Source organism: Sander vitreus, chromosome 12, assembly GCF_031162955.1.
Source record: "Sander vitreus isolate 19-12246 chromosome 12, sanVit1, whole genome shotgun sequence".
Lineage (NCBI taxonomy): Eukaryota > Metazoa > Chordata > Actinopteri > Perciformes > Percidae > Sander > Sander vitreus.
In genome coordinates, this window is record NC_135866.1 from 21,461,506 (window position 1) to 21,604,362 (window position 142,857).

Sequence of the window (142,857 nt, forward strand, 5' to 3'; positions counted from 1 at the left end):
CCCTCCACCCACACAACTCACCCCCTCTTGGCTCAGCCCATCTGTGGACTGGCCTTGAGGGGAATGAACGTGGCCCACCTGGGCCTGGGAGTCAGAGGTCCATCAGAGCCTAAAACACATTTAGCAAAGGAGTAACCACAAACGCTCATCCAGGGAGCTGCCCCTCTAAAGGTAAGTGAAGGGATTTTTTTCTTCTTCTTCTTCTTCTCCGCCAAACGACAGTTGTCATGGCTACGGTAAAGTAGGCGACCACCTGTGGGCTCCCTTCTGATGTAAAAGAAGAGAAAGGCAAAAAGAGACAAATCAACAGACAGATTGACCCTGGAATAAATCCAACATTTCCGACCCTCTGATGTTTCAGGACATTCACGCAGGCAGATACAAACATCTTGATTCAGCAGACAGGAAAGCCTTTTGTGGGCATGGGCAGCAGATTTTAGCCCGGGTCATAGCAACCTGAACCCCCCCCCCCCCAAAGCAACTGGCTCCACAGATTCCTCTCCTGCTGGACATCAATCTTCAGAGCTGCTGTCTAGGCAAAGAGCAGATTTGATTTATCCACTGAACAGAACTCAACCCTTGACCTTGAGTTGCTATGGTTACTGTAAAGTGGGTGGTAGCAGTAGCTGCAGCCCTGCAGGATGCAGAGCCGCTGTGAACATTATAGGAATAGATATAAATTTCTACGAGCCCCTCGCAAAGTGTAAAAGAATGGAGTCGGGAATCCCGCCCCTGTCAATAAATTACCTATTTATTTCTGGCCTTGAACAAGGTGACTGTGTGTAATACATGCCAGCACACTGTGCAGCGTGATGCTCGGAGTCTCAGCAGAGGTGGATCCTGTTTAAAAACACTGTGTGTGTGTGTGTGTGTGTGTGTGTGTGTGTGTGTACGTGTACGTGTGCGTGTGTACTGTGTGTGTACGTACATGTGTCCAAGCGTGTGAGTATGCGTTGACTCGCTGCCAGTGAGTTCCTCGTGCCAGGACCGCAGTCTGGTGAGGCAGAGCGGCATGTCGGCTGCACAGCTGCGCGCGGGCAGCTCCCATTGGTCGAGGTTAACGAGGTAGAGAGCACATCTGCATCGGAGCAGGCCACGGCTGAGTGAGGCCACAGAAGAAGCTGCCGTGCTCTCTCTCTCTCTCTCTCTCTCTCTCTCTCTCTCTCTCTCTCTCTCTCTCTCTGTGACTCGCCTGCATGTGTTCTTATGTGTGCGAGAAGTGCACAACTGGGTTTATTTTAATGTCAGGAAGGGTGTCAGTATGTCAGTGGAAGGAAAATGTCATTATTTAATTTATTCTAGTACAGGATTATTTGCATTTACTGCATGCATGTGTATACTGTCTATACACTATCCAAGTAAGCCTCATTTAAATGCAAGTAACAGTTAAATTAAACTGAGATCTTACAAAACAACAATTTTCTTAAACCTAATTTTGCTTGATTTTAACCTGCACTCCTGTTTAAACCACAATTATTATTACTGGGAAAGAAAAGAGCCATTGTCAATGTTATTAGTCACACATTTGCTTCTCCTATTACTACTATCTATCTAATCCTATCTCCTACTATTGCTGCATTTACGCAATGACTGCAGAATGGGAAGAGTTGGGAGTGATCCAGCATTATTTCAAGATGGGGACCCCACTGCTAACCTTGTAGTACTAGTCACACCAGTTAATTTGCCTGAATGAGCTACTTTTGCTGTGCTACAAATTTTGAGCAGTTCTATAACAAGTGAACCCAGATACAAACTTCTATAGCTTCTTGACTGTATTACTGGTAATAAAGAATTTTATTCAGATGTAACTACCAGTGGACGTGGCTTTGCAACCGTTTCGCAACAGGTGTGTTGACGCTTCTGAAGTTCTTTTCATCTAGTAGTTGCTGTCAGAAATTCCTGATAGTTCTACTCTGCTGCTCATAATTGCTGTCTTAAAGATAGGATGTGGCATATGACACGTCCAAATGTCTGCTGTGAAAAGGTCTACATGCTCCTGTGATCTCCTGCACACATTCCATGTCATGTTTGCAGTGCGTCCTTAAATTATGTAAGTTAGCCCGTAAAACAAAAGATGAGATCAGAAATGATGCAATGATGCTCTACATGCTGAAATAAAAGTGGCGCTGGTAATGTGGAGGACAGACTGTATCATCGCCCTTACTAGTGATCAGATAAAGAAGAAGCTAATTCCAGCAGAACAGTAAAGGCAGCAAAGTCCATCTAGGTTAATCCTCAGTTGGTACAGAAATGACAGAGAGGAACGCAACTGAACTGATACAGAGGATCACAAACCCGCATAATGCTGGAATCATGTATTAACAACCAGGCTGCTCTATGTTCCATGTAAATATGATCAGAAACCGGATAAGATTCAAGATTCAAACGTGAACATGCATGTGAATGTATGTGTCATGTTCAAAAAAAGCTCTGAAAAAGAGAAAATCCCCACTTTTATGAATGGATTTTCAATGCAACGTGAGCCAGCAAACCGAGTAGCTCCTTGAAATACAGATGCATCGGTTTGAAAATTATAAGTCAGCAAACTTATCACAGCGAGGGGGGCAGTCATGCAAAGGCAATACATCCTGGGAATAAACATGCGCAAAATGCCTTGGCAAAGAAGAAGAAATGATGATATGCATCCATTCACTTTATTCTCACACACCTTCAATGAACATTTACATCCCCTCAAGAAGTGGAGGCTTTTATTGTGGAAATATTGTCCTATATCCTACCACAAACGGACACTTAATGACATACAGGGAACTTTCCACATTATGAACTTCATCTAAATGAGAGTTTGTGCTTGTTTATTCATGTGCTGTCCTCGGCCTCACTACGGTCTGCTGCAAAGTATGAATGTGAGTGTACTCAGTCATGCATAAATATGTCTTTTTGCTTAATGGTGTTGCAATGCACAGTGGTGTCTATCTAGGACAGTAGCATGTAGTGATTGTTGTTTACACTGCCTATTTACATTAGAAAGCCCCGTAACAATAGACAGTCTCACCATGTAGATCCGATAGCTGGGGGTTTTAACATTGAAGCCCATCGTCCTTATTGTCTGTCTCACCCAGGGAATGTAGAATTAACAGATTAGCCAACTGGAGGGGGTAGAAGAAGAAAACGCCTGCATCTACTGTTTGAATTATAAAAGAAAAAACAGTGGTGATTGTTTGAGCAAGCATGTATGAATCCTTATGTCTATTTGAGGACAATGACTGAGAACATATACACACATGAATGTGAGCAGGCCTTGATAATATGCTAAAGAAAGAGTGTGTGTGTGTGTGTGTGTGTGTGTGTGTGTGTGTGTGTGTGTGTGTGTGTGTGTGTGTGTGTGTGAGAGAGTCTATGAACTGAAGCGTGTGTGGAGAGCGAGACGGAGAGACCGACAGAGAGAGATAGCACAGAGATGAGAGGAGAAAGAGAGAGGGCAAACATATTCATCTTTACCTTGGATTCACTGGCTGAGTCACTGCAGATGGAGGGCATTTTTCATGCTGCATTGCTACACAGTTCTCTTTACTGCGTTATTTTTTACGACACTCCTCCCCAAGGATGTCGGGGTCTTAAGGAGGCCCCTGACTGGGATTAATATAACAGGCTGCCCATTACTGACTGACATTTGGGTTTTTCTCCTACATCATAACGCATCTGTCTCATTCTTCATCAGGCAGGTTATGGCGACAGCCACACTTCACGCTACAGTACATGTGGACGGTTGGCAGTTAGCAGAATATTCTCTCAATCTGGCTGATTCCTCATATACTGTACCTGCAATGGTTTCCTTCTCCAGGCAGGTTGCAAATATCATGCTTGGCTGGCCGGTTTAAATGAAATTCAGCAATCCACCATCAACATCACTTGTTTGCGCTGGGAAAGTTTCTGGTGTAATTATAGAGCAGATTCACTGTTTATTCGGATTTAGAGTTGTGTTCTGAAGCGATGTATCGCAGTAACACCCCCCATGGAACAAATCAAAACTGGGTCAGAGCCTCAAAATATCAGAAGAGGAGCCTTATTATCATTTCTGTGTATTGTCGAGCTTCATTTTCTGCCAGATAAAAATTCTCTAAACAAAAGGTTGGCACATTTAGGATGGAGATAAGGATACGGTGGGAGGAGAGGGAAACCCAGACTCTAGATTCCAGAGAAGCAGGCTCTGTAGTGGCATGTTTGTCCAAAGCAGCCTCCAGCTTTTAAATAACCCATAGTCAACATTTTGGTGAGCTGACTCCTGCATGATGATCAAAGCATCCAATCTGGGCCTTTAACACCCAAATCTCTGCTGAATATCTTGGGGCAGACGTAGAGCAGCGAGTGGAAAGCCTGCCTGTGTGTCAGTGTGCCTCAATTTGCATCTTGCGTGCATGTGTGCCATGTAAAGTACATGTGGGTGGTTAAATATATATGTCAGTTAGACACAGAGAGGTGTGCAGCAGCTGCACCCATCTGTCTGCATGTGCACAGGGGTGTGATGATGCGAAGATGTGTATGTTGGTGCGCCTGTCAGGGCTGTGAACAGGAGGTCTGAAGGCATTTGAATGCACGTGATGGAAAATCAAATGCTCCCAGGCTCCCACTTTCCTCGCCTCGACTCCCCGTACGGAGCTTCACTTTTCTGACGCGTTCTGGGTGTTGCAAAATACACCCATCTCAGCTTGTCATTTATCTAGGATTGAGTCCTAACATCTTGTTTTTCTAAAAAAAAATAAACAAAATAAACGCACGTGGCAAAAAATGAGAATTTTGACTTGTTTACAAAGCTTGTATACCTATTTCAAAAATGTTGCATTAATGTCAAAGGAGTATGAGTGCATGCATTTACTTTACTGTTTAGCTCTTTCCTTTTTTTTGGTCTTTGTGCACATTTAATTATTTAACTCCTATTTTCCCTGTGCAACATTTTCAGTTTTCCTCATGCTTATATATGATAATGAGATGGGTGTGACCATGAATGTTCAGGTCAGTGATTGGTCCTGGATTTGTGTGTTTATGTGTGTGTAACATCAACGGAGCAATCGAGAGGGCAAGCTGTGGGTTACCATCTTGGAATAATGCGTGAACATTCCCAAGTGAAAATGATGTTCTTACTATTCCACCATTATGGTGTGAATGCAGTATCCCTGTATACACTCTTGTAACAGTAACTAAAGCATTTTAGCCTGCACGCTTATGCCAAAAACTTTAGGTAGCTACCACTACCGAGACACCATGCTTCTATTATTAAAACATTATCTTCATCTTTAATTGAATGTCTGATAGCCTTTTTTGTCAGTTTCGGGACTCCATACACTGAAGGTCTTGTCAAGATGGACATTTTGCTGTGCAGCAGTGACAAACATGAGGCTCATTTCCTGAAAGTGGAGAGGCATGGCTGAAGCTGTTGGTCCCCTACTGTCCTGCATTTGAGCTTTAAAGAGCATCAGGGAAACACATTTCTCTCTTTTCCTCTGGATTCATTTGACACTTTTGTAGTACACTGTGCAGCGTGATGCTCGGAGTCTCAGCAGAGGTGGATCCTGTTTAAAAACACACTCATGTCTGAGCACTGTGTGTGTGTGAGTGTGTGTGTGTGTGTGTGTGTGTGTGTGTGTGTGTGTGTGTGTGTGTGTGTGTGTGTGTGTGTGTGTGTGTGTGTGTGTGTCCGGGGAATTTATGCATTGAGATGTGCAACACACACCCAGACTGAAAAACACACGCGGAGGCGCACAATGTGAATCACATCTGTATATATGTCCACAAACGCGCCCCCTCTATGCAGTGCAGTAAATACAATACTTGTATTTTGTTGGCTCCATTTTCTCCGGGGTGGTGACAAGTCTTTTTTTCCACTCGCATGGTTGAAATGAAATCCAATTATATCTGTAATGGCTCTCCAACTCTTCTTCTGCTTTGAAGGAGTCAGCTTGTTTGAGTCACCTCTGTTGGACCCAAATGTGCTCAGTAAATCAGCGATGCGCAATGGTGCAAATGTGCGATGGAGACAAGTGTGTGTGTGTGTGTGTGTGTGTGTGTGGGTGGGTGTGTGTCGGTGGGTGGGTAGTTGGGGTCTGTGCCTCTTTTTTAGGCAGCTAATGTTCGGAAGTGACTAAACTCCCATCAAACTATGTAACTCTGCTGAGTGTGTCGCATGTTACAACGATGGCTGTCTATTTGCATATTTTAATTAAATAGCTGAAATTTAGAATTAATCACTTCCTAAATTTATGGGGTAATTATATGGTATTTGTCCTTGACTTGGCAGCGTCACCCACCCATGAATAAATTCATCAGTCTTGTGATGGCAGACAAAGTTACGCTGACACCTTGCAAACTTTGTTTCCTCCACTTACCCCTCAATTACCCTCTTTTACTTTCTTTTCTGACACAATAAATCACATACTGTCACATCGTCTTTGTCATCGGGGCCCTGTGACAATTTGATCACAGTGATATGTGGGTGGAAAGAGCGCAGTACAATACGTACTTGTGTGTGATGGGGTTTCTAAATACTCGCTAGTGCACTCGCTAGAATAAAGGGCCTCTTTGACAAACCGGACATGAGCGAGGTGTCGTTTGTTTCCATGGTACCCCAAAGAAGCGGCTGTGTGCTCAGAGTTGCTGATTGGGCAAAGACAGTGCCACTTCACTGTTTCTTCACTTGTGAAGTAGAATATTCAGACTTATATCACCGTGAGATGGGTGACAAACCTGTTGGTCAGTTTACCAGATAAGTGCATGACATAGTTTATATGTTAACACGACATCTACAATGTCTATGGCCCATTGACACCAGAAAAATATAAAAACAAAAGTTATGTCTGCTCTAGTGTCATTAAACAATAAGAATGTGGCATGAATGCAGGAGCAAGAAAAGATACAAATGGCACATGAAGTTTGCCAAATTTACAGACAATATATCATATATAAATAATCAAGATGTTCAGATCCCAGATAACTGGCGGAAGATATCTGTACACAATTCCGTATCCAAATAGTGTACAGATGCAATGTAACCACATTGTGTTAGCGCTTCTAATTAAAAAATGCAAGCTCAGCAGATGGCTATAAACCCATTGTCTTTTACTGGACTTTTCCTCCCAAAATGAAAACTGGCACCTGTCATTGTCCATCTGCTTTATTTCCCTTGATGCTGTGGTTAGACTTAGTGCTTCCATGCTGCACAATCTTTTTAACCTGTTAGGTGGGATTGCAAAGTTGACATTTAATGGAAATGGTGCATTTACACTCAACAAACATCACAGTTTACTGCTGATGCTTTTGAAATTCATCTATAATATGTAGACACATTCAAGAAATCAAGGTTAGTAAAAAGACACAGAAGCTTTTTAATTGTTCTCTTACCAAAAAGAAAAACAAAGCAGAGGTCCCATTTTAACCACAGAGTGTTTTAAAAGAAAGTATTGGCAGCATCGGAGTTTCCATGGTCTGATTATCTCATATATAATGAGCAAGATTTTCTCCTTACCTTCCTGTCATTTACAAGACAGCTGGTCTGGCTACATGAGATTAATGAGCTAGTGTTGTGGCTTTTCGACTCAGACAAGACACAACAATGGCAGAGAGCATTACACACAAAGCTAAACTTGTGGCACAATACACAGACACATTTTAAAACCCGGGTGAGAATCAGCACTGCATATGTTTTACAGCAGTTTGGCTACATTAATCCACTGCTTATTCAATACCTTGCTGTTTCAAAGTAGACATGTGAAGTGAATTACTGAGTGGGAAATACAAGGGGCAAGCGACATGTCTTTCAAGGTGGAAAGTTGCTTAAAGCAGTATTAAGGAATTTTTCGGCCACATGGGAGCAGTGGGACAGCTGTAAACACATTCGACATTGACATAAAAAAGTGATATGGCAAACGTGTTCGCTAACAGTAGCAGTTTTACACTTCCAGCAGCCACGGAGCAACATTGGCATTCATTCGGAGTCATGTCGACGAATGTAAGTCCAATATTTACTCTCCTATAACCTCTTTTTTGTTCTGCACCAACTGTAGAGAGAATTATATGGCCCGTTAGCTGCTAAATGCTCCACTATGTTTGTCAGCTCGTGTCAAACTTTGTCTGTCTGCTTTTTGATGCTGGGGAGGCAGCGTACAGTAGGTTTACCAAAACAGCTGGAAATGAGGTTGATGAGAGCTGCAAGACTCAACCAAAAAATTTAGGTTTTGGCCAGAACAATGAGCTGAAAGGCTTAAGAGAACTATGCGCAACAGCTTTCTTATTACACATGGTCATTTGACACACTGTCTATAAAAAAATATTGATTAGTTTAGCTTTAGGAGGTTTTAGGAGTCACGCTGCTACAAGTTTCTCACATAAAAGAATGTATGCTAAATTTTAGCATGGCACACATGTGAACGATCTACACATGACATGATAGTTGGCTTGAACATTTGCTTATCTCCCTCAATAAAAAGTGGGTGTATTTCTTTACCACAGGTGCTCCGTGCTCTGTCCCCTGAGGAGGATGGCCTCCAGACCTGCGGCTGTCAGAGTACATTATGATTAGTCATGCTACAGGAAATTAAGAGGCCTGGGTGAGACTGATAAAAGGAGAGGAACTTTTCAGTAGCCGAAGCAGTCAGGGTCAAGGGTCACTTATCGATGTCAGGCTTCTCCCCACCGTTCCTCTCTGAATACTAATCGTTCACGAGCTGATACGACAATACGATTAGACTTGATTAAAACAGTCCATTAGCATAGACCTGAGCACAATACTGAGAAAACAGCCCTCTCTCCTTGGTAACACGTTCATTCTGTGGCTGTTTTCTTGTGTCAAGAATACAGCTGAATGGCCTTGTCAGTGGTGAAGTCTTTAGCAAACTATAGGCCCAGGAAACGTCGTGAATCAGCATCTTGTGTCCGTGGAATAAGCATGTTTTCTGCCATTGATGTACATGTGTCTTGATCCCAAAGCTGCTACTCTCTTATTGTAACCAGGAACTAGTTATTGATCAGCCTTCACTCCAAGGTTTTATAAGGGGGTGATTGGAGGGGGGGGCACCAGCACCAGTTAACCACCTCTCCTCTGGGAGATGGCTAATCATTTGCTGGGGTGCAGTGATGAGAATTCTGACTGCGGTAATCTCTGGATTGAATGGAGATTAACCGCCATGTGGGGTGATGACTCTCCTCTTTGTCTTTTTTGTCTGGATGGGGATCTGCTCCCCTTATCTTATCGCTCTGCCTCATTTCTCCAGGGCAGTTCCTCGGCGTTATCACCACGGCTCCATCTACATGGAAATCAAAGCCTTTTTAGAAGTGGAATACGATTAGGGAGTGGGCGAAAAGTCTAACCTTCCCCCTCCTCGATTTGTGCTAATAATGCACTGCAGCAACCTACTGTATGAAGAGCCTGAAAGACAACAAACACTCTCCGTTATTGTGTAGGTGGATGGATGGATGGATGGATGGATGAATAAGGTGGCACAAGAGTGGTGCGTTCATGTGTAACTCATGAAACATTTCATCTGTGAGGCTTCTTTTTGTCTGTGGGCCTTGAAAATGAGGATTAACTATCGCTTCACAGGACACAGCTGCCTGACACTGACCTCCTTTGTTTTTTAATGACCAAAGAGTAGATGTGTGTGTGTGTGTGTGTGTGTGTGTGTGTGTGTGTGTGTCAGGGGTGGCCGCTAAAGGGAGAGCGGGTTAAAGCGGGGATTAGAACCCTCACAGCAACCTCCCTCCAGAGTAAACAAAAGTACATGGTACTGTACAGTGTGTGTAACTGTATAACATGCCACTGCTGGTGACACCAGACAAAAAGAGGAAGACTGAGTCCATCTGTGAAAGCAGCGGGATTAAGCTGTGCTCAAGCCAAGAGCTACACGTCAATCAACCGCTAAGTGTATGTACGAATGCGTGTACTTCTGCCAGTGTGTGTGTGTGTGTGTGTGTGTGTGTGTGTGTGTGTGTGTGTGTGTGTGTGTGTGTGTGTGTTGTATACACAACTGTACACACACACAGCTCTCGTCCGGCAGTGGGGGATGGAGGACCCCAACACTGTTGTTTTCATTTGTAATCTGAGGGATGGAGTGAGGCCAGCAATGCATCAATCGCACTCGCAGCTGCAACACAACAACAAAAATTAGAAAGAAAAACTTTTTTTGTTAACGTGTGAACTCCTTTTACACCAAAGCATGAATCAAATATGACTGACATATTTTTGTAATGTAGAGACTGCTTTTAAAAACAACAATGTTGACATTTAAGATGCAACAAAAAATGTATCATGCTTACTTTTATCTGCCGGAATGTCCCAGACAATCTCGTGCACGCCCCGACACATGAGTCACCCCCCTCCTACTGGGTGCTGTCTCTTTGAGAAGCTTGTTGTTGCGCTGTCAGGACCCCCGACTGTTCCCCCATAATGCACCAGCACTTCTGCATGGCCCCCTGTGGGGGCCAGTCTGAAGCCACTGGTTGAGGCTTCAGCCATTCACAAAGGTCAAGGCTGTAATACAGTATATGTGTGTGACGGGGGCTTGACCTGGATGTAGTAGCCCCCTCTAGGTGGGGGGTCATTATTCCCCCACGTGCCTTGTAACAGGGATTGAAGCTGGCTCTCTCCCCTACACCTTTAACCCTGGCTTGAGGGGGGGAAATTGAAATCAATATGGCCTATGATGAGGTGACTGGAGTGGGACAAGAAAAGAGAGAACGGGGGAGTGAGCGTTGGCTTGACGGATGGCTGGTTAAAGGGGGGTGGGGGGGATCAATTACCCTGATGGATTGCTTTTTGGGGATTTCAAAAACAAGACGGTTCTCTGCTCCTTTAAGACCTATTGTCCACTGAAGGAGAAGGAATGGACGGGAGACTGGTCCACATGCAGTTTGCATAACATCCTGCAAGGCTGGAAAATCACTTACATCTTTGTTGTAGTGAGAAGTGGCAACTGGTCCCTCCTCCTCTTCCCAAGCCTTTATTTTTCAAAAATGTTTAATCCCCCCCCCCCCCCCCAACCATCCCCCTCCACACATTTTCCCTCTAACGGATCCCCTCTCTCTACATTATTCTCTGTGCATTTTAATTTTTTTTTTCTGTCACCGGGGGCCCAGTTTCCCCGCCCACTCTCCTCATTTTCGCCTCTAGAATAGTGGAGCCAAGAAATAGTTAATCTCTCCGGTGGCTGCTATGATTGGCCGCTGTATGCAGCCCTCAGCCTCCTTGAATGAGAAACAGGGGTAACCAGGCAACTTCAGAGCTGGAGAGAAGGGAGAGAGAGGAAAGAACAGAGCTTTACGGGATCTTAGAATTGTGGAAGAATTTTGAACATGTAAAAAAGCGAGGCAATGTGATTTCACGTTGTGTGTCCGGGAAATGGAATTAACAAATGGATTTTCTTAAACACGCTCTCTCCCTCTCCCTCTCTTTCTCGCTCTCTCATTGGGGGGAAAAATAGAGCGCTCAAATGAAGGGGACACAGATCTGGATTAAAACGCATAAATGGGACACTCCTGAGAAGCATTCGCTAAGAAATGGTGAGTAGGCATCTCAGTTCTGAGCTTCTCTATTAACGGGAGTGTTTAAAACTGTGAAACTATAGAGCTGTTTAAGGATGCGAGGCAGCTCCGCGTCATGTCAAGATTTATGGATAGGATGCGTTGACCGCTGAATGGAAATGGGTTGCGGAACAGTCCGCTGTGGAGGACTGAGAAACAGTCGCATAGGTGATGAAAATGAAACAAATTAGATCAGAAATGAGCTCGTGAGGAAGATCATCGATGGTGCTTGGTAGATTTGAATGTGGAGTCCTTTAAAGCGCAAACACCGGTCGCCTGTCAAATAACCTGCTGTCCCACATGGAATTGCGCACAAATTAGAACTGGACATCTTGTTTTGAAATGATTTCGATTCATGACTTCCATACTTAGGCCTAGGTTATGTTGCTTCATAAGATGTCAATTATCAGGAGAAGCAGTGCCCCCTCCCTCCACTAATATTCAAATGAAGAGATGTCCTGCTGCAACAGCAGTAAGTCATCTTCCAACGACTGCGTGTTAACCGGCTCTGATGCTGAGTGAGTGAATGATGACGCATATGTTGATAAATGTATTGATCGCTGCACAGAAACATAGAAAATGCTCAGCGGGCTGCATTCGGGAATGAGTACCTGTGGAGGGATGGTTGGATGGGAGCGCGCAGCGGCACCGGTCTGACCGGCTGCGCTGAGCCGGAGTCTGCCTGAAATCAGTGCATATTGTAAGGCCTGTAGAAGAGTGAGTCCTGCGGTCTTCATTCACGTTCATTGATCATTGTGGGGATAAAACATCCTGCCAATTGTGAAAGCATCTATCGTGGTGGTGGTGTGTGCGTGTGTGTGTATGTGGGGGCGGGGGGGGACGTCTAAAATGCGTCAGGGCGTGCAGTTGCGCCCACATTTGGATTCTCCCGATGAGAGATGGATGGATATGATTAGCCAGTGATTTTATTTTTTGCATAGAATACAGTTGGATTCATCTTTTTACAGTCTGTTATGCTTTTTGGTTCTATATGTAACCATATTGACGTTATGAAACTACCAGGAGCCAATCAGAACTGCAGCCATATATAAGTGTTCATAATTATGACAAATTTGATCCTATTTCAGTCTTGTTTTCTTAGTAAAGATGAGAAATAAGAGTCATGCTTTGCGAAATACTTGTAAGATTAATCTTGGACCATTAAGTAATCTTCATGAGGGGCTACTAGTGGAGTGTTTAACCCATAGAAATAGAAGGAGTGTAATACATTTTATTTTTATGGTTTAACCCCTTTCTTCTATGATTTTCAATGATTTGAACCTCTCAAACCTCCTTGGGTAAAGCTGAAAATATGCCAACATGACCAGTTCAAATGAACCATATGTCTATCATAATGTTCTGTGTTTTCTGCTTGAGTGCTCATGTAAGAGCAGGCCTAGATGGAAAATGGCCTTGACTATTGCTGTGGAAAAGCAGTAAAACATAAAGCTGCTGGTGAAATAATGTGGTTCGCCTATCTTGTTGGCTCAAATGACCAAAAGTCGTGTTTATGTTGGGGCTTGGCAGGATGTAAGCAAAGGTCGGCGTTAGCGTTTTGACTTTGGTGCCAAAGTTCATCGGCGACTTCTGCCAATCGACCAAACTGCCTATAGTAATCTCCTTACAGAGGATGTTCTGCAACAGATCCTAAGCTGCACTCACTGGCTCAATTGTAGGACACATGTGTTCACACGAATACGCACATACACACATACAGTGCAGTTTCCAGTTGTCATCTCAAGACAGTTCTTTGCATCCCAGTGTGAGTTGTGGGGCTTAAGATGCAGCTGAACAAAACACTAGAGAGCATTAACTTCTCCAGTAAGAGCTTCTTTGTTGGGTCTCCCAGTGGAATCAAGACACTTAATTTAGCTCCTGACAGCAAACGCAGCGAGTGGATATGTGAGCTATATCTTATCCGATTAAGACCATAATGCCTTTTCCCCTTTTGCAATTATTGTAAAATGGTGAAAGTTTATTTGATTAGGACAATGCACATTAACATTTCTGTAAATGCACCAGTGTTAGCCGGTCCGCTAATTTTCAACTGTAGTCCTAATTACCTAGCATGCATGTCTTTATGGTGGGAAGAAACCAGAGTAGCTGGAGGAAACCCACACACAAACATGGGGAGAACATGCAAACTCCACACAGAAAGGCCCAGAACGACCTGGATTCAAACCCAGAACCTTCTTGCTGTGAGGAAGAAGTGCTAACCACTAAGCCACCGTGCTGCCTGTGGTTGAGCTATTTATTTGTCATGTTATCTCAGCACAATTACAACAAAGCCGAGACACATTTTGTGCTGGTTGTTGTTTTGCACTCCTGAAATCCGTTGGGTTGTCTCGCCCATTTGCGTTAGTGTTACCTCTTGCCTTTTGTCTCGCTGAAAAGCCTGCATGTTATCACATTTGTTTTTTCTCTTCATATTTCAGTTGCATTACCTCAACTTGAACTCCCTTAAGATTTCCCAAGTGCTCCAAGATAATGCATCTAACGAACAGCGGTTACGCTGACATCAATGTAGCGTTTCACCATTAGACACACGATTGCCAGAGTGGCCTACATTTTTCATAAAAGTAGTTTTAATGAGCTTGCATGATTGTGTCTGAGTTCTCATTTTGCTGGTGGCCTTATCACATCAGGTCTACTCATCATTAATGAAGACTTGGCCCCTGGCCGAGGCAGGTCAGAGGTGATCTCGGTTGCCTCAGTTGAACCAAAGGGGAAGATTGCTCAGATAGCAGTGCATGTGGGATGCTTGATGATGAACATGCTCCATTGGGAGTGTAATCTACATGGCAGGTGCATATGAAGTTGAGAGTGCAACGGAAGGGTGCTGACAACCACGTGTCAGAAGCAATGACTCAAACTACAAGCTGTAAAAGTAGAAGACAAAGGAACTCAGATCTCCCCCATGAGAAGTTTAACCCTCAGGTCAAATTTGACCCGTTTTCAAAGTTTTTTATATCAGGAATATCGATAAAGCGCCGAAAATGTAAACTGACAAAACGTTTAAAAAGCAACAAAAAAAAATGATTAAAAAAACCGTCAAAACCGCAAAAAACCCCGTCAAAAACGTCAAAAATAAGCACTGAATAAAATTAAAAAAGTGACAAAAACATTTGAAAAAAAACACTAAAATGTAAAATACAAAACTTTGAAAAAAGTGACTGAAACATTGAGATAGGGACAACAAACGTGTTTTTTTTCATGGTTGATGGGAAGACAACACAAGGGTTAAAGAAATAGTTTGACATTTTGGGAAACACTTTAATTTGCTTTCTACGGAGCCCCAGACGTGACAAAAGGAAAATGCTAATTTGTGGCCACAATATACTAATTTGTGGCCACGAAATAGTATTTTGGGGATAACGACGTAGCCTAACTATAATGCATTAGGTGGTATCTGCTCTTTTTATCTTAACTATTACTCTCTTATTTTTAATACATTCTGTGTGTGTCTATATATACATATATTTATACTTATATTGTTTGGTCTGTTAACCTGCTTGTTTAACTTATTTTAGAGAATGTGTGACGTGCACCTACAACACCAAAACAAATTCCTTGTATGTGTAAAAAACGTACTTGGCAATAAAGCTTTTCTGATTCTGATTCTGATTCTGATCAATGTTCTCATATAACTCTCAGCAACAAAGCGAATATCTCCCAATATATAATTTATCACGCAAACATTCTCCAGGAGAATCATCCTGCGAGGAATAAAGTAGTTAGCGTGGACAGACCTCACACAAAGCAATGTAATCAAAACAATGCTCACTTATTACTCACTCTCTCACTGACTGCAACATGTTTAAATAAGCATTTCCTTTCCAATGTGTTTGGGCTGGACCAGTAATACAATTGGAAAGAGGCCCACACTTTTAAAACTGAATAGAGCCCCCACAGATGAGAAGATATTATCTTATACATTAAACTAACTTTTTTTCCCACATTACAGTATAATGAGGCTGTAAATTGCAACTCTATTTCTGTTCATATCTGGCTATGAATTCATGACATTATTTCCCATATCCATTTAGGCATGCAAGTAAAATGGGACCATTCTATTTACAAAAGCATCAAACCCAATCAGAGTAAACTTCAGTTATTAGTATTAAATGATATGTTGAAATGAGAACAAACGATGACAAAAGTGTAAGTTATATGAGGAATTATAATAATTATTGCTATAGGCAGTCAAAGCTTAATGAATGTTTTCATCAATTCATATGCCCTTTAGTCAATTATAGATATATATGTAAATTCTGCAAAAACAGCAGTCAGGCACCACTGACTACAAGTGTTTTCCCCTATCGCACTGACCCTATTGAGCTGACAATGAGGCTGCGACCCCACCACTATAGAGAGTGTTACTGGAATCAAATGGGCCAGTGAATTGCCAGCCCATCACACAATTATTTCTATTGTGTGGAGCCGGGTAGCTAGTAATCCTTGTGCCTTGACCTGTAACATCTGCCGATGGAGTGAAGTGTTCAGTGTGAAGCCGGCGGTGTCGGCCTGCCTCCCATGTTCAGCCGGAGCAGCCGTCACTGCCCACTTCACTTCCAGAGGACTGGGCATCTTCAATGCATCAATGACACCAGCCATCACAAGGGACATGTAGCATGCCAAACCAGTGATTCATTAGGACTCAATTAGCTGGGAGGCATGGGGCGCCCCGCCATATGCCTCGCGGTTCTGCAGCAATCTGTACCCACTCCCTACTACTGTACTCTCAACTGTCTTTGGCACTGTACAGTCTGTACATGTGTGTTTTGCATCAGTGCTCTACAGTACCAGCACAGGGCGGCGTTCTGCTCCTTTTCACAGAGCTGTCTTCTTTGTACTATTAAAACAAGTCAGTGGTGGAGATTTAGCAGCTCTGTCTCTAGCCACCCAGCTTCCGAAGTGGAAATAAGTCACAATGACCTTCAGCTCAACTCATGTTGCGCCAGTTGGCTCTGTATGAAATGTTCATCCATCTACTGAAGTATGAGGCTGTGGAGCTCCAGATACTGTAAATCTTAGGAGGTAAGAAAGCCCCTGCTCAATATCGACTTTGCCTCGCTTGCCAAGAGGCGGTGTGTGCTGCCAACAAGATCTATCCGCCCTCAAATCTAGTTTGTCTTCTTATCTGTGCCAAGGTAAAGGACCCCCTTTACTTCATCCTCCGGGCCCCCACCACCTAATCAAACTCTTCCACAACCCAAAATGAATGAAATTAGATTAGAGCAGAGTGCAGTCTCAAAGAGAAGAAGGGCAATTAACATGCCAAGCTCCAGATATGTGATGTGATATGATGTGGCATATACACACTCTGCCCATATGTGTAAGCTGGCATATGATATGTATGTGTTAATGGACATTTACACATTTCTTTAAAGGTCAATATTGCTCATTTGCTATCAAGATCTTTAACGAACATGGACCTATACAGAGCTGCAAAGGGCTGTTGGCCTCCATTCACACCTCCTTAACCTGCATTGTTATATTAGAAGGTGGAGAATAAGCAAAAAAGAAATAAATAAAACTTCAACCACACACCTCCAACCTGTAATATCGCTATAGCTATCTACCAAAAGCTAACAGGTCAAGTGCACTTGTATAGTCCATATTAGGATGGCTTCGCAGGTCATCCCAAATCCTATTTGATTGGATAAATGTAATGTCTATCTGCCATCAAGTGCAGGATGAGTCATCAAAAACATTGAACCATTAAACAGGAAGCTAAAAGGATGTGTCATGTACAGCGATAATTATATATTATATAATAATAACGCGGGGACATAGGATAAAAACTTACATGAAACTGAAGCTAAGAATGCTAATTATTGTAGTAAATTTTCAAAGCAATCCACAATTTGTAGATGAAATCAACTACTTTTTATATATTAATATTGAATTTCCAAAAGATATATATGTGACTGCAAAAATGCTGCATACCTCTATAATGTAATTATGGCCAGGGAGAAATCTCATATCAGCTGATGATGCCTGGCAGACAACAATTTAATTGTTAATATCTGCCTGATACATTATGTAAAGGCCTGATATCCATGGCCTATATTTGACTAAATATATGCATTGGACCTAGGATTGGTTCATGTTTATATTGTGTCAATAGCAGCAAAAACTACAGAAGTCATAAAGCGATCAACCAAAAAAAGCTGTTTTTCAATTTGGGTCAGTTTCAATTCAATGTGAGTTGTTTTGAGGGTGTGACTTCAAGAAATGAAAAAAAAAGTAAAGCATGTTTTTGCAAATTAAAAGCGTAACTTTTCAATAATGCCAGGAGCGCGACAGGAGCCAAAGAAAGGAAATTGAGTCAAGTTGGAGCAGCTCTGACCCAGTTGTAGGCACGTGAGCCACCCAACTGCACTCCTCCAGCGTTTTCACCGCATTACCCAGAAATGCTACGTTTGTGTGACCCAATTTATCAGCCTCTCCTCCCCATTCATCTGCTCTCACAGATGCACTACAGGAGGCTCCATAAGCAGCAGAGCATTCATCACCTCTGAGTAGTGAGGGCCTTCCGGTTTCATCCCGTCGGCCTCTTCTACAACCCTATTCCCCACAGGCGGGACAGCAGCTCCATATGTGGCTGATGATTATAATAGTGTGGCGGGCTGGCTGCAGCAGGCACTACAGTAGCTGAGATGCATTTGTGCGTGCACTGTGTGTTTGTGTTCTATAAAATATGTAATCAAATATAAGCTTAGCAGGGTTTTTCTTCCACTGACAGTGCATTTAAATATTGTATCTGCCACATCTCCTTACTGCAGTGCTTTTTCAACCCCCTGGAGGTAATTGAGATGTTTAGTTCAGCCTAGAGGAGCTATCGGACTCAATTCTCACGTGATTTCATATCGCCTGATTCATGTTTTTCTTACTGAGCATAGCGCATTCCCCCTGTTTGGATCATTTACAGTTGTGAGTGATCAAACATTAAATTACATCAAAAGTTTATTTAATGAAACTTTTAAAAGGTGTTGATTTAATTTTATGGTCATTTCGGAGGCTGACGTTTGTGGTGTTTCTGAATATTTAGTCTCCAGTTATTGATCCAAAAGAAAGAAAGTCCTGTTGGAGTAATACAAAACAATTTAACAGTACCACACACTGCAGCCTCCAAAATAACTATACAGTTGAATCAACACCTCATAAACTTTATGGCGGTAGGATTTATTGCAGGATTGCATTGTATTATATTAGACTTACTTAGTTTTAACTTTGTGTACCATATAAACTGGCAACTGAGCGTATAATAAATTGGATTAAGCCAGTAGGTTGTCTGTTGGCATCACTTTCATGTGGCCAACATGGAACATGAAGGTGAAGGAAGCAGAACAGTCCATTATCTTTGACTATTTAATGCATATTTCAGTTAGTTTAGTATTATTTGCTGAAATTCAAAAAACATCCTCTAGATACTCACACCTAAAGTCATCTCACCTGTCTCCTAAACATGACGTTCATATACTTCTAATTGGACACAGCAGATACATTTTGAGAAGTCATGAAGTCAATCACCATAATAAGGAAACATTTACAACACGTTTTAATGACTGCATTTACCAAATCAGATCTGTAATAAGTCTGAAAAATATTCATGAACTGCGTTATGTTTAGGCTCTCAAAACTTGAACTTGATTAAGGTAAGGAAAATATTGTTTGAGTAGTTAAATATTGAAGTAATTTCCAGCACAAGACACCATGGCCTTTCTCTAACCTTGACCAAAGTGCTTTAGTTTGCTAACACAACTTGTGTGCGATACAAAACCATGACACTTCCTTTGGAAAAAACGTTGCCACTGAACATAATCCAGGCAGCCCTCATAACGTATTCAACAAAACAAATTAGTAAATATAATTTCTAGGATTGCTAGAATTGCTCGTCCACTCGCTGATCATTTTTGTTAATTAGGAGAGCAGCAACACCTGTTAAATACAACTTGTCTAGAAAAATAAATCAAACAGAAGAAATAATAATCCCTGAGCAGGACTGGATTAACCTGTTAGGGCAAAAATAAGCTCCTGTTGAGCATTTCACTTTTGTTCAGGAATATTCACCATACAACTACCTAGATTTCTACCTCTTTACAAAACAAAGAGTCTTGAGATTAGGTTATTCTCCCTGTTATTTCAATTTATATTGTTGTACATTGTCACACTGTGAACCTGGATCCTTCAGGTCCCCTGAAGGTCTGGGGCCCCGCTGCAGTTGCTTGCTTTGACTGAAAATCCAGCCTGAGTCATAATCAACTCTAAAGGGAGCTGACCCTATTAGATTGACCTTAATGGAAGAAATTGTACATTTCTAGATTTGGTTTGCTAGTGCGTCATTATTATCCTTCATTTATTCATGTTATTATTAGCCAAAGGGCGGCAGAAGACCATATTTAACTCAGTGCCATTCAACTAATCTGACATGTAGGTAAAATGTAGAATGAATGTTTCAGTCCGCTTGACATTGGATTTTTTTTTTTTCAAAATGTCTGCCCAGGCAGAGTAATTGCAGTTGCTCTAATTTGTAACTTTGTACCTTCTTTTAATTAAATAGAAATCTTTGTTGTAGTGATGCCTGCAGGGAACAAATTCTGTAGTTTGGATGTGAAGCTGCGCTGAGCGACAAGCATCTGGCACAGCAACAGCGGCCAGCATGACATCTTCTGAATGAGACCCTTTAGATCACTTCTCATCAGAGCGTCACAGTTGGAGGCTACCCTTATGTTTTGCTCTAATCAGCCATCAACAGTAATATTCAAAAGGCTTCACTCAGGCTTGTACTGGGCCTATGCTCTGGGTTCATACAAAACAACAGGAGCGACCGAGGAAGCAGCGCCTCAGAGAGACAACAGTGACACTGCTTGTGTATGTACGCGATCTGTGCGAGATCTTGACCTTGCGATGCCATTGCAATGAGAGGCAGTTGAATATTTCACTTATCATTAGCAGCATGATTAGTTGCCAATGGGCTGTGCCTGGCACGGTTTAATCCTCCCAGTCTCAGGAGTGCGATAACATATGAGATGACAACAGTTTCACACCCGGTTTCACACCTCCTGTGGTTCCATACATCGCAGCAGCCTAATCACTCATGAGAGATTAATGAGAGACGTTGAGGTGTGGTGGGAGATTCACTAATTACACCCGCACATACTGTGTTGTAGTCAGGGGAATATAGAGAGTTTGTGTGCGTGTGTGTGTGTGTGTGTGTGTGTGTGTGTGTGTGTGTGTGTGGTAAGCTTCTCTTAAAGTACAGTGTTACGAGATACCTGTTACTTCGCATTGGGAGAAGTTGAGCTTCAACAAAGGCGCCCTCAAGAGAAAAGAAGAATGTCTACAGTACAGCTGCAAAAACTAAATCACATCACAGCAAAATACCTCTAACTGGGATGTTAACAAGAGTTGCAGTTTAATTTATTTGGAGAAAAAAAATGATATCTGTGCTTTGTAGAGCTCCTATAGCTGCCTGTAAGAAATTAGTAGAGTCATGAAAGTACACCAAATAACCCATCTGCGTTATCACAGCAAGAAGTGTTATACGTGCTAACTCTCCTTTGTATTTAACTCTCAGGCATATTTCAGTGAGAAAGGAAATCCAAACCAACTGTGGAGCGTTAATAGGGGAAGAAAAGATAGATGGGGGATTATATTTCCCTTAGGATTTGGTAGAGACCAAAACAGCTAAAAGAAGTTTTTCTCAATATTTACTAAATTGTAAATTAGAAATGATGGCAAACAAGTGTGTTAACCAAAGTCCTGTTTATCAAACACCCAGCCAATTGCTACTTACTATACAGTTTACTGTCGGTGAGTAAATGAGCGGGGCACTGGTAGCAGCTTTATGCAACTCAAGGGAAAGCTGAAATAAAATATAAGTCTGGGGAGAAAAAAACCTCAAAAGACCCTCCCCTGCTCTACTAAAAGCCTACCCTACCTTTATCAAAAGGAAAAAATACATACCCCTTACATTTTTCAAACCCCATCTCTAATCATTTTACAGTCCCTTAGTAGGCTCAGAATGACAACAGCAATTAGGAACTAGAATCTAAAGTTTGACTTTCGTTAGTCCAAAATATGTCACACTACTTATTCATTTACATTAAGTGAAACTACTCCTCAACATTACGTCTGTGAGGCATGTCACATCATGACAACATCAATAAGAGAGTGTGACAGTAAGTAGAAAAACAAAAAGGTTCTTGTTTTGAAGTGGCTGTCCAGTTTTCTTTTCTTCAGCTTCATTAATGTGGTCTCCCAGACAGCAGGTAATGTTTTTGTGCTCAGCGGTTTTGATCACGGCAACTTTTATCTCAGCTACACTGGATCTCTGTTGTGTTTGATAGTCATATTGTCTTTCCACAGTGGTGCTAAATCCCATTTGTGTCTTTTGAGACACGAATACAGTCAGAACAACAAACACAAAAACAGTTATTCACAGTCGAGTTTCATAAAGAGGCTGCTTGTGTATCTTAATTATATCCATGACCCATGTGCAATTAAAGAGGACACCTTTTGGCTATTTATTTAGTTCAAAGGGAACACAGAAGGAGGTAAGAAAACCCTAATTGTCTCATTAATTACTCTCTGCATGAAATAATGACCAAACCAAGGTGTCCACAGTTCTTTTGTAACTCACAAAAGAAGGTGGGGGTGGCAGCAAAATACAACATGCTTCACCCTCTTTTCACAAATAGGCATTATGTTGGAAGAGAGGGAGACAAAGAAAAAGAGGGCAGGGGAGAACGGGTGGGAGGGATAGAAAAAAAGAGGTAAAGATGAAAATGAAAGAGTGAAAAAAAAGGCTGTGGAGCTTAAAAATGATAAATACAGAGCAAATCGCAAAGAGAGGAAAGAGAGACAGAAGGAGAAAAGATTGGCTGTGAGGTAACATGGTGTTTGTCCAGGCCTTCTGGAGCCTGCCCAGCTCTCTCTCCCACCGAACGTGGTAAGTAGCCTGTTTTAACATACTGTTCAGACGCTGAGACACAGCACAACAACAAACCAAATCAACAGTGAATTAAAGACTCCTCGGGGAAGCCACTGAGTAACATCAGAGGAGGTGTTTTGGAGAGACATATCAACCAATTAACTATTCTGAGAGGAGTCCAGGAGTCTCACGCCAGCTACGTTTCCAGACCCCGCTGTATGCAGTGGGTGGAATTAGATGAATAAATAGAGGAAATGTATCTTGTTTTCATGCTATTGTTTACTGTCACCATAGGGAGCTAGTGACACTTTATTAGCCTGAATATGTCTGTTATAGAGACAGAAGCAGCCTAAGAAATGCAAACTTTCAAAATGAACCCCATTAATATTTGCATCTTGAGACCTCTGCTGTGCCAGCGCAAGTGTATTTGTTCATTTATGTCATGTCTCAGACTTAAAGAGGCACTCACACACACGCACACACGCACGCACGCACGCACGCACGCACGCACACACACACACACACATCCTCTCCTCGTTCTTCTTCCATCTAAATTGGGCCCAGTTATCGTGCAGCTGAGCTGGTAAAAAGGATAATGCAGGGGCACTTCAGAGGGCAGTTCCTCACTGTGTAGCTGTGCCCGGCCATGTTGGAGCCACGCCTAACTGGGTGCACAGCTCCAAGGCCTGGACTGACATAAATCTGCAAGGCAAAGCAACTGTGTGGCAACACGTATTTAGTTTACCAGCTGTAGCCGTTGAACCCGAAGCGATGAGACCTCTCTTTTCCTCAGAAAGTAAATGAGAGTGCTTCAAACGCCCAAACTGAATTTTTTTTGTATGTATTCTCCCCCCCTTCTCCGCTCGCACACTTGACTGTTCCATCGTCAGAGGCCCTCCATCTTGTCAGAATGAGGTGAACTAATGGGCCGTGGCTGAACAGCCTGAGCTCAGAGGCTATCAGTTCGCCCTCGAAGGCCAGGAAGGCAGAGGAGAAGGAGAAGAAGAAGAAAGGAGAGGTCTTCTTTGGCTGCAATATACAGTATCAGCTTTCCCACAGATAAATCCTTGCAGAAACCAAAAGGAATGGTCAAGTTTATAATACGATGTTAATACAGAGTAGATGTCCCTGTTTCTTCTGCTTCCACTTTATGGAAATTGTATTCAGATCTTCGCTAGCTATAATAAAGCTTGGTAATTTATACTCAATGCCATGGAATTTGGTACATTTATGTCCTCCTCAGGATGAATTTGAATCACTACGTAGTATGTTGGAGAGGTCCTCTAGCGTTCCTCTAGTTGTTCATCTAGCGCCATCATCAAATTTAAATGTTGTAATACTTTAGTTTAGCAGGATTCGGTCATAAACCAATGACAATACCATTAGCCTCAGCTGCACTTTGTGTTTGATGCTAAATGCCCAGTAATTTATATAGTGAGAAGGGTTGATAAATTGGAGCGTTACCCCCAAAGATCCATGCCAGTTAACCACTCACTAGTCAGGAGTCTAATTAGTCATTAGCAAATTAACATTTTCTTAGATTCAAGGGCTATTGGACACGACCTTATTGTTGACTGTGACGCTACAATAAGAGCTGATGTAGAATAGGACAAAATGTCCAGCCCTGGAAAAATAAACACAACAGTACAGATTAAAGGCTTTATGTATAAAGAGGATATAGCAGTAGTTGCCATAGGTGACACAAGGTAACACAGCAGGGCTATTCAGAGGAGCTTTGCTCGGCCAGGTTGTGACAGTTGTGTCCCACTCCATAAGCCGGGGGGCATTTTGTAACAAAGATGACCAGCGCGAGGTGCCAAAGCCGGTCTGTTGAACAAACGTTCCACAAGCCCCGGGCCATGCCAGTCTTGGCCAGGAAGAGACGGAGATGGTCCGGGGGACAGGGGCCTCCCCGCTCCTCAGCAGTCACATGCAAACTGGAGAGCACCGACTGTGCCTTCCGTCGGGACCATAGTGAATGGAGGTGTAATTGGCCGTAGCCAGTGATAGATGGCTGTTCAACCTTTTGTTACTCATCGGTGGCAGGAAACAGGGAGGCTTGTCTCACAATATGAGGTTGATTGTGCAGTCTATTAAACACCGGTCTCAGGAGGAATAGTGACTTACAAGAATGCTGGAGCTTAAAAAGAATCTCAAGAATGATCTGATTTAAAAAATCAACGCGTGTTCAGTGATTGCCCATTATAGTTCTGAGACGGTAAACATGACTGATCACACTTAATGAACCACTTTCATCCATAGAGGCAACTAGGAAGATAGAACGCAACATAATTGTTGTAAATTACAACCCTTTGTCTCTCTGCAACATAAATCTAGATTATAGTTTTATTTCATTGCAACCAAATTATTACATCAAACAAATTCCCAACTGTATGTATGTGCATTAATTACATAATTATGAAGAACTGAAAGCAAACACTCCACTCTATAGATTATTTTTAATCATGAAGCAAATGTACAATGTGACTGGTAGAGTGTACATCAACTCGCTGTTTATAGGCATCTTTCTGATAAACTGATCAAAACAACGAAGAAAGAATGTTTTTTTTCTTCATGAAAAAGATTCAGATCACATCTCATCCCAATACACTGAAGCTGCATGACAAGATATATGTACCTGCCCAGAGGGTCTGTATCACCTTTTGTTAAGGTATATCCTGAAAACTCAATGGCTTGCATGATTGATATGCTGAATGTTAAGGAAGAGAGAGTTGCCATACATCACAGCATGCCTGTTTTTGTTCAATAATGCGGTTACGGGGTAAAGAGTCTGACACAAGCAGGAAACAAACATCTCAAGAGATGATTTGTGAAATGCAGGCAGACAGCGACAAAGACAGCGCCTTGTTGATGGAAGGAAATAAAGAAATGCAAGCAGAAATGAAATAGCCTTCCCTCAAGGAAGTTTTCCTTTACACTTGAGAGAGGTAGTACTAAAATGAACAAATTAATAAAGGGTGGCTTTTGTCAAGGGCTTTTGACATCCCTAACAATTCAGAGTAGCTAGAGAAACCAGTGATGCTCATTAACTCTGACCCAAATCATAAGAGATACTGGGAGCTGTTAAAACACAGAGCAGATTGGGGAGTCTGGGTGACCTAGATAGCATTGGTTTTGACAAGCAGCCGTACATCACGTTAAATCGCTCTTCCGTCTAATACAATGAGGCATATCTCCGTCGTTGGTAATGAAAATTACATTCTGATAAGGTTCTTTGTGACATGGAAAATACCTCTCCCATCGCTGGCACTCGGGCAGGCTCTGTCTGAGACATACTTATGGGAAGATTGCCCCTTCACCTGGACCTGGGTGACATTATCTGCCTCATAAGCACACATGAGTGGTGACACATGGTCTAGACAGCCGCGCACAAGGAGAACCGGTGGGGATGAGGCTACCGCAGTGACCTGTTGTTAAAGCTTTAGTGCATAACTTTTTAATATTAATGAACATCCGTTACATTCAAGCCACTGCCAAATGAGTTGCTACAAAGCTAATTAAGACTAGATCCGCTCCACACAACTCTCCACACAACTCTCTCTGTATTTCTCAGTATGGCTATGTTCAGAAGATTGTGTCGTCCGGTGACTTTCCCGCGCAGAAACGAGTGAAGATAATTACCTCTTCTGAAGAGTCCATCATGTTTTTTTAATCTTCCGTGTCCTCCTTGCATACTAGCAACTGTTTGGAGGAGGGGTGGGGGCGCGTGTGCGATCATGGAAGGCTGTATCATGTGGACGCACCGACAGAGTTGTTGTCATTACTTAGAATTCCTCATGGGAGAGACAGAAACTATGCACTATTGCTTTAAAAGAAATGAAATGTGTCTTAACATCACAGTTCATTTTGGAATAATGGGAGAGTTGAAGGAGTTGTATGCAGGAAGAGAATGAGAATGTAGAGAGACTATTTCATAGATCAATTTGTGTTAAGCATACATACATACACGAATGCACAAAGCTAACCTGCGTGCATGCTAACCTAATAGCTAATGTTGAAAAAAATGTTTGTCTAACCCAAATTGCAAAAAAAAAAAAATCCACTTCCAACCATGTAGCCCAATTTGTGACCTCATCACTCCATACGTTACTCTACGTGATTTCTGCAATAGTGGATACCTGAAGCGCAATACCACAGTGTACACAAGCCTCACTGTGATATAACCTATGAATAGCTTTCTTAGGGACTATTGTTTGATAGAAAGTAGTTCCAGTGAAAACTGCTCACATTGAGGTCTGTGGATTATCCAGATTTAAGGGGGAGACTGTTTCTGGAGTATTGTTTCAACCTGGGCAAAAAAGAACAAACGTGAGAGGATATGCTTCTTGCAATTTAGGTGACCCTTTAACAAGTCATCTTTTTTGTCAGTTTCAAGAAGAGTATCAAAATAAAATGACTTTATATTCAAAATGACACTCAGATCACCACTCACACAGACTCACAATGTCAAACAGGATAATGTGTGCCCGGTGCTCGATGTGCAGCAGCTCTTTTCAGGCTGGGGTAGGCTGAAGGCCTTCTTTCTCCAACAATGGCCCATCACCATGCCAACAGAAGCGGTGCCAGCCGTGGTGCCAGCTTGGCACGGACCCTGTGTTAGCAGTAGATGATTCAAGGGCATTAAAGCACAATGTGGTTATAGACGGCTGTGCCAGAATTTTGAAACAGCCTGTCATTCAACGCTCTCTGCTACTTCCCCTCCTCTCATGCCGTTGGTCGGAGCTGTGAGCATTAACAATCCATCTTCTGAAAATGTGCATTGCATGCACAGAAGCACCAGTTATGCTTTAAGGTTCTATATTTACTCACAAGCTGTATATAAAACAAGAATGTCAAATATTTTGCCACAGGTCTTCTCCAAGGGTGGGCACTGAACAGCACGTATTTGCTGCACTCTCATTAAAGATTGATGATCCAGAAGAGATAATAACATCTTTGTTGATTTGTTAAATTGGTGCCTGCCATTTCATTTTTTAAATTAATGTTGTAATGAGTGATCAAAGGGCATTTTTCTTTTTAATTTTGAACCACTTCCAGCTTAACATTAACTGTCATCCCTGTCTCCTCACCTTGCAGTGCTCAGAACAAGTGACTGTGATGGGCTGTCGGACTGCATCTGAAGTACTCTACCAAAGAATAATATGCACTCCTGACCTACTCTGAAGAACAATATTTGATTCGATCAATGTTACAGTCTCCCCCGGAGGGAATTACTCCTGTGTAATAGGTGGACCCTCAGACAAGAGCAACAGTGGACCATGTGATACTTGACCTTCAAAGAGAGAACTCGGTTACACTCCAGAAGATGTCAAATCTGAGCTGAGGTTGCTCTCAAGAGGAACACCCAGCTCATAATTCAATCATCTGTTCATGTGTTGTTCAGCAATACTCAAACATCATGGGCCATCAGTGACAGAGCATAGTTATCAATGCTGGAACTTCATTTATTGAGGAGTACCGGACATCTCATCATGGATTTGAATGAGATTTTCTTCACCAAAGAGCAACTGTAAGAAAGACTGGAGTGTGGGGGAACCGGACACTGGGGGTTGGGAGGATTAGCTAGTGTGCTGCTAACCCATGGTGGGTCTGCTGTGAGCAGGATAAGGGACTCAGCAGTGGAGGATGTCAGCGGAGGCCGAGCTCCAGCCGGGTGTCAAAACCAGCCAGCGAAGGGAGTCCAGGAGGATCAAAGGTACGTGAGATGCTAAAAAACAAACCTATCTAATCTCTGCCACGGTAATGCATTAGTACAACAATTCTGTAATTCTGTAATGTAGCTGCATGTAAAAAAAAAAAAGTACATGAAAGCAGCAGAAGCAAGTAGAAAAGGGAGTCACGACAAAATGGAAAAGTGGCAGCTTTCTCATGTTTGACAGGCAGTGAACTTAACTTTAAGTCATGTTTGGATGGAGTTAAATAATGCTGGACTACATGGAGAGAAGCTTCACTTAGTCAAGCCCACCGAGAGTGCCCTGTCTCATTCCAGGTATCCAGATGTAGTAACAGCTATTCCATGTTGCCCCAGGGTTTAGTAGCACCATGATTTAGGTGTCATGGACAGGGTAATTCACACCCTGTCGCTGTGATGAACAGCATAAGTGATGTAATAGGACGAGGCATTCTCCGAAACGTCACTGGGAGATTGAAATGGGATTGAATTGGCTGAATGGAGGAAAGAAGAGGAGCTAGAGAGGTAGAAAGAATGAGATCCATAGGGAGTGGGAAAGAAGTGAGCAAGAAGTAGATACTTTCTCGTTTGCCCTCCATCTCGCCATCCTTTTTTTCTCATTTCTCAATCCATGAATAAAGCTACTTCAGCTAGTCCAGTAAATCTGGCTTCTGCGGGCTGGCTGTAACAAGGCTGAAGGGCCAGGTCCTCTGTGGCTGTTTCACTGGCCCTGTCTTGCTCAGATAAATGGCCAGGCTGGAGGAGGGCCCATTGATTTGAGTTAAGTGGAGGGGGGAGAGCAGAACGCTGGGCTATTATACACGTGGCCATGCGGCTCATCGGAGGAGGCTATCAGCACAGGCTATCAGCCCCTGACTTTACCATGTTAATCACGTGTGCTGCAGGGACCATTGTCACAATCAGCAATGATGCTATTTAGATCCATATAAATGGAAATGGGGCAATATAAAAGCATGCAGACTGTCAGGCAGAAAGCCTGCGATGTTTGTGAGAGGGCTGGGGCCAGGTGAAGGACACTGCTTAGGATCATCTTGTTGGCATGAATTTAGATATGCCAATGTTTATATGCATATGGATGGGAAGCAACAGAAGGAATTTGTATGATTTAAAGGAGAAGGTTGCCATTATTTTATATTTTGAATATTCCCTGTTAAAAAAGACCAACACCAACCATAAATCTGTGAATCTGTTTCTGTCTATTGCACTCAAGCCCATTTACTTAATGGGAAGATGTAAATCTTCTTTTTAGGGTCATAAATATATAGTTTTAAATGCTAAATTTCCTTAAACAGCACGGAACTGTAGTTTTTAGCAAACGTTACTCGAACAAGAAAGATGAAGTTCATTTAACAGTGTTGGGCAAGTAATAAGAAAGAAAAGTGGAGTGGACTGAAGTCTTGTCGACAGGGCCAGGCTAGCTGTTTCTCCAATCTTAATGCTAATCTAAGCTAACACTCTCCAGTCTTTAGCTTTATATTAACACACAAATACAGGAGCAGTCTTCTCGCCAGCCAAGAAAGCTAATTTTACAAAAGTATTTTAAGTGTGTAGAAATAGAAAAATAATGCTTGCATCGCTCTAAAAGTCTCGTACACACAGTGAAGCTGCAGGGTTTGTATGAACCCTGGCAGTATACCACTGTACCACTGGCTAGCTAGCAGCTAAAATGAAGATACAACACGTAAATAAAAAAAACTAAAAAAAAACTGTGAAGTTACTGGAAGGAATTTTCCTCATCTTTTGGCGGAGGCTAGCCACCCACACCTCCAGCCCCTGAGCCAAGCCAACGCCTACTTGACCTGTCTCTTCCCAAATAATGTTGTAAGTAGCCTGCTACTGGGATTAGTAACTGTTATGTTATTGTAAACTTTGATCCCTAATGCTATTTGTTAGTGAAAAATGTAATTACATTATTGTAATATGTTTCCAGTAAGTACATTATTGCCCAATTCTGGTTTTTGATGTCTACACAGATGCTTGCAGGATACATCTATTGTTGGTTTTGGTCTTTCTATGGAATTTGTTAATAATGACAATCTAGAATATTTCCATGATATTTTCCTTATCATTATCACCTTATTCCTTATCAGCTTATTTTGTTTGCTTATTTAGTCATAATTCAGAACATATTGAAGGAGGACAACAGAACATTTAGAGTGGTACTGGAAGCTACATTACTACTACTAGCTACATTGTGTTTTGTTTTAGGGATGTCATTCCTTTTAAAAAACAGTTTGGAAAAATCTAATCTCACAGCAGCAAACTCTGACTGCCATGGTAAAGCCAAAGCTCCCATCTATCCATCAACAGAATGGCTTTACATCCGTGACTTTGCTCTATCTCCATAGCAACTGTTGCTCTCCCACTGTAATCTGTGCGCAGAAATAAGGATTCATTTTTAAAAAGAGAGACAAGGAACAGAGGACAGAAAGACGAGAGAGGAGGAGAAGGACGGAATTGCCAGCAAACACAGAAAGAGACAGAGGAAGGCAAAGAAAATGAAATCAGCAGTCACCTCTCATACTGAATGTATGACATTGGAAAGATTGTAAGAGGCAATACAAATAGTAACCATTTCATTTTCATTTCAAACACTATTTCCTACATTTGACCAAATCATTTGCTGGTACGCTTATCCGACTGTTAATCCCACTGCTTCACCATAAGTGTGATAACAGCATTATTGTGGAGCCCCTATAGCTAAAGAATGATCTCGCCCATCACCGCCCAGCACACATCAATACCTGTGTGTAACTCTACAGCGATTCAGTGGTCTGTCCACATCATTAACGATGTGCACAATGCCCCTCATTAATTCTGTAACTGCTTTAACGATCAGTCAATAAACCAAAACCTTGCTACGTTCTTTAATGCCAAAGTTTGGTGGAGGAATTTTGACATCAGTGTTGGGTTGGATGAGGGAATGTGTGCTGCTGTAAATGTTTGTAAGTGTGTATCTGTGTGTTTGCTGAGGCTTATGGAAGTTATTTTGTACACATGAGGGAGGCAGATGGCAGGGACAGATTTGCCTTCCTCAGACATCCATTCTCTTTACTGCTGCTTAATGGCATCAGCCCCCTGCGCTGATAGGACATACCTAGTGTTTTCATTTTAGGGACGTAAAATTTCCTGTGCAGAGTGCACAAAATAATGGTTAACATTGCATATCGCATGTAGGTGAACACATGACTGAGTAGGCATCGCCATACACTCTCATTATAGCTCAATGCATTGTGTGTGGGGCCTTGTTGCAGACAGGGATATTGACAAGAGGAGACAGGCAGACACATATATACACTCAGAAAGGTTCAAAGGTTAAGCTGCCCCGATGCCCAGATCCCCAACAAAAAGTTTAATGTTGCCAAGTCTTTATATCTGGAGGGGCACTTCTGACTCTCCATCTGTTGCCATCTGTCCCTTCACTGTCCCTATTCTAGTGTGGCAAGGAGGAGGATGCAACACTGTGATCAGAGACAAACCCTGAAACAGTATGCAGCAGGAGGAACAGTAATTGTTCTCTCCATGGTGCTGGTGCTGGGCCGGTGTGTCAGGTGGGTGATAGTAGCGTTTGATTTGAGGCCCTCTGGTGTCCTGGTTGTTAAATCTTTGCTACATTTCTGAAGATTTGTCTATTTTATGGCATTTATTAGATCGTTGGAAAATGAGGGCAACAGGAAATATTGTAGGGAGAAGAATGTGACAAAGGTCCCAGGCTGGATTCTGACCTAGGACGCATGCATCTCTCAGACCACCAGGACTCCCAAATGGCAGGCATGTTGTCCCATGTGTAGGATACACTTAGACGCAGACTATGCTTTAGGCAGCCCTCTGTCAGACAAATTATGAGCATCAGGCTTATGGGCCAGAAATATTGTGAGGACCATTCAACCTTGGGTAATTGTAAATCCAGAAAGCCAGAGGAATATGTGTCACCCTCCCTCACACACACCTTCTCCCTCTCTCTTCTCCTTTCTTACAGTATGTAACAACATGCCTCTCAGCTCTTTAGTTTTCAAAAACAGCGCACTCGCTCGCCTCAATCTGAACCCAGAGCACGTATCGTACGAGTTATGCCACTGTGTCAAGACTCTCATTTGGTATGCAAGGCCTACTTTTTCTGAGGATCTGTGCATAAACCTCTTCATCTCTCCTGAAGTGTTATTAGGGGAAATGGCGCGCTGTATGTAAAGAAACAAAATGGCACAGAACATCTGGTTAAAGCTCATCTGAGAGAGCTGCACTGAATTGGACCGATCGTGTTTAAAATGCAACTGGAGCAGCATGCATTTTACATTACATTACATTAGTGTATGAGTCAGTAAAATCTGGATGGAATACATAATACTGTATGAATAGGCTCCAGTCATTGTATGAGGGATGGTTTGAATAAGGTACAGCGATCATTATTGTAGGAGTCCGCCCTCACTTGTATCTGTCCTGCAGGCTTTAAGCAACAGCATATACAAAGCAATGTATACTTGTCTTTTTAGTGAGTCATCAAAGCGGGAATGCTAATTTCTCTACATGGCTTCCGTGTGCATGCAAGGCTGTGTCTGGTTATTGTTTAAAGAGACACAGGGTGGCTGACTGGCTGTATATAACACTCATTATCCTCTGGCTTAGAAACAAGTCTGAATTAAACCCAGATTTGACATTCACTTACTTAGAGACTTTAATGATACCATTGTCAAGCTCTCCCCCCCTTTAGAGAATTGTGCCCTCATGAATTAGTGAGAGGGTGTGCATAGCCAAGACAAGTGCTTGCATTCAATCTTGCATTTTCTTTTTTTTCTCTGTTTGGGTTTTCTTTGGAAATTGCAGGAATGGAAGAAGAAATTCCATTTGTTCAAGCGTCGATGTAGCATGGATGGCACTACTGTGTGTTTCTGGGTTTGTAATACAGTCTTTGAGTGCAGCCTGACAGTCTCTGTTAGGGATATTAAACCTTGTGCTCTTCTTGCACACAGCTTAGCCAGCCATTTAAATGTGCTGTTAACTGATGTACTGTACAGGCTCGTGACCTAGAATTGAGAGAGCAAGGAGCCTGAAAACTAATTCTCATAGGTGATGGTGACCTTGATTTTGAAATCCTGCTATCTTGTAGTATAAATGCGGCTGTGAGACAGTGTTTTGCGGCTGACAAACCCCGCACAGGTTATGAGGGGATGGTTAATACATTGTAGACGTACGAGACAGCGCTTGAGGCTCGCACCCTCATAATCAAAACAGTACGACGGCAGATAGCGCAGAGACACAATGAGAAAGGTGTCAGTGTCAAGGTGGTGTCAGGGCAGCTACAGAGATTGACAGACAGAATAATCAGCAACAGGGATGGGAGGGAGAAGCGACAGGGTGACATTATAAAGCCCGAGGCCAACCAGACACATATTTGGAAATGCCCCCCCCCTAACCATCACCCAGGGAGGGCCTTGTGGATTATGGGTGAGCGCTGGACCGAGATGATTCCTCTCAATAGCAGCCATTCAAGCTGGTTTGTCACCACCAATAGCACCCATGGGAACTGTGGCCGTGGCCGTGGGTGAGGCGTAGGAGTGAGCGCAATCCCCCCCGTAACCTTCCACCCGAGCTTTCTGTGTGAATGCCCTGCAATAGGTGATGGCACAGTGTTGTCAATGTTTTAGTTGTTTTCTCATTTAGTCCACCGGCTTTAGCTAACTTCATTTTTAATCTCAAATTCAATTTTCTTTCAATCTTTGCCCGCTGCTGCTAATTTGCAATTCGTTTTGCACACACACACACACACACACACACACACACACACACACACACACACACACACACACACACACACACACACACACACACACACACACACACACACACACACACACACACACACACACACTAGCCTCTATACCTCAAGCAGGACATGATACTACATGTTCATTTTCTCCTTCTTATTTCTCGTCCTCTCTCTTTCTCTCCCGCTGCAGGTCAGGACCGCAGTGAGGCGGGGCTTATTAAGCGTTTCCGTGGAGATGGCGTGCGCTACAAGGCCAAGCTGATCGGGATTGATGAGGTGACAGCAGCGCGCGGGGACAAGCTGTGCCAGGACTCCATGATGAAGCTGAAGGTGTGTTTGTCTCTGGGGGACATCATTGAGTCTCTTCACTCATCATAGTCAGATTTAGAAATGGCATGCTCGGCCATGTCTGTATTGTCTGTTAAATGAGTCATGGGAGCTGTCTTGTCCTGTATGTGACTCACTGAAGCTCTTTAAAGAACTGACCAGACGAACAAAGAAAAGTCCAACCATATAATTATGTGGCTGATGTGGCTACTGTAAGGTTGGTTTTATATCTTTTGCAAAATGGGAGCAGCTTTGTACTTGTACTACTCCCTCTAATAGGCTGCTGTATTTTTAGCATTGCTCAAAGCTCTCCACATATATTCACACAGCTTTTTTGACCTTGGAGGCACACTAGCTTTCAATGTTCTATGCTGAGACGCTTAAACAGTATATCACTTAAGTAGGACATTTTCACTGTTTAGTGTGTGACTGCGAGAACACTAACTCCCGCACCCAATTTGTCTGCTTCTTGAATGTCTCTCATGTCAGTCACAACCTTCTATTTTTACTACAAAGTCCTCGATGTTATAGCACATATGCAAACTGCGATAATGTTACTCAGCCAGTGTTCTTTACAGAATGTTGCAAGAAAATTTGTTCAAATTCAGCCCAACAGAAAGTCGGAAAGAAAGTCTGAATACTGGTGATTGTGGATGAAAGGGTTGAGTATTCTTGACTCTTATTTTAGTAAAATGCACTGTAAATTAAAATACTGCCTGTCAAGTTTTCTGTTCCTGCACATGCACAGTTTATCGTGATAACAAGTGCAGATTTACCACTTGAAATTTTTTGTTATTTTCAAAACAATGGGTCCTTGATGTCAGACAGTGGTAGACTAAAGCAGGCTTCTCATTTCTTCTTTCATTTCTTTCTATCGTCAATTTCATTGGCTGGAATGACGACTGAGGCGCGCAGATTTTACCAGCTGTAGTTAGCTACCTAATTTCCCTAACATAAGCAGGTCTTAAATGTGCCCTTGATGGCTACACACATATTGTGCTAAATAACTGAAGCTAAAGCTAGATGCCATATGTAAGAAGTATCCTCACCAGTTAATGATCCATGTGAAGACATGGAAATAAAGAAACAGCATTGTGATACTAAAATCCTAAAATGATACTGTAAGTATGGCAAGGGAACATAATCTGTAAGCCGACAAAATAATGTAGTTTGAAAAGCCCCTGACTTTGGAAGTAATGCTTAGTTTGATTACTACTGTCGGTATTAAGCTAGGTAGGCAGACATGCTAAAGTGTGTAGCTTACGTTAGAGCAGATAAACACACTGTTAAAGCAGTCTTGCTGTTGTAATATTAGGCTACAAAAAACATCATCCAAACTTTTTAAATGCCAGGTATCACAATTAATAGAGCCCATGCACACCACTTCAACATGTGAAGAAATCCAAAGCTCAACAGACCTGCTGTGCCTAGTTACGGTTGCTAAGTTATGATTAAACAATTGCTGTTCAGGTGTGGGGTTTAGCTAACAGTCAATTATCATTATAAATGGCATTTCACTCAGAAATAGTGTGCTTCCTCTTCTCAGAAGTTTATTCTGTATCCTGCTATATCCTATTAAATGCCAGCTGTGTTTACTGGGTCCAAAGTAAAAGGCAGGAAATACTTCAATCACTGTCTTTGTTGGGGGGGAGCAGCACAAGCATCTTTGCAGTAGGTGGCTATGGGATAAACTCTCCTCCAAAAGAGGACGTATACCCATGGTTTTTTAAGTATCTTCTCACACATTTTGCTGGTGCTTAAATGTGTGGGAAGCCCCATGAGAAGAGCAGTATAACTGGAAGGCAAAGCCTCTCATCACCCATATCCATTCCAAAGGATACGTCCATTAAAACATTTTTTTTCCGGCCTCGATCTGACATTTCAGCAGTGCCCTCCATACGACTCCAGTAGTCACCAACCGCTAGCCAGTTACAGTCAATGGAGCAGTCGATACAGACCTGCTATTATCTGGACAGGGGATAGAGGAGGGGACGGGGTCTCTATTGAACTGCCTCTCGTTGCCTTGAGGACTAATCCACCAAATGGAGAAGCCGTTTGCTGATTGACAACATCCATCGACTCGCCCGCCCGCCTCTCTCCCACTTACTTCATCTCTTCCTTATCCCTGTTGCTTGTTCTGGTCTTTATCCCCCGCTCTTTACCCTTTCCCTCTTTATACCCCCTTTATCCCTTCAGCTCCTCTTTTTCTCATATGAATGTACATTTATGTATGTAAAGATGGATGGATATTTTTCCTTTAACATCTCCCTGCAGAAGCAGAGCTTGATAGTGATTAATGCGACCTGTTATGGCTTGGGTTTTAAATATAAGCTGAGCTTTAAAAAAAAAAAAGGTGAAGCGGAGGGTAGCTGATATATAGAAGAGGTCGACCACTCGTCATTGTTACTGGGCTTGCAGTTTTGTCAGACGTATTCAGCACAGCGGGCAGGTCTTTCTTCTTCTCTTATCTCTTCTCCTCTTTTGCTTTTTTCCCTCTCTTCTCCCGCAGGCTTTGTTCTATTAAAGACATGTCAAGCACACACGTTGCGTCAAATGGAACACGGTGGAAATGTTAATTGTTTTCTTTATTAGAGTTGAGAATATTTGAAAAAAAGGGAGCAGCTAAGATCCATGGGAAAAACGTACTTCAAAGGCTCTATTGGTTGTTCAGTCAGCACTATATGAAGTTGTCGGAGTGAGCTGGTCGGTCAGCAGCTCGATCCATTCTGTCAGCAAATCTCACCTTTTTGTTGTTAGCTAGCTCTTTTGTGTGTCACGTTGAAGTGCAGTAAACCTACTTCAAGAAAAGGGAAGAAAAAAAATTATAATAATAAGACTTGCTGCACAAGTCGACGTGTGAATTCCTCTGAGAGTGAAGCTTCAAGAAACGGCACATGAAAGAACATTCTGTCCTATCACACCTTATGTAACTCCTATCACCTTACCCCGCCAATATTCTCCCCCCCCCCCTTCTCCCAGATTCTCCCACTGTCACACTCACCTGAGTCGGAAGAGAAGAAGGCTCACTGTCTCTCATGCTGAGCTCATATCCTTTCATCTCCTCATGTCGTTTCCTTTAATCGTCTGCAGGGAATGGCTTCCTCGGCACGTTCCAAAGGGGAGCACAAGCAGAGAGTGTTCTTGACGGTCTCTTTCGGCGGGATCAAGATTTACTGTGAGAGATCAGGGGTGAGTAGCATGTCAGCGAATGGGCCTCGTGGCAGAGCTGCACCGTGAGGCCTCCGCCAGCTGTTGTAACTGTGAACCTACAGTATAGGACATCCAGAGGGCAGACGCCCGCATGGTTCAGTTCACGATTGCCAGGGCCGCCATCTTGTAAGCCTGGTTGGCATGGTTGACATATTAGTACGAATACCTGTGCAGAAGGAAGTTGATTCACAAGGTTGTGCTGAAATGAAACAAGTCCATCACTGCATTTGCAAAAATCCAAATTCCTCTCCATATATCAATACAAAATGAGCAGTAATGTGCTTTCCCCAGGACAGTTTGCCCTTTAGTTCATACAGATTGAGCTTGACAACATTAAATTACCGGTCTTGCCTTTGATATTTAACCCTGAGAAAACTGGTTTAACACATACCCCAGTAAGATTAGGGGTTAGCTGCAGGACCTACCAAAGATCACTCAGGCCCTGCCTACTAATGATAGCACAGTGAGCAATGTAATGGTGATGCTATAAGATGGGCTTTTTCCGCCTCCATCCTGGCTTCCATCCCCCTGGCGGACTCAGAGGCCTGCTGTTCCATTACAGGATGATCGAGGGGCAGGGCTCTCCCCGTCCTGGGGCGTAGTGTTGGCTAGATAGGCCCACTCTGCTCATCAGTGCTAACCGATAATTAGCACTCCGTTCCACCCCTTAATGATCATTGCCGCTAATGCTAATTACACCACGGCTCCACCTCAGCTGTCGTTAGAGCTAAACTGATAATTATGCAACAGCATTTGTCCCGTGGCTGCCGACCCCCAACCCCACCGCCAACCGTCTACTCCCAAAAAAACACCCATCTTTGATTATATCTCTTTTCAATATGACTGGTGGTGATAGTGGCGTGTCTTTTGCCTCAGAACATTAAGCCAACACCAACCAGCTCAACAGCTTTTGACAAGCTCATTTATTGTTTTGGAAATCATGCCCCCTAATGCTCCTCACTTTATTTACTGATTACTGGCGGTAAATAACACTCCACACTTAATATCCCTCTTGAGTTATTATGGGGAATGGGGATCACTCCAGCACAGGCAGCGTCAGCAAGCATTTATATGGAAATACTTTATGCAAAGCTGACATGATTCTCCACTGAATCGAGTAGACTAGTCATATTAGTTTTGTATTTTACATTAATCTGAGATGATACTAGCGACGCTCCCCTCTGAATATAATATATAATATATAATATTTAAATGAAAGCTCCTCCCAAGTGCCTAAGCTTATCTCTGCTAATAGTGAAGCGGAAAGTAGGTGTGCCTGAGTGACAGCTGAATTACAATCAGTGTGTATGTGTGTGTGTGTGTGTGTGTGTGTGTGTGTTTCGCTTTTTGTGGTGTTGACGAGGGTTTCAGAGCTGCCCATTAGTCAGAAATGTTGTGAATACACCATACAGTAGATTTTAAACTAGGATTGTCTCCTGATTTTTGAGATTTAGAGAATGTGTGACGTGCACCAACAACACCAAAACAAATTCCTTGTATGTTTTAAAAAACGTACTTGGCAATAAAACCCTTTCTGATTCTGATTCTGATTTTGGTGTTTCTCACTCACCAAATTTTCACAGCATCTCAAATCCTGGTAATATCAAAGATGGTGATAAATAAAGAAAAAAAGGGACCAAGTGATGTCACCCAATCTGACGGAACAGCACAAAACAAACATCATGCTACTGGATTACAAGTTTTATAGTAGCTGTAGGGTGCTGTGTAATAGAGATTTAAATACACTTGAATCTCTCCTCCCTCTGTCAAAGGCTCCCTTTGTGTTGGTTGGTTGCATTTGGCTCAACAATATGCAAAGATGTTTAAATGTTGGCCCACTTTTGCTGCCAACACAGTGTACAGTACTTTTTACTAGGCAGAAATGAAACAAGATGCTTTTTTGCATCGTTAAGGGTTGCAAGACATACAGTAGATTGTGTGATTTCCCTATGTCACCTGGCCCACATGGTCTTTTCTGTAACACTTTGCATCTCTGCCATGTAGGTGCTCATGCATCACCACTCAGTCCATGAGATCAGCTACATCGCAAAGGACACCAGGGACCACCGGGCCTTTGGCTACGTCTGCGGGAAGGAGGGCCACCACAAGTTTGTGGCCGTCAAGACCGCGCAGTCGGTAGGTACCACTCTGCTTGAGCTGTTTTCAAGTTATTTTAGGCAAGTCCAAGTCAAGTCTCAAGTCCTTCACGGCCATTCCAAAAAAGTCATAAGACTGTATAAGAAAACTGAATGTCAGGTCTTTTTAAATTTCTAAAAGCTGACCATTAACATGGCAAAAGATTTTAAAATGTTTCCTTTTAAAGATGTGTTAAAATAAGTGTTTTTAAAAAGATGAGACCAAGTCCATGGAAATTATAGACCAAACAAGAAAACACTCATTAAGATTAAAATTTGAGACGTTAGTGTTGCATTCAAGTCTCCAATAGTCTATGGGCAAATCCTTATTTTTGTCAAGTTTGACTCAAGCCCATGTCTCAAGCCTACAGGTGTGCACTCGTTTGTTCAATCACAAATGTTCAACAACAGGTGCACTTCCAAAACACATTTTTGGCCATAATAAAAGAATGTCTTCGCTACAGATGGCAACAGTTCACACATATGTCTAATAGCGTAAAATGATGAAGTGATGACATTTATTTCCTCAAAAGGTCAAAGGTCAACTTCACTGTGACATCTTAATGTTCTGCAAAAATGCTTTTCTTGCCATTATTCAACGCCATAACTCAGGAACAGAAGGGGGGACACTAATCTTAAAATGTGGTGATTGTGTAGATCTTCTGTGCTGCTGGGTTAAAGCATCCACATGTTGCCAAAATATACACTTAATACCTTTTATTAAGTTCCTTCAAAGTCTCCACTACATATATTATATGAGTGGGGACGGGTTTGGATGTAAACTGCAACATGACCGGTTTGGCAAAAGGCATTCAACCGCAAGGCGGTAATTCTATTTTCTACTACATTAGTTTCAGGTCAGGTGTATTTAAAACAATACACTAGTTGATCAAGTAAACAAGCAGATATAAACCATGTTTAACTTCTGTTTGAGTTTTTTTAATTGAATGTGAATGATTCTCTGATGAATGATCTTCACTGTGATGAGGTCAGAGCCAAACATCTTCATATTCTGCATTCATATAATCTATTCTATTTGAGTTGGCTGAGTAAAATACCATTTGAATATTTCAATAAATAAAATACAAAATATTCATGAAGGTCACGCCCCATAATAAAACATATTCATTAAAATGTTGAGGGTAAAACAGTAAAATCAAGTCTTAGTCACCTCATAATTCTGTTAAAGGGTTAACTATTTTTTTTCTAATGTTATTATTATTGTTACTATGTTTTTTTCTTTATTTGTGCATTATTTCTCTCATTTCTTACCTCCCTCTTCTTATTTCTACTCCTTCATTTTCCACATCCTCTTCCTGCTCTTCCTTCTCTCGTCCAGGCAGAGCCTCTCATCATTGACCTGCGCGACCTCTTCACACTCATCTACGACATCAAACAGCGGGAGGAGATGGAGAAGAAGGCCCAGAAGGACAAACAGTGTGAGCAGGCAGTCTACCAGGTAGGACAGCACATTTCTGCTTTTTTTTCTTTTCCCATACGGAGGTGAGATAACACATTACAACTCAGGCAGCATTTCATTCACACAACAGCAATCTTAACTCTGAAGTGCATTGCAGACTGTTTGTCTGCACCATTTATTTCTACTGTATTGAATATCTAAATATAATGTAAATGCAACAGGTTTAGATGCTTTTTTTTATTGGAGTCAGGTATGTGTGACAGGAAATGTGTGTGTGTGTGTGTGTGTGTGTGTGTGTGTGTGTGTGTGTGTGTGTGTGTGTGTGTGTGTGTGTGTGATATACCAAATCACTGTTTCATTAAAACACAACACGCTGTCAGTGTGTAATTATGTTCGCTTGCAGGAAAAGACGGACTGAAATGAATGTATTTGTTTTTCTGTCCTTCCTCCATTTATTTTCTAATTAGACTCTAAATTGAGCTGCACTGTCTAACTGATGAAAAACAAAATGTGTCATCTGTCTTCTGTCCCACCACTGCACAGACCATCCTGGAGGATGAAGTGGACGATCCCGTTTACCAGGTAGGTCCGTAGGCACACAGAGCAGGGACGAAATACTGCTGACCTTGATGCTCTTCTAACTTCACTGGTGCTGTTTTCACTCTTAAAGCTTGGAATAAGAAACAATGATTCCTTAATTTAAATATCTCCTCCAGTCACTGATCTGCTTGAATTATTGATTCATGATATTCCACCACTCCAGTAATACACAGTAGACCATCCTAGTGGACAGTTTTGTTCAACCATTCAACTCCCATTTGCCAGTGCAGTGTTGTAAAACCATATTTTTAAGTTGATCTGTGTCAATGTTCTGATTTCTTCCAAAGACATGCCCCCTCCCCCCCCCCTCCCCCCACCGGTTGTTACCCTCTCCCCTTCTTTTTGCCCTGTGCATTTATTTGGGTGAACATGATTTTTATTTTTTTTCCGCTGTGTTTGCTCACACTGAATACAGACAACACTAACTCTTACTCTGAATGCTATGTTCAGTGGTATGTCCAACCACCTCCCAGATCACCCCTGTTCTTTGCTCTTGGAAGTGTGTTTTTGCATAAAGTCATTCCATTTGCAGCTTTTTCGATTATGTTGATGTTGGTTGACAAAACTCCAGACTGTGGCCAGAATCTTGTAGCAGTACTTTGACATTTTGGGAAATACACTTATGTAAAAAGACTCATGTCTGTGCAGTGAATATATAGCTGGAGCCAGCAGCCAATTAGCATAGCTTAGCATAAAGACTGGAAAACCCATTAGCTTAGTTCTGTCCAAAAGGTAACACAAACCGCCTAACAGCACCTAAAACAAGCTGCAGCGTTAACTTTGGCACTTGATTTAGATTTAGTTTTAGTCGTTTGACGAAAATGTAAAGAGTTTTGAAAATGTAAACAATTTTAGTCATTTGGTTTTAGTTAGTTTCAGTCTTTTCGTCTCATTTTTGTCATGTTTTTTTAAATTTTTATGTCTTGTAATTATTTGAGGCTACAGCTATCGCCGTCTTTGTTGTGTACAGTTAACATGGTTACAGGTGTCGTTCTCATCTATCAAGTTAGTGGTAGTCTATATCAACAACGTTCTTATTTACAGGATTGTTCCAGAAGTTCTGCCGGATGAACCGTTTGGCTGTTTACACACACAGGGTCCATGTTACTCTGCTCTGCAGTAACACAACAGACTGATTCTCCTCAGTTAATCCCGTTATCATTTCTAAACTCTGACTGTTTGAACAGAACAGCTCACTCTCTCTTGTTCCTGCTCACCTACGATTAGCATTAGCATTAGCGGTGCTAGCTGTTCTCTCCACTGCAGAGCAGCTGATCATTCAGAAGCTGGATTAACTCACTTGTTTATTAAAGTACTGTTCGGTGTCTGTGTTTAGCTTAAGAAGAGAAGCTAAAACATCGGCTGACGTAGCGTTATTTCTTTCGCGAAGATCTAGAGGAAGATTTAGATGGCTGACTGCCGACATTAATCCTACTTATTCCTTTCAAAATTAAAGCTAGCCGACTGAAAATAATGTTAGCCTTATTACATCTACATCCACAGCACTTTATAATGTTACATTAACCGGCATATTTTTGTAGTTTGTCCCAACATTTTTTTTTTGCTGCTTTTTGGTAATTCTGAGTGGATTGTAAAATAATAAAGTCCATAAATAGCATTGGATAACATTTCTGACAGAGACATAACGTTACTGATGGTTATTGCAACAGGTCAAACAGCTCAACAAGAGATACTTTTAGGTGGTGGAGGATACTGTTACTTATCGGGAGCTATGTGTGTGTGATTCGGCAGATGAATGCAGGTTGTTTAATGAGTCTTTCACATTATCATTTAGGTTTTATTTGTTGACCAAAAATGTAGTTAATTCTTGTTTTCAGTGATTACTTTTGATTTAGTTTTAGTCTTGTTTACGTCATGAAAAATAGATTGTCGACCAAATTAACATTGCCGAGCTGGTACGAATTTTATTACAATTCAGACAGTAGTTGTAGTCAGAGCCAGGCTAGCTGTTTTCCTGTTTCCAGTCTTAATGCTAAGCTAAGCTAACCCTGCTGGCTCATGCTACATATTTACCATACAGATATGAGAAAGGTATCTGTGTTTTTGTCATACTCTCGGCCAAAAAGTGAATAAACGTATTTCCTAAAATGTCAAACTATTCCTTTTAATTTGATTTCATTTGAATTATTGAAGCCAATCTTAAGAGGAGATACTGACGGATCTGAGACTCATGCGAATATTCTGACCTCGTGGAGCATCATATTGCTGATGTTGAAGGGAAGACCTCTAGCTAAGACCTCCACATTGCCTTGAACTACTGCCTGACCTATTATACTTGTGCTCTTTCCTCTTCCCACGTCACTCTTTTTTTTTTTCTTTCTCTTCACATCACCCCCATTCCTCTTTCCCATGCCCCATTTTTTTACACACTTCATATTCTTTATCTCATTTCACTCCCCACTCAACGTCATCCTCGCTCCCCTGTGCTTTCATTTATTCTCGTCATGTATCACTCCCTCGTTGTACTTCTCTATTTTATATGCCAACCTTTCTCTCTGTCTTCCCATCTCATTATTCTCATCACCTCTATGCCTTGCCCACTACTTCTGTTCTATAGTACATAGTGTTTGAGGCTGGACACGAACCCCTCCGTGGCCCCCAGTCAGAGGAGAGCGTTTATCAGGTACAAAGACAAGCCTTGCCCCCTTTTTCTTCTCCCTCTTCATGCCCTGTGATAGATGATAATAGTAACAGTACTAACCACATTACTTTATAGCACCTTTCTGAAAGAAGTTACAAAGTGCAGATTGTTTTGGAGAAAGGATTTTCTGGGGATTCAAAAATCTCAAAACTCAAACTCAGGTTTCGGTTTGAATGTAGCTACAAATTAAAAGCCATTCAGGAAAGAACCAAATGAAGCTGTGAGATCTGTTATAGAGATTTTAGTCCATAACTCCATGCAACAGTTAAAACAGATCTTTTGTCAAAAAATGAAAATTACCGTGTCTTTTTCTACGTTTGTATATCACACCAAGTGACTAATACATTGTGTTTCCTGTGGCTTCTTCACAATAAAAGCCATGTTTCGCCAGTTGAGCGCTTTTAATATGAAGTAGCAGCATTTGCGTTAGCAGTAACGAAGAACACTAAACAGTGAGGCTATCAATGAGATGAAATGACAGTGGATTACATGCATGCATTGTTTCCTGTGCGTTTAAAGGCAAATTGAATCCAGCATGGGTCTTCGACACAACCAATGAAAACTGCTATATAGAGAGGTAATTAGGATTATAACTTTACGTACTAAAAAATAAAAAGGCGGCCGTTTTACTGTATGTTTAAAACAATGCCTCATGTAGCCTCTAAAACAGCTGCAGAAGAGTCAAGGTCAGTTGTTTAATCTGGATAGTTCACTCAAAGCCTGTATACCAGGCTCCTTTTATATATCCAACACTTTGACCTTTGGTTTTAGACCATTTGAAGGACCAGCTAGGACTCCAGGAACCTGTCATATGGTTTAATCCTACCCCCATCCCTCCCTTTCTCTCCCTCTTTCCCTCCTCCTCCTCTTTTTGCCTCTCTGTATCTTGCTCTGAAGATGAAAGATGCAGAGAGAGAGATTAATCACTTGCCATGCCATTTGATCTCAGAATGAAACAAGATCAATAGACTTTGGATAAATTGTAACGGAAAGTTAACCAGTCGAGGGAGCAATAGGGAGACAGGCGGTGAGGTTAAGAGCAACAGATAGTTTGAATAAATGTGAGAGAAATATTCAAAGTAGGCCAGAGCTGAGACATTTTTGTATTGTTGGATGAACCAGTTGAGACATACTGTTGCACAATAACAGTAGGCTTTCTTAGTACTCACAGAACCAGCATGCACAATCCTAGAGCATTGTTTGCAATCAATATTGATTTAAGTAGAATTGATTCAACTAAACAGCTGTAGAATTTGCATAATCCCATTGTTCTAAAAGATAAAATTACATCTTATAAAAATTACTGAATCGAAATTGATGCAGAAAGCTTTGTCTTTTTAAATAGACATGTTTCAGTTCTTGTAAGCTCCTGTTTTTTAATAACCCAGCCTGTTAAAAAGAAAACCTAAAAAAAGGTGTTGCTCTGTCACTTACGTATGTTTGGATCAACCTCCAATCCAATGCAGGTCCCAACCAGTCAGCAGAAGGAAGGGATCTATGATGTCCCAAAACGCCATTTCATGACTGTAGGTGTTTTTATTTTGTATTATTTGTTTCTTTACTCTTCTACTTGCAAACCTCTCTTTAAGATCCTCTTGAAGGAAGTGCATTAAGCCCCCTTTGACAGTATATAGCATATACTGTTAATCGTAATATTTGGCTCTGCTGTATCTAATAGTTTTAGTTATGTTATATTATAGTCTACAGGCTCTAAAACATATTTCCCAAGCCTAGAACGACTCAGACGGAGGGGTCTATGTCTGCACCCGCTTTCTGTGGTGATGATGATGATGATGATAATGAAACAAAGCTACATTGGTCATGCCTAGCCTGCTTTAAGAGAAAAGACTAATTGATTGGTCAACTAAAGTCAGACATGTCAGCAATTTCACAGGACATTAGAGAGGCAGGCTTTGTATCCAAAATCCAATCCTGTGCAGAATCTGACGCATGTCGTGACCAGATGGTCGAGACAAAATCAGCTTGGAGTCTGTTTACCAGCCCCATCTCACTGGTACGGTGGACTGACTGGATAAATAAAGGGGTGGCTGTTCCGTCTTCCTCAGAGGATGAGCACGAGAGGTTTGTAGGTGGGGCGGGTGTTGGGTTGAGCTGCATGCAGTGCAGTCACGGCTATATACAATCAAGGCCACCAAACACGCATAAAAGCTGTACCTTAATGAATAGCAATATATTTTGTTCGGAAAACAGCACAACAAAAGACCATTTTTGAGTTCCCCCTCTTTCATTAAACTGAAAATATATTTAATCTCATCCTGGTAGGTTTTTATGAGTTCTTCACCACCATGCAATGACCACGCTATTACATCTCTCAAATCGCTTATAAAAAAACATTCATTCAAGCCCATTCGCCACACATTCACCCAGAGACAATTTCCACACAGCTTTTGAAAATAGTGCTAGCAAAGTGCTTCTCTGCCCTTCGCTGTTTGTGCGCTTGTTGCTCAGCATATCAAACAGATAAACTGTCCCGGCCCCCTCGCTATCTCACCCCAACAGCCCATGCCAGTATAAGTAGCAGCGCTTCCATATCTCTTAAGTGTTACTGCTTGTCTGTTCATTCAGTTGGAGTTTTTTAAGAGCTCCCCTGATGTGTGTCAGTGCCTGCAGGGAGAGACCTCTGTGTACAATGTTTACCTTTTTCCAAATTCAGACTTATTCTGTGACCCTCAATGGTTCCAAAGTGCCGTGCAATCCGCCATGTCCCGGCTTATTCAAGGAGGACATAAACACACTGTTAGCAGCAACACTGATTGCTGTGATTCCTCCCTATTCTTTCTTTTGTTTAAATATGTGTGTATCTGTTTATTTATAGCATGAAAATCCATGTGTTCTGTGTGTTTTTGTGCTTTTTACGGTGATTCATTGTCTGCTTGTGCATGGCCCCAGACACATTTCATGCAACTTAGCCATTCCATAGTCTCTTTCATAGCCGCGTCCCCCTTTCCTTTAAGTAATGCGAGTGGAGGACAGAGGGGACTAGAGCAGGGGTCACGTCTGCCTATATGGTGAGGTGGCCTCATTGTCTCGGTTGGGTGGTTTCAGGAGCTTCTTCCTTTCATTTATTTGATGAAATAAACACACTCCTCTGTGTATGTATCTGCTCATGGAGTAGAAACAGCATAATAAAGCGGCTCAGCCTCTCACAGGGGGCCCCTCTTGATTGGCAGACATAAGGATATCTAATCAGAGCCTGTTTTATAGGACTGAATAGCCTTTTACCCACTCAGTTATAGCGAGCCATGAAAGATTCATTTTAGATCCACTTTCTGATAATAAAAACGAGGGGATAGTTGTTTCTTGCCATCCACAGCACCCCCCACACCTACCCACCCATGCAACCACCATACCCTATCTGGAGATGGATTTAAGGTTTCACGACTGTGCAAATCTCATTGTCGTGATGTATCACTGGACTTTGTCTCTCTCTCTCTCTCTCTCTCTCTCTCTCTCTCTCTCTCTCTCTCTCTCTCTGTCTTCCTCACCCGTTGGTTTGACTCACAGAACATCAACCACTTTGATCTTTTTGGTGACATGTCCACTCCTCCCTCGGTGAGTACGACCACACAAAACCAAACCCTGATTAACTTTCTGTAATTGAAACAAGTTTATAGCTTTGCATGGACAAATTACATTATTTTATCCGTAATGTTAGGTCATTTAATTAGGACAGTCGCAGAGATCCAAATTACCTGATTATCCGACAGTTCTGCAGATTGAAGATAAATGTGCAGCGCGGTGACTTTTAGGTGACTTTGATAGAAATTACATCTGTGTGTGTGTGTGTGTGTGTGTGTGTGTGTGTGTGTGTGTGTGTGTGTGTGTGTGTGTGTGTGTGTGTGTGTGTGTGTGTGTGTGTGTGTGTGTGTGTGTGTGTGTGTGTGTGTGTGTGCGCTTTGCCTCCCAGATGCCCCCATCACCTGCCAACACACTGGACCCAAGCAGGAGCAGCCGCCAGCAGCAACACACTCCTGCTGAGTTGTACGCCCCCTTCAGCCCCACTTCTGTGCCGTCAGGTAGCTACCCAGACTGAAACGCTGCATCTTTTCCACAAAAAAAAAAAACATAAAAGAGAATAAAGTGCTGGTGGGGGTGTGTTTCTTTGATGTGTAGTTTGTGAAAAGCTATGCCAAGGTTTTGCAGGATGTGGATTTATCTCACATCGAGCAGCAGTGTGCTAATGCTGTAACCCACGGAGATACTGTGAAGCCATGTTTCTTAAAGAGCCACCATATTGGTGGTATTATACTGTTTATTTTAGTAAAACCATTGACATTGTAGTTTTCCAAGAACATTCAAGAACGTCCCAATATCATTTAAAAACAGCAGCCTACTGAAGAGCAACCTTTTTAATGCAAGAAATAACCTTATTCACATCATACTTTTCACAATGTGCCTGTCCATGATAACACAGCTTATGAAGTCAATGCTTTTCACTAGCTTAGTCTCAAATCTCAGATGTTGTCCTGGAACACTCCAACAAGGAAGCACTTTCAGGAGCTTGCCAATACATTACCATGCAACAGTAACATAAATTGGATAAAAATATGAATATGACATTGATTATTGACCTCAAGCTTCAAGTTTCTGCAGTCTTTCTGAGTAGTCTCAAAGAAACAGTTAACACTGAGTACAAAACACCACGTCTCTCAGTTGAGTCTAAGACTGTAAAAGCTTCAGAATGCTGTCTTTCTAAGTGAATAACTTCTCAATAACTCTTATTATTAGTCAAAGATTAGTCAAAGATTGCAAGACAGCAATATACATTTTAAATTACAATTGATATATTGAACTTATAAACACAGGAGACGAAAGGTATTCTGTTCTCATACAGCAATTTTAATAACAATCTCCACTTCCGTTTCCTGCCTTGATATCCTCTAATCATTTACTTCCTTTTCCCTCCTCTCGTTTCTTCTTCAGGTTATATGACCATGGGTCCGGTGCAGGCGGCCCAGTGGGCGCAACAGCCGTTCCCTGCCCAGGCCCAGACTCTGGCCTTCCCTGTGCAGGGGCCCCTACAGGTGGCTCAGGTCCTCCCTGGTGGTCAGCCAGTCATCTGGAGCCAGGCCAACATTTTCCCGGCCACCCAGCAGCAGTGGGCGGCCATGGCAGCCTACATGCCGGCCCAGACCGTGGGCGTGGGAGGGCACGCCATACCAGCTGCCATGCTCCAAGGCCTGGTACCCATTACCACTATGTGCCCCCAAGCCTGCGACATATCAGCCCCCTCCTCAGCCATCACCAGCCCCCAGCACACGGCCGACCCCGGCCTGCTGCAGAGGCAGCTGAGCCTGGGGAGGGAAGGCCTCGGTGTGGACTCAGATGCAGGCGAGGGCCCCTCTACATCAGGAGCCGGAGCAGCAGGTGTGGGACCTGGCGAGGCGTCCGCAGCGGTGAGCAGGTGTGGGACCCCGGGCCTCATGGGTGTACCGGACACACTGGCCTGCAGTCAGCTGCTGCTGCCTCCGTCAGCTGCTGCGAACCAGGAAGAGGAAGGGAGCTGTAGTGACCTTGATCTCTCTAGGATGACTTTGAGCCCCGGTACATCCACATCACCGTCAACTGAATCTCGTAAGTGCTCTTAAGTATTGTCCTCCTACAGAATTGCAACTTACTAAATAGGGATGCACAAGTGACTAGTGCAATATCCAAATCACAAGGGGGGTGCAATATTTGTTAATGGCAAAATATGTGTCAAACCATTCTGAATGAAGTATTGTGGTGCTACAGAGACATCCCATCCAAGTCGTAGCCTATAGACTAAAGAAAAAATCTTTGTTTGGTACATATCCTTACAAAAATCACACTATAATCTTTTTTCTTTTAATTTTGATATTGCCAATGAAAATGAGAATGATGATACAAAAATGATCATTCCCTCAAATGTTGTGAATCATATCACAATCACAATATCAGTCAAAAATAATCGCAATTAGATATTTTTCCTCATATCGTGCAGCAATATTACTAAACCATCATCTGTAACATTATTAGCCTTTCTCATGGCTCTAGCGATGGCGATGTCACAGGCTGAACTATCTTAACATCTGTGATGAATCCTACTGACTTGTTGTCCCACAAGACCATGATCGTCTCCCCCCCCCTGACTTTTCCTCTAGCGCCACCATGAGGTTCACATTTGTGGTTTTGAGTGAGTTTTCTCCAAAAGTATTGGATGGATTGCTGTGAAATGTGGTACAACAGTGATGTAATAGTAAATGGAAGAAGCCTCAGAAGGGATGCCTCTCCCAGGACGGACAGACATAGATAGATGTCGTGTGTAATTCATTACATTACAATATCCACAATCAGGGTGACAAAAGTCTCCATTGTAAACATGTATGAAGAATATGGATCCGGGAGCAACTTCAGGTGTTGCTTAACAGACCTGAGCAACATGACCACCATGGAGACCTAGAAAGAGGCCAAACTGCACCATCACACAAGAGACAAAGCTCAAGCATATCATTCACACAGATAGGAGAGAGGAAACAGGCACACAGAGGGGGAGGGAGAGACAAGGACAACATGCACACAAGGGAACGAGAAAGACCAGAAGAGAGGCTGAATCTCCTGGAGGACAAAGATCCAGATCCAAACATCTGGCACGAGGCACCGACAGCCACAGCTTGGACGCTCATGGTCTTGTGGGACAACAAACAAACAAAGAGTTAGAGAGATGCAGTAGTTGTTTTCAGAAAATTGACCATATTCAGGACAAACATGGATTATACGTACTAGGCTTAAAGTGCTCATATTATGCTCATTTTCAGGTTCATAATTGTATTTAGAGGTTGTACCAGAATAGGTTTACATGGTTTAATTTTCAAAAAACACCATATTTTTTGTTGTACTGCACATTGCTGCAGCTCCTCTTTTCACCCTGTGTGTTGAGCTCTCTGTTTTAGCTACAGAGTGAGGCATCTCACTTCTGTTCCATCTTTTTTGGGAGTCACACATGCACAGTAGCTAGGAAAGGACTACTAGCCAGTCAGAAGCAGAGTATGAGGGCGTGCCACGCTAGCAGCTAGGCGAGCATTATAATGTGTGTTACAAAGTGACGCCCGTTTGTCACTACAATAGAGCTGTTTGGAGTAGTTTGTGAACACTGTTTTCTCTAAGGTAAGTCCCTTTGGGGTGGACTTTGTGCCAACCTATAACGTGCACAAAAAAGATATATAACACAATAAAGGAAAGGGGGAAAGCCAAAAAGCATAATATGAGCATTGATATGAGATTAATTGAGAGTGGTTATGGTAACAGTTACAAGGCCTGAAGTAATCAAGGATTAAGCCACTAACTGAAAGTTAAGGTGAAAACATGAGTTTTAAGTTTGGATTTAAAGGCCACAGACAAACTGTCTGATGGCAGGAAGGTTGTTCGGAGTAAGAGGCATTGATTGAAAAAGGCCCTGCAGCCAGCTGATGCCTTTTTAATTCTGGGGACAGACAGGAGAGCAGAGAGCATGGGTGGAATATGAGGTTTAAGGAGATCAGACAAGTATAAAGGGACGTGCACGTTTATAAAGTTGTGCTTTATAGTGTGCAAGATACAGAACGGCAAGTGTAATTGAAAAGAAAGTCGACGGGATGACATGCAATAAAGGTCATGCTCTGGATTTGAATCCACTGCTTCCTGTGAATACGTTTATTCACATAACAGATTAGCATTAAACAGGTAACACTTCACATTTTGGGAAGTGGTACATAACAAAGTTGAAATCCTACTATATCAGAAATCCGAATCAGAAAAAGATTATTGCCAGGTAAGTAGCACTTACTAGGAAGATTACATGTCCTCTTACTGTATTTGCTGAACATTTCTTATTTCTTTCTCTCTCCGCAGCATCCACTCCAGCCCCTCAGCAGAGCTCGTCTTCAGACTGCCCTCCTTCCCAGGCCAGTGACCCCCCCACAGATCACCCTGTAGACCCAGTGGGCAACGGCAGCAACGTTAAGGAGGAACAATCGGTGAGCTCCATCCCCCTGGGTCACATCCCAGTCAATAAGATTCATGGATTTGATTTAACAACTGACTGGCATGATGCTAATCTATTATTGTCATATGGATCATCTGTTCTCAAGTACATCGCATGTAATCACACACAGAATGTCACATGATTAATATGGCCAAATGGGATTGATTTTACCGTAGTTTTTTTCTTCGGAAAAATGTCAAGTCAATTAAACATTAAAGGTCAAAGATGATTTAAATGTCTTGATTAGATCCTATATAAGAGGTCAATTCATGTTTAAAGGTAATTATAGTCTTTATCCTAAATGTTTTGCTGATGTTTTTCTGGGAAATGTGGGAGGAAAAAGATGCACATTTTGCAAGGCTTTAAATGCTGGAGGAGAGTTGATTTTGCCAAAGCAGGTCACCTGAAAAATATAAATGTAACAGCTTTCTCCCTCTCTCTCTCTCTCTCTCTCTCTCTCTCTCTCTCTCTCTCTCTCTCTCTCTAAGGGCTCTGTTGTTGCAAGGTCGAGCTCTCCGGTGCCCAGTGGAGCTCCTGATCCTCCGCAGGATCAGACCTGTCCACAGGAAGACAGCTAGAGAACAACATGGGTATTTCACAGTCCCCTCCTCTCTTATTTGCCTGTGTAATCTATTAACTACCTTCACATTGCGACATTTCATGTGTTTTCTCCTATTCTCTTTTCATCCCCAAAAAAAGACTCCCCACCCGTCTTTCATTTTTTCATCGTGTTCCATTATTAGCTTTATATTTCCATTTGTCTCCTTTTTTCGTTGCTGATGAGTGGTTTGCTGCCAGTTGGAAAAGAGCATTGGTTTTAGTTCAATGTTTCTGTCATTATGCCTCTCTGCATCGCCCAAATGAAAGATAAGGAAGGCACAATGTTGCCACCCAGTGGTCAGAGTTGTAACCGTTCATATACAGCTTCATGATTCGGTCAATTGTCGCTTTGTCTTTTAGGGGATGGAAGCTCTCAAGGCCAAGACAGAAGCTCAAGACAAAGAGATGAAGAGGGGATGAGTGATGACTATGAACAGCAGCATCTCTCCAAGATGGATTACACAGACTTGTTCTGTTTTTTTTAAACTTTAAAGGATATTTTGGCAGTTCTGTAATAAGCTGGCTATCCTGGGATCTACTTTCCTCCAGAAGTCAACACACTGTACTGTACTCCTCAGCATGACAACCAGACTTTGGCTTTATTGTCCAATCAAATAACCTTTCAACCAGGAAGTGACCTTTGATCTTTGACCGAAACATACAGTACAGCAGGGGGCGATTGCACCCTCCTCCTGTCACGGATTAATGAGTTTATACCTGTGAGGATATGTTAAACGGCCATGGTGACACTGATGATGCAAATAATTTTTTGGAAACTTTCAAGAGGAGCAGCGTCCTACTGTAAGTGGCTGGCCTTCGGTTTGTCAGCCGCCACCAGCATAGACTGTACACAGCAGATGGATTTGCCAAATGTTCTCATCGTGTTGCTCCACCGATTCGTCCATTTTGCATGAACAGACTTGATGTGGATTCAGCGGACTCAGCTGTGAGCAAAACTGTTCTCTGCAGCTTCCTTCTAGACCTGAAACCAATAAAAAAAAAATAGATATCATTTCTTTTTCTTTTTTTAAAAGCTGTGAATTCTTAGTTGATGACGCCGAGTCATTGCAGGTATCGAGATGACTTTGAGGCATCAATGTCGAAATCAAAATTTGCCAAACATCTATTTTGTAAATAAGAATCTCTCTCCCCAGTCCCCCGTACCTGAGCCTCTGTGCCATAAGATAGCTCTCTGCCACTTGGATGCCAACTACCTGTGTTTCTCTCAAGCAATGCCCTACCAGCACCTCCATTTTTGACGTCTGGATGTTTGTTTCGCTTTTGCAGCCATTTATTTTTAATTTCTGAAAATGTCTTTGTTTCTGTTCGGTTGGTGAGATATGAACTGTGAATCTGTGTTACATGGTCATTCAAAAACAAAGCCTGCTGTACCTGTCACACTGAAAGAAATGAAGGGGTCGCCAAACTTAAAGATAGCGACAAAAATCCCACTACTCCTTAAAGGTTTCAGGTTTGTTTTTGTTTTTTTTAGTAAATAGGAGGCAGATTTTCCTGAATCTCTTTGTTTTTAGATATTCTACATTTCCAGCTGAGGTCGCATTGTTTACAATTTGCCTCTTTGAATCATATCTCTGTTTGTTTTTTTTAAATAAATAAGCAGAATAAACCCATACTGGCTTAACCACAATCTCAGAGACAGTAGAGTGCATTTCTATGCCTTATCAGGTTTATTTTTGTTGTCCAGTCACTGTTCTTCTTGTCACGTCATTTGTATACAGTAAACAGGTCATTGTTGTAACAAAGCAGTTGGGGAAAATTGTAGGTCTGCTCCACCGAATCAAAATGGTCAAAAAGAAAGGCATCTTTATACGAACAATAGAGATATCACTATTAACTGCTAGACTTACAATAAGAAATGGTAACTGTACCCCTGCTCGTGTAAAAAAAAAAGAAGAGAAATAGTCCAAAATATTTTGTAAATTTTATTTATGGAATTAAGAATTGTCATGAAAAGAGAAAAAAAGGACTTTTGTATGACTTCCCCAAACACTGTACCCATGCCACTGTTCAGTCACAAATAAAATATCATGTGATTCCCACTTTTCTGCTCGGCTTTCTATCTTTAACTCAATGCCATCTTTTTCTAAGCCAGCCAACAGAGGCTGCTCTCCTCACACAAACACTGCACTCATCGCCCATGCAGTCAATCATTGTCATTGTCTGATTATATTATTTAATAACACGAGTGCCACAGTGTCAATCAAAATCATACTTCTGTAAAAGTACAGAAGTATTCAAAACAAAATTCATTTAGTATCAAAAGTGTTTATCAAACAGACAGATGGCCCCTGTTACTAACACCTTACTAAATACTACATTATCAGATGATTTGTTTTATATTGATACATCTGTGTGTAAGCATCATTTTATTGTAACTGGTCAAAGTGGAGCTAGATTTACCACTTTTTGTACAGTTAGGTACTTTATTTCTGTGGTTCCAAACATACAGTAGGGGTTGGCCCCCCCTCCAAAGGGTCACAAGATCAATCTGTGGAGTCATGAGATGACACATTTATATAACATCTTGGGTCTTTTTTACCGTCTTTGCTTTTGTTGTGAAATATTGGGACATTTGTTGTTTTAATGAAATCATCTGAGAAGTTCAGAGAGGAAATCTATTTTGATGGAACTGCTATAACTCATAGACATCTGCTTTTTGTAAAAGGTCACAAGACAAAAAAGTTGAGAACCATTGGTTTTATTTTATAATCTTATATGTTTATGTGTAAGCAACTCCAGCTGTCAAAAAAGCTAGTGGAGTAAAAAGTGCAATGTTTTCCTCTCAATTTTATAGTGCAAGTACAAATACGAGTTTTCCACCACTGCTGTCATGTACGGACATGTATCCACTAATCACAGCCCACAGAACGTACTGCAAGGACAACATCCTCATATATTGTTTGCTATAACTATATTATTAGTAAATCAGTAGTAGCAGTATTAGTAACAAGTAGTTAGATATTAGTTTGAGTGTCATGTTGCTTTTCACTGTGTCAGTAAACTGAAGTTGAGTGAATTGATTGTGTCATTCTGTAAAATCCAAAATCAAGTTTAAAGGTCAGAAGTATGCAAACACAAGTTACATGAGTTGACAACAGAAGCATGTAACCGGAATTTACTTCATTACAAAGCCTTCATTTTCCAACACCGTCATATTTAATCTACATTATGTTTTCTTGCCATTTCAGATTCATCACATTCCTAAGTATAATAATAATACACAATAAAGTTTATGATAACTGAAAAGGCATCCAGACCTCCTGGATCGCCTAATAAACATGTCCATAGATTCTAATCTGTTCACTTTAAACCTGAGTCATACCTGTGTTAAATACACACTTACACAAGACCTAATACCTAATACCTTGTTTTGTGGCTCTGAGGCTTGCAGTATTGTGTATTCAGCTTCACGTCTGAGTCTAATGGCTGCACTGAGTATAGATCCAGGCCAGTATTGATCAGGTTGTGTTTACATAGAGAACTGAGCAGTGTCTTCTACTGGTTCAGTCAGTCATAACACACAACCATGCTTCCTGTGGTGATACGAGTGATGAGTGCCCTCAGTTTGCACTGCTGTCTACTTTATGGTACTTTGTGCTTGGTGCTGCTAAGGTATGAGTTTTACTTGTCTGTTTAGTAATATATCAGAATCAGCTTTATAGGCCAGGTTTGCGTAAACAAGGAATTTGACTCTGGTTAATCTTTGCTCTCAAAGTACAACACTCACTTAACATTTAAAGAATAAAAACAGAAAGGACAGTAAGAAATATAAAAAAAAAAACTTTTAAGTATACGGTATAACAATAGTGCAATATCAGTATAGTCTGAGATTTAAGATTTAAATAAATAAATATAGTACAAGGCAGTTCAGTGCAATGGTAAATGTATTGTCTATACAGTATGCTAATGTTCATTTCCATTGGGTTTAATTGTGTGTAACGTTATCGCTGTCAAAGACATTGATTCCTATGCTCCAACATAGTTTTCAAAATGTTTTCAGTGTGAGATTTTAGGTGATTTTTTTTCCCCCCACTTGGAACTAAATCGACTGTCTTTCCTCGGATTAAGATCTATCTGTAGTTCCATCAGTAGGCAATCCTACCGCAAAATGCTTTTGTGGAAAATCCTTTGCATCCAAAGTGGTAAAAATGTTTGTCAAAATAACGGTCAAGTTGTTTTGATTTGATTCTTATCTACATGTCACAGTAAAGTTGCCGTGACAACAGCGAGCGATGAAGAGCCTAGTGTTCGTGAAGCTCGGTCAGTGGGCGATCAGGTGCTAGTTCATCCGGTGGACTGTGTTTTATCAGAGTGGAGCTCGTGGTCACGCTGTGACACCTGTCAGAAAAAAAGAGTAAGTATGATGATACCAGACAGGAGCTAGTGGGCCTCGGGGTGCTGATGTTTAAATTACAAGTGCAGTCAGTGACACACACACACACACACACACACACACACACACACAGATTGAGATGCAGGCGAGCAACATGAGCAACTAAAAAACAGTAGGTGGTAGGTAGATTTTGTCACCTCTGGATGAGCCACACTAGCTTTTTCTATTGATTTTAAGTCTTCAAGTCTTTGTGCTAAGCTACATTAGCCAGCTGCTTGTAGCAGCTTTAGCATACAAAAGTGGTATCAGTCTTGTCATCTAACTAAAATAAATCGAATAAATATATTTCCCAAAATGTCAAATTTTTGTTTAAACTTAACGTAACAATCAAGAAACTAAATAACATGTACAAAACATGTGTTTTATGGATTGCATTGAATGAAATATAAGCCCAAAATCCCACTACACTACTGGCTGTTGATCCAATTGTAATCCACTGGTTATCCTAAATTAGATTAGATTTGGATACAGTCATTAGATTTTGGTGAATAAATTGTTTCTCTAGTGTTAAAATTGAGAGATAATTCTGCAGTCTGAGGCATTCAGCATTTTGACTCTTGTGGGCTGTTTTTCTGTTAAGGTAAGGTGCTCCACTGCTGGCAAAGGTCTCAGCTGATGTACTTCAGTGCTCTATCTCATCCACTTTACTAGGTGGGGGATTAATAAACTTGACATGAGAAAGTGAAAACTGCACTCTAATAGGATTTCAGCTGTTATAGTTCCCCTGGAGCAGTTTGTGAGCTATTCCACTACCTTTATTGGCTAGTGGCGATCTTTCCTCTGTGTTTCTCTGACCGTTTATGTGTTTTTCTCCTTCAACCATCCAGTATCGCTACGCTAAACTGGCCCAGCCATCTCAGTTTGGGGGGCAGCCATGCAATTTTCATGGCAGGGAGGAGGAGGCCTGTAACGTTCCATCCCGTTACACCTGTGACAATGTTCCTTTGTGTGAGGGATTCCTCTGTGCCCAAACAGGTACACCCTACACCATCCTATATACTCTCTATTCTTCCCCACTGTCTTTAGTCTTTATGTTAAGCTAAGATAATCAGCTTCTTGCTGTAGCTTCATATTTGGATCTACTTTCAGCAAGAAAGCAAATAAGCATATTTCCAAAATTTGGAAATGAACCATTAGGCTACTAAATGCCATCCACTGATTTCCTCTCCTTTAGGTCGTTGTATTCACAGAACTCTGCAGTGTAATGGGGAGGATGACTGTGGGGACATGTCAGATGAAGTCGGCTGTAAAAAGGTTCCAAAGCCCTGCAGGCAGGAGGCTGAAGAGTATTGGGGAATCGAAAATCTTGCCAAAGGGTGAGTCACAGTCGTATTGGTCTGCATTGTGAGTCACAGATATTTCCGAGGCCCTAGATACGTGTTACTATGTTACTCTTCTCAAATCAATCTGCTCGCTGTTAATGCTTTTGCTGTTACCCATCTTTCAGAATCAACATCTTGAACAGTGACCTGGAGGGAGTGGTGCTTGATAACAGATACTACGCTGGCAGCTGCTTGCCACACTTCATCCAGGATGTCAGATTCAGGAAGCCTTACAACTTGCAACAGTACACTGTGCAGGTGAATCCGGCTGGCAATCACACTTTTGTATAATAAATATTGAGTTGGTGTTGATATACCAGTACCACTTTCACTTAACTAATTCATTTATTCATTGTTAAGAAATCAATTACAATTAGAGTACTTCAAAAATAACAAAAAAATAGTTATAAGCCAATAATAATAAGAATTTTTAGGTTACCAAATTATGGAAATTCTCTTTGACTGATTGGACTATACTTCCTGAAAAGGGCTGCAGAGGAACGGGATCAAAAAAATTCAAACTTATGAAGCATTTATTAATGGATTACCTTTTTTATAACATTTATAACTGCATTTTGCAAGACACCAGCCAACCTATCAACCAACAATGTGTTCTTTTTCATTTTAGTTTAGAGCTGCTCTATATAGCATTAGTAAATGATTAGCCTACATAACATTAATACCGCTACAACCTAAACCCTTCGTAAAGACCGCCTTATTAGAAAATGGTGCCATTGTTTGTCTTTGGTTGCATAAGCTGGGATAAATTTTTGCCCTGTAATGATCATGGTTTATCTTATTACATATTTCACCTGTTATTCCATTTTCTAAACATAGCTGGCAGTAAATACATTGTTTTGTTAATAGGGTCCTGCTTATTACACACTAAAAAGGACATTTTGTTTCCCATGTATTTACAGACAAAAGGCTCATATGATTTCACCTTGGAGACTTTCAACTCATACTCTGAGTACATGGAACACACCATAAACGAGCGCCAGACCCAAACCTCTGTTTCCATTGGGTTTGCCATTCCAGGAGTAGCTACATTTGGCTTCAGCTTCAAAGATGAAAAATACACCAAGGCAGAACGGAAGATACGCCGTGCTTCTGGCGAGGTGAGATATTGTTTTTGTTTTTTTTCTCCTGACCTTTGTACAACCTGATGATTTTTCAAAAACAAAACATACCAAACCTTACGGATTTACAATTTATACAAATCCACAAGTCATCTTCTAAAAAATCTGCAAATTCAAACTCCAATCTTAAAAAGCAGTGAAATATCCATTCCAATGCTTTTCGCTGATTCTCCCCTCAGACTAGCAGCTTTGTGAGAGCCAAAGCAGAACTGGAGCTGGCCCATTATATGTTGAAATCAGATGGTTTGATGCTTCACCCTGAGTTCCTGCAGCGCCTGCGCTCCTTGCCACAGTCCTATGTTTATGGGGAATACAGACAGATCTACAGGGACTACGGCACCCACTACATCACAGAGGCAGCCCTCGGAGGAGACTATGAGCACACCATTATCCTGAACAAGGAGAAGCTCGAGAAGACAGGTAATACATATTAGCATCTGCCGAACTGGAGTCATGGTGGTCTCGGACAAATCAAGTTTGGTTTAATTGCTAAATTTCTTAATTTACTACAAGTCGCAAGAATGCAGTAAGATAATTATAATGATCAGATACTGGGGTCTGGCAATGGCAGTGACATCATCTATATCATCCTTAACACTGACACTAGTGATAAATAGGTGATAAACCATTGCATTGAAATGTTGACTCTAAATTTCTTGAACCATAATATAATGTTGACAGGCAGTAACCACCCACTGACTACCTTTGTTGTTCTAGATTATTCTTTGAACGACTACAAACACTGTACGGCGGCAGGCCTTAAGGTCGGGGTCAACATTGAAGGTGTTTATGTGTCTGCGGGTTTTGCGGGTGGATCTTGTAATGGCCTGCTGAATGAGATGGGAGGTGAGGTTCCACGTTTTATCAAATGTCCTGCAAAATATGTTGTGTTTTACATAAGACACATGAACTGATGCTAAAACTCTGAAGTCCTTCTGTCTCCCCCCAGAGGACACAGTACATGGCAGCACGGTGGAGGACTTTGTTGCTGTTGTAAGGGGTGGAAGTAGTGAATCCATCACTGCTTTGGTGTCTAAAAAGCTTCCCACCCCGCAGCTGATGGGGCTCTGGGGCGAAGGCGTGCGCTTTAACCCCGACTTCATTCGCAAAACAGTGAGTGTCTCTGTCTCTTTACTAAACAAACTCGTCTATTTCTGTTTTTATTCGTATTACATGTTATAATCCAAGTCATAATTCTCTCTTATCTATGTGTTTCCTGTCTCTTACAATCTCTTGTGAGATCACCACAATTACATTACATTACATTACATGTCATTTAGCTGACGCTTTTATCCAAAGCAACTTACAATTAAGTGCATTTAACCTTGACGGTGCAAACTCCAGACAACAAGTAGTAAGTGCAAGTACATTAGCTCTAAATAGGTAATGTTACAAAGAGCCATATGAAAAAGTGCAGTATCAAGAGAGACATTTTTTTTCTTCATTATCCAAGGTGTAGTTGGAAGTGATGTGTTTTTAGCCTTCGGCGGAAGATGCACAGGTTTTCGGCCATCCTGATGTCAATCCTGATGTCAATTAACACCAATTTTTCTTCTTCCTTTATATTTCTCCATCTCAATTTGAGGCTGTAATAACAGTCTACACGGAATTTGACACGACTAATTGATGCAGAAACATAAAAAAAAAAAAGACTTGGTCCGCGGTGCTACCAGGATTGGCACAATTACAAACAAGTGCATCTGGAATACAAACAGCAAAAGACGCCAATACAAACTGTGCCAAATACAAATGGTCAAGTTTCAGCACTTGTGGGGCATTCCAATTTACTCTATAAAAAAGAGAATCAGATTTTGAACAGTATATATTAGGCTTAATAATGACATTTGCTTCTCATTAGACACTGCCGCTGTATGAGCTGGTGACCTCCAGAGACTTTTCCCAGGATGCCACCCTGAAAAGAAACCTGAAGAAAGCGCTGTCAGAGTACCTGGCAGAGGCTAGTCCATGTCGATGTGCTCCATGCCACAACAACGGAGTGGCCGTTTTGAAAGGTACCTCAGAGGATATTATTATTAGTTTAATACAATTTCTTTCCATCCGTTTGGATTTTGACAGAAAACTCATTGCATTAGCCTAATCCTTTTCTAAGCTACATTTTGTTTTAACTCACATTTTGTGCTAAAGCTTAAGGTTTAGTTGAACATTAAAGGGACAATTCATCCCCAAAATACATATTTTTCCTCTTTACCTGTGGTGCTATTTATAAATTTAGATTGTTCTGGTGTAAGTTGCCCAGTGTTGATGATGTCTGCCTTTTCTTGAATATTATGCAACTAGATGGAACTCGGCTTGTGGTGCTCAAAGCACCAAAAAAATACATCTGAAACACTCAACAGCAATGTCTTTTTCTAGAAATCATGACCCGGTAACTCAAGATGATCCACAGACCTAGTTGGGAACAGTTTCTAACTATTTTCTTCTAATCAAACTACACCCACCAACCGCATCACCGTGCAGAAGGAAGCATACTCCTGGACTAGAGGCTCGTACCTGTGACACCGCAAGTTGTGAACATTAAAGGCGTCCCTGTCGGCTGAGCTGTAGCGTTTATTAGCTCAGCTGATCTAGCAGTATCGGTTAGCTGCAGTTACAGCTCAGCCGAGGAGAAGGAGCCTCTCTTTCATGAGTACGCTGGTGGTGCCCGATTTGTAAGGAACATGCATTTGCGGGATGAGCAGCAGCGCTGAGTATGTGGGTTGCGCCCATGAAAACTTTGCCAAATCTTCTCTGCCAATGCCAAACACCTTATTCTGCCATTGACTCGTTTGGTGTTTGGTGGATTGGATGATTGAAGTTTGAAGAAACAAGACATATTGGCAATTGAACAATTTATTTATTTCACAAACAGGAGCCTCAGTAGCGTGTGGAAGAACCATACACAGCCACAACAACCTAGCACCTCCTCCTCATGCTGGTCACCAGCCTGGTCACACACTGCTGTGGGATAGCATACCATTCTTCAACCAACAGTCCTGACCTCAACCCCATTGAACACTTGTGGGATCAGTTTGGGCGTGCTGTTCGTGACCAACACAACCACGTTGGCTGACTTGCGACAAATGGGGCACCATTTGAAAGGGAACTAAACAGGCCTTCCAACGGTATAAGATTTATTGCAAAAAAGAATTGTTACCACAGAGAAATGATCTACCAAACACAAATTTCCTTACTTTTTGTGCTAAATTAAACAGCACTACAGATAAGATATATTTTTTTTATTTTTGGGTGAACTGTCCCTTTGAGTGAACTTTATAATCCTCAACAGATGACCAAGAAAGCCTGTAACACAAACAGAACTTGTCTCTGGAGTTTTTGTTCATAAACACAAACACATTGTGCACAAATTGGCTCTGATGATGTTTATAGTGGTGGTAATGATATAAGTGATAATGATGATTGTTTATCTCCCTCAACAGGCACCAGGTGTGACTGTGTGTGTCCTGTTGGCTACTCTGGACGGGGCTGTGAGATCACTACTAGGCGAAAAGGTTAGCTCTAAAGATCCAAAATGCTAAAAACTGCATCCAACATTATTTTTCTTTCTTTGCACTAAAACTGACTGAGACATTGACATTATGACCTGCATAATGACATGAGATGTGATGTGGCCCCTTCTGACAGATATAGCCATTGATGGCAGCTGGAGCTGCTGGGGCGCATGGTCATCTTGCAATGGAAGAACAATGACGAGGAGTCGACAGTGTAACAACCCAGCACCCGGCAATGGAGGCATGGCGTGCAGAGGACTGCAGCAAGAGTCTACTGAATGCATTTAAAATCTGCACAACAGCCCTGACGTAAAGATTAATAAAAACCCTCCTTGAAAAATGAACTTTGGTCTGTGTCGTGTTTGTCTTTTTTTTTGACTGCCTGGTGTGACATAATGAATCATGTTTGAATAAAAACGGACTTGACCTGAATGGGATATCTTCAATGAATATTTTATAAAGAATGGTAAACCAAGTCTCTTCTTTGTAGCCTTAAAGCATTTAACTAGATCTGCCTTAAGCACTGACCTGGATTCAGCTCCTGTTACCCAAATATAACCTTCACACATAGAAAGCATCTAAAGTTGACAGTTTCACTCCTGTGCTTAGGAAAAGCTCAGACAGAAACACACGCACACACACACACACACACACACACACACACACACACACACACACACACACACACACACACACACACACAAACACACACACACACACACACACACTGTGTCGTGTCCTGGCATGCATTTTAATTAAATTTTTAGAGCTCACAATTTATGAAGGGATTGTGGAGGAGACGTTTTTTATTCATTAAAAAACACTTTGATTGTGCTTACTTAGCACTCAACAGCATTTTCACCCTGGAAGGTGAGCGACTTTAACAGCGCTGAGTCTGAGAGGAGGAGCCAAGGCAGGTTGCTCCGCCCCCATCAGGTGCAGGATTATCACAGGTTCTTGTCCGAGTCTTCCTCCCCGATCCACAGGAAGACCAGGCCCCCCAGCACGACCACGACCCATCTGTCTTGGTGTCTGTCGAGGAAAAATGTAGGGAGTTTTAAGCTGCAGTTTAAAAAGCATATAGATTTAGAAACAGGATATGTCTGCACACTGTCATTCCATCACATCCTCTGACCCAAGGAGCAAGTGAAACATGCAGCTTGTAAGTCTCTGACAGAAAATATATTCAATACAGTCTATATAACACTATAGTCCCTTTCAATCTGTTCAAGAAAACACTCCTGCCCATGTGAGAGAAATTGTTACGGTTTGCACTTGTTTTGCACTTTTTACTCCTCTACATTTCACTGACAGCTGTAATTACCTGTGACTTCACAAAAAAAGGTCTGGATGCATTAGATCACCTGCAAAATGATCTATAATTATCATATATAGATAATTTAGAGTAAAATAATTTTTAATGGAATATGTATCCTTTATGGAATTGCTGCTTTTATTTAAAGAAATAGTTTGACATTTTGGGAAATATGCTGCCTGGCAACCTCACACACACCAAAGAAGCTTGTTGTTTTTACAATTTTCAGTTTTTGTGCAGTATAAACAAACAAGATATAAAATGTTAATTAGTGAGCTTTAGGGGTGCTGGTAGTCAGATTTCTTTTTACCTTTGGACAGAGCAAGGCCAGCTCTTCCCTACTGCTTTGATTCTTTGGGCCCTATTTTAACGATCTAAGGGCACGGCGTGAAGCGCATGGCACAGGTGCGTTTAGGGCGTGATCAAATCCACTTTTGCTAGTTTGACGGCGGAAAAAAGGGTCCGTGCGCCGGGCGCATGGTTCCAAAGGGTTGTACTTAGTGTCTTCATTAATTCATAGGTGTGTTTTGGGCGTAACATGCAATAAACCAATCAGAGTGTCATCTCCTATTCCCTTTAAAAGTCAGGCGCGTTTGTACCTTGGCGTATTGCTATTATGATGGCGGATTTGCACCGTAATATTTTTATTTGTAATCTTTTGCATGTTTGTGTGCTGCTGCGCTTCCCTGTGTGTGTGTGTAACAAGCATAGTGTGCATGCGCTGTGCATAAGCCTAGGCACATTTTACTAAATTGCTATTAAAATAACAATGAAATGCTGTGCTATTGACTTTAGACCAGGTTTTTGTTGGTCAATGGTGCGATCACTTCCCGCTGCCTCAAGATAGCAATACGCCAAGAATGCACCTGAACACACCTCCCTGTAAGACCAGCACGCCCATGGGCGCAAAGATGGACGCAAGTGCATTTGCTATTTAAACGACGCGGGCGCTGGACGGGAAATTGACAACTGCGTCAGTCTTAAACTAGCAAAGACAGTTGCGCTGCGCCGGGTGCAAGATAGGGCCCCTTATGCTAAGCTAACTGTGTCCTGTCTCCAGATTCATGTGCAACAGACAAATATGAGAGTGGTGTGAGAGTGAGTGTGGTAACTCTCAGCTAGAAAGTGAAACCCAAAATGTCAAAATATTCCTTTAGTTAAGGAAATTATTTTAATCTGTTTACCTCCACTGTTTTTACTTATGACAAAAGTCTCACCTCTTCTGAGAGTGTCCTCACAGGCCTCTCCCCAGAAGCCTGACTTACAGATGCACGTACAGAAGGTACCTGTGAGGACAGGTATGCCGTTGTGTCTGCAGGGTGCGCAGCGACAGGCGTCAAACTGCTGCTGATACTCATCCCAGCCTCTCTCCATGTTGGCCAGTCTCGCACCTACATGGCCAGCGGCTGTGCTGAGGCGCACTAGCTCATAAATTGGCATTGTCTAGGTCATAAGGCAGGAAGGACAGAGAAAAAAGTAAAACAAAGTAACTAAAAATTAGGGATGGGAATCACCAGAGGCCTCACGATACGATATTATCACGATACTTATGTCATGATATGATATTATTGCGATTTTAAACATATTGCGATATTCTGCGATATATTGCAATTCATTACCAGTTTTCCAACTTCAAATTATGTCCCCAAAGCAAACCTTTGTCAACATCTGTTTTGTCTAAAAATAAAAATAAAATGTCTCTGGTTTGTTCATCTCACCTTAATTTTCAAGTGAACTGAAAAGCAATTAACCGTATTATTCTAGTACCCAAAGGTTAAATTCTCATGTGCAATTTAGATAATAAAAGATCGATACTTGGTGTCCATGTATCGATACAGTATTGCCACGGAAAATATCGCAATAGATATGCGGCATCGATTTCCCCCCCCACCCCTACTAAAGAGCAGAAGACCACACCAGCAAAGGCACAAAAGCAGTGTGTGGTTATAGATTGAGATGGTATAACTTTGTTTTGTTTTTCTTCTGTTCAGAGCATGTTATGTCAATCATCTAAGTTAAGTCACCTCATATTCGATGAGTGTTGGGTTGTATTTGAGGGTCGCTCCCCAGTTTTTGTAGGTGTCAGGGTTCCTGATAGCCAACAGGCCAATGCTGCTGTGTGTGACTCCCCCCTTCACTAGAGTAACAATGTCCTCAATCACAGCTGAACTAGAGCTCGCGCCTACATTTAAAAAAGAAAAAAAGAAAGAAATTTCAGTTCTGATAACAGTGTATACTGTAACAATCCTTTAATGACATTTTACAGATAAAGCTTATACACGTAATAGAATTTCAATGTCTCACCTTTTTCATTCGTTTTTATTTTTTCGCAATGCTTCCCACCCACTTTGAGATTTACTGAGTCAGTGTTTGAGAAGGAATTGCTTAAACCAAAAGAGGCACCAATGCAGCTGCCAGCTTTTTCACTGTTAATATCTGTGAGAGTTAGGGAAGAGAATTAAACAAAGGTTACTTACTTTACATTACATTATCTCTTAGATGACATTGATTATTAACAAACTGAAAAGCCCACAGTACTTGATTTCGCCATAGATGTTTTGTTGACAACCACAACATATTCAAGGGTTCCTCCCATAATTCCCTCTGTGACATAGTGGGTGCCAAATGTGCGGAAGAAGTGGGAGTAACTCCCAAAGTCGTACTGCTCAGGGAGCTCCATGAGTGAAACGTAGAAATCTTCATGAAGCATCAGCTTATTACTTCTCATTTTGAAGTGGGCTGTTTCCACTTTGGACCAAAGCCTAATGAAACCGAGGTCCTGAGGACAAAAAGGCAAGATTTGAAAGAGTAAAGTTTTTATAAAACTGTAAATGTACTTATTTAAACCTGAAATAATGTCCTTACTTTTGGCCACAAACATTTACGGTAACACTTTTTAGAGTAGTAAGAAATTTGGGGACATTTTGATCCTGGGTATTTAAGTTTTAAATATAAGCAGGAGAGTGTTAGTTTAGCTTAGCATAACGACTGAAAACAGGGGGAAACAGATGGTCAACTGTAGGCCTATATGTAAAATTGATATAAAAACTTGTCGATTTTACACTTTGGTTTTTGTACTGATTTAACAAACAAAACACTGTATAATGTGTTAATCAGTGAGCTTTGCAGGTGCTGGTAGGCAGATTTTGTTACCTTTTGACAGAGCCAGGCTAGCTGGTTCCCTCTGTTTCCAGTTTTAATGCTAAGCTAAGCTAAGCTAACTGGCTTCTGGAGGTATAGCTTCATATTTAATGGACAGACATGAGAGTGGTCATCTAATTCTCAGCAAAAGAGCAAGCATATTTCCCAAAATATTGAAAAAGATCAACAAACTCTGACCTCAAACAATTAGTAATGATATATTTAAAACAAACAACAAAACTAATTGCACTTGTTAACATATAGAACATGTTGAACGTTGTCGCCAATAGATCATACCTTGCTTTTATGCTGTGTTATATTCTTGAAAAACTCAGATTCATCACTTCCACTCAGTCCCACTTCCACCATATTGATCCCAACTGTGACTCCGGCACTGGAAGAACTCATGGTTTTCCTCGCATTCAGCAGGCTCACCGTATCTTCATAGTATTCGTGAGAGCCCTCGGACATAGCTTGAGCCTGTACAAGGTTAAACTTTATGTCAAAATGTCTTTGTTCAAACAGCCCATTTATTAAGAAATAAATCACATTACCACAAAGCGGTAGGTGTGGTAGTTGTACGGTTTCCTGTAGTTCTTCTCATCTTCATTATAGTGCAGGTTTTCGCAGAATGCATCATAGATAAATTTCCTCCATTCACCATTATAGACATATTCACACGCTCCTCCAAAGTAACTCGGGTCAAGTACATGATCCACAAAGTCTCCAGTCAACACGTTGTAGCTAGGCAAAGTAGAATCATTCAAATGAGTCATTAGGTGAGGATAATAAAGATACATGTAAAATAAGTAATGGTGTGATTTGGATATATTTCCAATGTTTAAAGAAATAGTGCTTTTGATGTGTTTATGCTTATTGAAATTATTTAATTTACAGGTAACTATGCAGTGTACCTGCTAATTCATTTGCATTGCTTTTAAAACCAGCAAAAACTATGTAAAGTGGATAATAGCAATAAGATTAGTAATAACTCTGCAGTATTTACCCCTGAGTGCCACGTTCAGCGCCAGGGATCGGCAGTATGGTGGAACACTTGTCATCTCTCCGGGTGAAGTCTTCACAGCCCTCTTCATCAGAGAAATCATCACAGTCTGACTCTCCATTACAGCGAAGGGACTGGCTGATGCAGCGCCCTGGATAGACAGAGAGACCGATTTACATGTTACACTATCAGACAAAACACCATCAGCTTAAAGAGAATATGTTGTATGAGCGGTCATTGATGGGACTTGCCTGTTTGATTGCAGGTAAAGCTCTCTCCACAGTAATCTGTCACAAGACACGGTGTTGTTACTGTTGGACATGCCATCTTCTCCCACAGTGTCCCAATACACTGTGTGCCACCAAACTGTGAGGGCTTCTCCATGTATCGAAAATGGACCTGAGACAGAGTTAAAAATTAGTTAGCTCTTAAATTCACTCAGTACGTCCATTCCCTTGCACCATTGTCGAGATATAGATTCATACAGAAACACTGTAGCAGTAGGCCATGTGGCATTATGTTTGTAGCAGTGCAGTTAAAATCATATAGCCTTAATTCAATAATTGTTCATTTCTACATTCCATATAAATAGCTAATATTTGATAGTTAGAGTCTACAAGAGGTTACAAAGTATTTAAGTATTGTCAAACCAAGGCCCACTTTTCTTGACCTTATTTAAGCAGAAGTGCTGATTTAGGATAACCATTGTTCCCTTTAGACCTATTGATTATCTCATCCATGTATTGATCTGTGCTACCAGACAGAAAACTAGAGACCAAACTAGTAACTAAACTAGAGACTAAACTAGTCTAAACTCCACTGTTGTTTTGGGGGGAGTTCTAGTTTTACCATTGCCAGGCAGGGCTATAGTCAAGTCCACCTTTGTCGAGTCCAAGACCAGGACTAGTCGAGACCGAGTCAAGACCGATTCCAAAAAAGTCTGAGTCCAAGTCAAGACCGAGTCCAAATGAGAGACAGTCAATACCAAGACAGAAAAAAAAAAGAATCCTCTTCAAGACCACTTACTTACCTGTTTGTAATTTATGTGATGTGAGAGACAGTATATCTTCTATTTTAAGATGCTAATTTTGCTTTAGATTGATTGATTGTAATAATCAAAAAGCAAGTGCTGAGTAACACACTATAGGATCAAATTAGGCCATATTATTTACTTAAAATATAAAATGGAAATGTTCCCATTCTTGAACTTATCACTTGTCCTGAAAAATTCATAGTACAAACTGCTCGCTGCCATTGTGTCTGTGGCCAAAATGAAAATGATTGATACCTGATGATTGAGGTATATGACGCAGCCCGGCGTGAACCAGGATAGTGAATTAAACCAATACCAATGTTTTTGTTTTGAAGGAGGAAGAAACAACAAAAAAAGCATTTAGTGCTGGACTCGGTTGAGACCAACTAGAATATTTGGCGAGTCCCATGGCCGATTCCAAGACAAGTCTGAGTCCGGACTCAAGTACTACAGCCCTGTTGCCAGGTATTGCACAAGCCACCCATAATATAAGTTGTAATCATAATTTTCATTCAACATCTTATAATGACTAATTCATGCAATTTATTGAGAAAAACGCCATTACCTTTTTGTCTGTGCAAGAGTTACAAGGAGTCCAAGATGACCAGCTCCCCAAATTACAGTTGATGGGTATTGGCCTGTTTACAGCTCTGGCCCTCCTCAGCCCAGCCCAACTGGTGCCCAAAAAACATGCATTATCATCTCAGTTTCTCTTCTAATACCCAATGGTGCGCAGGATATATTAAATCACTGCTTTCAAGGTGTTATATGTGAATATAAAATATGTTGAAGCGAGGAATACTGCACCTGGTATCAGCAGTTGTCCATGGCCTCCTGGATGCATTCACAACTGGGCTAAAATTGACAGACAGATGCAGTGTGCATACAGTCAGAAGTAAATGAATAAATGTCTCCATACTGAAAATGAGTAGCTAGTCCTTAAGATTAATATGCCACGACAAAACAGCCGTTGTGTGGTGACTTCTACCACTGCAGTGTTGACCAACCGCAGTGAATGATTGATCAGGAGTAAACACATGCTCTTACAACAGCTGGGGAAGTTTTTTGAATGATCTTTTACCCCCATTTCTCAACTACACCCCTGCACTCCAATCCAGCTAGAACATGTTGTCCCAACAAACACTTTTAATGTAACTACAGCAAAAGTACTTTGAGCAACTCAAACTGAAACAATTTTAGTTTTCTTTTTACATTATCTGCAGTGAGGTAAGCCATTGGCTATATTATTATTATTATTATTATTATTATTATTATTACAACCTATCAATAATATTATAATAACCCTCAATAATAATAACTTGATAATACCTATCCACATACAAAGTGGTTTCCGTCGCTTCTGATTTGTCAATTAAACAGCATGAACGCGCACGTCATCAGGTCACGCGCAGCACGCAGGTGCGTCGCATGTCCCACGGCGGTGCGTTCAAATTGTTTGTTTTAGCATAAACAGTCTGTTGGATTCATCTCGATACATTTATTAACGTAGCCGACAGCGTCCACGTCACCTCAGTTTAGACCGCTTTCCAAATGTACAACCCTGAATGGTGATGAACAAAACGAGCTACGATGGACGAGGTAACTTTTAAAGATAAAGAAAGTAATTTTAGCCTGAGGACCTTAAGAGGATAGCAACATTTAGGTAACGTTAATGTTAGCTTTCCTCCCATGCCCTGTGCTAGCTGTTACTTTACTCCATGTTTAATGCACCGTTTTTGAGACAATTTGTTTCACTTGTTTATCATAAAAGTGTATGGCTTAGCAAGGTTATCACAATTCTACATAACGTTATAGTACATTAAAGTGTCACTTCACACTAAGTAACAAAACATTCTTATTCACTTCTGATTTTCTCTAGATTTGGTTTTATTTACCCAGGTTTTCAGATATCCATCTCTGAGATATTGGCGTCCACCTCAAAACGATGGCTGCAAATTACATTTATTTTGTGGCGCTCACAGCATTGAGAAAATTACATAAAAATATAAAGCAGCATCATTCCTTTGATAAATTGTAGGCTAAAGTTACCTGTTATTCTGGATTAGACCTTAATGTCAACAGTTCACCATGTGTTCTGTGGACTAACAACTGTTTTTGTTATTGATTAATCTGTCAAATATTGTTTTGGTTCATCAGTTAATTGTTTGGTTTATAGAGTTTCTGAAAACTGAAAAATGATCATCACTGTTCCCAAAAGCTCAAATATCTTGTTTTGTCCACCCAACAGTCCAAACATTCAGTTTAATGGCCGAAGACTTAAGAAGCCAGCAAATATTCACATTTTTATTTTCATATTATTTTCATAAGTGACTCAAAAGGATTAATCGTTGATCTAAACTGTAATCGACAAATCAATTAAACAACTAATCATCAAAGCGCTACTCTGTTTATGGAAAATAGATTTTCAAAGATGAATTGTATTGGGGTGAATGCAGATATTAATAATAATTGCGTTTTTCTTGCCAGATATTACGATTTGCGATTTCTTTCTTTTTTTAAGCTACATGTTGCACCTTCCTACGATCCTGTTTAATAAAGTAATACAAAATAAATGAAAGATCTACTGAAAACATTTCTGTAAACAATCTGTGTGATATTATGTGTGACATTATTTCAGCATTTATCTCATGAAAAAACAGTAAATATAATAATCAAAAGAGAGGAATAAAAACATTTTGAATCAAATGTAACACCAAACATTCAACTAAATATTTCACATTCAATTAATCGAGGTCTTCACGATTAGCTAATCGCATTCTTTCAAATCGCGATTTGGATTTGAAAACGATTAAACGTTCAGCCCTACTCCGCATGTAAAACCAGAACTATCTGCATAACTAGCTAGCACTCTGGAGTGAGAAAATGCTTTTTGTAATTTTGGTTAACCAACCCTCGCATATTGTGTTGGGTTTGGATCCCTACACTCTAACCATCAAGTAAATTGTCTGAAAGTAATAGCATTTCTATTAATTTAACGGATAATGATTATTCATTTTTTTCCCTTCTCTTTTTTTAATGGAGGGACTAAGCAACTTCAAAGCTCTGAGGGCCAAGTTTCAGGAAGAGGCCCTCCTGGCTCAATCGAAAATCACTCGACCAGCTGTTGCCGAGAAACCCAAACACTTTTCACGTCCTGGAGGTCACTACAGCTCTGTGGTCAGCAGTATTAATATTGCTGGAGAAAACAAGACCCCAGCGGTTCCCCGGGTCATCTTCAGAGATGGGCTGCGGGCACCTGGAGGCAAGCGACCAGTTTCCTTTCCAACACAACCTCAGCAGACCTGTCCCTCATCTCAGCTAGCTAATGGAGACGGCACAACAAGGCAGTCCCTCAAAGAAAGACACATGCCTCTGGTGCTTCCAATCCTGCCTGTAAAAGAGCGAAAGACAGAACCACTAGCCAAAAATGCGCACAACCTGGAGCCAGGGAAAGAAGTCCTGCCGCAAACTAAAATCAAGAAGAAAGGTTTGCTGCTTCCTTTCAAGTCAGCCAAGGCATCAAAGGTCAAGGCAGAAAATGGAGAGGAGCCTACGTACGCTGATTTGACCACCAGACCTTCCAGTGCTCCCGGCGCATTGCCCTCTGTGGAAAAACAAACCACAGAAGACGGGGCTTCGCTCCAAAGTGACCAATCAACCGCTGAGCTCCCCCTCTCCAGCCCCGATATCCCAACCACCCCTCCTTCTGCAGAGACAAGTGTTGACTCCGACAACAAAATCATTAGCACCTTGGAGAGAGCCAGGAAGAAGTTTTCACGCAGGCAGATGTTGTTCTCTGCCAAACCTAAGAACTTGCAGTCCCCTGACTACGTCTCAAGAGACAAGGCGTTCCCTTTGCCGCCAAAGAACATTGTTGAACCTGAGCTACCCATACCCCCACCAGTCTTTCTTCCACACATGGCTTATCTATCGGCCCGGCCTTTCTTCAAAGCCCACCACTCTGCACGCAGTAAGTTATACAGTATAATTCAGTGACAAACATGTTTTGTCCACATTAGACACCCTTATCTTCTCATACTGGTTATTCGATTAGATTTCTAATGCATTTGCGATATTGTTTCCCAATGGTTAGAGTCTGCGTTGGATAAGCAGTTTGGCAGAGATAATGCTCTTCCCTCTGTCAGGACTGGTAAACCTCTTCCACCATGTGCGCCGCAAAAGAAGCCTTTACATGACTTGAGGTCACTGGGTCCATTGCCACCAAAGCCCCCCAGACCTCCATTGGTAGATCTCAGCTGTTACCACCGACACACAGTTAACGGTATGTTAACTTGTTGTTGTTGTTTTTTCATTCCCGTAGCCTTGCTTGGCGCACCACCCCTTTCTGGCTACACACTGAAGATTATGACGGCAAAAAAGTTGTATTTTTTACTTGGACATCGCTTACTGTGTATTGTACTGCAGTTTACTTTATACCTATTTGTGGTAGGGTTGAACATCTGTTCTGATTCTGTGCTGGTTTTGGTTTCTAATTGTAGAGATGTCAACAGGTCTCAGCACCTGCGGAGAGCCAGAGGCTGAGCACCCATTCACCTTCAACCCTGTACTAGATGCTCCAGAGTTTCCAGACTTTGAGAATTCCGAGATGGAAACGGCCGAGAGTGAAGCTGTTGACATTTGTGCGCTAGAACTGGAGGCCTTAGACTTAGTCAGCACTGGCCTTCCTGTACCAGATGACTGCGGGGCCACCGCTGTTGAGGATCCCCAACCTGACTTGGCAGTGTGCGATCCTGTCGAGCCCCTTATGAACGCCAGCCTCCAAGATCTGAACCTTGGCAATCCAAACATAATACCCCTCGATCCAGCCAGCTTCCATGAACCAATAAACTGTTCAGACTTCCCAGAGCCTGCTGTATGTGAGCAGTGGTCTCAGGGTGAGGAGGTGAGCGTGGATCTTCTTTCTAGCACTCACGCTGATGAGATTGACCTGGGAGAGACTGAGGCTCACTCTGCTGCACAGGAAACCGACAATGGTGACCACGTATCACTGAATGATGGGATTCAACCACATTCCAAGTGAGTTTTGTAGTACCTGCAATCAAACTTTTACTTTTTTTCACATTTCAGTGTGTTAAGACATTTCCTGTTTGTACAGTTGTATTGTTTTGCTCCCCTCTAGTGTATCTCAACAGGACAGTTACTTTGAATCGTGCAATAATGTGTATGAGGATGTCGAGAACATCAACAAATTCATCTTGGGCCAGCACTCGTGGAAACGAAAAGGTTGTCTAAAGAGTAAGAATGTTTACTTAATACAGTTTTTCTTTTCAATATCAGATCTGTTGCAGATATTTGTTGTCCCTGTTTTAACTCCCTTGTTAATAATTTTTACAGATCCGTATGCTGACATCCACCCTATGGTAACTCATTATTTTTATTTAATCTAATTGAGTGTATAAGTGTAATAAGAGAAACGTTAAGTTTACGGTCAGACACATCCTGTGCAATGATGAAACATTCTGTGTCACTCCGTTTAACAGTCATATGTAGTAAATGAAATGTATCATCTGTTTATTTGAAGAAGGAGGAGGCGGTTCTTAACATGTGGCCGCGGAATCCGTGGTATGTCTTCTTTTTTCTTTCTTTTTTTTCAAACGTACAAGTCCTGTCATTGACATTGTTTTTTTGCCAGACGAAAGGCAGCAATTGATTTTTCTCTTACTGTGGTAATCAAACTGCAGGGGCAGGGCATCAGAACACGCTCATTCGGCCCATAATCATGTCCACAGGTATGTTAGACAACTCTCCTCTCATACAGCGGGCCAAACGCTTGTTTCCTGTTTTCACATTGAAAACAGCTTTTGTTATTTCTTGTTCAGTTTTTCTTTTCTTTTTTTTGTACTTGCATATGCTTCCATTTATATTTCAGGTGGTACACATCATCTTTATGGAAAATAAGTTCGTTATTTATTTTATTTTTATTTTTTTTGCCACTGAACAGTCTGAAAGAACGCCAAAGCCCCAACAGTGCTTACGTTAAAGAACAGAGGAAGAGGGAAAAGCATCGACTGGAGAAGCAGAGAAAGGAGCAAAAAGAAAGGGAGAAGAAGGAAAATGAAATGAAAAAGAAATTCAAAGTAAGTTACGCAATCACTTTACTTGGTAGTTAACCTTTTTATTTAGTCTTGTAGAGCTGTTTTTTTCTCGTCTGCTTTTAAAAGGCTTGTACAAATGTAAAATTGCTTGCAAATGTTACATATATTACACAAATATAGCATGTTAATGTATATCTTAGTATCACAACGACAGTCAGTGAAAAGTGGCAAACTATGCACTGCTGAGGTGCTCTGAAATCAATCCAAACCACAGCCTCTCATTACTGAAAATGTGACTCTCAAGGTGATCGGGGAAGAGGAGCCCATGTACCACGCCAAGGTGATGGTGGCTAGCAAGGTTCGCAAGAATGACCTGCCAGTGAAGAGCGGCGACACCGTCAGCATCATTCGCACCACCAGCTGCCCCAAAGGCAAATGGTTGGCCCGAGACGCCAACAAGAAGTGTGAGTTTAGACGCATGTTTTCATGTAAGCCCAAGAACGGAAATCGGGATTTGAGATATAACGATGCATTGGCGCTGATACCAGGGTTGTTTCACAAGATTCGACCCAGACTAAAACAACCTAAGCATGTCTTGACCTCACCTGAATTTTGGACTACAAGCAGGCTAAGAATAACCTCTGATCTCATAGAAGTAATGGGAATTCTTGGGTATTGCAGACGGCTATATTTCAGTGATGAATGTCGAACTAAATATCAAAGAGATGCTGGAACTTGGCAAGAAGGCCCAAGCAGCTGGACGCGGAGGCAACATGGACGGGGATACCATCAGCATTGGGAGCAGGTACTAAGTAGCTCTGTCTGTCTGTCTGTCTGTCTGTCTGTCTGTCTGTCTGTCTGACTCTTTTCTTTGTTTTGCAGATCTTCTAGCCACCCTGTACTAACAAGCAGTTGTAAGTATCATTAGCATCTGCACAAAAACGTAACTTACTATTGATATATGGGTTGTACTGTCACCTCTAACCCTAACTTCTGCTAAGACATACAGTTAACTGGTTGATATAATGAATGGACTTGTTGACTGACAGAGAACAGTTGCACAGAGGTTGTCAACCAGCTGAAATACTCACACGACCAAATGCCTGGCCTGAATAACTTTAGTAGTTGTCATCTGCTTGACAGCCATGTGTTGTTTTATGATTGTGAAGGAATTCCATGTAAGCTGGGGGTTTCAGTTTCTACCCTGCAAAACATCTATCACCACCATGCACAGTGTGCTTGATCAAACTCATTTGTTTTTCCACAGTCACAGATGACAGTGAAGAGTGGGCATGTGAAGATGAGACCCTCTCACCCCCCATTGAAAGCCAGTAAGTACTGTCCTTTACTGTGACTTAAAGTTGGTTTCAAATCAATCCGTTGTTTTTTAAAAGAATGACATAAACCTTGGACCACATGAGAGTACATTTAAGTAATCCCCTCTGAAAGATATGGTTGAATTTATGTGGCACACCCTAATAATTTTTTTCTTCTCTTTATTCTGTATAGTAGCTTTCCCTATCAGACTGCTTCACTCCCCGAGATGTGTGAGTACCTTTTTTACATCTGGTCCTTTTGAAGTGAAAACAGATGTCTCAGCCTTCTGGTTAGAATGGGGAATGCAAGCTCTGTCTGTGGTTGTTTTATGTTATGCACATAGGCGCCGCTCCTGTGGGTGCTCCGGAGCTTGAGCACCCACGTGTGCCAGACTGACAGTAGGCTACATTCATTTAAAATTAAACCTTGCAGTTGGTGCTAAGTGGAGCGTCTGTTATAGTGTGACTGGTTATGTCGGTGGCATTGATTCTTAATTTCCCACGAAGCTGATCACGGTTACATGTCAGTTAAACTTTTCATCTCCAATCCTATCTGTATTTGTGAGAAGTGGCGCTGTGCTAGGGCTGGGCGCTATGGAGTAAATCAAATATCACGATATTTTTGACCAAACGCCTCGATGTCGATATTGCAACGATATTGTAAGGTTGACAATTGGTGCTTTCACAAAATGTCTTAGAGTTTAGATAAATAACTATCATAATGTGGATATAATGACTAAGTGGTTAAATGCAAATAATAGAACAGCTAGAACAGTCTGTTAAATTCAGAAAATGACACCACTTTACTGTAATGCAGCCTTTGAAACCAGGAAAAGACTTGTAACGATATTACAATTCTTCAAAAGACGATATCTAGTCTCATATCACGATATCGATATAATATTGAAACATTGTCCAGCCCTACGCTGTGCTGAGTTGAAAGCCTACTTTACGGCTTTATTATCGAGTTAATAGGCATGTATGTTCGTGTCGGCCGCTGTCCATTTCCTAAGGTTCTGAAATGCAACCAATGTATGACTTTTTAAAGGGCGTGCACCTGTGAGCACCCACGGAGGAAAACATAAATCGGTCTCTTTTAAATCGCTGCCTATGGTTATGCATTAACATGGCAGACTGTAACTTGCCTTTTGATGTGCATTTTTACCATGCCGCTTTCTTACTCCCTCCCTCCCTCCCTCCTCTGTCATACTGTCTTTGCATAACTCACCCCCCATCCGTCCCTCACCTTCCCACCCACCTCTGCCCTTCATGTGTTCACTTTGACAGCATGTGGCTATGTCAGCGCCCAGCACACTCTGAGCGATGCCAACCTGGAGGACCTACACACGCAGTAAGTCTCAAACCTTGGCACGTTTCCCTTGCTTACCCACATGTACATAAATCGTTCTGCATCCACCTCTTCTCAAGACGGGGTGTGTTTGTGTAACATATGATGTATGTGTGTACATATATCTCTTCATGAGTAACTAAATATTAAACATTGGAAAGGAAAGTGATGTAGAGTGCGAAAGATATTAATAATTGGAAACATTATGCATGGGTCCTGACATTTTTGGTAGTGTTCCTGGAGTCCTCTAGTATATGATTTATAGTAGAGATCAAAATCCATAATTTGTGCATTGGATGACACTAACACAGGGGACTAGGCCTTCAACTAGTGATTTGTTCTCATTTTTTATTATTTTCTCAGTTAAAATGTCAAAAAAAGTTGTGAAAAAAGCCCATTACATTAGCCAGAGCCTAAAGTGAGGTATTCAAATAGCTTGTTTTGTCCGACCAGCAGTCTGAATCCCAAAGATATTCTGTGTACTTTCATATATAACAAAGAAAAGCAGAGCCCAACCTGCCCAATTGTCATAAAAGTAGCTCAAAAGTACTGCTGAGAATTTTATCCAACATTTCTATGTAAAAAATAATTTGAGTCTGAAGTGGAATATGATGATATTTTGTTAAAGTAAGCCACATGTGCAGGCTTGTTAAAACTATAACTGCATCTCGACAACACAGCACCTCTTGGACACACGGGCTGATCATCAAAAGCTTAATAAAAGTAGTATTTATTTCAGCGTTAGTTTATTGACTTGTAATACTTTGTATAGCTTTTCCTCGCCCCCTGTAGGCCACTGGTGAGAATGAAAAGTAATCATTATAGTAGTAAAATAAGTCCTAACAGTTTCTTGTCTTCATTCTTTAGGACCAGACACGAGGCCCTGCAGAAACTAGCCATCTTCTTCCAACACAGCAAAGATGAATTTAGTGACATCCCTGATAGTGGAGGAGCAACCCCTACAAAGTACAGTATTATCTTAACCATGACCTCAACCATTACTTTATTGAAAGTTATTTTTTCATGTCCATTGATGTTGTCATATTTAAAATCTGTAATCAATGACCGTGTTAATAATCTAAACATGTCTTCTTCATTTCATTCATTCGATCCTATGCAAAGTGCCGAGCCATCAAGTAAGTTTACAGATTTATTTCCATGGCTCCACTGTTGTCACCACTTGTCACTCTCACTGATAATGGTGAAGCTAAGAGGAGGGTACTTACAAATCTCTTTAAGGACTCTACAGTCCGGTTGGCGCCCTGCCTGTAATGGGAAAAAAACTTGTAGGGTACATTTATCTGATTCATGTAACCAGGAGACATGGTGCAGAGACAGTTCAGAGTTGATGTGGCTTTTGTATCTGCTCGTCTCTATCCAGGCTTCTTGTTTGCTGTTGAGGAGCCTCCATATCCGTACGTGTTGACAGGTTTCCTTCTAATCAGCAAGTGAAACTTGCCTCCATTTGATCTTTATTAATATTAGCAGACTACTCGCAGTACTTGAGGTTGTTTGGCATTTCCCTTCTGAGCTGTGATGTCCCTTGTGTTTTGTATGACAGTGAACAGGAGGTTGAGTTCACAGAGCTGGAGCTCCTTCCTCCCCCACCGCTATATGCTGACACCTTCTGATTACCACACTGGCTGGAGCAAGTTAAGTCGGGATGAAAACTAAAACTGCACAGTTCACTTTTGGGATATGATACCATGAAGAATATCTGCCATGGAGACCAGTTTGCCATGTATCTGAATATTTTTTCTGGATCCTCCACAGTGGAGAAAAGGAAACGATCATGAATGGCGCTGCTGATATGACTGTACTATAATTCTGATCTCACCTTTTTGTTTTAGTTTGTTGTGCATATTTAACATTGTGTTCTACACTTTTCTTTCTTTTGATGTTACTGTTAATAGAGCACAAATAGAATCATTGCACTTTATCCAAAGAGCAAAGACATAAAGTAGCCAACTGTTCACTTGGAGAAGCTTACATTTAAGATTTGTTTGTGAATGTTTTCTTTGCATTTAGATTTTTTTGTTTCTGTGTTACATCTAATAAATATTTGTTATTGATTTATGTTTTTGATGACATTGTTTGTCCCTGATTGAAACAGACTGTTGGAGCAATCATAATGTATATAGTGTAGCTCATGTAGACCTACCTTTAGACCTACGGTAATTCACTCCTGAGATAGTTCATACAATTCGTCCTTTCTTATCCGCACTTCACTCTCTGTTGATACTTTGTCAAGGTGGCATATGCAGTATATGAACCTTTGAAATGTCATTACACTTTTCAGGGTTTTCATTTGTCACGGGGCACGTGTCACACAGAAAGTCCTAGTTTTCCTCGTAGTAGACTTATTTATTCATAACTTCTGTAAAGAAAAAAGAAACGGCACTCAATAAAAAATAACAACATAGATGTACATTGGTGCTTCTATTCATGGGTCTTTTTCATTGTCTGTCTGACTTTGCTTTGTTACTGCTGAGTTGAGCAACACCCAGCCCCATTAGAGGTGTGTGTGTGTGTGTGTGTGTGTGTGTCCTTTCTGTGAGCGTACCAATGTGTCTTAATGTCATGTCTATATATTTCAGTGTTTAAAGCCTACAAGTGTGCCTCTCTTCAGCCAGAGAACAGGCACCTGCTCCAACAAGACACATGTAACTCGAGACAGGAACACTGGGGAGAAAAGGCATCTACGTTAGTACATCTATGTTACTGTTACTAATCGTAGTGATGATTCACATCACTGAGAAATCCTGTGATACACTGTATCCTACACAGGCATACAGTATATACATACTGTATATTCAAAATAAAGACAGGGACGTCTAGAACATTGGTTACTTAAAGAAGCTTTTCAGTATCAAAGCACAATTAAGCAAAACGGTTTAAAAAAAATAAGATTTTTGGCACATTGTAACCGCTTATTATCTCAAAGTCTTGTAATACAATAGGGCTGGCAATGAGGCTCTGCATTATTAAAGACGAAAATCATTACATTGAATTTTAAAAGTAATAATGATGCTAATATGTTTGCTTGACATTGATGTTATTAACTTATTAGCAAATAAAGTAATGACACTTAAAACCACTGACCGAAAGCATCTTCCTCAGCTTTAAGTTACTGAGACAAACTTTGATCTGAAGCTTATAAGAAACTATAGTTTTTTCTTCATTCATTTCTTGAAAATCTATATACAGCATCAGAAGATTCTGCGTGCTACCATACATTGTACAATACTGTATCATTTGTATATATACATTATATCTTTTGAAGAAACGCCCACTATGGAGGAGCTGGAGGAGTGGCTTTCTTGGAAGGCTGTCGCAGGACTCTCTCTACCCCTAAGAACAGGAGTAACATAGTAAGGATGGTTAGAAGTTAGAAGAAAGAGTGAGAGCTGTAATTGTTAGAAGACAACTAGTGGTTCCATTTTGAAAGAGCGTATTTTCTGAATAGCAGACTAACATTAGTTTAGACTTGCATGACGACGACTCCTTAGGATCCAAGTAGAATCGCTAGGCACTTGTAGAGAGTAAAAAATAAAGGCACTGCGACAGCTTGTAACAAGATTTTGATTCCCTTTGTATTTGAACCACATAACACGTTTTAAATGCAACGCTGTTTGATATATGAGAAAACTATGGCAGCCGAGACGAGGAACGGCGGGAGTTCACTGAACAACAATAACTGCAAAGACCACAGCAGGAGAAAGTTACTGGTCGGAGTGGATCTCTTCTGCTTATTTTTAGGTAAGAGTCCCACTGCATGCTAATTACGTCATCTATAACATGTATGATATGGCTATGTATAACGTGTATGTATTACTACGAGGACTTTTGTTACTCGGCAGAGAATTTATGGTTCTTTTTTTTCTTTTTCTTTTTTACTCAATATTGTTTCATTGTAATATCATTTTTAACTTTGCAGGACTTAAAGCGTGTTCAAGATTAAATTTTTTGCTCCAGCTCATACTGTATCTTACATATGATTGTTTCCCTAACTGCTCTTGCTATAACGTTAACGTTAATTAGTATTGTACTTAGAGGACGTTTCTACTTGTATTGTCCTTATAGGTTAAGCTAGCTAAATGTTAGTTACATTTAATAAATTTACCGTTAATTGAAACTATTAAGATACTTAACATTTAAAACGAATTATCATCATTTAGTTGACCTAAATGTTTTAGCTAGCTAGTTACATCAGTTCGACAAGATGTGTTACCTAAGCAACAAGTGATTCCCCATTCCCAACTGTAGCCTACACATTTAGCTATAATAACAGCTATTAAGCTAGATATTTTCCATAAATTAGTTTAGCTAGGGGAAATATGTTTTCCTCAGCCCCCACCTTTCAAAATAATAGTGCTGTCAAAGGGGAACCTTTAATAAATAGCTCCAGAAGGGATATATTTCTTTGGTCTCGAGCCACACCTGTACTGTACCTCTGCTTTGACTCCTCATTATATTTTCCAGAATGGCTCACATTCTACACCAGCAAGAATTCTCTTGATCTCAACATCTGGCATAATATAATATGAGTGTGAGTGTGAGTGTGTGTGTGTGTGTGTGTGTGTGTGTGTGTGTGTGTGGGTGGGTGTGGAGTAATTAAGGGAAGTGGTGTTGAAAAGGTCAGACCTGAGAGAGAGAGAGAGAGAGAGAGAGAGAGAGAGAGAGAGAGAGTGAGTGAGTGAGTGAGTGAGTGTGTGCGTGCGTGCGTGCCTGCGCGCATCAGCACAGGTCCTTTGATGTTCAAAAGCTGCAGACACTGGGTTAAGGTTGTTAAATATTTTTGTTTCACTGAAGTTTAAACCCAAAAGTACTACAAAAGGTTGGCCTGTCCTTAAACCTTTGACCATTTACTAATTTCACTAATTTTCTTCTCTGTTATAACCATATGTTTCCAATGTGTTGTTCTGTGGAATGTTAGTGTGAGAACATTATTGCAAACAGCAAAGCAGTGTTCAACTATAAACAAAACTTTTGTAGCTATTGTTAAAGCAATCCCATGAAGGATCTACAGTATAAACACTCTTTCTTTCTGACAAGCTATATTTAGTTTTAGTCTAGTTTTTATCTCTATGATGGGTAAATCCCCATGATTTGCTCTGTGCATGTACATCCCCATAGTGTTTTTCTGGCTAAAGATGTGGTTTAAAGAGAGCTACCACAAAGAGGAAATGTTGGGCCAGTACTGGCAATCACCACTCCTTCATTGTCACTCACTGATTGCACTTCTAGTATTACTGTATCCAGGGATATCTCTCTCACACACATGAACTATCACCAGTCACTGTGATCCCAGTAGACCACCAGTAAAGATAACATTAGTCAGTACACTAGAGGAGAAATTCACCCTGATTCATTGGTGACTGGAACTAAATCCTGACAAATAATGCTGAGGAAAGCAATTATTTAGTGTTTTGCTTGAACCCTGGTGAGGTGATCAGGTTCAGTTTACATTAAGCTGTAGCAGGTGGCTCTCATGTTTCCCAGTTAATCGTCTTATGTTTCTGTGTACTTTTGCCCTGGTTCAGTACAAGGTAAAAGGTGGTTAATCGGCTACAATTCCACCTATATTTTTTAGGTTTGTGAACACCCTTACTTTTTTATGTTGAAGTTAACCCAAGTTACAAAAAAAACAACTTTAGTAATGTTGATGGTATCTAATACTTGTATTAATGTTGGGATAGTCTCAACACTAAAACTGAAACTGAAAGAATCTCCATTCTTGTAATTTGGTTAAATTGACCCTTTTTTGAACTAACATGAGTGTTCTCAATCAGATAGGCTGAACATCTACATTGCATTACAACATTTGAAATGAAAAAAGACAGAAAGACGAAGTGTCAGTTGATATACAGTTAGTTAAGGAAGTCAAAAAGGCTGAAGTTGAAGCACTAGTTGAAGTTCAAAAACTGAAAGGAGTTAAAGTGTCAATTGTCAGTTTTAGATAAAGTCCTGAAGGAAACAAACTGTGCTGCCCAGTTAGAACAGGCAATACGGGCCTCAAAATAGTTTTTGAGTAAAGTATCTTAAGTTAAGAAGTTTATCAGACAGTTAAACATGGCTCGGGGACATTAGCAAAGCCTTCATTTAAGTAATAGTCAAACATGGTTGTATAGACATTTTAATTGCTCACACTTTACAACTAACCAAACACCAAAAGAAAAACAGACTTGGCCTAGCCTACATTCTATTGCATGTTGGTAAATTAGAAGACAGCAGGCCACAATGATATCTGCTTAAATTGAGTTACCCTTAACATAAATTAATCCTACATTTACAGTATGTGCATTTTCCCCAGGTACTACTGAATGATGTCTGCAATAATGTCTGCTATATGTATGTGCATACAGGTCATGTGTGTATAAATGTGTGCATATACTCTGTGTTTCTATGTGCATACATGTATTGTCAGAATTTCTTTTTTGTTTTTGTGTGTGTGTAATTGGGGGCTGTGGGTAAAGAGGAGGACCAGATATGTAAACTGCCTTGTGTATAATACCTACTCTTCCTTAGAAATGTGAATAATAAATGGAGTGAAAAACACAAGAACAGCAGAAGTTATAGCCACTAGCAATTCAATGCTAATGCGCTTTTATTTAACCCAAGCAGGTATACCCGGTTTCACTTCCGCAGTGGAACTATGAACTAATTTTTTCAGCAGGCCTGACAGACAGACAGACAGACAGACAGGGGGCAGGTTGTGTGGGGGCTGCTGTGAGTAAAAACAACTGCATCTGTGTATACACCCCAAATACCTCAGACATGTATACATTTCTACGCCAGACAGTGAACGATCCCTGCAAGTGGAAAATGTGCGTCTGTTTATTTTAATAGTCACACTTGGTGTTTTGGCGAATGCCTCCAAAATATGGTGGGGATTTAATTCAGCGTGAGGATTATACATTGGTTCTAGTTTCCACAAACTGCAGCTACATGGAGCTGCCTGTGCTGAACTGGGGGAAAAGTCAAACGTGCAAGCGTAGGAAATTCTAACAAGTGTGTCTTAATGATACGTTTTCTCTAAATTTTGATGTGAGACGGCGCTCCGTGATGTGCTGAAAAAGCCATTATTTTTTACAGCGTTTGCTTATTTTCAGTTGGGGGTCCCCAGTTGATTGTAAAGCAAACTGCTTTAGGGTAAAACCGAATAGAAGACACCTGATGTTTAGCATTAGCAACTGAAAACTTGGGGGGGGATGTCTCCCTCCAGCTCTAAATTTCACTTTGTTTGTTTCTGTTGTCTTTGGGCTGATGTTGAGCTAATGCAGAAGACATACCCACGCCTGTGCTGACTGGTGTTGTTGTTGGCAGGACAGGGACACCCTCCCCCTCCTCCTTGCCCCCTGGCTGTTAGAAGCGGGAAAGCAGGAAGAGGGTAGGAGGGGGAAATCCTAACATGCTGTACTCAGTGCTGATGCTGCACTGTTAAGACGGATGGAAGGGGTCAAAGGACTGAGCGGAGAAGAAAGCCCTGCTGAGTGTCTGGAAAACAGGACTTGACTGTCTTGTTGTGGTTGTGTTTTTCTTCTTTTTAATCAGCTGTTTGAAGCACTTGACCAGTGCAGGTTGTGGGCACTTTATTTCATCAATGCATTTGCCACCTCTGTCTCTTTCCATCAATCTCTGCCTCTGGCCTTGTCAGGTCTGTGAGTGTGTTTAAAGGCAGGGGTCAATACTAGTTATCACATCCAGCACTTTCAGCTGTGTATGCCTTTTCTTAAAAGATACATATCAGCAGTTTGGGAAGTCCTGTGTGGTTCTGTTCATGGCCAGGCTAAGCAAGCTGAAGGGATCAGACATTAAAGATTCAGGGTACTATAAAGTACCGTATATTTTTACAGTTACAGAACTCAGAGACATACCACCCTGCTCTTTCTCTTGCCACCAGACTTGCTCTGGAGCCGATTGTAGCTGTATTGTAGGTATTTGTTTGAAGAAGGAGAATGAAAACAAGAAAGTTAATAATGTGAATCCTGCTGAATGTGGAGGGAATGCCAGCATCCTGGAGTTCCCATCAGGCAGCAGCGCTCTGTCTGTAACCTGAGCTCAACCCAGCTGGACCTTCAAAGGCCAAAGTCGTGTGTGTGTGTGTGTGTGTGTGTGTGTGTGTGTGTGTGTGTGTGTGTGTGTGTGTGTGTGTGTGTGTGTGTGTGTGTGTGAGAGAGAGAGAGAGTGTGTGAGAGAGTGTGTGATGGGCTCAGCAAGTGAAGCGTGTGTTGACATTTGGTTTCAGAAATCACGCCCCCCTCACCGCAACTATCCTGCCTTTGCAGCTCTCAGCACTGACCTCTACACCCCGGTGCTTTTGAGACCGAGAGCCAGACGGAGAGAGCGTGTGAGAAAGTGAACGCTGATGTTTGTTATCCTTTGTATCGGCAGATCGCAGAATTATTCAAAAAGTGACTTGTAAGCTCCACCATCAGTTAAATGCTGCTTTTGAAGTGACTTTTGAAAGTGTGTTTTCCAAATTCTGTCAGAGATGTGAAGCCTCTCCTGGGTATTGTGTCCAAACTCAAATTTCAAAGTCCTGCATTGAAGCCTTTGGTAAATGCGAAAATAAGCTGTCTTTTTTGGCTTGCATCTCAGTAACACCCACTCTTGTTTGTTGACAGGAGATAAATAAGATCTTTTTGCCACTTTACGTGGCAAAAAGACACTAAATTGATCGGACGCAGACACCCCCCAAGGCATCTTAAAGTGGGCCTTTTTAAGTGCACTTGAAAACCCCAGCAGGAAAGGAGGGATGGCTCTGATACTGTTTGTGTTTTTTTGTTTTTTTCTTGTCAACAGAAATGGTCTCTCTCTTAAGAGCCTGACACATCCAATCCTTTTAGTGCTAACTCACCTATTTAAGATCAGTTGATGCTATTTTAAGCATAAAAGGTTCACTTAAGTCTAAAACAACAATGTTGCTTTGATTTTGGCATTAATTCCAACACATTTCATTTAGTTTATTTTGGCTCATTTTCTCATGACCGCATCAGTGTCAGTTTTTTGAAAACAGAATGACATAGATAACTTGTATACATGTCTGCTGGGAGTTTTTTTTTTTTTTTTTAAATGTCTGAGATGTATGTGTCTTTGTGTTCTTTTCTATTAGTCTTCCTGTTGATATAATGTCTATTGATGCAGCTGTCCACTATGGTTTAAAGAGCTGTCTGACCTCTGCTCCTGTGTATCCAACCATACAGTGTTGCTTGTTGCCGTGTTTTTGCACAAATCTCCCTTCCCGCCTTACCAGAGGGGATTCTTCTGCAATGACAACAGCATCAGGCTGACCTATAAAGGCAGCACGGTGTCCACCACCGTGCTCTCAGCCGTGGGCGTCACTGTGCCCGTGGTCTCAGTAAGTCCTGCTGTGGTACTGCAAGAGAAAGAGAGAGCATATGTTGGGACACTCTCGGTTCATCCAATGGTTGGCTTGTGACAGCTACAAAAAAAACATGATTGGTTCGACAGGCTTTGACTCCCACTCAGTGGTTTTGTGTTGTACTTTGTTAGCTGCAAATCAAGTATATATGCATTACTGCCAACCATTTTCCAAAGCTACTGTGTATTATCATAAACTTTCAGATTGATTTCCTTGTGGCAGCCATTGCTTCCCATTCATTTCACTACTGTAACAAAATGGTTTCATTGTTGAAGTAATTTATTAAGTAAAAATACCAAAGATTCGATGAGTTTGAAAGTTTACTCTTGACCTTAAAAAGAGTAATTCTCAACTACCGATTATTTTCTCAAATAATCGTTTATTCTGTCAGTCCAAAACCTGGAGGTTTTTAATGTACAACCATAGAAGACTCATAGAATTAGTTAACAGTCACATTCATGTATTGTGTATTTTAGGTTCCTTTAATTCCAAATGTCTGCCACTCATTGTCATTCACCAATGGCAGCCTGAAGAAATAGTCTAAAAAAAAAACGTGTGCTTTGGAAAATGGCCAGCAGTAAAACAATAAGAAACAAACAGATATGGCCCTCTGAGACATCAGGTCTGCTCAAAAGCCCCACTAAAACTGAATGTTGAACAAAGCTGGAATCATTATTTCTTGATTAGTCACAGTTAACAGCCACAGAATGGACTGAGCCTGTCTCAGATGTTCCCTTGTTGCGTCTTGCTGGTACCTGCGACCTCAGTAATTTGCGTGTCAATTAACCCAGCACCTCCATCTCTCTCTCCCTCACCCATCCCCACCCCCTCCTTTCTCTCTGTGCCGCTCACTGCTTCTTCACACTAGCCGGCCTGCCTTTCTTGGTCATTGAGACCAGCGCTGTTCAGCCTTACCGTAGAGGGTTTTACTGCGATGATGAGTCCATCAAGTACCCGGCCAAAAACGGAGACACCATTAGCGACGGTGTGCTTAGTGCGGCTGGCATTCTTATCACCATCCTCTCTGTAAGTCACCTCACTCTGATCACTAATGTCATCATCACTCTTTATGTTTCAGCAGCTTTCACCATTACTAGCAGCACCCACTGACTCCTTATACCAGATACTGACCACAATTTCTCATCCTCAGTGCATTGTAGTATTTCACAATATGCCCAGTAGGAGTTATAATTAGTTAATGATAACATTTCCAACAATATATAATAATATGGTAATCATATAGAGATTTTAAACTGCAATTACAACACGTTTTCTCCAACCAAACCATGCACATTCCGACTGACATCATGTTTAGAGAAATGCACTTGTGCACACTCCATCAGAGTCCTCCTGATCCTACATGACTACTGAAACGACCACTCCCCATACCTGTGCTATCTGTCCCTCTGATTGGCTACACCACATTCCAGATAAAAAGCAGTCAACATTTGTTCAAGGCTTTTCTCCTCCGGGGCTTAAGATGACTCAGTTGATTAAAGCACTTTAGCGAGCGAGCAAGTGTTAATTTGTTGCGATCTCCTGGGAGAAAACAGTGAGGATGTATCCAAGAGCTGCACACTAAACTGTCATCCTAGAATTCTAGAATTCAATTTCATTATTCTCCATTTGCCACTTCTCAGAGGTACGCTTAAAACTGCCGAACTGTCGATTCTTCTGCCATGGTTTTCAGACATGCTTTCCATTTTGAGGAATGCATCTGTCTGCACGCCTTTGTAATGGCGAGCATTTTGGTTAGACTTTACACACATAACTGCGACCCAAAGCATTGTTTGGGCCTTTGTTGTTTCCCCCACTTGTGCATCTAAGTACATGATTGGCCTTTGAGCTCTCTCAAAACACTTCTGAATTCACAGTAGTACTGTGGCTCAAAAATCCAGTGTAAATACTGACATGCACAGTTCACTATGCATTTCTACAAAAGTAGTGTAGCAAAACATAACACAACCCTACATCCTGAAGGCCGTACCCAAACCCACCCATATCCACACCTAAGAAATAAAAAACGAATACATAATACACAACGAAGGAGGAGAAAAAAACATTACTGCAGGAGTCTTAGATGGTAAGTTTAAAACTACAAGTTGGGGCCCATGTGCCCATTGTCATGTCTGTAGTGAAATATCATGCTATTGTCATTGAGGCAACGGCAAAGAGGCCATTTAAAAAGTGTCTAGATTTGTTTCTATCTGTTATGTTTTCATTTATTATGTCATTTGAATTGACCATTGGACTGTAACACCTTAAGCAACCACTCTAAACAACTTAGCAACCATCTACTAAAACTTTAGAAATCACCCCGAAATCCATAGCATCCATGTAGCAACCACCTGTAAACACATTGGAAACAACTGCAAAATCCCCAGCAGCAACTTAGCAAACAACTAGCTACCACATAGGAAACGCACCTTAGATGTCTATTTAGCAACTATGCGCTAGACATCTAACAACACCTAGCAATGTCTCAACAGCTACTAACACATTAGCGACCACATTGAAAATACCAAGTGATTGGTAATGTGTTAACAATGTGCTAGCGTGCGCCCCATGTAGGCTGAGTCCTGCAGCGGCCCGGGTTCAAATCCGGCCTGTGGCCCTTTGCTGCGTGTCATCCCCCATCTCTCTCCCCCTTTCATGTCTATCCACTGTCACTATAATAAATGGAAAAGCCCCCAAAAAATATCTTTAAAAAAAACAAAAAACAATGGGCTAGCAAAAACTGATTCCTGGGACATGCACTTAGCAGCAGGCACACTTGAAAAATCTTCAGAAACCTTCTAGTTGCTCCGTGGTGTTACTTAGCACTGCCATAGCATGTGCAGTTGTCACCTGGCAGACCCACAGTGGGAAGGTGCCTTGCCACATGGCATGGCCGGTCTCTCCCTGTAGCCACTAGTGCCCTCCTCCTGGAGAGCAGACTACTATACGGGCTCTGGGCCACAGGGGTTTTCATGGTGAGAAGGAGTTCTGGCCCTGTGTAATTATGGTTGACGCAATGGTTGTTTGGTTAAATACTGTAATTGGTGGGGTGGAATTGTGGTGAAGGCCCAAAACAAGAAGACTTTGCCAGATATCTCATTTTCCCCTTGCAAAATATGACTTTACAATCCATCTCCCCCCTGGAGCGTTCTGGCCAGCATTTGTGTTTTCTGAACCAGAAAACACCAACATTAGGTCATTTAGTTCTTCGTTTCTCACTGACTAGAGCTGAGAAACACAAAAGGCCACATCCTTTATAATTTATGCAGATATTTTTTATTTTTTTTAGAAGGAATGAAAACACCATGGTGTCATTTTGGAAATACAAGACGTTTAACATAAGCCACAAATCAGCGTCTTTCACCCATGATTATCTCTTGAGGTCTCAGTGTAACAGCTACGTATCCTCCAATGCTAATTTATTTATTCATTCACATAGTTAAATCTTTCTCACAAGGGGAACCAGATGTGTCCGTCCCCCCGTCCCCCCCCCCTTCCCTTTTTCCCATGAAAACAGCTGGGCTTTATTGAGCTGGCTCTAAAGGCCTGGATGGTGGAAAACAACAGACTCTATCAGCTTGTTAAATCTTCGTGAGGGCTATCCCTCTGCAGAGAGTGTTTCCCAGAAGGAGACTTATTTCTGCGCCCCTCAGAAGAATGTCTGATGAAACCGAGATACTAACATGAAAATGGCCAGACTTCCCGTGTGAAATCGGAGCCGTTTCAGAGAGGCAGCTGGAGAGGTGAAAAACAAACGTGCCCCCGACGTGCGCCTGGTGGAGTCTGGCCACCAAAATCAGACACGTCGCCTAGCTCAGCATTTCTGCTGATTAGAACCAGCGGTGCCTCCACTCACTCCACTCCTCATCCCTCTTCTCATCTTCCTCTTTTTTTCTCTTCCTCTCCTCTACTCTTTTAGCTTTCTATCATCCCCTCCTCTCACTCTGCCCTCCATCCCTCCACTTTTCTCCCTGGAACGCCCTCCACACTCTCGTTCTGACTCCTCTTCCACACTTTCATTTGTGAGCTGCTGGATGACAACAGGGGATGAGGGGGTTGGGAAGGCGTTTTTGAGCTGGAACAGCTGTTGTGAGTTATGGCTATCCACCTCCCCCTGAGTGCGCCTTACACGTCAATCGTCGGTTTTAGACGGTGGTTTATTTACACACTTACATAAAACTATACATGGCGGACAGTTTGAGTTGCCTCCCACGTCGCCCCACTGTTTTCTCTCAGAAGTAGAATGGCACAGGTAAACACATTCAACTATAAAGTAGCCCTTTTCAAACCACTTCAGCAGAAATCACTGTATTCTGTTTAAGCTGTCATAATAACATCTTGATCCTGAAAAAAAGTTATTTTAGTCACATACATCACTTGAGTTCTCTATAGCCCGGTCCCAAATGTCCACCCTTACCCGAATCACAAGCTTTGATGCACATTTCCAGTAAGTCCACAACAGCTCAGTGCTGTCCCTCTGTGAAATTTGGCAAGCACAATGTAGTGTCCTAATGCTAAAAATGGTGATGACGGTGGATGTCAAAAACCCTTACAAGAACAAAAATGTATTAGGCTATTATTATATTCAGATAATGAGTAACAACTGCTCAATTGAGTATTAAATTACATTCGAAATATGAGCATCACACATGGCTGGCCAAGCAAATTCTTCTGTCCAAGTAACATAATTGAATAGTGCTGTCCCATTCCTCATAAAATGTTTTGGCTCTCCTGCACTCACACATTTTCACGGATAACTCAGGAGATATGAATGAAGTGCTTAGGAATTAGGGTGGACATTGAGACTGGGACTGTGTTAAAATCATGATATCCGCTGACGTCACCATCACTTCTGTGCCTTCAGATCATCATTGGGGAGAGCTACAGGATCTACTTTCTAAATGAGGGATCCAAGTCTTTTGTAGGGAACCCCTACATATCTGCTCTCTACAAGCAGGTGGGCGTGTTCATCTTCGGCTGCGCCATCAGCCAGTCTTTCACTGACATTGCCAAAGTGTCAGTGGGCCGAATGCGCCCTCACTTCCTCGATGTGTGCAAACCTGACTTCTCCACTATCAACTGCTCCCTGGGCTACATCACTGACTACCAGTGTCAGGGGCCAGAGAGCAAAGTTCAGGAGGCCAGGTATTAATGATAAATTGAGAGAACAATATATTTAAATGTTTTACCTTAAAAATGTATATATTGCATAAAGTTTACATACTGTATGTATTGTACATATTCTAAGCTGTGGTATAATATGATTGTCCTCTATCCTTCTCAGGAAGTCTTTTTTCTCTGGACATGCATCATTCTCCATGTACACCATGCTTTACCTGGTGGTGAGTTACTGAATAGTTTTTAAACACACATTCATCCGGTAGAAAACACTTTCTATCTATATCACCGTTATAATTGCTTCTCTTTTACAGTTTTACCTGCAGTCTCGTTTCACTTGGCAAGGAGCTCGCATGCTGCGCCCTCTGACCCAGTTCACCCTCATCATGATGTCTTTCTACACCGGCCTGTCCCGTGTCTCTGATCACAAGCACCACCCAACTGATGTCCTGGCAGGTTTTGTGCAGGGAGCCCTGGTGGCCTACTGCATAGTGAGTGGTTCTACATTATGTTGTGATATTGTAATCTTCTATATTGGATTAGATCATATGGCCTTAAAGGTCCAATATGTAATATTGACAGCTAGTGTTTAAAATAGTTACTGCATTACAAATTCAAAATACTGGAGAGAGTCGTCTCCCCCGCCCCCTCCTGCCCAGACTCGAAGTTCACGTTGGTTGCCAGGCTGAGACCGCAGCATCCAACAATGTTAGACAGCGGAATAGCTAACATTAGATGCTGGCTATATATATTGAAATAAAATTGTCATAAAAGCCCATGCTCACACGGAGCTTTGTACCCAACTGACAGGCACACGTTTTCGTCTTAGAATTACAGTAGGAACCGCTAAAAACCCGACAACCTCGTCGTCCTCTCCACACGCCAGGATAGGAACTACTAAAAATAAAACCTTGCCGTCCTATTCCACCCGACTGAACACACTTCGTTGGCTTAGAATTGCGGCAACAATTGCTAAAAACACTGCAAACTCACGGTCCTCTCTTTCCGATTCACAGCCTCCCATATCTTGCCTTAAAATAACTCACCATTGTACATGTTGTAAACAGCTGTGGATTGCTTCCGTGGTAACGTTAGCAGTTAGCAGGGTTAGCATAGCGTTGTTAGCCAGGATCAGTCGGGATCACTTTACTGGCTGTGTCTCAATTGTTTTTGCGATTAACCAACTCGGGTACTCTAGCTATGTAAGTACACAAATGTTTAAATTACATAAAATGCCGGCCTGGCTGTCAAACTTGGCAGTTTATAACAACATACAGGCCAAAACATAAACATAAATTCCGTCACGGAACGTAAATTTCAAAAATAAAAAATACTGATATTAGCATTGTTGTCAAAAAAGATAGTTTTTCAGCTTAACATGTTTCCTTAATATCTGATGAGGCATTGGTCATTTTTGGATTTATTACAGTACATATATTACATATTGGACCTTTAACTATAAATTAATTTCATAACATGTTATTTATGACTTTCCAGTTAAATAATGATAATGATTATAACTTCATTTATGTAGCCTTTTTTCTTGTAAACACCGTTTACTAATTATATTGTAGAGAGTGTGCATTTAAATGGAAACAGAAGGGGGCCTAATACAGAACCTTGAAGAACTCTGTTAAAGGGAAAGAAAATGGCATTACATTGGATAACAGAAAATTGGAAGAAAAGGGCACAGGGGCAATTATTTTTAAATGTAGCCACTTCGATATTCAAGGCAATGCACTTAAGTAGTGTAAGGAGGCTACAATCCACCAAAAGATATATCTGGTATTATATGTGTAGTCTACTGTTCATAATGTTGTGTATCTTGCATATGTACCTCCCCTCCAAGACAAATATTTCTGCATTATTATAGTTCTTGATAACAGATTCAGATTTTAAATCTGCCACTTTGCAATGATTTAGATGTTCAAGGTCGTTTTCTATTCCCTCTACAGGTATTCTTTGTCTCTGATTTGTTCAAGCCCAAAGGCAGACGCTCTACACTTTCGCCAACCCCAGTGAAGAAAGATCTAGTTCCTCCAGCAGACAACAGAGAGCGGAGTAACCATCTCATAATGGCATAGAGAAGACTTGACAGTCTGACTGTACATAACCCTGACCGGTGACTTTTTTTTAAGTCACTGCTACAGCCACTGGTCAATACTGGATACAAATAAACAACAATCCCAACAATCTGGATAATGGAGACAAACTATGGAATCTTGAGCGTCTCATAGGATGAGAGAAAGAGGCTATGGAAAACTGTCAACCAAGTTTTGCTTTCTCAATGGAAATGTTCATCTTTTTCCTCAGTCTCACCAGACATTTTAATGTGGAAAAGAGAGAGGAGGATGGGGATATTTGTACCTCTTCTGTTATGAAGATTATTTGAGATTCTCCTCTGTCAAGGCTTTTCCATGAACATAAGTCTGAAATGAAACAAAATTGAGAAATGGCAGCTGTAATCAAAGCTGTGTGTGGCTTTTGTGCCTTCTCCCCTCAGCTGCATTCAGCATGGGCGCTACTATTATAGTCCTTGCCACTCACTCACTGTGTGACTCATACAAACAAATCATGACAAAAAAACAAATTCCTTGATTTCATGAAGGATGTTGTTTTTGTTTGGTTTTATTACAAACATAAGCATTGTATGTGTGATTTGTAGCACTATTTTAGCGAAACTCAGTCCTGTTTGTATCCACTTGAATTACCTAAAGTGAAGCTTTTGGAAAGCTTTGTAAGACTTTGTAAGCTTTGTTATGTCCATAATGCTGTGTTCCTTAGAAGGTGCACATAACTTACACTAGGTGGAAAGTACAGTGAGAACGTATTTGTTGGATGTGGGCCTCTTTCTGCTGGCTAGGACGAGCCCCCACTGAGCCATTTAATGAAATGACGTGTGTGTGTGTGTGTGTGTGTGTGTGTGTGTGTGTGTGTGTGTGTGTGTGTGTGTGTGTCCTTTCTGTGAGCGTACCAATGTGTCTTAATGTCATGTCTATATATTTCAGTGTTTAAAGCCTACAAGTGTGCCTCTCTTCAGCCAGAGAACAGGCACCTGCTCCAACAAGACACATGTAACTCGAGACAGGAACACTGGGGAGAAAAGGCATCTACGTTAGTACATCTATGTTACTGTTACTAATCGTAGTGATGATTCACATCACTGAGAAATCCTGTGATACACTGTATCCTACACAGGCATACAGTATATACATACTGTATATTCAAAATAAAGACAGGGACGTCTAGAACATTGGTTACTTAAAGTAGCTTTTCAGTATCAAAGCACAATTAAGCAAAACGGTTTAAAAAAAATAAGATTTTTGGCACATTGTAACCGCTTATTATCTCAAAGTCTTGTAATACAATAGGGCTGGCAATGAGGCTCTGCATTATTAAAGACGAAAATCATTACATTGAATTTTAAAAGTAATAATGATGCTAATATGTTTGCTTGACATTGATGTTATTAACTTTTTAGCAAATAAAGTAATGACACTTAAAACCACTGACCGAAAGCATCTTCCTCAGCTTTAAGTTACTGAGACAAACTTTGATCTGAAGCTTATAAGAAACTATAGTTTTTTCTTAATTTCTTGAAAATCTATATACAGCATCAGAAGATTCTGCGTGCTACCATACATTGTACAATACTGTATCATTTGTATATATACATTATATCTTTTGAAGAAACGCCCACTATGACTTGTGTGTCGAGACCTGTGTAAATGTAAAACATGCTGCTTTAAAGAGGCAAAGCTTGGCAGATTGCATCCAGTAACGTTGACAACTTGTGAAAATTATGTTTTATGAAAATCAAAGCTCTCAAGGCAGACGGCTTCAGTCCATGTTTGTTTAAAAAGAATGCCTTTCAATATTTTTGTAATGTGAAATTTTGTACAATGAAACTGTAAAATGTATCAAAGATAAATTGTCTTTAATTAAACAAAAAATGAAGAGCAGCATACTGTGATGTTTATTTCACTCTTTGTGTCATACATGACTGTTGTACTATGATTTAGTAGCTGGTTTAACTGTGCGTGTGATGGCGAGATCTGGGCGTGGGGCAATGGTAGACTTCCCTGCTCGGCTTCCTGTGGGGAAATAGTGTACATTCCAGGCTTTAATCCCCCTCCCTAATGGCTCTCTGAAATAATATAGACTCCATACAGAAAGCATGCCAGCGTGGCAAAGTAATTTCACATATAAGAATGCTTAGAAGAAATGTAATTTGCCATTAGTGTCTTGTATTATCCTCCTGCTTGGTCTCTACAAAAACCTGAATAAACCATATATACATACATACAGTATAGATAGACCATCTACAGGCTGTACCATGTAAGGTTATTGCATGTGTCAGCATATCATGAGCTTGGTTTAGGGCCATAGTGTTCACATGGTATCTTGAGCTGATTGATTTTACTGTAGATCAGGCACAGTGCCCAGAAGGAGATTAGAGTTGATTAGTTTAATAAACTGCAAAATCTGTTATGTTTTTATTACCATGCCAGGGGTGATACTTATTGTACAGCAGCTGTCTTTTGTTATACTACTAAATTACTGTTTCCAATGTCTTAATTGGTCACAAGACTACACCTACAGAGCTGTGGTAGAGTTTAGTTTTTTCACTACTTTGGTCCAAACTCCAAAGCTCCAAACCTGCTGTGACTCTGAGGACCCCCTAGGGGTTGTGGACTCCCTGTTGAAGATCTCTGCTCTAAACCAAACATGGAGCCTGTTCGATCCAAGTATCTAAGTAAACACACTCCTCTGCTACCAAACATGGCAGTGCCTTTAAATCCATGAGTGTTGCCCTCTCTCTTCAACTAATGTACACATCCAGTGCCAAAAGCTTGACATAATGTTTATCTTTTGTGAACCAGCTCTGACCCACTCCATTAAACCATCCGTGGTGCAAGATTTTCTCAAAGATATCTTCACTTGAAAGTAATGGAGGCTGCATGCTGAGTATATTTTAGTATTCACCAGACCAACAAATGGCACAGTCCTATGTTTTTTCACAGTTTTAGCTGGACCCATTTTGCTGGTAGGGATTCAAAGAGGCTTTCTTGATCAGCAGCGCTTAACATTCTAGTAATGGAATCCTTTTCATGTGGTTGGGAGAAAAAAAGTGTTGTGTTGTGTTTTCTCACCGCAGTTTAACCCCTATTATTTGTTAAGTAATTACCCTGTGTGATCTACAAACGCATCTCATGAACTCTGTAGCAATGTTGTGGTTGCTCTGAAGCAATGGCTTTTCTTTCTTGTTTACCCCCTACACACACACACACACACACACACACACACACACACACACACACACACACACACACACACACACACACACACACATACGCACTTTCAAACCACCATCCTCTTTCCAGCTAGGATTGTTGCAACTGTGTGATGAGAAAATACATCAGTGTAGTCATTTCAGTGATGTATTTTCTCATCACACAGTTGCAACAATCTTCTTCTTCAGTCTTATTCAACTGCCTTTTTTTTTTTTAAATGTGAGAGCTGTTCCTGTGGTGGTTTGGTCTAGCTATTAAGGGGAAACAGCTATAGTCAATTTGTAGTTTTAGTAAAAACTCTTGAGTTAAAAGGAGTTTGAAGCAAAAGAAAAAAATCTGACCTGGTTCATTTCTTCTAGAAAAGCTGTACTTCAGAAAGTTTGGCATGTCTGCTCCTTCAGTCAACTTGAAGCCTGTCATAGAGTCTGACACCACATCACATCATTGGCAATAGTCGCTGAGGTCGTTTGTCCTTCCCCTGACAGATGGCCGGATGCTAAGAGGAAGCAAGGCACACCCTCCAAATGCCCTGGCTGATAAGTGACCTCATTACATCTCCACTGGGCATGTTTTTCTTATTCACAGAACACTATGATGATGGCTGGCTCCCAGGAGACCTTGGCTTTTGAGCCGTGCCAAGCGTTCAGACTTTTTCTTTACTTGCCTCATGGCACACAAGCGGTTTCCAGGACTATCACTATCAGCCGGAAACACTTTAATATACACGTCAAATGTACGACATCTTTAATCCCTCTTCACTAGCTGTCTGCAAGGATATTCGTCGCTTGTAAATGTTCTGTTTGAGTGGACTGAAACAAAAGCGAGGCAAAGACAGCAGACCTTAAACATGTTATGTAAGTCTCCTCTATCTGCCCCTTACTCATCCACACACAATATACACAAACACTCCTCATAAAAACTACTCACAAAACCCTAATGTTAGCCATAATATGTTGTGTCCGTGCCCAGAAGCACTCAGAGTCAGGGTTACAGTGCTGCAGCTGTAAGTAATTCTCTCTCTGTTTCTCTTTTTCCCTCTTTCTCTCCTCATCCTCCCCTGTGTCTGGAAAATGTAAACATCAAGAGGGAAGCCAAATCTCTGCCATCACAACCTTTCTTACAGCTGATCTGGAGACAGGGCTACACTGAGCCTGAAACAGTCTAATGTACACAGAGGGTAAAGTGTGATTAGTGTTTGGATTTTGATGCTGCAACAGTTTGTTGATAGTTTAACCCTATCCTGGAACTTTCTTCTTAGATCAACATTTCAGCCATCCATCTCATGTGGATGACATCCCTTGAAGTGTTTGCCATGGAAGTCACACCATGGATGCAGAGCTAACAATCAAAATCGTTCCTTCTGTATAGAGTCTTTTATTCCTGGTGACGGGGGCCTAAGGATGATGACACTGACACAATTGTTGTTTCATCAAGTTGTCCAGAAAAATAATGGCCAGAATTCCTAAATAATTTGTGAAACCCAGAGGGTAAAGGATGACCAAGATGTCAGGATTACATGTAATTTCTTTTTTTATTCCTGCTCTCCTTTCCATTTTGGACCATCCACGAGCTCTACTGGTGGGGCTTTAGACTTAATGTATTGTTTTGTATTTGATGTCACAGTCATGTAGCAACTTCCATAAAATATCTAAATGCACACTAACATGTTACTTGAAGCTCTTTAAAAGCCATGTCTCACAGAAACCTCCATTCCCTGTACCCCCCAGACATATACCCCCACTCACCCCCAACCTCTCTAACTGATTTCCAACCCCAAAATCCCAAGGCCATTTTACCCCTCTTATTTCTTGCTCTGCTGAAGAATTTGAACAAATTACCTCCATATGTGTCTGAAGGAGCCCCATGGGAAAGGTGCCAAGAAGAATATACTGCTGACGGAACACAAACATTGACTTCATCAAACATCACAAGCAGCGTGCTCTGATGCTCTCCATATGCTCACCTGGCACCGGCAGCCATTTGCTGACAGCACAGCAACATCTCACCAGTGAGGCTCTTTATCTTTTTGTGTCACATGTCGTTTAGTATCTAAGATGAGGAGGTGGCTGGAGGTTGGTCATGCTGGTTGCTATCACCAATGAGGTAACATGTCACCGTATAGAGGAGGGTATGTTTTTCCTCAGGCCTTCACATGATAAGGTAATCGAAAGATAACAAAGATTCAGTATGTCAATCAAATGTAAATGTTGCGTACTTATAATGTAACAGAGGTGAACGAAATCCCAGAACCCCTCTAAAGAGCCTCACGTGTTTTCAGTTAGTAACCAGAGAAACAGCAAAGGGGGGAGCATGGGACTGGACAGAAAAATAGAGAAAAGAAAAAAAAGGAGCACATTAGTAAGAAGGGGTATAACTTTTACTGTGTGATTAACTTTAAATCTCAGATACCACACTGGTTCTCACTGAAACCTGTATTTCTGTTGGCACCTGGCCAGAGGCTTTTGACCTTGTACACTTTCTCATGTCACTCGGCAGGCGCTCGGTCGTGACCTTTGAAGCAATGAATACATGTCTCTGGAGAAAGATCACTTGCAGAAGGCCTTTACGGGCCTTACAGAGAAAAATCACCCAATCAACAACAGCTGTATTTCACGCAATCATCAATGTGTCTGGAGCTGTAGTTATCCCTCAATGCTGACCTCCAACATAAGGAATGTGTGATTCACCGGGGGAGGAGAAGGGTGGACTCTGGTCCTATCTAACTAAAGCCAAGCTGCACTATAACAGAGCTACAGGTTGATCGAGAGGAATCCTCCTCCCCAGGCATCTCTAACACCACAACATGCACACAGAGAGTGAGGGGGAGAGATCGTCAAGGATTTGGCAATAACAGCCTTTCTGAGTAGGAGCGGAGCAATGAAATTGCAGGGGGTTTAATTGTGTAGCATTCCATTTGGATCCACTACTACTCAGCTGTTTGACATGTCGTTTATTGGCGATTAGAGAGCAGAATCAGAAATCCAACAAGCCAGGTGACGTAAGACTGAAGAAACTATAGAGCAGAGCTACTGCTTGGTCATGTCCACTAGTGTTGTTAAATATTTTTGACAGCAACACTTAGTTGTGATTTTGACTGATCATATAAAACTTTCATATATAATGTGGCAGAAAATTTCCAAATCACACTCTAAATGCTGGCTTGGCAACATATTTGGCAACACTGGCTGTTGACAGTTGCAGCAGGCAGCTGTTTTCAGTGAAAAAGTTTTATAAACTGAATGCATTCTACATGCTTAGCACCAAATGGCAGACAGACAACGTAATTACAAACTGATGAACATAGTGGTGCATTTAGCAGCTAAAGAAAAGAGCCAGGTATTTTCCTCAGGAGTTAGTGGAAAGCAAAACAGAGCTAACAGGAAAGTGAATATTGGATTTAGGCTATATTCGTCAGATGGGCATTAATCTCTAAACAGATATCTGCATATGAATGCAAGTTCTGTCAGTAATGGGACAATATTTTGGTATTTGACTAATTCATGTTTTAGCGGGCTTTGGTTGCATGCAGGTAAACAGGAATCCCCGAAATACTGGCCCCAGAGGATAATCGTCGTCAGACTGATAGCTGATGGGTTCCAAGATTGAATGGAAACAAACCAGACTCTAAATAAATGCTAATGTTGCTCTATGTCTGCAAGATGTGTAAATGGACAACTGTTTGCTTACATGTTCACCATTACAACTTTAATAATGTGTTTACAACTTGTTGCACTACCCCCAAGTGACCAAAAAAATCAATGAATGCAGGTTTAAAAAAGGAAAAAAAAGGAAGGGGATGAATGTAGGAAGAGGGATGTACATTGATAGTCAGCATTGATTGAACCACTCTCCCTGTGGTATCAGTATTGAAATAGATCAATAATCCATAAATGTAACTGTTTATAAATGCCTAAATGGCCAGGCACCAGACTATTTACAGATTGAGAGCAGCGTAGGTATAATACTAGGCATGGTGAAACGTTTGAATCTAAATCCTTTCGTGTGGGGGCTAAAATTTGGAACAGACAACGTGACATTTTTGGACTCTATTATACTGTAGTCGTATAGGTGTAAAAACCTTTTATTTAATGAAATGGAAAGAGGAAAGATGAATGTATTTTAGTAAATATGTAGAATTTGGTCTGTAATGTAGCATAAGCACAGCTGTCTTGGTTGCTATGCTAAGATTTATTGCAGTAGAAACGAAATAAGGAAGAAATGAGGCTGTACCAGGGAGGACATTAAACCAGAATCACCATTTTTTTTCTAAGGAAGGATAGGATAGAAGGGGTTTATAAAGCTCTTCTTTTTGGCACCGGGTGCTTTAGCTCCTCCTGACCCGGGGCGATGGAGACGCCAGAGTGATGCCTGGCCGTTCTCCTGGGCTCTGAGAGGAAAATCCTGTTTAACGTCTCCACAATAACATTGCCTGGGGTTATTTATTCAGGAATGTTAATGTGCTTAGAATCTACTGGCCCCTGTGGCCTCTGACACAGGCTCCTCTGGGCTTTCCTATCAAGTATTCGATCAGGCACAGCACAAGCTCTTTGGTGCCGCTGCCATCTGTTCAAACAACAAAGATTGATGCAGCAGGAATCTATGGATGACCCTGCAGTCAGACTACACGGGTAATCTGTTTGTGCCTTAGTGCATTCATACAATGTGCAACTCTGTTTATGTTTTGCTTCAGTTTTACATTGCAATATGCAAGTTGGAAGTTGATGTTGCAAACCTTTCAGTGGAAATTAATGGACTTCTTGGTATGCCTCTCACGCACTGTAAACACTGTATTTATGTGTTTTCTCAGCTGCAGGATCTGTGCTTTGTGTCATGGTTTGAACAAACACAATACAATTACAGGATGTAAATGGACCTCTTCATACATATGAGATCCATTACTTTTCCACACTCATTTAGTCTCTCTGTAGGTTCCTAAATGGAAACACATGCACAGAGCAGCATGATCACCTCACTAAAAATTCATAAGCGGCAGGAGTTATTAACTTACTGTTTCTCCTTTCAATTTTGGGTTACACTTTACTTGAAGGTATCTACATAAGAGTGACATGACACTGTCATGAATGTGTCATAAACATGACATGACATAACGCTTCTTTTAGTAAGTGTCATTCGGTTTTTGTCATGACAAGTTAGGGTTAGGGTTCATGTGTCTTGCGTCATGACAGTGTCATGTGTTCATGCCAGTGTCATGTGTTCATGCCAGTGTCATGTCACTCTTATGTAGATACCTTCAAGTAAAGTGTTATCCAATTTTGTGTAGATCCTTAAAGGACAATTTTGGGAAATACATTTTGGGAAATATGCTCATTTTCATTTTTGACCTAGAGTTAGATTAGAAGATAGCTACCATTCTTATATTTGTGCAGTAAATATGAAGCTGCAGCTAGCAGCAAACTAACTTAGCTTAGCATAAAGACTGGAAACAAGTGGAAACAGCTAGCGTGGCCCTGTCCAACAAAATCCACCTACCAGCACCTCTAAAGCTCTCAAGTTTCTTGTGTACTGTACATTTGACATGTGAAGATTTCCACACTTGAGAGCTTATTTTTCTTGGTAAACTTATACGAACCATTGAGTGATTTCTGGCATAATTGTGCTGTAAAGGCCAGGGGTCCCCTCCCTCCCTGATTAGCTTTGTTTCCATATGAGGGTCTTTCCACAGACCATGTGAACCTGGAGGATTTCCTGGCCCACTGGCCTCAGTTGTTAGGCTGTTTTTCTGACCCTTGACTCAATGCATCCAAACACACGCCACACTTCAGGCAATTCACTTGGGAATTTAGGCTACACCATGAGGATGGTAAAATAGATATTCCTATTTTCCCATTAAAATGTTCCCTGTGTATAAGAGACTAAAGGATACATTCAATCCACATGAATGAATGTGGTTTAATTTTCATTTCTCTGCTCTTCACATTTCAGGTGGTTTGGCAAAAAAATCTAGGGCAACTCCCCTAATAACCCCCCCACTTCCTCTTTATGATTCATAGTAAATCACACTTAATTGCACTGACAGATGCTGTAAAATCCTATCTGCTCACAATGCTGGCCTTTCAATGACATCCACAATTTGACCATTTTTGTATGTTGATGTAAGTTTATGATTTCCCTAAAACTGGAAGTAAGAGGCCCTGACTCATAAAAAACATAACTCTTTCTGTGTGTAACATTTTTATGCTTACCCTCTACCTCGTGTAACGCTGACCCCATGGTCACTCCACACTGCCCTGAAAACACTTGCTCATACGTGGGTAGTTTTACAGCTCTCCCCTGGGGTCGCAGTAACCTGATGTTTTTTATCCACCCGTCATTCCAACTTCCCACTCACTTTTTCAAGGAAATTACAAGAATGTCGTGTCAAGTACAGAATGACATATTCACTCTCAGTATTATGCCTCTCTGATGAAGTCATGGAATGTGCTCACAGCAGTCAAGCATGTTTGTCAAGAAACTTGGAAAATTAATGGCTAAAGCTCTCCTATAAAATTACAGAAAACATATTCTTTATGATTCCTAAGTAAACGAGATGACCTCAGAGTATTGACTTAAGGCTCAGTTTTCAGGGTAGCCTCATCAGTGAAACTTATCTGTACTCTTAAGAAAACAGAGCTAATAAATGAAATCCCAGAGTTGCAAAAATTAGGCTTGATTGTTCAACCTCTGAGAATGTCATCGAATGCCTCAGTGCTTAGAAATGTTGAGTGCCTGCTGCCATCTACAGGCCTTTTCGGAGGAAACATGCTAATTTGATTCTAGTTGGCTGATATAATTTAAAGCGTTTTAAGCATGAACATTATCAACAACTGTAACAATACAGTGACTAACTGTTTCAGATATATTTATGTGTACAAACATGTATTATCTTAAACCAATTGTTTAATCTCTCCAAAGGTTCTTGGCTGTTACTCAACTTTTGCCTTATTTAAGAGCTTAATGGATGATACAAAATAATTTCTGGTTTTATAAACCCCGTACCTTGACATACTTCAGTTCAAAATGTGAAATTAATCCACAACAGTAACTAAGAGGATTCATTTTTGAATGCACCAAAAGAGTATTTTTAAACATATACATATTTCAACAAAATCCCTTCTTATATTCATTCATTCACCTGGAACTGCCCATTATAACTCCAGTATTATACTGGTCTCCACAGAGCAGCTCCAGTAAAATCAACCAGGGGATTCTGTTGCACTCTTGAGATTTAAGAGTGAATGTGACTGGACTTTATGGGGCGCTGAACTGTGGAGCAAACCCACTGAGGAAGGTGAGGCTATAGGCGAGTAATATGTCATCTTTTAAATAACGCTTGTAAGATCGAGATTCATTCTTTAAAACATGGTTCTACCCTACTTTGTATTTTTGTTGTAGGCTAATGAGTTGCTCTCTTATTTGTTGTGGTACTGAAATGAAGATATTTACTAACCACTCTACACTCTTACTGAACGTCATTCCATAGTGTGTATGTTTGTGTGAGACATACACTAACTCGTGTTAATGGTATATTCATATCTATGTTAATCACATCCTCTATAAAACAGTTAGCAATGATTGAGCTTGCTGATTTTCAGACAGAGCAACTTGGCTGATAACAGCACTAACCTCAGCAGGCCTGTGTTGCAGCAGTGTCTGTCTCCCTCTAACAGTGGCCCGTGGTAAAGCCTCCTTAATGTTTTTCTTTCTGTCTCGAAGCTGCCTCCCACTGTCTGTCTTTTCTTTTCACATAAAGTAAATGTTTCTTCTGAGGTTCTCAGCTTAATTTTCTGAAGCATCATAAATTTATTTTCAGTCATGCATTCGGCAAGCTGCTTTACTTTTTCTAAGGCTGCCACTGCATCATCAGTGTGTATTATACACTCCATACTTAAACAATGCACTTAATGCACAACAACTGGTCCTATCCCTTAATCATGAGGAAGCCGGCAGCTCCCATAATATAACTGTTGCCCTGATTTTGAAAGGCATCAATATGGGGCAAGATTGCAGATGAATAAAAATAAATTATCTATTTAAGTGGGTGGCAGATGTTAGCTTCCTCGCTGCTTATTCGGCCCGTCTCTGTGTCTAAAAGTGGGCTATGTAACTATACAGAACTGCTTCTTCAATATAGTATCTTTGGAAAGTCTTAAGCACTTCCACACTGCAAAGTATACAAACTAAACATATTTTATAACACAAAATGTCTCAAAACATATTTGTACATGGCAGTTAAATGTACTAATATTTTGGACAGTGTAGCACCGTACAGTGTGCCCAACACCTGCATCTACTGTAGCTCTCCCAAATATGGACTGTGCACTTATAAATCTAAATACATATCATTTGTCTTACTCTTTTTATTTTTTTCTTACAAACCAAATTTATTTGAACAAGTGCTCTGGGTCAGTATTTATACATTTTAAAACATAAACCTTTATCACCAGAATACTCGCCAACCAACAAACCAAATGAATGAACAAACAAACACAAAAATTAATATTACTTTGTTGGTTCAGGCAGTCAATATAGTTAACTCTAAATTATAATAGGCTATATAATTATGCTATATATAATTTCATGAGTTCTATGTTTTTAACCAGCATTAGCCGAATACACTTGGTTTTAATAACTTAAAGTAACGTTACTCAGGTGGTAAATGTTAGCGTAGGCTATATTTAATGTTAGCTAGCATTATTGTGAGCAAAGCTACTTTCTTGGAACAAAATATTTCTTATGAAAAGTAAGAGAAGAAGCATAACTCATAGAGCTGTAGAGCTGTTTCTACAATAATATAATGTTGCTTTGGGACCAATGCATTTTGTTACAGGGAGCGACATTTTCGATTGACAGTTAACAGTTAGAAGGTTAGCTAATTTGGCTAGCTAACATAGCCTTATTACATTCAGTATGCGATTTGAGTTTGAGTGGGGATGAGGGGGGGATGCCATCCCCTTTGTTGACAAAATGTTAATGTCCCTTGTTAACCTGCCATCCACCCTCTCCAATGGCTTGCTGGCCCTAGGCCATAAAAGTTGCCAGTGTGAAACGGGGCTAAAGGTTAAAAAAAGGAACTTTTTACAAACTAACGTTTTTGTTGTCCAATCACAGGACTTCTTTGTCATGTCATCAGAACATAAACTATTCCAACCCCTGGGCTTAGGTTAACCCTGGGTTAACAATGTGCGTGTGAAAGGAGGCTGAATCATCCCAGGGTCAACTCATAGCCCAGGGCTAAGAATATGCAGTGTGAAAGGCGCTTTAGGCTACCTGATAAGGCATAATGTGATTCATACACGCCTATTATGAATTTGTATTCACTTTATGTCTAAAATTAGTTATACATTATAACATACATTATATGGACATGTATTTAAGCATGCTGCCTGCATCTCATCATATCTCAGGTTGCCATGAGGACATTGGGGAGTTGATCCCAGGGCAGGACAGTTACTCATGGAGAGATTTAGTCTGTGTAGACACTGTAAAATATAGGTATTGCCTAATTTATAGGCTGTGCATAGCCACTAGCCTACATTAGCCTACATTTGATGTACCTAAAATACCTATAGGCTATAACTAAAGGTTTTCTGGCTTTAGTTAAATTCGGTTGACATATTTTTTTACAATGCTACATAATCAAATATAGCTAAAGTTAAAGACGGTCAATCATCATTTGATTTCACAGACTTAGAATAGGTAAGCTACGTATGTGCGCACAGGTGTTACTGAAGCCTCTCCATGTGACTGCTTGTATGAAACTCCAAACATTGTTTGAGGACTACACAAAGAGCATTTCCACTTTCCAGCATCACATTCTGGGCTACGTTCCATCAATACCTCTGTAGCATGAATGGTGACAGCAGTCAGCAGGACAGGTGATAGGCCTATGCTCGTTACACTTCCAGCGTTTTCATGGCTTGTTATGCGCCTCTGTAGCAGCTTTGTCGTTCGTGATCATGATTTATTGTGGAGTGTTCAGGAATACAACGTGTGGGACTTTGTTGTAAGTCGAGCAGTGTGGGAGATTTGTGTGTGTGTGTGTGTGTGTGTGTGTGTGTGTGTGTGTGTGTGTGTGTGTGTGTGTGTGTGTGTGTGTGTGTGTGTGTGTGTGTGTGTGTGTGAACTCCCGCTGGGGGGTCTAACTTCTCACAGTGGAAAGCTGAAGTGCCTTTACGCACAAGCTCTCGTCCATCTAAAGCCACGGTCGGAAGACTTGGAATTAAATACTGCGCGGTGGGATGGCAGAGGAAATCCTCAACAATTTCTTCCCAGATCTGAAAGAAGTGGAAAATAAGGTTGGCAGGAAAACACCGGAAAGTCTTCTGATTTGGATGAGGGATGCTGCTGAATGCGAAGATGGTCGGAGGTCTGATGTGGTCGACAGGGGAGACCGCAGCTCTGCCTTCGCCGGTAGCTTTTCCGACAAAATAAGCAACTTAAAACAAGATATGGTAAAGAATCGTGTTGTCTTCTCCGCAATACATCTATCATATTATAGACAATGTATGTAGGCTATGAATTTTTCTAGATAGACAGCATCTTCTGTATTGTAGTGACTCAGCAGAGTGTAACTGTTTGAGTGCGCCTGACTGTAGGCTACCTGCGCATATTCCATGCTTAGGCAAAGCCACAACTTGCACAACTTGTTCAGGAATAACTTCTCTCATATTCTGATGACATGTTTTTCTCTGAACTGCAGAAGAGTTCCGTTCTGAGCCGCTTCACCTACTTATTTTTTATTTCTAATGACAGCTACTGTCACCTGTCTCCGCCACACCCTTCACCTGGCTTCTCTCTCATTCACCTCCATTCACTTTACACATTCTAACTGGATTCCTTTAATTATTCTCTGAGCACCTTGTACCTCACCTTTGTTCCTCCCTCATTGTTCTCTGTTTGTTTGCTATTTTCTTTAGCTGGTATTGTAGTCAAATGAGCACAGACAGGGGCCTAACTAGTGGGTGTCAGAAAGATTAATGGGGCCCTTGAGAGCGTTTAAAGTGCTATTATGCTTTTTTGGCTTTTTCCCTTTACTTTTTTGTGTTATATATCTTTTTTGTGCATGTTATAGGTTTACAAAGTGAAAAAGCCCAAAGTCCACCCCAAAGGCACTTAACCATCTCCAACAGAAAACACTGTTCACAAACTGTTCCAAACAGCTCTATTGGAGTCCAGCCTTTACTTCCGTGACGAACGTGCGTCACTTTGTATAATGCTCGCCTAGCTGCTAGCGTGGCACGCCCTCATACACTACTTCTGACTGGCTAGTAGTTCTTACCTAGGTACTGCGCATGTGCGACTCCCAGCAAAGATGGGATAGAAGTGAGATGTCTCACCCTGTAGCTAAAACAGAGAGCTCAACACACAGGGTGAAAAAAGGAGCTGCAGCAATGTGCACTACAACAAAAATATAGTGTTTTTTGAAAATTAAACCATGTAAACCTATTCTGATATAACCTCTAAATACAATTATGTACCTGAAAATGAGCATAATCCACACAGCTTTCTCAGCTCTCCTGATACATAGCCTATACCTGCAGTGCACACACACACACACGCACACACACGCACAGACTTTATTTTCACTTGCATCATGCTTATCTTACTCCTCACTATTAATGCAGAGGTGGCTGCGTTCTGCCGATGTGAGGATCCTGCGCCAGCTGGTGGCGGTGCACGAGGGTATCGAGGCCATGCGTTGGCTGATGGAGGAGCGGGGTGCCCTAGCCAGCCATGGCAGCAGTTTAACAGGCAGCCTGAGCAGCCTGGTGACTATGGAGGAGCAAGGAGCCTCAATGTCCCCCTGCAGGTACAGTACAGTGTTTAGTTTTGCAGGTGTACAGAAAACCTGTTCTCACTAAAAATGTGTGCTTATTTTTAAGTTATACCCAGGTTATACCAAGACCAATATCTTACCAAAATATTGGTGTAGTATGGATGAGTATTATTACGATGGGCATTTGCATTGCAGAAAGTGCGACAATATATGTCCAGATAAAAGACCTGTAAACATAAAATGTATTCTGCACTTAACCAAAACCGTTTAATGTCACATTTAGAGTTATCACATTTGGCATGTATTCTGCAGTGCTGTGAAGATAGGTCTGGCAATGTGAGACTAGGCCTACATTTGGCATATTCATCAGTGTTCTGAAGAGTATACAACAGTGCATTTTCAGGATATGAAAAACGTGTACTTTTCTCAGGATATTATACATAGGCTACTGTGAGAATACATAGACAAGCAATATAGTAAAACACAAACTTGAACTGAAAATGTTCTAACATCCTTCTAAATGTCCACAATGACTTTTGGGGAAGTGCATGCAGTGTAGCCTCTGAAACCTAAAACAAAGAAATTAAGTTTCCCAATGCATTTGTGTGTAAACCAGTGATTCAGAAAAAAAGAAGCTTTTGATCACTGAATCACCCTGGATGTAGATTTAAAGCATTGTCAGTTTAAGGGCTCAGGCTTTATATGTGGCTTAGTATTTCTACCATTGCTCCCACAGAGGAAGCCAGAGTCCAACTCAGGATTTGACTGAAACCGCCTCTGGTGAGGAATCAGCAGATCACCCACCGCATGCTGGGGATGGTGATTCAAACCACAAGAGCTACTTTGACATGCTAATCCCCGAGACTACTGATGCAAGACCCCCTCATCCTTCCAGGCATTGGGGGCAATCATCTAGTCCTGCCAGCGGTTTGGTTAGTGCCAAATTACAAAAGTCACAACCACAGGACTCAGGTGTAGCTCAATTAAAAGACATCAAAGATGGTGCTGACAGCATCAGAAGAGCTCTTTTCAGATCTAACAGGGCAAGAAGAGAAGTGAAAGCGGACAATGGTAGTTTTTCCCTTACTACACAGTCAGGGGAGACACAGACAGAGCATCAAACTCAGGAGACTTTCAGATCCTCTCAGAACAATAAGATGGTAGAGGAAGAGAGTGTGCATAATAGAGAGACGGCTTTGCTGGGCTATGATGCTCAGTGGTGCTGGGTGGAGTCACAGGACGATGTGACCTTTCTATGATCTTATATGCACGATTTAATTGTATGATATTTGGTTTGAAGCTATTCTCTTCAACAGTTTAAAATGCACGTTGACACTAATGAATGAATGATGAATGATGCTTAAAGATAAACGTTTTACTGTCTTTTTTTTTCCTCTTTGGCTTTTGATTATGATTGAATGTATGCTGTTTGATGTGTGTATTTAAGGAGTTCCAAAAGACAAAAAAAACTTTTCTTAAAAATAAAAGAAATCACAAATATGAAGAAGCTCTAGAAGATATTGAGAAATGTTATATCTTTATATAGTGAATGTTTTACTAAGGACTTGAATTGCAGGGTATTGATCATGAACTCTGTTTTCTGTCTTTTTCATGCAATTGCATTTCATTGAATTTCATTTGATTGTCTTATCTCATTCATAAGACAAGAATGGCTGTCAATACTTTCTTGTGCTTATTTCTCATATATTGTCCAGTCTCTTTGAATTCTTTCACATTTATGGATATAAGGCAACAATTAAGCTGTGAGCATTTTAAAAATGATGCTGCAATTTGTATTGCAAATTGTTATGCAATGATGAGCTTAATATAGTATCTGTTGGTAATAAACAAGTCTTTATTGATGATCTTAGTTGTCTCTTAACCCAAACAGCAGAGAAGTATGAATGTGCTGAATGAATGTGTGTAATTTCGGTCTTAGTCTTGGTGAAATAAGTCCTAATCATAACATACACATGTTAAAATGAAGGCATTTCAGCGCTGTTCCTGTAGGCCAGCGTTGCCTTCCTTGGTTCTCTCAAGCTTGGTCTTTTATTGTAAACATTATAATTAACACAAGCGCTGTGTACATGGACTAATATATTCAATTTAATTAAATTACATTTTTATTTATAGTGTCAAATCATAACAGGAGTTATCTCAGTACACTTTACCGATAGAGTAGGTCTAGACCACACTCTATAATTTACAAAGACCCAATAATATATGCTATACCCTATGCAATTTCGTGCATTATGTTTTGCGTTATCAACCAAACGTCATTTATGTGACTTTTTTTAGTTTTATTAAATTTAATATCTTTATTGAGTTTTCTTTTCTGTTTACATGTGTCAATACATTCATCATTAAAAACATTTACTCTTTTCATTGTCCTATCCCTTTACCACAAGACATATTCAGCATCTTTTTAACTCTCATTAATACCAACCTTCAATCATGGTTACATTTCACATACAAAAATATAATTTCTATAGAGATTACTGCTCCTCTAATTTGTGTATATTCTTTACAAGTTTGCCCCATATCCTGTCAAATGTCATTGGTTGCCCTTTAACATTGCACATGCTTTTTCCTTGGGTGTTCTCTCCACCATTGTTTAATTGAAGGTTATAGATTAAATAATAAACATGTTTTTGCTGCTGTCACTATTAATAGTATTTATTTCTTTGCATCATTATCAAACTTTTCAGCATTTCTACGTATCCCAATATAGATGAGGACGTCCAATGTAATTACTTTCTGTGTAGTGTTTCTTACATAATTTATGTTTATAAATATTGTTCCAAAAATAATCCAAGTATATGCACTTCCAAAACATGTGTATGAGATCCCCACATTTTAGTTACACCTTGTAAATTTAGGAGATGCATATCTGTGTCACTTTAATGATATTTTCACATCATCTCAGAGCTCTGAATTGAGACAAATTATGAATGAAATGCCAATTCGTTACTTTCTAGCTCGTTCACGTGTATGATGTTCATCTTTCCGACAGACCACAAAGGCAGCACCCGACGACTCTCGTAGAAATCAGGAAGTGTTGTGCAGGTAGAGTGAGTTCACGGTAGCGATATATTTGTGTGACATTACAGGTGGATAAATGGCGGTGTGATGGTTCAGGCACTCGTGAAGGAAACATGGAATTTTGTTTTATACGTGGTTTCCTTTTCGCCGCCTTGACGTCTTGGGCATTAGCAGACGGTAAGTGTTTCGGCAAAAGGGACGAAGTCAGAGGGAACTGGTGTTAGCATGTTTGCTAACTATCTCGACATGCGAGTTTACCTGTATGCCAGAAACCCACCCAGTGTGCGCTCTGTGAAATGCTCTCACACTAACATGCACATGTTAAAGAGATATTTTGTCAGCCATATGATGAATGTGACGACGTTACAGTACCTCTCGTTGGCCGTACTGCTAATTGAATAATGTCAGTATACTGTTTCTGCTTGACATGCAACACGGTTTAGATTATTAGTGTGACAGCATTTCTTTTGTATTCTTTATTACTGAATGTCTAATTGTGTCAGTTGTGCTCTATGTGATTTCTTTTTATCATTAATTGTTGAATTATGCATGTACTGTAATCTTCAATCACATGCTTAGATCAGTGTACAGTTTTAGTATATTGTGGAAAAACTACTTCCCTCCCATTTTCTTCATTTTTCTTCCACTTACTTCGCTACACTTAGTAGAAAAAAAACTGTGTTTGTGCACTTACAATGAAATCGTATGCCCTACAGATGGACAATTGACCTTTGTGTCAGAGCTCTCGTCCAAACCAGCTCAGAAGTTGTCAAAGTATGGTTGGTATGGCAACGTGAGGCTGCAGAGGTTTCATATACCAGAGGAAACTGCCATCGCTCGCTGGCTGTTTGTTGTCACCAAGGGTCACACCTTCCAATGTGGACAGCACAATGTCACCATGTAAGATATACTAACTTCTGCATCATGAAAACGTTTACCCATTTTCTCTGCTATATATGTCAGTCTCTTCTGCTCATGGGACTCTTCTTAATCTCTTTTTGTCCTCTGCTCAACCAGTTTCTCTGCTTAATATTCTGCCAACACTTTTTTTTTTTTTCTTCTTCTGAAACTTACTTTGAAACCCTCACTTTCTTTTTTAGCCATATTCAATATGGTGCCCCTCCAGTTATAAATCCAGTAGGGTCGGTGTTTCCCAATGCAACGCTATGGAACCCCTGTCTGTCTCTGATCCTACCGGTGACATCACACAGCTCCACAACCTTTAACCTCTCCAATCCTGCTCCCGGTGATTGGTACGTTGGTGCCCACTTGCCTGAAGATGATGGGCGCATAGAGCAGAAGGTTTGTACAGGGCCGTATGCAGCATGTGCTTGTTACTTCCTGTTATTGTTATGAATCACTGGAATTGTTTCCCCTACTGGACTGTTACTCTGGACATATGAACACAAACTGTGCTCGTTAAAACTCCTGCAATTTTCATAAAAACCGTTTACAAGACTTGTGAGAAAAATTGTGCGCTGGCCGGTCATCTTTTCACACGTGTGTGTGTGTGTGTGTGTGTGTGTGTGTGTGTGTGTGTGTGTGTCTGTCTGAATTAGAATTTAAAGAAGAAAGATAGTGTATTTCAGTCATGCTCTACTTTCCCCCAACCTGTTCCACCAGTGCAGGCAGTGGGTGGATCTTTTGTTATGTAAAGTAGCTAAACCCCATTCTTGTTTTTCTTGGCCTCTGCCCATATTGCAGAATTGCAGCTGGTAGGGCACTCTTATTCACCTACGGCTGGCCTTGAAAGAACATTTCTATTTACATTATACTGTATCTTATATCTTCATATTTGTATTTTCTGTTCATTAGTACCCCAATGATCTACATTGTTTTAGTTTTTGTCTTTATCTATTAGGGCTTTCCGTCCTGCTCGTACTTCTTCCAGCCTCAGCTGTCAGTCAGGAAAGCGGTGGACACACCTATTTTACAGCAGGGCACATTCCTCCAGCAGACCGCAGCTTCTGACAGACCTGCACGCCTTAAGTAAGAACTGTCTGTGTGTGCATGTGTACACGTCTTATTTCCTGTGGTCCCATCCTTTGTTCTGTTCTATATTTTTGTTGTCAGTCTATATAAGTCCCTCTTTTTTTTTTGTTTTTTTGTTTATTTGAATAGGGACAGATACAAAAAACATAGATTATTACACAAAGAACAAGCCGATGCCTGTATCACAGTGTTTATAGCCATGGCTAATTCGCAACACCTGTCCCTAGAAGGGCTTTTAACAGTTAAAATAATAAATGAGTCAAATTTTTACAGTGAATACAATAAAAAGTCCAGAAACCAGTTAGAAGCAATAAAAATAAGTGTAGTAAATAAACACATTCACTCAAGCTCACACAGATGCACACCTCACATACACACAGCTATACATTTCATATGGCATGATCACACTGCTGCTGCTGTATGAACCATGCTTTTGATAGTTTTTTTTAAAGGTGGACATTTTAGTTAGAGTCTTTATATTTGTAGGAAGCCAGTTCCACAAATTGGCTCCTTTTCACAGAAAAAAACATTTTGGGCAAAAGATGTTTTACAAAATGGAACTTTACAGTCTCCACATACAGCAGCTCTTGTGGATCTGGAGGACTCCAGCCTGTTCACAAATTTACAAAGTGGCTCAGGTGCAGTCCAGTCAAACATTTAAAAAACAAACGTTATGTATTTAAGATTAACAAATTAACAAAGTTTAAGATTTTATGTTTATTTAAAATGTAACAGTGATGGAATCGAATGGGCATTTTATCTAAAATGTTTAGGGCACGGTTATAAAGCCTCTCAATAGGCTTTAGGGTAGTTTGGCTAGCCTGGGACCAAACAGTGGTGCAGTACGACAGGTGGGACAGGATCATAGTGTTCAGAAAGACATGAGCACATTCAAATGTTAAACTGCTCCTGATCAACCTGAAACAGTTCATACTGGCCTTCATTTTTCTTGAGATGTTTTTAATATGACTTTTAAAATTTATCTCAGAATCTAAAATCACTCCTAAATATTTTTCTTTTTCTACCTGATCGATGAGTTCACCATTCATTTTAATGTTAAGATCATTTATTATCCGCTTTCTTGTTATAGAAAAACACAGATTTAGTTTTCCTCAAATTAAGTGTTAAACATGATTTGTTTAGCCAATCAAACACTTTCTCAAGACTTTTAGTCAATGTACTGCCGATAACAACAGGGCTTTTGCCGGACACATAAACCACAGTGTCATCAGCATACATCTGAATGCCAACTTCAGGACATACTTCAGGCAGCTCATTCACATACAGGCTGAAGAGAACAGGCCCCAGTATGGTTCCCTGCGGGATTCCGCATGGGGCAGATTTTGCATGATCAATAACTACACATTGTTCTCGACCCTGTAAGTATGACTCGAACCATGATAATGCCTGGTGTAATGTATTATAAGATGATAGTTTTGAGATAAGACGGCTATGATTTACGGTGTCGAATGCTCTAATAATGTATTTGTGTCTGCCTTAGGTTGTATGTTCCAGAGTTTGCCTCCTCTCTCTCCGTCTCTGTGGCAGACTGTTCGTCAGGTGAGGGAGCAGACAGCGAAAACTGTTCACTGGTCCTCAGGCTCGGCTCCACCTCTCTGCAGCAGCGCCCAGTAACAGTGAACTGCTCAGGGATTGGCTGCTCTGCAGCTCTTTACAACCCACCTTGGGATACCTGGTTACGAGTTGTCGTGGAAAGCAGCCTAGACAACCGTACTGTGACCTTTAGTATCGTCTCCAACTACACAGGTGAACACAGAAACACACGTCCATAAACATAACTTTCATATATTATATCTGTTTAAATCCATTACCTGTGTGTGTGTGTGTGTGTGTGTGTGTGTGTGTGTGTGTGTGTGTGTAATTTATTCTATTCTGCGTTTGTTTGTGTCTGCCTCAGTGGGATGTAAGCCAAAAAGTGTAGGCCTTAAAGTAGATGATGACATCAACAAGCTTCGTGGCAACAGCAGCAATACCAACTCAACATCAGCAGGCAACAGCTCAGCGATTGCAGATGCAATCACCTTGGGCAATGAATCAGCGTCACTGTTAACACCGTTTTCGGCGTGTGTGTGGAGCATCCCTGTGCTCTGCGAGGAGGTGGATGTTCTGTCGCTCCGATTCACTCCTGTCAATGGACCCAATGTCAGCGTTACAGATACACACCCCACACTGCTCACCTACCCCCTGCACACACAAGCCACCGGTGGTACACTGAACCTACAGCTCACACTCAACACTGTGAGTACAACTGATTTACTACACATTCGCACATACAGTATTCTGATAAAATCTGTTAGATTTGAGAGTCTACGAGTTAAGCTTTCATGCTGTTTTACTTTGATGCATGTTTGTGTGTGTAGACTAATGTAACCCTGGCGAACAGCAGCCGTGTGGTGGCCTGTCTCTCTCCTTGGGCTCCAGTGCTCCAACTCAACCACTCTCAACCCTGTCGCACAGGTAGCACAGATAACCGGATTAATTTATTCACCATTACACTGAGGAATTGGAATTGATGCAATAAACACCTGGAAATAACTGCAGTAGTTTAATGAATCAGGCAACCGAAATCGGCAGGAAATGGGGCCATAGGATTGATGATAAATAATGATATGCTAAGAATGGACAATGGAGTCCAGCTCATAAAAAGTACAAGTCAAATAAGACATTTATGAAATAGGACTGTCAACTCTCACATGGGTTTTTCTGCCTTCTGCCAAGTGCATGACTTAGAGATTGTCAGGGTAAAACTTAAAAAGCACTTATGAAAGAATTTTGAGACACTTCTCATGTGTGTATCTGCAGCTTTGTTTGCAGGGTACGGTGTTCATGTGAATGCCAGTGTTCCTAAAGCTGTGGTCAGACTGCCTTTTCCCCAGTCAGCAACATGGTACCTCACCCTGCAGCTTACTTGCAACAGGTAACACACGTGCAAAAATTGCATTTCTATCCTTATCTGAAAAATGTGTATCTAAAATATTTCTAAATAGTTTCTGCACCTATGGCATTTTGTCCTTGTGCATCCTCCCTCACACTAAGCGCCAGATGCAGCAACAGAGAGAGAGAGAGAGAGATTATGCATTCCTTTGCTGTAATAAATTAAACAAGTATGTAGATGTTGCCTAAATGTAGACTAGGCTATATACTACTATTATAGACTTTTTTGGTACGGGGAATTAAAGTGCACATTTTTATGTGTGTTGAGACCTTGAGTTTTATGAGATACCTCTGTCTTGTTCATTGTTTTTTTTTTTTTTTTATGTTTAAATGTGTTTTTTTTTTGTTCAGCAGCAGTGACTGTGGTAATACATCATTGGTGTCTGTGATCCCAGAGGTGTTCCTCAGTGCCTGTGTAGAGGACTGTGGGACATACGGTGAATGTAGACTGCTGAGATCCTACAGCTACCTGTACGCCGCCTGTGTCTGCAAGGCTGGTATGACACGCACTCGCACAAACATAAAGATAATTTGCATCTTGCTTAAATAACCTAAATAACTAGTCTATCTTTAACTGTACTTAAATAACACTGTATCCTTTCTCGTAATTTACTGATTAATTCAGCTCTGTATTTATTTGATGTGTAGGCTGGAGTGGTTGGGGCTGCACTGATGATTCGACAGCTCAGTCGTTCTGTCGCCAGTTGACGGCAACTCTGCTGCTCACGCTCAGTAACCTGTCCTTCCTGCCTGCCATCGTGGTGGCCATCAAACGCTGCTACATCACTGAGGCCTCCGTTTACCTCTTCACAATGTTCTTCTCCACGGTAACACACACTCAAATACACACTCATGCACATATGTGGGAATATTGCATTTTAGGCGTGTCTCTAGAGTATTGTTCATATTCTATATTCTATTGAGCCCAGGTGACTTAAAAAAAAAAAAAGATCCTCCTCACAGGACTGTGAAGACATCCACAGTTTTTAATGCTGAGTGAACATGTATAGTTGAGGCACAAAGTGTACCTTTGACAGCCACTAATATTTGTAGGATGTATGATCCATATAACACCATGGCGTATTGATATGGTATAATATGGTATGGGGGAGAAGAGCATTCATTCAGGGAGTAATACCTCCCTTTTTCATGTTTTTTTTTTTTTTTTTTTTTCATATTCTAGTTCTACCATGCATGTGACCAGCCAGGTGTAGCTGTAATGTGTATAATGGACTACGATACCCTACAATACTGTGACTTCCTGGGTTCAATCTGTTCCATCTGGGTCACCATCCTGTGCATGGCTCGCATCAGCGACATATTCAAATATGTAAGACACTGATTATCGCCTATTTACCAATAATAGTATTATCACTCTTAACTGAGGATTAATATATTTTAAGATGCTAAGATTTGTTTAAAAAAAAAAATTTCTTAATACCTTGTTTGTGCAGACTCTGTTTATGCTCGGGGCTCTGCTGATAGCCATGTCAATGCAGCTGGACCGCAAAGGCCTGTGGAACCTGCTGGGCCCCGTCCTCTGTGCCATACTGTTCATGGTCACTGCCTGGGTAAGACCTACACTACAGGGAGTTTATAAAACACAATCTCATGGGAATCTGCTGCTGACTTCTTTTGTTGATAAAAATCTAGGCAGTCACAATGGGCAGAAAACAAAAGAATGATACTAAAACAATGATCTTGCTGTTGCTGAGGTGCGCTAAAATCCAGTTATCTTTTGTTTACAGGTGTACCGAGGTGTGCGGCGACGACATTGTTACCCGCCTTCTTGGAAACGCTGGGTCCTCTTCCTAATCCCAGGGGCAATCTGTGCCTTGATCGGGGTATGTTTGTACATTTTTGCCGAGACCGAGGTCAACTACTACTACACGCACTCTCTGTGGCACATCCTGGTGGCCAGCTGTGTGGTGTTCCTGCTGCCGCCGAAAGAGAAGAACAGGGAGGTGTTGGGCTGGAGTAGGGGCGTGAGCTGGGACTGGAGCTGGAGACCCCGGGTTTGTGGGTACACACTCTGTCAGAGCGGCAAGGATGAACTCTACACTGTCACATAGTAGGACAGGAGATGCTGTAAGGAAGCAAAGTGACATGGCATTGATTGTGAAACAGCACTGCAAACATTTAATTGAGATATAAAGACACACAAACACAGGGTGTATGCTTATTTTGACAAAATCTTACAAAATCTTTAGACATTTTAAAATCAAATGTAGACCTATATTCTCATAGGTCTACTATGTCCATGTTCACATTTACAGATGGTTTGCAAGCTTGCAGACATCGTGAAATACACACACACACCAAATACACACACACACAATTTAACCTAAATCGAACCTGCTGAAACCTCCCAGGTGGTCCATTCCACCAACTTAGGTATCGTCGATATCCTTCACGTTCCACTTCCAGGATTGCTCCGGTGCTGCAGGAATTTCCGCCGGATGCACGTATTTTCCGTTTCCTTCCGCTTTCTGTGTGTTGGAATTTTAAATTCGGTGGATTTATGAGGACTATTGTTGACTGCTCCTCAGATCTCTGCATGGTAAATTGAGACAGCCAGCTAGACTATCTGTCCAATCTGAGTTTTCTCTCACACGACTATTTTGCAGCGGCTCTGTGCGGAGTTTAGCACCGCTCATGCCGATTCTGATTGGTTTAAAGAAATGCCATTAAACCAGAGCATGTTTTCCTCCCATCCCCGAATGCTGTGTGGAGTAGCCAGCCTCTCCTTCAGCGTGCTTTGGAGGAGGGTCTGGCAAAGCAAGACTAGCTTAGATTTGAACAGCAAAACCTTCAGGTAGCAGACCACCTGACCTTTGACCTCATGACCAGACATTTGTACATATTGTGTATGTACATATAGGCTAGGAAATCAATATTTGAAATATTTATAAATCTTTATATTCAGCCTCTCATTGAGTCCGCTGATAAAGTATACTATATTTATAGGTGATGTAAACACACCTCATTCTTGTATCCTATATATTGTCATTTTCCGCACAGGCCTGGGCAAAATTTCAAAATTCTTTCAACTTTTCTATCCATTTAAGATCTGCTTGATTATTAACTGATGGGTTGTTTGGACAACCTTTAAGATAGTTTGGCTTTCTGGCTGGGTTCTGGAACTTTTAACCATTTGACATGTAAGGCTGGGTATCGGTACGAAACGATCAAAAGTCTATTTATTTGGTTTTGCTTGCAGCAAATCACCGTAAGTGTTGTAATTGGCCCAGCAGCAGCAGCAATACCCAGCCCTAATTACATGGTCCTCATCAGTGGAAACTAGCTTTTTTATCTTTAAAATGTATCCTTGCATAAAAGGAACCAAACATCTAATAGATATGATTTAAAACCAATAATGTGTTTTTTCTGCTTACCACATTTATCATGCCTTCCCATAGTCCACATCTTTACATACTGTACTGTAAATGGCAGGAGGTTATGTTCATGTACAGATTTACATGACTCCGTGTCCTTTCTTTTTTGTCTACTCTCCGTTCTCTTCTCATCTCCTCTGTTTATTTTGCCTCTTGAAAACCTTACCAGTTCTTACAATTTTACCAACACTCATTCTGAAGCTCTTTTATACTATAAAACCAACGCTGTTATGTACACTACCGGTCAAAAGTTTGGGGTCACTTAAAAATTTCCATTCCACTCCATTATAGACAGAATACCAGAGATCAGTTGCATTGTTTTTTTTAACCAGGGCAGCAGTTTTCAGATTACATTATGTGCTTACATAATTGCAAAAGGGTTCTCCAATGTTTTCTCAGTTAGCCTTTTTTTTTTTTTAAGATTATTTTTTGGGGCTTTTCCCCTTTATTACATAGAGACAGTGGATAGGCATGAAAGGGGGAGAGAGATGGGGGATGACACGCAGCAAAGGGCAGCAGGTCGGATTCGAACCTGCGCTGCTGCAGGACTCAGCCAACATGGGGTGAACGCTCTTACTGGGTGAGCCCCTCTCAGTTAGCCTTTTAAAATGATATCAGATAAGTAAACAGAATGTGCCTTTGGAACAATGGATGAATGGTTGATGATAATGGGCAATGTAGATATTGCATTAAAGATCAGCCACCCACTCAGATCAGCTGGTATTCTGTCTGTAATGGAGTGGAATGGAAATTTGTGACCCCAAACTTTTGACAGGTAGTGTACATAGCCCATATGTGTATGAATGGGCACTATGAATGTATATTTAGATCATTGTGTCTAGTGCCTCCTCTTCACCGTGATGATTTTCACATTGTAATTTTGCACGGGTTCAAATTGAATGTTTGTCACTTTAATTTATAAAATATTGAGGGGTTTCTTTCACCTTGTGTGTGTGTGAGACTGTAAATCACTTCATTCAGTTGTCACAATTAAGTAGGAGTATGAAATGCATTCCACCACTACAGCTAACTATAGCTCTCATGCGTGTAAAAAGGAAGAAATGTAATGTTCAATGTAAAACATGATTTTACTTCCTTGTACTGGACAGCTACTTTTCAGTCTGTTAAAAAATCCAAACAGCATTTAGCCCACCAAGAATAAATCTACTGTATAAAGAGAATGGTTTCAAGATTGTTTTATTGCTTTTTATGTGGACACAGTCTCACAGGTTTTTCCCCTAAAGCACTCACACACTCTCATACACAGAGTGGATGGGGCACGAAGGGAAGCAGATTACTATAATCCTCAAATATATATGTGCTTGTTTGGAGTGTTGAAATACACATTTCAGTGTGTGTTTGTGTGTCTGTGTGTACACGTGTGTGAGTATTTACTTGTGTACTCATATATGGCTTACCTCCATTAGTAAATTTGATGGGCTCTCAGATCCTGCAAAGCTGACACAGATCAGTGCTGCAGATCACAGCATCTAGCCATACTGCTCATTGTTTTTCAAAATCAAAGCAGCAAAGGACGACATTGTGATTTTTAATCGCTAGTATGAGTCCAACTTAAAAAAGTATGGGATTCTGCATTTCCAATACTGTATGCAACTCAAAAACATCTGTCACAAGATCTAAATGCTCTCATCTTTAAAACTCCATGCCCTCAGTTTATATTGCAGGCTTTCTGTCTACCTTAAGACTAAGACTTAAGGCTCCTTCACAGCCATAGAAGATATTTCGCAACTTATTTCACAAGCTGAGTTGTCCTTATGATGAGTAAACAGTGGAGTGCCCGTTTAATATGTTATAAGTTCTGTATAGACACTAATTATTTATGTGGCCCTTTATGTGCTGTATTTACGAGTTATTCCCAACCTAACCGCTTCCTATCCTATCTAAGGGTTCTCAAGATGATTAAAGAGATAACAAAAATGAATTTATTTCTTGTAAATATTCTATCGTATTTATTTTGTTTAGCTGTTTGATACTTTCACCTTTTCAGTCGTCTCCCAAAAAAATGGTCTGAGAATGAAAAATCTAACTTTGGTTTAAGTGCTCACAACTCGGGTTTACACTCACACCTAATCCTGTGATGAATAGTAGACAGTTTTAGTTTTTAGGGGTCACAAGCCAAAAAGTTGTTGGGACCCACTAATTTATAGGGATAAGTAAAACTAGTGTTACTTTAACCACATACAGCCAGTAGAGGGAGCGAGTCGAGGGAGCGAGTCGAGTGAGAGAAACTGCAGCTCCCACGGGATCAGTGGAGGGAAGAAGAGAGGAAAGTAAACCTGGAGATTATTATTATTAGAAAGATTATTAGATGAAGAAAAAAGGGGTAAAAAGAAGTTACCAAGTTCAGATCTTAATATAATACATCCATGGTTCAGAGTGACAGAAGTGGACGAGAAAGAGAACAGCATGTGCAGACAAATGGCACTGTAGGAAACAGACCTGAGCCAATATTTTCTGCAAATAGCAGCTGGTTTTTAAGCTTCTGGAAGTAGCTGTCAAATGGGCTGAGTTACTGGATCTCTATAATTCAATATTACAAAGCCTTTATATCTGGAGTTTAATAAATGCTCAAACAAACCATATAAAGGCTTTGTGCTTAAAATAGACCCGAGGGTTACAAAGAAACGGGACGTGAAAGAAATAGAAGATAGAAACGCGAGAAAGTCAAATGGAAAGTAGAAAATAAAAGCCTGATCACAGATCCACACACCCTCACAGTTTACCACAGCATGCAGAGCTGAGAGCAAAACACAACACTGAGTGCTGTTGTGACATTTTATTGGGATGAATACATGCTCGAGCAAAATTAACAGCAACAACCATGACAATGTCAAGCTCCGGCATGGAATGAACAAAACAAGCAAATTGTACGATAATCACACACATGCTGAGGCAAAGATTTGACTATATACAACATATTTTGCATCTATATTGATCTATAAACAATATTTTTGCCTAAACCTGCTTATGAAATACAGAATAAACTATATATAAAGGTTACTGAGGGAGAAAGGAAGATTTGGTATTAAAGTCCATATCAAGAACAACAGGACAGACTTTTTGGACTGAGATGGGATGTGGATGCAGGATGGCTATGCAGCAGTGAAGGATGTAACAGTAGCACTAAAAGCTTGTTTCATTTTGCTGTACACTACTCTTGCTCTGGAAATAAGATGTGATGCTGCTGAGGTACGCATTAACACCTGTGCTCTGAGAGGAAGCTCTAATGTTGAAATCCTAGCTCTGGTAATGTTGCCGCGATGAAAGAAAAGCTTTGGCTTTCACACGCACAGTTTGACTTAAAAGGAAAAGCAGAGGAGAACTCCTTGGGTGGTTGCTTAGGGGGCCAAAAGATACATTCTTTTTGGCCTGGCATCAGACATGGGAGCCGGCTGCAGACTTGGTACCTGCTTGCCCGGCCCCCTTTGCATGCCCGTCTTCCTCTGTTGCCTGGGCGATAGCCTGAGCAGGGGAGGGGTTAGCATGCCGCTGGCGTCTCACGAAGGGGAACACACTGAAAGGAAGGAGTATAATGTTAGAGAATAATGTATTAAAGTAAAAGTAAAGTAAAAGTGGTAATTGATGTGTCATTTCACCTTTTCTTTGTCTCCTGGGGGACAGTAGCTTTGGCCAGCATGTTCTTGTATAGGTCAGACTTAAGATATCTTGGGTAAGAATCCTATATACACAAACATACACACAAATACAATATTAAGTATGTTCTACGTCAGCTAACCTTAGAAGTTGCCATTATGATGTGATGTGTGATGTGTGCTCATGTGTGTTTATGAAGTCCACACATGAGCAAATGAAGACCTTTCTAAAACTAGCTACTAAAGTTGACAGAAAATTTATGTTTTGACCAAATATAATGTGCTTGGTTTGCATTCTATCTGAATGGATGACAACTGTTTGTTTCACTAGTAATTATAGTACATCTAGGAAAGGAAATCAAATGTGGCATCCTTCAGGGGTCAATACTGGGTCCACTGCTGTTACAGTTTGGCTACGCCCAATAATCCGGAAACCACATGCACGTTATCACAATTACGCTGACGACACACAGTTATACCTCTTCTTGTCCCCTGGAGATCTAAACCCTGTTAAATCACTGTTAAATCCTACTCTTCCAGGCAGCCATTGATTTTTTATTCTCAAAGTTATGAAAATCAATTAGCAGATTTGTGACGCTTGCTTGAGTAGTAGCCTAACTTCCATCACACTGAACATCAAGGCTGCAATTATATTTGGCAATAGGGCTGGGTGATATGGCTATCTATCTATCTATCTATCTATCTATCTATCTATCTATCTATCTATCTATATATATATATATATATATATATATATATATATATATATATATATATATATATACCTATATTGATATAGGTAATTTCATATCACGATATAGCATGTTTTCTGGTAATTCAATAAATAAATAGTTTATATGTAATAACCACATGGTAAAGCCTATTTTTGTGTACTCTATACTCCATGTTAGCAAAACAGCGCCTTTATGGTTTCCTACAGCTTCACTCCTACATGCAAGAATCAGAATGTAATGAGTCGTTCCAATTACTTAAATACTGCTATAACAAAGTTTGGCCACTGGTTTTCTGACATTGCAATAGAAAGCATGTAGAAAAATATATCTGCTAGGCATTATTTTTTTAGATTATTTTATGGGCTTTTCCGCCTTTATTTTGATAGGACAGCTAGATATGGAAGGGGAAGACATGCAGGAAATCATCACAGGTCGAATTTGAACCCTGGACGTCTGCGTCGAGAAATACATTCTCAGTATATGTGCGCCTGCTCTACCCACTGAGCTAACCCAGCCACACCTGATAGGCATTTTTATATATCGCTTTGAGGATATATATATTCATATCTCCCAGCCCTATTTGGCTATGTTACATTCAAATAGTTATCAAAAGTCTGTTAAAAGATGTTCATATTTTATAGAGATGAATTTAAACCATTGGATCCCTGGAAGAAGAAAACAACGTACATTCAGATTCTTCACAAAGTTGCATAGTTTCGGAAATAATTTAGCTGAAATGTAAAGAATACAGCCAAAGGGCTAAAACATGCATAACCAAATCTTTCCAGATCTATATTCAAAGGGTAAAGTTTCAAGTATCAAACTGCAATGAGGTCACACCTTCTTCATGAGAAAGTAGATGTGCATTTGTGCGTCGTCCATGACAAAACGATGTGGGTTTCTGATCCCCTCTAGAGTTTTATCCATTGTCTTACTGTCGATGTTGACCCAACAGGCAGCTCCAGGAGCCAGGAAGTTCCTGAGTCAAACACAAAAGGGTGGAAGTCATCTGACAGTAGATATAAGTGTGCATTACTTTTGCATGTTTGTGTGCTTATACGCTTACTTGTAGATCATTTCCACTTTCTCTATGATCCTGGAGCTTTCTCCATGCTTAATATCCTCACAGGCCTGCCAGAAACACAGGTTCTCCGCTGGCAGAGAGAAAGACAATGAGGTGTTGGGTATGTATGCAGGTGAATAACACAACAGTCAAGCAGGAAAATGTGACAAACAATTAGAGACTTTTTATAGCATGGCGTTTCTCTGTGGAAAACCTTGGCCCCTGGCACTATTTCCTATGTCTGCATGGATGAACAGATCCCTTCCTTTGCTTTGTGTCTCTAATGTTCTTCCTTATCTACTCTTTCCATCTTCCCTTGTAACCATATCATGAAATTAATCTTTTTTTCCACTACCTCAACCCTTCCATCTTTCACCGCTGGGATTGAAAAAGGTCATTGGGAGAGATTATGAAATTCTGAATGCTAATAAGAGTAAGAACCATTTTAAGATGATTGTCCTATGATAACAATTAAATTCATTTTTCTTTCTTTATTAGTGCGGTACACTTCTCCATATATAATTCTGTTTTCAGCATTCCATTGCCACCCAAACCACGGGGTTGTGATTTAACCTGTAAAACAGAAGTTTATTCAGAATAGAAATAAGAAGTTAGAAGAAATATGGGGTATTTCTTTGTATGAATTCCTTTCACCAAGTTGGGTCGGTTATGATCACCATACCTAATCACCAAATGTTCTAACATTTGTATTTTGAGTATATTCCAAGATTTTAGTCACTCTATCTTACCACTGAACTCTTTCTCCAGGTAGGTCATAAACTCCCGCCTCCCCATGTCGTCACTGAGAAGCTCCATGAAGCTGAAGCTCCAACGTTCCACTCGAAGACGTGTTGGTGTAGACACCCTGCTCACAGAGACACACCAACAACACAAACACATCCAATGTGACACTGTGAACTACTCTGATGTGACTTTGAACCACAAAATGAATTGAAATGTTAAGAGATACTACAAAAGCTGAAAACAGCTATGACTTTCTTTAGACTACTAGTGGACTGTAGTTTTAAGTTGTTATAATGTGTGTGTGTGTGTGTGTGTGTGTGTGTGTGTGTGTGTGTGTGTGTGTGTGTGTGTGTGTGTTTTCTCTCACATTTCTGAATTCATTGTCCAATATGCGGTGTCATCAGAGATCCAGGGGTTACTGGGAAGGGACCCTTGCATAATGGGGTCGTGGTTCTGATACTGCTCGCTGTATTTCACAAAACTGCACATACACACACAAATGCAGAGGCATGCACACGCACAAAAACACACAGTATTATTGTATTAGCGCTGCAGATCATAAGAGTTAATGGTCACTAATTCCAACTTGCCTCAGGAAGCATCCATTAGTGGCTCTTATAGTGGGAGCACTAAGCCTTATAGGCATGTGTGTGCACACTGGAGATGTAGAGTTCGGTTCAGGCAGTCCAGGACTGGACCATTAGTCCTTATGTGTGCATGTGTGTGTGTCTGCACTGCACACGTGTTTTCATCAAACTGACACATACCTTTCTAGGCAGATGGATGACTTTACACGGTTTCTTCCAAGAGCCTTTCTAGAGGTTTCAATCTGTAAACAAAGGCAAAAAGCACACGTACAAATGTAAACACGCAAAAAGAGCTATATACTCAATGTACTTAAAGTGAGGGTGTATACATTATATATCATGTTTACCTCACTTTTGTAGTGCTCACTGTTCTAGTTCTGTTAAGAAAAACACAGTCATCACTTTGGCTCACACAATGACTGCATTATACATTTATAGTCATATCAATAGCAGTAGGCAGCTTCCCTGTGTCTGTATGTGTTCACCCATACAAACAATGCCTTTAAAGTTTAAAGCAGGATATATTCTAAAAAATGAGAAATGCACAATGTAAAGTTATACGGTTCATAACATACTATATATTTAATTATTATCATGATGAATATTTTTCTGTGCTGCTGCTGCTAATTAGAAATTGTGTGGGACAATGGAGATGGCTAACATGTCATGTCAGGGCCTCAAATATTTCACTTCTATTTATATGTTTATTGTATAAATTATAAAAAATATTGTGATTTACTGTATTTGTCCATAGTATAGCACAGCTCACTCGGACACTTACTTTGAAACAATCCCAGCGGCAGGAAAGAGGGAAAGCAATTAAACAAACGAGAGAAGAGATAGATAGCAGATGTGTTATCAATTAGCTTTTTTAGAGAGGAATAAACACTAGAACAGGAAGTAAAGAAATATGATGCTACTGACCAGTGTAACTCCTGCGCTGTTATTTGGTCTCTCCAGACCCATGTCCAACACACTATGCGCCCCAGGCTGAAGAAAATACACAAACATACACACACTAATAACTATGTGTGTGTGTGTGTGTGTGTGTGTGTGTGTGTGTGTGTGTGTGTGTGTGTATATATATGTGTCTCTGATGAGAATATGCGTGTTGAGTAAGCACTTATCCTTTCTTGAGCCTTACACTTCACTGGCTCTGATTTTTATTCTCAAGTTGTTCTTTCTTTTTCTCCATGTCCTCGTCTCTAATTCATAAGACAAGATGGAGTCCCTCCTCCAAACTCTTGTACTCTGCTTTACCCTCTCCTCTCCCCCACAGTACCTCTACACTTCCCATCATCCCTTTCCTCCTCCCCTCCCTGCCCCTCTCTTTTTATTTCCCTTCTGATCATTCTCTCTACTTGTCTCCATCTAAGAATAAAATGGACTGCTGTGATGAAAAAAGTGAAATATGATGATTATTCATTTTCTCGCTCTCTCTGTTTCCCCTGTTGAAGTTTTTACCAGATGGGTTTAATATTTCATGTAGGAGGCAGAAGGGATTGTGAGTGAACATTAGCGGGAAAGTGGGACTGACTGTTTAAATACTGTAAAACATGTTTCTATAGTTGTGTAGTATGGTAAAGCATTGCATAGTATAGTATAGTATAGCAGAGTACAGTATAGTATAGTATAATATAGAACAGTATAGTGCAGTAGTGTAGTAAAGAGTACAATAACAGTAAACATACCGGGGGTCTGTTGATGAGCCAGTAGGCCTGCTCCTGACATTCGAGAACAATGCGGTCAGCCTTTCGCCTCTGTTTGGATGCTCTAAACATAAATCACACTGTAAGTTTGTGTGTGTGTGTGTGTGTGTGTGTGTGTGTGTGTGTGTGTGTGTGTGTGTGTGTGTGTGTGTGTGTGTGTGTGTGTGCGTGCGTGCGTGTGTCTGTCTGTGTGTGGGTGCATGTGTGTGAGCATACCTGAGTTGCTCTCTGGCTTGCATCACCACAAAGTCCCAGGTGTGGTTGATCCTCTTGTGTAACAGACTGTACCTCGCCTAAAAAGGAAGAGAAAAAGGGCAAGGAATGAATAAGAAAAGAAGAAAACACACACACACACACAGAAAAGAGAGAATTTAGAAAAGTAATAATGGCATAGGCCAGTTACCCCAGACTACTGCATAATTCATAATACACACATTCTCACTCTTAAAGCTCTCTAACTTACACACACAGACACACACTTTCCTCACCTTTTCATATTCCATCAGTTCTCCTTGTTTTCTTATGTTCTTTTTAGCCAAATATATTGCTGGTGGCATATAAGAAGGAAAACAAAAACAGTAAAGAACATAGGTTAAGAGATCTATGCCCTGATCTACATCTATGTATGTTTTGCCCAAAGCTCCTGAAAATGCTTACCAGAACTCTTTGTAAGACGTGATAATTGTGAAAGCTACATAGAATTATTGGTACTTTGTCACATTTTATAGTGGGTGGAAAATGATTGTTCTCCCTCACAATTAAATATATAATATATAACGGGGCCTTACTGAGATCACCTCTTACTCCTTCAGTTTAATTTTTTGCCTTACCATAATCCAGCTCTGAGGCAGGCCACCGGGTACTAATCCAGAAGTAAGGAGTCTGAGAAAAACAAGTGACATTTATTTTAATGTCTGATAGAGATTGATAGTACAGTGGGGTGATGAAAAGGTGGCAGCAGAGAGTGACAGATGGATGGGGGATTAGAAAGTGGGCTAATGGAGTGAGAGAGTTTAGGGGAGATAGCCAGTGATAGAGGGAATGTGAGGGTTAAGCCAAACGTGGTAAAGCATTTAAACTGGAAGGAGAGGCAGAGGGTTTTTACAAGCAACCAGAATGAATTTACTGCATGAGGGATGACCGACTTACCTGGAAGCGGTAGGGCGACTCATCAGGCCGTAACACAAGAGATCTCGGCTCCTTGAGAGGGTAAATATACCCATATCGCACCAGCAAGCCACTAAGGTGCAGTGCCTCTGTTAAACACCACAGAAGAAACTATTCATTGGACTGTCTTACAGTTTCAGTTTCGTTAGGTGACTGTCGGGGCTGTACACTTAAAGTAGTTCATCCAGCTTTTTATTCAAGCTTATACACCTTAGTCTGCTATAAATGTTCGTGATTTGTATAGGACACAATACAACTTATACTAAGTCAAAAACGAATTGCATATTACCCAGGTTTTTATTTACCACTGTAAAGAGCCGTTTCATTAGTGAACGTTCATTCAAATTGAAGAAACTGAATGTGGAAAATCAATAATCAATCAATCAACCAACTGGCCACAAGGAATAGAATTAGTATAACATGCTGTGGGCCTAATTTGTCATAACTTTTGCATCTTGTCAGCAATCTCTCTCAAATCAAGGCTTTTTCCCAGTGATGAAATGCATCATCAATCTTCAGTACCTCTGCTCATTTGTTAAAAAGCCCGAAAGACTGACAGCTACCAAAAAAAACTGTGTGATGCATTTTAATCAGTTCTTACCTCTCTCTCTCTCTCTCTCTCTCTCTCTCTCTCTCTCTCTCTCTCTCTCTCTCTCTCGCTCTCTCTCTCTCGCTCCTCTCTTTCCTCCTTAAGTGCTCTGAGGCAAAAGGGACCAGTGGCTATTTTTTCTTTTCCAACCTCTAATTTACTTCAGGTACGGTAAAGTCTCCTGAGGTGAAAACCTGCAGGGACACTAATCAAACCCAGATCATCAGGTGAGTTAATCAAACATGGATCCTCTGGGGCTCACCCTACTCCTGTTTACTGGAAACAGCAACCCCCACATTACACACACACATGCACACATGCACGCAGGCACACACACACACACGCACATACACATACACATCACTACCACGTCAGCTTGAGAGAAAACACCATATCCTGGCAACACACTAGCAACTACACATGCAAGGAAAACAGAAACAGAGAAGCAATGCAAATACTCTCTTTCTGTCACATAAACACAAAATGGATGTATTAATACACTAACTTACCCTCCTCACAGATACTATATGTATGGATCAACCAGGCAATTATGTCATGGCCTGAAGAAAAAACGAGAGACAGAAATAAAGGAAACAAAAAAGAGGACAAACTTCCTCCCTCTACTCTGCAAAGCACACAGTATTCTCCCAAATTCACTGGTGCATTATGCATGACTGCTGGGACAAACACAAGTGCAACGTGCATGTCCACACACAGATGCTAATGCACACTGACATAAAGGGACGTGCTCGCCGCGCGCACACACACACACACACACACACACACACACACACACACACACACACACACACACACACACACCTGTCATGGCATGTGGAATGACAGTGATGAGAAGTCTCTGGTTTCTCATCTTCATGCCCATGTCAGGGTCCTGCATGGCCACAATCACTTTCTCCATCTGTCAGGGGAACACACACACACACACACACACACACACACACACACACACACACACACACACACACACACACACACACACACACACAATATGGAAAAGCAGTCAAAACACATATATAAATCAGAAATCCAGAATAAACAATGCACATATTAAATGTTCCACCCTTTCATAACTTGCTCTCATCCTCGCACCGGTACTCTATGTTTTCGGATTCACAAATGGTTATATAGCCTATAGGATACAGTAGGCTATACTATGTGACATTATAAACACAACCTAAAGGAGACAGAATCATTCAATCTTACCTTTCGAAAGCATGACATTTGCTCCCGGTGCCAGCCTTCTTTAGCCATGGTATTGATAGTCATCTTGCGGGCTGCTTGGGATCAGTCGACGGGACGGTAAAGTGCAACACCGAAGTGCTGAACTGCCGGGAGCGCGCCACAGAGAGTGCACCACTGTTTCCTTTTCCCCTCATCGGTTCGGTGCCTAGCGGGCGCGCCCCTGTGTAGATTAAGGGATTACAGTGTGCCAAAGTGATTTTCAATATGATATAGTTCCTGTACAGAAGCAAAAACGACTTGTCTACATCCCTTTATATTGTATACTTACTGCGGGGAAAAAAAACATAGGCTACTAAAATCGTATATCCCATGCTTGCATTAAAGAATGTCAATAACTACAACGGAGGCCTAAATGTATAGGCCTATAAATAAGAAAAATAAATTATAGTTTTTCCTATCATAAGGGTGGGCAAAATAGGCTCCTTTAACTATAAATATCTACAACGGAATAAATGTATAAAAATAGATTAGAAAAAAGTCTGTTTTAATTTCGAAAAACTTGAGGTCTTTGTCTTTGTTAGCTAAAATAGGCTAATTTATAAATATCTCCAACGGAAGAGGCCGATTGAATAAAATAGGCCTACAGGAGTTTTTCCTTTTATGCTATTCTGTGTGAGATAAAACATTTTTTGGTAATTTGAAAAACATTAGTCTACGTTTACGGTGGCATACTTGACTTTGTTGGTGTTTGTTGTTAATGTCTATTGTTTTTATTTTGATGGCCGCGCCGTGCGTAAATACAAACATGCACTGCCTCCGCTGAAAACGTCAATGGCATTATTTCTATCCCACGCAGGCTTCCGTAGCAACAGGAAGTGGTTCCGTCGTCGTTTTGAGATCTTTCACTACTCTCATCGTCGGCAAATTTATTAAGTATATTAAGCTATTTTTGTAGAGGTAAGACATCTACTAAACATATGTGTTTTCCTTAAAAGGCCCTGACGATAACTAACGCATGTGAGAGTTGTTGCGGAATAGAAAAAAGTCTTTTTAGCTAACGTTAACCTTGCTAACGTTAGCTGTAGCGGTCTGGATGAGACCGACTGACTGGAGCTGTCAACCTGATAAGTGTTGAGTTTCCACTAACACTACGAACACTGTATATAATAGAAATGTAACGTTACAACTCGACTTTGTTATTACTATTGTTGTATCGGTATTCATTGCACACCCGTATTTCTTTTTTCGTGCATAGACAAGTAAACAGGATCAGTGCATTGTTGTGTTACAGCTAGATGCATTTTTTCAGTACATAAGACACATCCCCGACAAATTATTGCAAGGCTTTGTAAAGCAAAGTCTACAACATTATACCCATGTTCCATACATTAAATGTTGAAAATCCTAGTTAACTCATTAATCACAAGCTTAATCGCCTATTTGAAACAGTTGTTGACACACAACATGTCACTCCCTGAATGTGTCACATTTTGTACGGGTCTCTGTTAGGTGGTGATGGGCGACATTCGCCAGTCGTTGCTGCCTCGCGATGTGCTGAGTGCAGCCAAGGAGCTGCTGTATCACCTGGACATCTACATCTGTAACCTGGTGCAGTCAGGGAGGCAGCCTCCTCAGGTCGACTCCAAAACCCAGGAGCTGGTGGAGGAGTTCATTCTGCATGCACCTAAGGACAGAAACACCCCAGCCAGGGTAAGACATGACCCTCCAATGCTTGTGCACACCAATATGCAATATATAAACACACACATATGGACAGCAATACATTGTCTGTGTTTTTCTTTTTATAGAGGATGAGTGCTCTCCAGGAACTCCAGCTATTGGAGATCATGTGCAGCTGTTTCCAGGAACAGAGCCGCGATACTGTCCGTCAGCTTATGTTCTCCGCCCTCTTTAGTCTTCAAGGCAACCAGGCAGACGAAAGTCGCATGGCGCTGTTAGGCAAGCTGGTGTCCATGGCTATCGCTGTGGGCAGAGTTCCTATCTTGGAATGTGCTGCTACCTGGTTACAGGTGAGAATTCAAACACACTGACATACTGGAATGTGCATAAAACTGTGTTTTGTGTGGGGTTTTATACTTCAATTTGAGTTTTAGACATTGAGTGTGAGGCTAGTCCTGATTGAGTACTTTCGTGTGTGATATATTTCAACTCCTTAGTAGTGCTGGGTACCGAACTTTGCTACTTTTAGACACCGGCCGAATTACCTCCATAGTATCGAGAATGGAAAAATGCCTTGCTATTTAATACCAAATTTCAATACCTAAGGAGTAAATCTCATCAGCGTCAGTAAGCCAATAAGCATGCAGTATGCTTGTACCAAGAGCTAATAAAGCTGGTGATTGGCTGTCTAACATTACACGTAGTAAAGGCATGCAGGAAAAACACTATATTACACACAGAGACGGGCTTGTTGTATTTTGAGAGGCTTGACTACAGTGTGCGTAACATAGGTGTGAAGGAGCTGAAAAAGATTTGTACCGTAATGTTGTAATTTCTTTTTGTTAAAATGGATTTTATTAAATTGGTAAAGTACTGCAGTACAAAAAAGTATCGTTCAGGAACCGTTACTGAAGTCACTCTATCGGTATCGAAATATTTGAAACAATACCCAGCCCTACTCCTTAGTGCCTCTCTTCATCTGTGGATATGTGTGTGTGTGTGTGTGTGTGTGTGTGTGCTGTGGATGTACTGAACATGTGCATCTGGTTGTGTTTACGTCCTGCAGAGAACCCACCGTGTGTACTGTGTGCGCCTGGCTCAGGTGTTAGTAGACGACTACTGTAGTATGGTGCCAGGCTCGGGGCCCACCCTGCAGAACATCCACAGCGCCAGCCCACGCTTCTGCTGCCAGTTCATCACTGCTGTTACCACCCTCTATGACCTCACCACAGGTGGGATGACACAAAAGTACAAAAACATCTAAATACTGTGACCGTAAAAAACTATTACTAGAAGGAAGAAGGAAGGAATGCGTTATGTCAACATCTTTTTGTAAAAATGGCTGCAAATGTAAAATACCCTGGAATGTTCTCTAACAATGTTAATCATTAACAACATCTTTGTGTGTGTTTGTTTTCAGAGGAGCTCACGCCTCCTTTAGAACTCCTACAGATGATTGTGTCGTGGATCCAAGATGACCCTCGTCTAGTCCTAATCACCTTCCTGAACACGCCCCTCTCTGGCAATCAGCCAATCAGCTCCCTTGATGTTACACCATTAGGGGGGTTGGTGCGTTGGTGTGTCAAAGCCCCCCTGGCCTACAGGAGAGACAAGAAGCAGGCGTTAACCAATGGCACCACTGAGAGTGAGCCAGAGGTGGGGCCTCTTTTCTCTGCTCTCCATCTGAGTGTCCTACAGGTGTGTGGTGTGGTTAGATACATTTACCTACAGTATACATACATTTGCAATATGCTAAACACCTCCACCATGTGAAGATAATCAAGTCATTTTCCCATGCCATTGTCCTTCTCCTGCCACCATCAGGTCCTCATGCTTTTGCCGAACATACTAAATGAGAAGGGGCTTTACGGTCGCCTGGCGTTGCTCCAGATGGAGTCCCTGGCTGCCCTGACCTCAGACCTCTCCAGGCTGTTGGACCAGGCCGACAAACACACACATGCTTCATCTGCAGATACACGTGCACTGTCTCAGCTGGTCCTGGACCGGCTGGCACAGGCCCTGCAGGTGGCCATGGCCAACGGAGCTCTGCTCTGCTCGAGAGGTAAGATTGTGTAAAGAAAGATACAAGCGGTAGAAGTAGAGGCTAGAAAAGTGGATCGAGGAGATGGTTTACATTACAAATTCTTGTCTTGTCATAGATTGCCTCAAAGCCAAAAGTAGCTGCATTCTTGGGCCTGAGACCGGAAACTAATTGTTACAGATATTCAAATTAAGCTCAGTATACGTGCTCTATTTCTCTCTGTCTTGTCAGTTTCTACTGTGCTGTCTTATAAAGACATGAAAGGCTGAGAGCTTACAAAGCACACATCCAACAACAAACACTTATTATTTGTGTTTTTTAATTGAGAATGTAATGATATTATTGTACTTAAAGCTGTTATCTGTAATTTCTGAATTTCAAACTGTCAGTTTATTTATTTAGCTTTAGTTTACCCAGGAGGTGTATCTTGGGATACGTTGTCTTTTTACAAGAGATACTTCAATGAATCCATCTGAGAGTCCCTACTCTGCTATGATAATGTAGATTACTGACGGCTTGTCGGGGTCATACCTGTCCTGGTTGACCGATGGAGTTCATTCAGAACAGAACCTGAAAGCTACACATTTCACACCCTGTTTGTATTTATGTGAATAAAAATGAAGCATATACCTAATAGCATCATAGTTTCCTAGCTAGAGCATTTTCCAGTTTCATAGGGACTAAAACCCAAATGGACATCAGGCTTCCACATAACCTACAACATCTCCACCTTCTCTGCTGTAGAACTGCATAGAGCAACACTGTGTGAAAAGCTACAGATTTGCGCTTCAAGCAATGACTAAACAAGTAAATGACTAACAAACTGGTTTAATCGCTCGTCATATGGATTGTCTCCTCATGCTGTGGTGATGTTTGAGTGCTTATTTTATGCTGCCTTGTCTCTACAGAGGACCTGAGAGCCATCTGTTCCCGCCTGCCACACAACAAGTAAGAACCATTAACTGTCCATTTCCTTGGTTACCTGGTTTCAGCTAGAACTATAAAGAACAAGAGTATGATAAGAACAGCATCGGTTTCAGGGTTATATACCTATGTAGAGAATGTCTATGTTAATAATCAATACCCCCCAGTTAACATCTTCAGTATGTGCAAGGTCACACTGGACAGCGCAGGGTGCTAAGTTGAGGTCTAGTAAATTCCCCCAATAAATTACAGATGAAAATAAAACCATTTTAGTTAAACAACGCTGTAACTTTATTTGAATACAGATTTAATACCTCTAATTTAACTGTTGGAAAAAAAAAAAAGTCAAGACATATACGTACACTTAATTTCTGCTGCCATTTCAGGCTACTTTTCCTTTAAAAAAAAATAGTGCTTTTCTCCACCGGCTGTGGTATCAGTTTTAGAACCGTCAACATAATTACAGTAAGCACCCTGGCAAAGAGTGTCAGGTTAATAATGGCCCTTTGTATTGTGGATGTGTATCAACCCTCAGACTTTAATTGTTATGTACAAATCTTTCCTAAAAATTGCTTTTTTTGTCATCTCTTGCTTTTTCTTGTATTTGTATCCCCAGTTTGCTCCAGTTGGTGTTGTCAGGCCCGGTGATGTACTACAACAACATCCACACCCCTCCACTGGCCTTCAGCCCCCACGCAGCTCATTCCCCCATCGCCTCACACCCCACACACCCCACACACCCCGCACACACTGCACACACACCTCTAGCCACCCATGCCTCCTCTCACCCTCAGTACCCCACTCAGCCTTTCATGACGGGAATGCCGTTCCCCTTCCGACCCAGCCACTAAAGGAAATAATGTCCAACTTGTGTGTGTGTGTGTGTGTGTGCGTGTGTGTGTAACCAGTGTTTGTTTGTTGCCGTGCATGAATGAATGTATGTGTGAGTGATGCATTATGATGTTAATGAGCAACTTCTGCTAAAAGTCTGCCAGGCTAACATGTTTGTCCAATAAATATTTTTTTACCTCCATCTTGATGTTGTTCTTTATACCAACCACTTGTGGTCACTGTTGTCTTACTCCCAGCTGAGTACGCCAGCTGTCAAATTTCATGTCAGGGATTTATTTAAATTATTGCAAAGTACAAGATGCCATGAAAAGAGAACTTTGCCGTAGGCTTAATTATGCTTTATGCAAATATGGTGTTTATGCTGTTTTTTTTTTACTGTACTGGAAAGTGTTAAAGAGCTCTTAAATGTGCAAAAAAATATATTGTTTGCATGGTTAGAATAAACCAAACTGCTTTTTATAATCAGCATCGAGCAAGAGTTCTTCATATAAATAAAATAAAATGGAATACACAGAAGCTACATGACTTATGTTGACCACAAAAGGCACAAATATCTAAGGGCTGTTCAACTCTGTCCCAAACTAACGTCATAACGTAACCAAAGATGTTAGAGTCTTTTGGAGCCAGGCCCTGTGTGTATAAGCTTTGCCCTGTTATGAGACAGATAGCATATCATTCGTCTGCAGCACAGCAAACAAGATGTTCAACCCTCCCTAGGACCCCAGCTGCCCTCATCCAGGATGAGAATTGCATCATCCATAGTAGTCTGCTACTACTTCAACATTTAAATACATTCCACATTAGTACAAGTGTGAATTGGAGTTTCAGTAAGGGTTGTGTTTTGGGAATCCTAATGGACATGCATACGTGTAAATCCAGTTTTTTTTTTACTCATGATCTACTTTTATGCATGCTCTGCCTGTGCTGAGAAGGAAACACACATACTGAGAGATGTCTTTGTGTGCTGCTGCTACTACTCAGTATTGTTGTCATAATTAGCTGTCACTACTTCCTTATCTATTTATGTCTCACAATGGTGCAGCAGTCATTTCTTCCAAGTTTCAGATCACTTCAGTAAGTGTCTACATGTTGCAGCACCTTTGATTCCAGCTGTCACCTCACATTGTTTCTCACAAGTGGGTACTGTTAGAGGCCGATTGTACTGTGTTCACATACTTTGTTACTGTAGATTGTACCATTGGGCTTCCCCGTTGCAGAGCTCATGGGTGGGACAGTGATAAGGATATCTTTTCTGGGAAAATGATGCATAACTGTTAGGCTGGTGGAAGGTGACAACAGATAATATTCGAGTGAAAAAGGCGGGATCAAAGTGAGAGAGAGAGAGTGTGTGTGCGTGCGTGTGTGTGTTCATAGTAAAGAGACTGTATGAGGTTTGTTCCTATAAAACGTACAGTAGCTATTTGGTGGATGCAGGCTTCCAAATTCTGTACACTGGTGTCAATATTAGAAAAATCCCTTCGAAAAGACAGGAAATTACACATTTGTATGATCTTTTACTTGCAACTTCATATATGTGGGATACGTTTTTTTAATCTAATCTGGCTTTCATAGTGTGAACACAGCTCACAACGTTTTGTCTTCTACTGCACCTTGTATATGATTGATTATGATTATTCAACCTAAGTTAGAAAATTACTTTGCCAGTGTACCATGACACCAGACATGCTGGCCATGTTTGTCTGTGCATAAAGGGTTTCAGAAGAAAAAAAGAAAGGTTTGTTTTGGTTCACTTCCCACTTGCAGGTGTGCTGTCTGTTACAGCAGCTTTTTCATGGTTTCATGGTTTCCTGTTGGAAAAAAAACCTCCCAAGGCCAAACACCAAATCTGATTCCTTAAGAACTCAATTTTCCAAGCTAACCATAAACCAGATGGGTGAACCTTCATTTAGAATCCCTCTGAATTGACCATGCCAGTTTTTATCCCATGAATATCTGCTCTGCTTGGGATTTTATCACATGAATATCACAATGACATGTTAAGCTTAAGTGTGAAACCCTAAAACGGATTGTTTGAAATGACACAAAGCAGAAATAGACCATCTCCTTTCCCTATATAATTTGTTTGCACAACTAGAACGCAGGTGTTCAGTAGTTATCACACCTTTATTGGATGAAGACAAAGATTTAAAAAAAAAACAAAAAAACATGTCTTTCAACTGGCTTTTGGGAATCATGTAAGTGAATGTTTATACAGCATCAGGCATCATTGACAGACTTGTTTTGTCAGACAACAAATCAAACAATGTGAGACAACCCTCATTTGCTTTTCTCAAAGAAAGAATCACCGCCACTGAGTTTACATCCTGCAAAGCCTATTATTATTGACTTTACCTCAGAAACAAACAGATCTGAGTGTTCATTGTTTTTGAAGAGGACACCAAACAACTTTTAATGGGATTTAGCAGCATTATGGGAAATGGAAGACATTTCCTTCTCATACAGATCTAAACTTTAGCAGCAGTACAGTAGTCACATTAGCATTACAGCTAAGCTCATCTTGGCTTTAGCCTGTGATAAATATATATATATATATATATATATATATATATATATATATATATATATATATATACACACACACACACACACAGGTCATATAATTAGAATATCATGAAAAAGTTGATTTCGGTAATTCCATTCAAAAACTGAAACTTGTATAATGTATACATTCATTCCCCACAGACTGATATATTTCAAGTGTTTATTAATTTTACTTTTGATGATTAGAACTGACCACTAATGAAAACCCCAAATTCAGTATCTCAGAAAATTAGAATGTTGTGAAAAGGTTCAATATTGAAGACACCAGAGGCCTGTACTACGAAGCGAGATCAACATGTCCTGGATTTCTTTCAGTTACCCGGCTTCACCTAACCTAACACCCGCGGTCGCGCATAAGCTGTATCACGACGCTGGTTAACAACTAGTTCAGTCAACCCAGGGTTTCCCAATCCAGCGTCGGAAATCTATGGGGTATTGTGAAGAGGATGATGCGATGCGTCAGACCCAACAATGCAGAAGAGATATATGTGTGTGTGTGTGTGTGTATATATATATATATATATATATATATATATATATGTGTGTGTGTGTGTGTGTATATATATATATACACACATACACATATCTTTTTTTGATCAAATGTTTAATAATAAACAAACAACAGCAACGAAGACATGAGACACACATACAGATATAACATCCTCTCTGATAAACTGACTCCCATGTGTCCATGTAGTCCATGATGTGTGTTAGAGCAGTAACAATGAGAGGTAGGCACATGCTAACGTGCTAACAGCGACAAGGCTTCAATGCTGATGTTCAGCAGGTAATATTAGCCTGGTACACTTAGTGTAGCCTGTAAGCGTGCTAACATGTCTGAATATTTGAAGCAAATTTCAGAGCAATCCATCAGATAGTTGTCAATAAACACTCAGTGTCCACTTTATTAGGTGCCCCTGTACAGTCTAATGCAATCCAGTATAACTGTTCTGCCATGAAGTCTACTTTTATGTAAGGGTTAATGCCCGACGAGTCCATTATCACATCTCACTGGATACCCTGCAGCCAATCAGAATGGAGTATTTACCCAGAACATGGGATAAGATGTCTATAATGTTCAATTTGTGTTGACACCATCACAGAGGTGTTACTTAAAGTATATTTGTTATCATTAAGTTAATTAGTGGTGGCGTTGTACTGCATTATATTTAGAGGTGTTTCTAATATTCTACATCCCTCATATATGTAAATGGGGAGGACAACAAAATAGAAACACCTCTCAATATAATGTATTGTAATGTATTAAACTACCTTTAATATGACCTCAGTAATAAACATGAATTTAAACATTTCAACATGAACAGCATGAGTTTCATAAATATGTTGTATTGGATTAAATTAGATTGTACCGGTATACGTAATAAAGTAGACACTGAGTGTATTTCACTCTTAACCACAATGTCAACCTCGTATGTAATACATCTGTAGAATTTGTACTTTTATAGAGGAAGTCGTTAACTTATCTGAAGTTCCTCAGTAATGTTAATAGTTATAATATCTTATCAAACTTCTCCTTGTCCTACAATAGATGGGGATCCTCTTACTTAGTCGGTTAGCTGTAAACATTTAAAAAACAAATATTGTGCTTCCGCTTTGGACTGCAACCAACAGTTAAATGATTATGTCAAGACGTTCAACTTTGTATTTATTCTGTAAAGAGGATGTTTTCACATGTAGGGAACTAAGATGTTGCATGAGGGGTTTCTTAATCATTTCAACACAGTGGTTTGGTCTTGCAGCCTCCCGAGTCTGTGGGTGCATATTGTAGGCTACATGTGTTTCTTAGTAACTTAAAAAAAACCTTTCCATTAAAAGTCTAGAACCGCCTCCACCTTGCATTCTCATTTTTTCTGAGAAGATATTTCCTGTACAGTTTTCGCACAGTTGGTGTATTGTTACAGTGCCATGACTAGTGGCTA

At 41.0% G+C, this 142,857-nt stretch overlaps 8 protein-coding genes across 10 annotated transcripts; 6 read left to right on the plus strand and 2 right to left on the minus strand.

Annotated features, from left to right (window-relative positions):
- Window positions 1–28,111: 28,111 nt before the first annotated feature.
- dab1b (DAB adaptor protein 1b) lies at window positions 28,112–52,876 on the plus strand. Its single transcript, XM_078263766.1, has 13 exons — window positions 28,112–28,181; window positions 34,133–34,272; window positions 37,360–37,458; window positions 39,484–39,615; window positions 40,954–41,073; window positions 41,578–41,616; window positions 44,213–44,278; window positions 45,763–45,822; window positions 47,822–47,869; window positions 48,225–48,333; window positions 49,241–49,891; window positions 52,166–52,290; window positions 52,787–52,876. The coding sequence occupies exons 1-13, from the start codon at window positions 28,112–28,114 to the stop codon at window positions 52,874–52,876; spliced, it is 1,749 nt and encodes a 582-aa protein (XP_078119892.1).
- A 3,569-nt stretch (window positions 52,877–56,445) lies between these two features.
- Window positions 56,446–63,579, plus strand: c8b (complement component 8, beta polypeptide). Its single transcript, XM_078263765.1, has 12 exons — window positions 56,446–56,531; window positions 57,126–57,273; window positions 58,140–58,287; window positions 58,487–58,628; window positions 58,760–58,892; window positions 59,555–59,752; window positions 59,953–60,193; window positions 60,491–60,619; window positions 60,723–60,886; window positions 61,632–61,785; window positions 63,211–63,282; window positions 63,416–63,579. The coding sequence occupies exons 1-12, from the start codon at window positions 56,446–56,448 to the stop codon at window positions 63,568–63,570; spliced, it is 1,770 nt and encodes a 589-aa protein (XP_078119891.1). The 3' UTR covers window positions 63,571–63,579.
- Window positions 63,580–64,162: 583 nt separating this feature from the next.
- c8a (complement component 8, alpha polypeptide) lies at window positions 64,163–70,691 on the minus strand. Its single transcript, XM_078264419.1, has 11 exons — window positions 70,582–70,691; window positions 70,340–70,448; window positions 68,993–69,140; window positions 68,745–68,892; window positions 68,293–68,482; window positions 68,036–68,218; window positions 67,136–67,376; window positions 66,902–67,033; window positions 66,622–66,779; window positions 65,815–66,040; window positions 64,163–64,314 (listed from the first exon to the last, which is right to left on the minus strand). Exons 1-11 carry the CDS (start codon window positions 70,689–70,691, stop codon window positions 64,163–64,165), a joined length of 1,797 nt encoding a protein of 598 aa, XP_078120545.1.
- A 2,119-nt stretch (window positions 70,692–72,810) lies between these two features.
- On the plus strand, window positions 72,811–80,524 carry LOC144526747 (uncharacterized). The gene is made up of 18 exons (XM_078264377.1): window positions 72,811–73,744; window positions 73,868–74,056; window positions 74,274–74,811; window positions 74,915–75,030; window positions 75,130–75,155; window positions 75,317–75,357; window positions 75,477–75,524; window positions 75,737–75,872; window positions 76,135–76,294; window positions 76,512–76,635; window positions 76,713–76,744; window positions 77,098–77,161; window positions 77,340–77,377; window positions 78,434–78,497; window positions 79,362–79,460; window positions 79,617–79,630; window positions 79,876–79,909; window positions 80,056–80,524. The coding sequence occupies exons 1-18, from the start codon at window positions 72,811–72,813 to the stop codon at window positions 80,123–80,125; spliced, it is 2,727 nt and encodes a 908-aa protein (XP_078120503.1). The 3' UTR covers window positions 80,126–80,524.
- Window positions 80,525–81,842: 1,318 nt separating this feature from the next.
- LOC144526865 (phospholipid phosphatase 3-like) lies at window positions 81,843–96,959 on the plus strand. Of its 2 annotated transcripts, none has more exons than XM_078264563.1 (6): window positions 81,843–82,253; window positions 88,748–88,905; window positions 92,741–93,021; window positions 93,161–93,218; window positions 93,309–93,485; window positions 94,950–96,959. In XM_078264563.1, exons 1-6 carry the CDS (start codon window positions 82,115–82,117, stop codon window positions 95,076–95,078), a joined length of 942 nt encoding a protein of 313 aa, XP_078120689.1. In that variant the 5' UTR covers window positions 81,843–82,114; the 3' UTR covers window positions 95,079–96,959. The 2 variants fall into 2 exon arrangements, with proteins under 2 accessions (XP_078120689.1, XP_078120690.1); XM_078264564.1 differs by lacking the exon at window positions 88,748–88,905 and adding an exon at window positions 87,701–87,855 and having other exon boundaries at window positions 81,845–82,253.
- A 16,139-nt stretch (window positions 96,960–113,098) lies between these two features.
- On the plus strand, window positions 113,099–122,629 carry pgap6 (post-glycosylphosphatidylinositol attachment to proteins 6). 2 transcript variants are annotated; one of them, XM_078264566.1, is made up of 13 exons: window positions 113,099–113,283; window positions 113,823–114,006; window positions 114,207–114,408; window positions 114,968–115,095; window positions 116,600–116,865; window positions 117,017–117,357; window positions 117,480–117,576; window positions 117,922–118,036; window positions 118,405–118,550; window positions 118,702–118,880; window positions 119,237–119,383; window positions 119,508–119,624; window positions 119,802–122,629. In XM_078264566.1, the coding sequence occupies exons 1-13, from the start codon at window positions 113,220–113,222 to the stop codon at window positions 120,123–120,125; spliced, it is 2,310 nt and encodes a 769-aa protein (XP_078120692.1). In that variant the 5' UTR covers window positions 113,099–113,219; the 3' UTR covers window positions 120,126–122,629. The 2 variants fall into 2 exon arrangements, with proteins under 2 accessions (XP_078120692.1, XP_078120693.1); XM_078264567.1 differs by having other exon boundaries at window positions 118,408–118,550.
- Window positions 122,630–124,155: 1,526 nt separating this feature from the next.
- rgs11 (regulator of G protein signaling 11) lies at window positions 124,156–133,029 on the minus strand. The gene is made up of 17 exons (XM_078265032.1): window positions 132,880–133,029; window positions 132,478–132,574; window positions 132,165–132,215; window positions 131,049–131,155; window positions 130,730–130,781; window positions 130,388–130,446; window positions 130,116–130,192; window positions 129,882–129,963; window positions 129,115–129,180; window positions 128,538–128,561; window positions 128,371–128,432; window positions 127,971–128,084; window positions 127,609–127,724; window positions 126,863–126,950; window positions 126,637–126,775; window positions 125,066–125,148; window positions 124,156–124,983 (listed from the first exon to the last, which is right to left on the minus strand). The coding sequence occupies exons 1-17, from the start codon at window positions 132,940–132,942 to the stop codon at window positions 124,845–124,847; spliced, it is 1,419 nt and encodes a 472-aa protein (XP_078121158.1). The 5' UTR covers window positions 132,943–133,029; the 3' UTR covers window positions 124,156–124,844.
- Window positions 133,030–133,719: 690 nt separating this feature from the next.
- ints15 (integrator complex subunit 15) lies at window positions 133,720–138,536 on the plus strand. The gene is made up of 8 exons (XM_078264713.1): window positions 133,720–133,815; window positions 134,368–134,568; window positions 134,667–134,888; window positions 135,605–135,770; window positions 135,959–136,236; window positions 136,363–136,600; window positions 137,488–137,527; window positions 138,120–138,536. The coding sequence occupies exons 2-8, from the start codon at window positions 134,374–134,376 to the stop codon at window positions 138,352–138,354; spliced, it is 1,374 nt and encodes a 457-aa protein (XP_078120839.1). The 5' UTR covers window positions 133,720–133,815; window positions 134,368–134,373; the 3' UTR covers window positions 138,355–138,536.
- The last annotated feature ends 4,321 nt before the right edge of the window (window positions 138,537–142,857 follow it).

What these genes read in the sequence shown, in the direction of transcription:
- LOC144526747 (XM_078264377.1), top strand. Translation starts at nt 72,811, where the DNA reads ATGGAGGGACTAAGCAACTTCAAAGCTCTGAGGGCCAAGTTTCAGGAA. An exon ending in AGCCCACCACTCTGCACGCA is followed by an intron (nt 73,745 to 73,867) that starts GTAAGTTATACA and finishes CCCAATGGTTAG; the next exon opens with AGTCTGCGTTGGATAAGCAG. An exon ending in ATGCTGACATCCACCCTATG is followed by an intron (nt 75,156 to 75,316) that starts GTAACTCATTAT and finishes GTTTATTTGAAG; the next exon opens with AAGGAGGAGGCGGTTCTTAA.
- pgap6 (XM_078264566.1), top strand. Translation starts at nt 113,220, where the DNA reads ATGGAATTTTGTTTTATACGTGGTTTCCTTTTCGCCGCCTTGACGTCT. An exon ending in GACAGACCTGCACGCCTTAA is followed by an intron (nt 115,096 to 116,599) that starts GTAAGAACTGTC and finishes TGTCTGCCTTAG; the next exon opens with GTTGTATGTTCCAGAGTTTG. An exon ending in TATCGTCTCCAACTACACAG is followed by an intron (nt 116,866 to 117,016) that starts GTGAACACAGAA and finishes TGTCTGCCTCAG; the next exon opens with TGGGATGTAAGCCAAAAAGT.
- rgs11 (XM_078265032.1), bottom strand. Translation starts at nt 132,942, where the DNA reads ATGACTATCAATACCATGGCTAAAGAAGGCTGGCACCGGGAGCAAATG. An exon ending in ATATAGTATCTGTGAGGAGG is followed by an intron (nt 131,156 to 132,164) that starts GTAAGTTAGTGT and finishes GGTGTTTAACAG; the next exon opens with AGGCACTGCACCTTAGTGGC. An exon ending in TGCCTCAGAGCTGGATTATG is followed by an intron (nt 130,447 to 130,729) that starts GTAAGGCAAAAA and finishes ATATGCCACCAG; the next exon opens with CAATATATTTGGCTAAAAAG.
- c8b (XM_078263765.1), top strand. Translation starts at nt 56,446, where the DNA reads ATGCTTCCTGTGGTGATACGAGTGATGAGTGCCCTCAGTTTGCACTGC. An exon ending in ATTCCTCTGTGCCCAAACAG is followed by an intron (nt 58,288 to 58,486) that starts GTACACCCTACA and finishes CCTCTCCTTTAG; the next exon opens with GTCGTTGTATTCACAGAACT. An exon ending in CGGAGTGGCCGTTTTGAAAG is followed by an intron (nt 61,786 to 63,210) that starts GTACCTCAGAGG and finishes CTCCCTCAACAG; the next exon opens with GCACCAGGTGTGACTGTGTG.
- LOC144526865 (XM_078264563.1), top strand. Translation starts at nt 82,115, where the DNA reads ATGCAACGCTGTTTGATATATGAGAAAACTATGGCAGCCGAGACGAGG. An exon ending in TCTCTTCTGCTTATTTTTAG is followed by an intron (nt 82,254 to 88,747) that starts GTAAGAGTCCCA and finishes TCTTCACACTAG; the next exon opens with CCGGCCTGCCTTTCTTGGTC. An exon ending in ACACCATGCTTTACCTGGTG is followed by an intron (nt 93,219 to 93,308) that starts GTGAGTTACTGA and finishes TCTCTTTTACAG; the next exon opens with TTTTACCTGCAGTCTCGTTT.
- c8a (XM_078264419.1), bottom strand. Translation starts at nt 70,691, where the DNA reads ATGGAGACATTTATTCATTTACTTCTGACTGTATGCACACTGCATCTG. An exon ending in TAACACAGCATAAAAGCAAG is followed by an intron (nt 67,377 to 68,035) that starts GTATGATCTATT and finishes TTTTGTCCTCAG; the next exon opens with GACCTCGGTTTCATTAGGCT. An exon ending in AATAAAAACGAATGAAAAAG is followed by an intron (nt 66,780 to 66,901) that starts GTGAGACATTGA and finishes TTTTAAATGTAG; the next exon opens with GCGCGAGCTCTAGTTCAGCT.
- dab1b (XM_078263766.1), top strand. Translation starts at nt 28,112, where the DNA reads ATGTCAGCGGAGGCCGAGCTCCAGCCGGGTGTCAAAACCAGCCAGCGA. An exon ending in GGAGTCCAGGAGGATCAAAG is followed by an intron (nt 28,182 to 34,132) that starts GTACGTGAGATG and finishes CTCCCGCTGCAG; the next exon opens with GTCAGGACCGCAGTGAGGCG. An exon ending in CCGTCAAGACCGCGCAGTCG is followed by an intron (nt 39,616 to 40,953) that starts GTAGGTACCACT and finishes TCTCTCGTCCAG; the next exon opens with GCAGAGCCTCTCATCATTGA.
- ints15 (XM_078264713.1), top strand. Translation starts at nt 134,374, where the DNA reads ATGGGCGACATTCGCCAGTCGTTGCTGCCTCGCGATGTGCTGAGTGCA. An exon ending in TCCATCTGAGTGTCCTACAG is followed by an intron (nt 136,237 to 136,362) that starts GTGTGTGGTGTG and finishes TGCCACCATCAG; the next exon opens with GTCCTCATGCTTTTGCCGAA. An exon ending in AGCTCTGCTCTGCTCGAGAG is followed by an intron (nt 136,601 to 137,487) that starts GTAAGATTGTGT and finishes TTGTCTCTACAG; the next exon opens with AGGACCTGAGAGCCATCTGT.